The sequence below is a fragment of the Epinephelus lanceolatus genome, chromosome 6 (genome assembly GCF_041903045.1).
Source record: "Epinephelus lanceolatus isolate andai-2023 chromosome 6, ASM4190304v1, whole genome shotgun sequence".
In the NCBI taxonomy this organism is placed as follows: domain Eukaryota; kingdom Metazoa; phylum Chordata; class Actinopteri; order Perciformes; family Serranidae; genus Epinephelus; species Epinephelus lanceolatus.
The window spans coordinates 38381044-38525222 of NC_135739.1; the positions used below are offsets into that span (position 1 = coordinate 38381044).

Below are 144179 nucleotides of genomic sequence, written 5' to 3' on the forward strand. Positions count from 1 at the left end.
ATCAGGCTACCATAAAGTCATACTCCATCCAAAGGATGCAGGGCAACAATATTGTCTTATTTCAACAGTTGCGCCACCAAGGGGAGGCAACTACACGAGCTAAAATATCTGGAACCCAACGTTATTGTGTTTAAGAAGCTGTGGCATGTTAATTTTTTAAGTTAAGGTAGTGGTATCTTGTGCAACTAGACAGCCTAAGGCATCCATGGATGTGAATCATGTCAGCAAAGCTTGTCAGGATGAGGATCATATCTTGCTCCAAAGGTAGGCTAAATTTTGGCAAGGAAACAACTGGCATGGCCATTTTCAAAGGGGTCCGTTGACCTCACGCCTCAAGATATCTGAATGAAAATGGACTCTATGGGTACCCATGAGTCTCCCCTAAACTTGAAAACGCTTGCTTGCAGTAAATAGATTATGTCTTACAATCAATGTAGTCCTTCACATTTAAGCTGCATGTTTGTCTTTCTAAGGGAAAGGACAACAAACCTAATTGCAGAACGATGAATCACCTAACACATACAGATACATAACACATTAAAACAGGATTGTTGAGGAACTCAAAACGTTAACTGTATCAGTATTAAGCTATGCAAATCAGATAATTAGTAATATTAACTGTAAAATAAGACACCAAAGTATATCAGTGTTGCTGATAACTCCATATTGACATAGTTTTCAATGAGCCTATACTTCAGCAGCACAATTGATTTGCTGATATTCAGTTACAGCTTTTGGTTTGGTGTCCCATCTAGCCACCCATATGGGGGCACCAAAAAGGCTGTAAAGTTTAAGAAAGATTTATTTGAGAAAAATGAACAAACAAGAATGCTCTGGCATATTTTGGGGTGGTTTCTAAAGCAGGGCATGTCAGAAGAAAATTTGGGTGCTCTAGATTTATGTCTCACAGAGATAGTCAGTTATGCAGGTAATTTATTCACCTTATCACTGAAAGGAATAGATTAGGAAAGAAATGAATTCCAAGTGGCTAAAGCCGATGTGTAATACATCTTGTGTCACTGCGACCAGTTTGTCTGCAGTACATATAAGACTGACATAAGGCTAAAATCAATACCAGGGTAACTGAAAAGAAGAAACAATTTATACATTTTTATAATCAGGGATAAAATAGAAATTGGGTGGAACAGAGGAAGATGGAGACAGAGACAAAGGGGTGAAGAGAAATAATGAATCTTGCTGCCTGGCCTTTAATGTCTCAGATCCTGTTCTTGCAGTGTGTAAGGTGTCCGTGTGGTAAATGTTCTCTCCCAGACCTTCATAAATCATGCTGTGTTATGAGAAGCCCCAGCCGTCTTTTTTCATTCTCTCCCTCTGACTCTCCATCCCTCCTCCTCCAGCTTCTCCACAGCCCTGCTTTCAGGTAGAAATTCTGTTGCCATGGAGATTTCAATTGCTGTTATTGCTACAGCATGATGAGGAGGACCTGCTGGCAGAGAGGGAGAGATGCGTTATATTTAAATTCCACAACATTCACAGTGGCCATCTCTGCCAGCATCTATATCCCTGACAGCATGGCTATCCCTCCCTCTGTCAATTCACTCCTAATGTACAGCATTACAAATCAGATATGAAGAATATGGGATGTATGGGAGCAGAATCGATTTGCCTACATAATTAATGTAGCTGTTGGATGACGGGGTGGATTTAAAGTAGAACAAAAATAGATTTAAAAAATTTTGGTTGGCTGTTTCGCAGTTTGAGCAGATCAATGATCACATTTTTTACATAGCTGCTGGAAAAAACAACTGTTAAGCTGTGGTGCATTTGTAGGGATGGCAATGTTGGTGGGCCTGCTACTTTGGTCCAAATTGAGATGTCAGAGAAAGTAGATGGATTTCAATAACATTTGGTACAGACATTCAGGGTCCCTAGAGGATGAATCCCAAAGACTTTAGTGACCCAGTGACGTTTCCTCTTGTTCCACCAGGAGGTTAATCTTTTTGTCTTTTTGTAAAAAGTTTCAAAGACCACTGGATTAAGGTTCATTGCCGCAATGCGGAAATGCGGGACGGTTTTGCGGAATATTCGCGCAACGCTTTTCCGTGTTTAAACCATACGCATAGGCACGGTACGGACGCAGTGCGGAATTTCGCGTTGTTTTGTTCCAAGTCGGCACAGTATGAACGGGTGTGGGTGAACATGGACAAGAGTAGCAGCAGCAGCAGCGAGCTAGCAAGCTAACGTTTAACAAGCGTCAACATCAACTTTCTTTAGCACTTACCACTCTCACCGCAGCCACCAAGCTGGACAATGGACTGCCAGACGTTGTCCTTTAATTTATTGCTCATAAAATCTTTATAAAATCTTTTATCAAAAAGGACAGGGTGCTGTGAAACAAGTTTTATCAACTTTTCTCCCATACTGTCCTGCCTGACTGGATTTTGGACTCTCCCAGGTTTGTGCGACGTCACTATAAACAAACAATTTCATTGGCCCAGCTGTGTAGTTCCGCCAGCGATTCTGCGGGGGTCAAAGTCTGGGCGGAATCTTTTTTCAGCACATGTATGCAAACTTCCATAAGAACCCATGAAATCAGCTTTTATATTTTTCCGCGAGAATAATCCGCACGGATATTCGCCCTCAATGAGAATGGACTTTTACCATGAAATGTGGCGAAGATATCCACAATATCCAAAAGATAAATTCTGTAGATCAAATCACAATGTTTATTTAGAATAACTTCCAGCTAAAAACCCCTAACATCACGTAAATAGAATTAAAAAGCGCTAAGCAAATTCTGCTTCAATTGGTTAGATTTCAGCCACCTAAAAAAAGGCCCATCTAAAAAAGTCAATATCACTTGTAGTGTATGCTATATTTAGAATATTTTCACCACTTTACCTTGCCATTAGACAGCCTTTTCTGACCAGGAGGTGGAGCCATTGTTTCAAAGCCCCCACTGACAAGAACAGTAATTTTACCAAGCAGCACACAGGAGTTGCTGTTCTGCCATTGCCTCGATTGGTAAGTGTGTAAGGTGAAGTGGAAGGAAAATGTCAAATATAGCGTACACTTACACTGATTGATTGTTTTGGTGGGTCTTTCAGGTGGCCCCTGTCCATAGCATTGCTTAGCTTCTGTGCCGGTAAATTTGGTTTATCAAAGACACCAGCAGAGAATTATAGTACATAAAATAAACACAGAAGAAGCAACAGATAGATCCAACTACCTTGACAACAGAAATAAATTAGTTTGTTTATTTAACATATCTCTGCAATTAAAATTGAATTGCCAGTTGTCTACCGGGAAGTGATAGCATAATGTTACATTGATTTGGTCTGTTTGGTGACCCCCTTTGGTCAAATTTGACTTTGTCCGATACTTAGCAAATGGCATAATAAACTAAGCTGATGATGAACTGTAGTCTTGATTGAGACTGCTTTGTGATTTGAATGCAACTGAACTTCACTGCAAAACAGACAGATATGGGGTTTATGATCCTGTTTTCTGTATGCTTTACATTCAAACTTAAAATGTACAACCCAATGCTGCCTTTCTCTCAAACATGTTTGTGGAGGTTAAATGTTTTGGCCATGCAGAAAGGGCAATTAAAACATGTAGTGTGAGTTACTGCACAGATTAATGAAAACCTACAGTGTCTGACCAGCTTAAAGGAAACAAATTAAATTGAGCTTGAAATAGCTGAGCTGAAGACAAAGAGTGGAAGAAGAGTTTAGATCTATGAATAGCACTCGTGTGCATTTTTGCTGCAGGAAATTGAATTATTTTGCATTTTTCAGCCTTTGGGTAGCCGTGTTATAATATGATAAGCTACTAAATACCTCCCTAAAGATGTAAATCTGCCAGCATGTCCTACGGCGGGGTTACAGGCTTCAGGACACGGAGACTGTGTTGATTTAAGTTTCTCTGTTGATATAACACTGACTGTTGATTTAGAGGGTTTGGTTTGCAGCTCACAAGCGCCGCATGTCAATCAATCAGGCACTCAAGGTGTTTTTTTCTCCTTTCAGCTCTGCTGTTGAAATATCTGTGAACTATGGATCTGTGCAGAGGTACCAGGTCAATAGCTTGCAGTTGAGGCAACCCTTGAGATTGATCCAAATCTCAATAGCTCAGGCTCTCTAATTCCACTGTCAGCATGATTATGAATTGTAAATGGATTTATTTTCTTGTGCAAATTGGAGCTCCGCCCCTCTGCACTTCATGCTTTGATGGATTGAGTTTGAGGGTTTTTTGTCATTCTCAGTTCTGTGTGCTTGACAGGTGTTCTCGTCCCAATGTTCTCAATGCATTGAGGCTGTTTTCTTTCTCTTAACTCTTTCTTTCCTTTCAGGCAGCTCACAACCCCCCGTTCTTCACATCCTCGCCCACCAACCCCCCATTCCCACCCCAACATCCCCAATTACCCCCCAGCTTCCAGCAGCACTTCACATCCCCTTGCATTGAAATGGGCCAGTTGCTATGGCAACCCCATACAGCAGCATATTATTCCACTGTCAGAATTCAAAAGAGGATCAATTAGTGATGATGTCACTGCGTCAAGCGAACCACTCAAATCCTGATCACGATTCCCTCAGAGTGGCCGAAGTGTGTATGTGTGTGTGTGTGTGTGTGTGTGTGTGTGTGTGTTAGTACATACATGTGTGTGTGCTATTTCTGAGACATGTAGTGATCTGAGAATGAAGGAAAGTGAAAAAAGGATTTGTTCTCCTCTCTGCAGCTCGGGGTGGAAGATGAAGGCAGACTTGAGGTGCCTGAGTCACCACTACACACTGTGTGGGAGGGCTGGATGATGGCAGGATGGGGAATACAAGTAGAATGAAATACACTGACTTTCAGCACGAGGGTTAGATGGAAAAGAGAAATCAGATACGTGCTAGATTTTTGGTGCTGGAGAAGATCTTCTTAGGAAAATTGGATGTCAACAAAAGAAGTTTCAACTGATGCACTTTGTGACATTTCTTCTCGAGCCAAATGTGCTGCACATCAAATATAGACTACACTCTGCCATTTTTTCTTACAGTGCAGATGGCTATAATAGCACACCTCCTACTTTAATAACCCTGCTGCAACTGTGCCACCTCTTTCCTTCCGTCTTCTAGCAGAACACAGGGCACTGAGAATACATGCTTTTACAAAGAAGAAAATGAATATTTTTTTCCCAGAGAGAAGTAACTAATCTGTACCCTGTACCACTGACCACTGAGTTATTATAATTGCATTTTTTATTTCCAGTGGGATCTGGTGGATGTGTGTTTAGTTTCTCTTCCCAAAGGATTGACATTTCTGCTTGTTTTTCATTCTCCTGCAGATAAACAGAGTTTTACATCAATCACAGAGAGCAAGTGAGTAAGATAGAGAGAATATATTTTTAGAGCCAGTCTTCTAAAGGCCTCCTCTTCCTCCCCCTCCTCCTCTGTTCAGGCATTATCACAACTGTTAATAGTATAATGTATTTCTTCAGACTGCATTGTGCATTGGTTGTGATGTACAAACGTGATAAATTAAAGCAAAAAGGAGCATTTAGTGTTATGCCGCAGTTGGGTGTTCTTCACAGTTACATGTCAGTAGATTTTCCACAGATCTCTATTGGAGGAGTGGACACCGTATCTCTAATCTTTCCTCATTTGGTGTTTTGGTGATGGTGGTGGGGAGCACTGTGCAAAGAGTGTTGTAAGCTTAAAAAAACTAGGTTGCACAACATGTTAAAGGCAAAATGCTTTTTCCGAAATAGCCAAACTCAAAGGCGAAGCGAAAAGCATGCCATGATAGCCGCCTCCTGGCTGCATCCCACTGCCTCCTTGATCCCTCTCCAAGAGCTGGAGCGTGCACTGTTTATTGTTGCGACACAGTAAAGTATACAAATGGGGATAATGGTGCACACTTTCAGACAGTCTGTCCTCAAAGGAATTCATGTTGTTATGTGGTAAGAATAAAAAAGAGAGCTTGAGAGAGAAGTTTAAACTCAGTTCACTGTCACATCTCTTCACACCTGGCCATCACATCACTGCTTCAAAGCTGGCGTAGGCAGAAATTTAGAAAAGGGAAAAAAAAAACTGCAGAATTTGAATACACACCCTCCTCCTGCAGCTCTTCCCTCTCTGACATAAGTAACTTCATACACAAACCCAGTGTTTACCATACATTAGTTTATAGTGGCGCACAGCACATTTGCTTAGCCCCTCCTTGCCCTGTTCTCCTTCTCTGTTTATCAGACCACAAAGGAGACAAGGATTAGCTAGCTAGCCACACTGCAGTCCCTCTGTCTCCCTCCCCACCACTGTGAACTGCTTTGCTGGGAGGAGAGCAGGCTGCAGCTCAGTAGACGGACCTTCAGTTCGCGGTTGTAGTGGCTTGAATTTGGTCGGTGTAAACCGCCCAGTTCTGGGTGTCACAGCGGGCTGGTGGCTAGTGGCAGTGTGGGGTCTAAGACTTAGAAGTTCGGCATTTTGGCTGTTGCCTTCGTATTTGGGTGAGAGACTGGAGCTGTGGTAGCCCTGCCCTTAAATGGGTGTATCTTTGGGACTTGATAAAATGTAGTAGTTGTCACAGTTGTCATGAATGTTGACATTAACTATATAGAACAAATAACGTTTTTTGTACCAGGCTGTAAACATGTTTATTTCTGCTGTAAAGTTGGACATTTTAACATGGGGGTCTATGGGGATTGACTCTGTTTTGGAGCCAGCCTCAAGTGGACGTTCAAGGAACTGCAGTTTTTGGCATCTCACATTGGCCTCATATTTCAGCCTCGATAGTTGCCGCTTGGGTCTAATGAAGCTCTAGCTAACGTTAACAAAATCAATGAGAACATTAAGCTGCAGCTATGAGCCTTGGATTCTGGTTAGCAGAAGGCTAAACTATTAGCAACAATTTTTCTCCAACTCTGAAGCACTTTACAAATATTGACACGCCTTTTACTCTGTTTATTGTCAGACTCTTTTAGATACGTCTGTTTTCCTTTTTTGGGTTGCTTTCCAGTGTAGACAGTTGTTGCCAGTGCTGGAATAGCAACTTTTTCCGCAGGACTGAATCAGGCTCTTACTGAAGGGATGCATACAAGCATCTGCATTTGTAGAGCAGCCAATAGGAACCCCCTCCCTCTGAAATGACCTGTGATTGGCCAGTCTCCTGTCACAGGCTAGATTTTCTAAATGCTGAAAACAGAGCCAAGAGGAGGCGCAGAAGACTAGTTTTCTCTCAGACTACTTGAATTATGATATGCTCAAAGTTCATTATGGGATTTTTACCCAGTGTTGCAAAAAGTAAAGGGTTTGTTTGTTTTACAAAGTTACATCAATTGTTGGATGCCTCCATTTGCCCTCCCAAAAAAGGGGTCAGTTGCCATCAGATGATTCTCCGGGCACTTTGTTTTAAGTATAGTGAGGCCTTGAAGGCCCCTGCAAACTGTGTGATAACATTTATCTGGATCATTTCAAGGAGAGGAATAAAATCTTGTTTTCAGACTTGTGAGTCCATTATAAATTTTAAGGCATTCACATAGTACCATGACTGGCTGGTGAATTGTAGAGCTACTATTTACCAAAGTCAACACGTGTTGTCATCCATCTGCTGCACTCCACAAATTTCACAACTTTCTGAAACTGACAATCACGCCCACTTCACACAGCCATTGGCCAGCTGTGCGGAGGCGTGGAACTACATAGGGTTTGAACTTCTCTCTCAAGCTCCCTTTTTTAAAATTCTTTACACAACTGTCTCTTTTCGTATTTGCAACTGAATGCAACACAATTAACACCTTTCAGATAAGACTGTCACTGTGCCTTTATTATCACCATTTGTACAATTTATCACATTTTACCCCTTTCTTTGACAGCAGACTTTTCACCCAACCCAGGCTCTGTCAAGGTTTGCCGAATCCTGCACAGATGTCAGAGAGGACTGGATTAAATATATTGATTTTGATGTTATTTATGAGCACAGAAGCCCACCTTACTATCACACTGTCATATTTTTTTTTATTCTTGTGAGTGAATAAAATGATGATGGTCGCTGTCCGTGGTCCTGATCTCTGTTCTGAATCTGGTGACCTGTTAAAATGACCTTAGGGCCACGCACGCACACGCACACACACACACACACACACACACACACACACACACACACACACTGCATGTTTCTCCACATACCATTCATATCATCTTCTGTGTTGAATCTGCTGTGACCGGATTATTTAACATAACCCGTTTATGTCTCACTTCTATCATACAAAATTAGATTTGTGCTTCCTCGCGCGCATGTGTGTGTGAATGTTTGTGTGTTTCAGAGGGAGAGAGAGAGAAGGAGAGAGAGAGAGAGAGAGAGAGAGAGAGAGAATGGAGCCTAGTTGAAATGCGCGGTGCCTTCTTCTGTGGAGGGCGAAGCGAGCAGCCATCCGCAGGGCAGCAGAATTGCTCGAAATATCTCCAGTGATCATTCAACCCTCAGCGAGGAAAGGTGAATTCATCCCTCGATCTTCCTGCCAAAGAAACACGTCACATCGTTGTCCTGGTAAGAAGTCCGCAACATTTTATCCAAACTGCCGTTTGGGTGGAAGTTGTGTTGCCTGGAGCCACCGGGGAGTCTTGTACCTTCGCAGCCCCGTTTGAGTTGATTTGTCCCCTGCGGAGTGCGCAGCCTTTCATCGGCCCGGAGGATCCACAGAGCAGGAGAGTTACATTTGGAGAAGACCGATACAATGGTAAGATTCTGCAAAAATGTATGAATTAGAATTGTGTTATCTTGAATCAAACATCACGTTTCAGCCCTGAACGTGTCTTGAAGGATGTCTGGGAGGAGGATGGGAGCTTGCCGGGATCTTGCGGCATGTGTCGGCCGGGCTCAGTGAGGAGGGTCCTTCCCTTCAGCGACTCCTCACAGCGCGCAGTTTGCAATAATACTGCAAACCCACAAGCATCGAGGATGAGACATGTATTGTATGGGAACATTATAGAAAAACAGCCCATTGATACCCACAACATGCTCTGTAACATACTGATAAGCAGGTAGCCTACGTATCTGTCCATATGCATGAGGAGGCTCAGCCTTCCTTAAGTCTGTTTTGGCGGTTACTAGAATATGATGAAGAGTAAAGAAGGCGCACAAATTATATTAAAGTCAATGCATCATGCTTTTATTGAGACACCAATTTAATTTATGTCTATGTGCCATTTATCATAACAATAATACATGCATTAACAGCACTTAATCCACACACGGGAGGCCTGTAACATCATAGCTTTTGCAGGAAATCAACCGTGCAGCAATAATGTCGACATCACACCTTTGTTTCATGCATTCAAGGATATGGTATTTGGGCTCCTGCAAGATCTATGAAATACAGACCTTCGGGTGAAAGCTGTGAGTGACCTTGTGATGCATCCTACTGTCACCGAATCACAGTTGGTGCTTTCTCTTGTCTGCTGCTTGTGTTTGGACGGTTTAGAGGTTTTAAAGAGCCGTGAAAAGCCTTCCGATCTCAGCCAACCTTATTCTTTCTTTATCTGCCCTGTTGGACAGAAATGGGCTCCTCTCACTACTTAATGTTTAATGTTCATGTCTGGCCAAAAACAAAACGTGTAAAGGTGTGTGTTTACCTATTGCTGCATGTTTTTTTTGGTAGCCCATATCTCTTGTTTGATTGCTGCAGATTGATTGATAAAAACCAGGCTCATGTTGAGCTATTTGTTTACATTTCTGAATGCTCAGCTGCAGCCTCATTCATAAAGAGTGATGAATGAGTGGCACATCCGCCCTGAATCCTGATTCAAGGCCAAACAGGTGCTATATGTGCAGTTTTGTAAAAGACCAGTGATGAGATCAGTGCTTCCGCTGAACATCTGTGAGAACATGTTTGAATATCTGAGCGGGTTTATCCTAAAAGTCAACTCTGTGTTTGCAGTTTTTTGTTTAAATTTACAGTTCACATCTGGCTCAACAAACCGCAGAACCCTGTTTAGACTTGCTTGACTTATGGGAGAGAAACACGTCCACAATGCTGCATTATGATGTTGCTGCTCTGACAAAACATTTGCAGCATAAGTGTACAAGTATCAGGGAGAAGCTTTTCTTGTCTCTCGGATCTCTGTGATGCTGACATTTAAATGGCCCAATTAGCCTTGTTGTGTTGGCTGGCCTGAGCAGCAGAGGAGGGAGAAAGTGAGGGAGGAAAGAACATTAGGCGTTGGGCCCAGTCTCAGCACGGCAACCTTGTAACACACCCAGTATCACGCATGAGCTGAGTGTCATTTAGCCACATCAGAGATACAGTTATGGATGCTGATGCAAAAAAAAATCAGCACATTATAATGAGTAATGCTGGATTTTATTCCATATGTTTACTTATGGGTTGGGTGCATCATTTTACACACATTTTCCCAAAATTCATATTTAGTATTTTTGGAATATTTGTAATCTCCTTCTCATAGCCAATGAAAAACACCTTAAGGTGAAAATTTTGTTTCATACAATATGGATTTTTTTTCTATATCATACCATAGCATCATATAACATAAAATATTATAACACTGAATCCCCAAGTTAATTGCTGAGATCTGGGCATGTGGTGACATCACTACAAAGAGGTCCAAGCAGAAGAAGCAAGAAACATTAGCAGCCAGATGATCCAAAAATTCAGAATTAAAGTATTTTTCTATTGCTTACTGTGCATGCAATCACATCTCACATTTTCGGTTGTGGCATTATTGTTTGCATAGAAACATTAATATAATAAGCCTACCCTCCTTTACTGCTTAAGTAAACACCAACTGTCTCTTGGCACAGATGGGCCTATCATAATGCGTGGAAATGTCTGTGTCTCCTAAAACATAAAGTCAGGTTACGCATGTTTGGAGTGACGAATATAATATTTTGGGGTTTGTATAGACTTGTAGTGTTGTGGGACATCACAGTGCTTCATGGAGGTGACCTTTCAATTTGTCTTCAATCTCTTTGCTCATTTCTGTCATAACAAGAAAAACACAGGTGTCATTTTTTAACATTAATAATGACTGCATTGTATTTAGATTTGACTATGACCTCTTTTCACTGAATTACTTGGTGCCGGGCCATAGTGTGTTATTTATGTGCTGGCACCACAGACACAATGACAATAAAGTTAATTAGGATCCCTTGTCATGATGGACACATTAATTCCCTGGTCAAAAAACTGTTGTGACTCCATAGGTAGTATAAAGAGCAAAGATGAAGGAGATCCACATGGTGCACGAGCAAACAAACAAACACAGGACTTTCACCCAGGAGACTGCTGTTCATGTCCATGGTGAAACCAAAAGTCCAGGTAGTACTATTTTGACTTTACATGCTTGCATACTTTACGTACTTAGTGACAATACATGAAGAATTTACGTTTTCTTACATGACAGTTTAACGTACATGATGTTTTTAACAAGTGTTCTTATTTTAAAATTAAAGTGTGTAGGATTTTGTGTTAGCTAGCCGTGAGGTAACTGAAACTTCTCCCATGTACCAAGTGAGTAGGAAAACTATAGTGACAAATGTGAAAACATGAAAATGTGATTGACCCTATATAGAACCACTTTGTGGTTTGTTCACTCTGGTCTACTGTAGAAACAACATGAAAGAGAAACGACTCGCACAATTCTTACTTTCAGGTGATTATACACTTATAAAAACATAGCTATGAATATTATATTCCATTTCTGCCAATAGATGCACATCCTAGACACTGGACCTTTAACTGAAACCATTATCTTTTAACAAACCTGACCAGGTACTATTATTATTATAATTATTTAGAAATGTAACAGACTAGTTTTGGTGCCTAAACTGAACCAATCATGCAAACATTACAGCACAAAATTTTAACACATTACGTACCACCACCATGTAATACAGAGTAAGGAGGTCAAGGTCATTTTATACTATATCTGTGAGATCATCATTTCCCTCCACTAATAATGCATTCATCCTTTCTTTCCCTTTGCACCTCAGTGGGCCAGGACTGTCAGTGCTGCCAATAGCCATCATGTGCACCTGCACCAGTTTTATAAAAATAGGGCGCTGTGACTGTCAGATGAATGTAACAGAAACCTAGTAACCTGTATGTTACTATGGAACTTCAGTTATCAGTAACGACAAAGCTAACCTTTTAAAAATAATGCTTTCTTTCTTGTCACCGACCTGACCAGACATGTTGATGGGAGGTCAAAGTTTTATCCACATCCAGAGCAACAGTAAAGCTGGTCAGTGCGGTTGCTAAGTGGCAATGGACAGGATCATGGCCTGGTGTAGCAGAAATGAGCTCTACCGGGGAAAAGGGCATTTTTCATCAGGTGTCTCTTGCTAAATGTTTAAACCGAAACAAAAGGACATGTTTTTGCATATATTAACATTACAATCCAGCTTTCTATATAGAGTCATGAAAAGTTAACCATGTTACACTTGATCTTTGACTTGTAGCCCACAGCAGTCTGGATCCACAGCAGTTAGTTGGCTCTAAAGAGATCATTCGGTCAGTTGGTGCTGGTGTTTAGCAGCGTGGTGCAGCCATGCAGGAGACAACACTGTCTCATTGCTCACTGGGTCATGTTGGGTACCAGAGCAGTCACAGGACTGAGACTGAGGCATCTTTAGCTACACAGCTCTGTCACAACAACCTGCTTCTGCTCCTTTTCTGTGTCATACCTGCTCTGCACGTGATACAGGCTCCTCTGTCCAACACTCTACTAATGCCTGTTTTTGTCACCATGCATTAGTAAACTGCAGCACCAAAAGAAGTACTTTCCTAAAAACACAAATACCATGCAGAGTTAAAGTCCTACATTTAAATTTACACTTGAATCTGCATAAGTCAATATTTGGCCATTATGTGCAAAAAACTTCAAAAAGAAAGAAAACTGAAAGAAACACAAACACCACTTGCCTGCCTGCTTATTTGTTGACATGTTAGCAAACAGTTGTCTACCTCTGCATCAAGAGAACAACATTATTATCCCACTGAAGTGTTTGTGTCCCCTTGATGAAAATAAATCAAGTTTTCACAACTGTCTAGATTCGATATGTTGGACTTTCTTCTCCAACTTTATCGGTCTGCCACCTGCCATGTGGTATGTGATGTACAGTCATTTTGTGAGAGCACAGCTATTACAAATGGGCATCAACAGGGTGGATGGGAGTGGGTCAAACTCAACCATACAGCAAATAGCAAAATATATGACTGAATGACCAATAGATAACATACTGAATGTTAATATCAAAGGCAGGTAAAACAAAACAAGTGTTAGCATTAGAATATATTCAAAGTAAAACTGTAAAACTTACTGTGTCCAGTTTTGGAGATTTCTGATCAGTCAAATAAAGGAATGAAGGACAGAAGGAATAACATGAGGAAGCCACAATAAAAGGAAGGGGAGTTGGAAGGAAACAACAGGACAGAAACAAGGAGAGGAAGAAGAGTGAAAGGAAGATAGAAATAAGGGAAAATATTCAGGAAAGAAGAAAGAAAAAAACAATCATGAGAAAAAATTTATTGACGTTAAAGCAAGAAATCTTGCAAAATGGAAATACTGAAGTGACGGTTTTACCATGTTCAAATTTCCAAGGCCACTCAGCCTGTTAGTAAGACTTTCATTAAAGCTTGCTTATGAGATTAAATCCAACATTCTCACAAAGTATGAAAACATTGACTTAAGGTTTATTTAAAGGTTTGTAGGTCACAATATCAGGGCAGGTGCATCTCATTGAGAGCAAAGTTACTTCTTAACCTGCTCCATTTCTGACTTCATGTTCTATCCTGTAGCGACATGGTGAAATGGTTTTGTTCCAAATCTTGTAAACTTCTATTCATAATGAGCGCCACTAAGCCCCATCAGAATGGTTCACACCCTGAGGCCTATCTTTGGTTAGGTCTGTTGGCAACAAAAGCACTTTGGTTAAAGGGACAGTTCACCCCAAATCCAAAATACATATTTGTTCTTATTTGTAGTGCTATTTATCAATCTTGATATTTTTAGTGTCTGTTACAGAATGTTGGAGATATCAGCCGTAGAGATGTCTGTCTTCCCTCCTATGTAATGGAACTATATGACAAAAGATTTGTCAACATTTGTCTCTTTCCAGAGATCATGACCTGGTTACTCAAGATAATTCACAGTCCTTGTCATAAGCTGTTTAATGTAGAAACCTTTTTTGTGTGCTTTGAGCACCCCAAGGCTGAGTGCCATCTAGTTCTATTATATTGGAGAGAAGGCAGACATCTCTACAGCTGATATCTCCAACACTCTGCAACTCACACTAAAATATCTAGATTGATAAATAGCACTAAAGGTAAAAAGCAAAAAATGTATATTTGATTTTTGGGTAAACTGTCTCCTTAAGGTTAGGGAAAAAAAATCATAATTTTGGCCAATGTTTCATAAAGAAAGCTTAAATCACTACTTGCTTTTTCACCATTAAACCAACAACCATGATCTTTATCATGGTTGATCTTTAGTTATTGCCCAACCATAACTCTAAAAAGTTTGTCTTTATGCTTCCATAGCTACGAACTGATACTGTTGGACAACAACATATATTTGTTGCCACTAAATGTTTAGCAGGTATTAAGATTCAACATTTTGTGACTTGGTAGATACATTACTTTTTTTTGTTAAAGAGATTTTTAGGGCATTTTTGCCTTCAATTGACAGGACATTCAAGTGTGAAAGGGGGAGAGAGAGAGGGAGTGACATGCAGCAAAGGGCCACAGGCTGGAGTCGAACCCGAGCCGAACAGCCCTATACATGGGGCACCTGCTCCACCACTAAGCCACCGACGTCCCTGGCAGATACATTACTTAGCAGTGTTTCCTCGTAATGTTGTAATCAAACTTATTTCCACACAACATAATATCTCTATTAGAACATAATTGCTGCAGCAAATTACTAGTATGGAAAAACTTCCTCTGGGAGACTTGGTTGCCTCAGTAATACTAACCCAACACACACATTTACATCACTGCACTGGATGCCAGTAAACCAATCTCACAGTATATAGTTTAGAATAATCCTAAATGGAATCCTGATTAAGGTTAATTGTCTAATTTTCTAATAATCAAAAATGCATAACGCCATTGTATAAACCCCAATAAAGTTACCAGAACGTCATCAGTCTTCAACATCAGAGGTGTAACAGTTCACTAAATTAAATTTATTTTATGTTAACTCAGTGTATTTACAGTATATATGAAAACCACCATCATGGCATATGATCTCTTTTGACTGTGAACACTGATGGAGCTATAGAAAAAAAAAAAGGATACATCCAAGGCACTCTTCAAAAATATATAAAAGCTTTAATCAAAGGGCTAGTTCATTATGGAACAATAAAAACAGGCTTAAAATCGGCCAACATGTTTCGATCAACACACGGTCTTCATCAGGGCTTAGATGGAGCTATGCCTGAGTGACCGATCTTCTGGGGTGTCTTCTAAGCACCATCTAATATAGAATCATAGTTGTATCAAAACTAACATGATGATTTATTATGGTCTGTCAGAAAAGGGTTTGTGAAGGAATGTTATAACGGGCCTCAATTTCATTAAACATGTTCATAAAGCTTGTGTTTACCACTACAGAGCAGGGTCTCATGTTTGTGGCTGTAAATGTAAATGTTTGCATCAGTTAGGAATGTCTGCCTAAATGTTGTGGGGATAACGTTAGCTTGTCGTTTGTGTTGCTCCTTGTTTTTGTCTAGTTCCACTGACTGGCTGGAGTGAAGTTGACATATCTGCTGTGGTTGGGTAGCCGATGTCACATACTGTTGTTTTTTTTTTTTCAGTTTTTTTTTTTTATCCTTCACCCTCTCACCATTGTCTTCATAATTCACAGGGAAACCAAAGTGGCTCCAAACACCAGACTTGTAGGTTATCAAACGATCGTCTATTATAATGGCGTTACAAACCATCTTGTAACGAGCTAGCTTAGCATAGCTGCCTCCCAGTGTGTCTCACTAGAGTAGAATGTTTGATTTGGGGGATAAGCAGGGCAGACAGCATGTTGCCTGTTTCGTTCTGTGGGCTGCCTTGTTGAGCACAGTAACACTGAGAACATTATAGTAATGTTTTATTTTTTATTTTTCAGGATAGGTCAATGTATCATTTGGTTTGTAATGCATACCTAACAGAAAGCCTCATACCAAACATTTCAACACAGATACATGTATTGTTACGCCCCTAATCAACATGACCAAGAACATCAAACTTTAGCAGATACACTGTGCCTATCAGGCTCTGACACAAGTTCAAGACCATGACTTTGTTACTTGGTTTTATCAAAAGCGTTGGTACCTGAAGACAAAAGGACTCAATTGTAAGACTTGATGCAGAGTGATTTGAGAAAATTTTTTTTACTCAAAGCAGGGTTTGGTATAGGGAAGCAGTCCAAAAATTAGGCCAAATTATCCACAAATGCAAGGCAAAGGTTGAAATGTAGGACATTTAAGAACGATCTGACTAACACTATGAAAACATAGGATATAGCTGGAGCTGTCATTGAAACAGGAAAGAAAAACTGCGGAGGGGAGAGGGGAACACACAAATTAAATGGACAAGGAGAGCAGGGTGATTAGACACAGGTCGGACAAATGAGAATGGGGCAGATAAGGTGGGAGACCACATAAAGCAGGAAGTTAGGGCTGGGCGATATGGCCTAAAAACAGAATCTCTGATTTTTTCACAAGAAATCCAATTCACCCGACCACAACTGCATGTCAATTCTGTCTCTACATGGTCGCACGTTAACAATCCTCATCCTGCCCGGGCCGCATTTTCCTGACCGACAATTATAACCAAGCCCAGCCAGAACCTTCACCACGGCACTTAACACACAGTCTATGGAGCGGAGCCTGTGTTGCGTTCAGGTGTTGTCACGTAAATAACACATTTGAGCACTTAAATAGGCCGTAGCACAACACAGCAGCATGTAATGTCCCTTTCTTGGGAACGGGTTCTTCCCCGCTCAGTGCCATGTTGTTTGTGCGGGGAGCATCGGTGGCAGATGTTAAAGAGAAACTTGATTTTCATTTAAACAAATCAACCGAAACTACAAATTGGAATTAATCGATAAAATCTATTTATCGCCCCGCCCTACAGGAAGTAAAACCAGAAGTGGCAAATAAAGTTAGTATGACTAAATAAAACAGAAAACATGACTGACATAATAAGATAAAACACAAAACCTAGAAAAAAAAATTCCCATGATGACAGAACATGTGAAAACAGAGACAGATTATTAATATAACAAACTGAAAAGTAGTCTGAAATAAAAAGTCTGAAGGCCTCTGGACATAGAGCAGGCTGGATCTGGTATGTGACTGTCTGAGGATAATGTGTGACGTTAGTTTGACTATTCCTTTATTGTTGTTTATTTTCTTTTACTATTCCTTTATTATGATTTATTTCATTTGATTTTTTTAAACTATTCCTTTATTAGTGTCTTTGCCTCAGTCTCGTGACTACGCAACACCCCAGTGAATTGTGGGAGAAAAACGGGACATAATGGGAGCAAGAAACCAGGACAGTTTTCATACTTTCTCTATTTCTTTTCCTCCCACTCTCTCTCTCTCCATCTCTCTGTAATAAGTGTACCTCCCTCTCCCTCCCCCAAATAATGAAGACTAAGTCATGTCTGTGTATATTAATTCCTCCCATAATTCCTTGGGCTAAATATAGAGCCGGAGACATGAGTGACTTACTGTGATATTCGCTGGGAATTAGACAGTCCAGTGCTGGATTAACACATTAGATGATGATTGTTGAAACGGCACATAAAATGATTTCTTCTGTTTTGATCATTTTTCTGAAAAGAGAGGCCGTCAGTGTTGATGTGTAGATGGGAGGCAGAAAGAGAAGAAGAGTTTGGGGTTGAGGGTCTGTTTGTGAGCACAGGGGGATAAGCTGGTGCATGCCTTTATGCTCCAGGCCACAACAGCTGTCAAAGCCTGACTAGAACATCCTGAGGGACAAAATTGCTCCAAGTGTCTCTCCACAAAACAAACGTGAAGGTGGCTCTCTCTTTCTCTTCTCTCTCCCTCCATCTCTTTCTTTCCGTCTCTCTCTAATGATGTGTCTCAACACAGCTTTCAAAGCTTCACTCCTGTCAGTGTGGCAGCGTTATAGGTGAGTGATCATTAAGAAACCCTCGCTTCTCTTTTCCTGCTTATTCCAGAGAGAAATAATTCCTTTTCTCCCGAGAGGAATCGTTTCTCTTAACACATACCCCTCCAACACACATTCTTAAGGAAGCCACTCTTCCTCTTCTTCTCTGAGCCTTTGCTCTTTTTTTTTTCACTTTTCATTTCCTCCTTCGTTTAGCTTCCACCCTCTTGGGTGCAACTTTACACCGAGTATTTACTGGTGCTGTCATAATGCTAAAGTAAAGACCAGTGTGTAAAGTGTGTGTATGTTTAGTTCACAGAGTGAACATGCTTGTGTGTGCATGTGTGTTTCTTTAATTATGTGTGTGCTCCTCAGACGGAGCATCAAACATTACACACACTCAGGCTGACAGTGTTGAACATGAAAGCCACTGAGACTCATTAAGCTACTGATTACAGCTCGGGGAGGAGAGTCCTGAGCAGCTGCTGTACTAGCACACACACACACACACACACACACACACACACACACACTCCCTGAAGTTTTTTAAAAAACATACATACACTTGTGAATCCATCATGTATATCCCCATATATTATTATAGTGTGGACTATGTGGAAAATGATATTGTGTTATGTATTAGGTGTATGATGACTGTTTCCAGTTAGTTGTAACCACACTTGTGGAATATGCTTTATTTCCTCATAGGGTTGTACCCAATGAGAAAGACAATTTTAGCTGTAGATGTCATAAGACAGCAACTTAATCACCGGAATGGCATTGTACATTTCTGCAAACCAGCAGAACTGTTAACAAAGTTTTGTTTTGACAGCACTGTTAATGTGTGGTTAGGTTTCAGCACAAAAAACATATGGTAAGGGTTAAGAAAATATCATGTTTTGGCTAATCTATTTGGTTGCTACTAACACTACTGGACATGTCCCAAACTCTCGCTAAAAAATACCCGTTTTGTCGGTACAATCATGGCTGGAAATGTTCCAACCTGTTATGTAAATACCCACTTTTGTTGGTCTCAAACAGTTACTTGCTGCTGTCTGCTGCCTCCCCACCATCGTGTCACACCATCCACCATACCCTCCTCTCCTGATGAGAAGCTCAGCTCATATAAATGTAATTTAAACTATGTCACTTTAGAAATGTTGATATTCTAGGTACAAATGTAATGTAGCCATGGTTTTCAGAAAACCATGGCAAGACCTTTCAAAGGGAGCAGATCACAATGTTGTGAAGTTTTTGGGGGCTACTTCTCACAGTTGAAGATTTTTGGACACCATACGTGTGTGTGTATTTTCATAACGCTTCTTTAAAGGTGCTGTATGTAATTATGTGGCCAAAACGGTTACTGCACTCAAATTCAAAATACTGCCACGAGTTGTGTCCGCCCCCCCTCCCCTACAGATTCGAGGTTGCTGCTCTGTGCTGAATTGCTGCGCTGTGCTTCGGCGTCTGGCAAAAATGGAAGTCCTGCGTATCTGTTGCGGAGGGCTCCGGAGTGCCGCAGCTGAGACGGAGCAGGAACGCAGCACAGCCGCAGCCAGTGGAAACACACACATTGACTAGAACTGAATCCTATCGACTCCGCTGCCGTGCCGGAGCGCAAACGCAACCAACATGCATCTGGTAGAAACTGGGGGTGATTTGTTTGCCCATGGGCGGCTGCTGTGGCAGGGCTGCGTCGCCGCGTCCTTGATCTTCGGTTTTCCAGCCGGCCATTTGAGCAAGTCCGGCTTCTCTGCTGCTGCTGCCGGGATACAGCTGAGGAGGAGCCGGCTGCTAATGCTATGTACCGGGACACTACTAATGCTGCTTGCTGTGCTGCTAACATTTGTTTCTCAAAAACATCAGTCGGGTCGATGACCCACCTGCACATTGGCTACAATGTATGATCGAAAATGAATAACAGTTGAAAGTATTCAAAATGTCCATCCCCGTCTAGCTATGATGCTAGTTAGCCAACTTTGGCTAAAGCTTACCTGTCAAGGAGAAGAGTAGCCACTTCGACATCTCCTATTTCCTATCTCCTATTTAGACCCTCGCTTTGCCTCGTTTGGGTTTAGTCGCACCGTCAGCCATTGTAGCTCAGTCGTAACTGATGCTGAGACTCTACTGACTGCGTGACTGGTGGACGGCGGTGGGTGGCGCAACAGGCCAAAACACAAATTCAAAACATAAACATAATTTGCAGACCATAATTTTTTTTTAAAATGCAAATATTCTGGCTGTACTATTGTTGTTGGTGAGATCAGTATGTTCTATTAACATTATTCCTTAGTCTCTGTGACATATTAGGATGATCTGACGACTATTTGCTTTAGATTTCTTACATATAGCTCCTTTAAAGGGCCAGTGTGTAAAATGGGTTGAAAACCGTTGGAAACAGTGACATCAGTGGTCAAATTCTAGATTGCAGGGCTCACTCGCTCACCCCTCCCATCGGGTAAATGACGGTGGCCTCGTAGGGACAAAAAGCCTTGCACAAGAGTTTTTCAGGAGTAGGTCTATCTAGCGACGAGGTGAATGTTTATTTAGAAATCTAAACCATGTTACGATATTGTAATGAATCCCTCACAAGCAGGAGACCAGAGGAGCGTTCGGGAAAAAGGCCCATTTATTTGAGCACTCCAGAAATTCCGGTAACACTCCACTCCGTCCCAAACTCTGACTCTTCTGGCGTAACAGACACACTTCATAACTTTACACACATACTCGTTTGCCATGCCGAGTGGGGACCCCCCTCCCCTCTCTTGCGTCTTCTTTTCCTCGCAGATGACGGTTCGGGTTCATTCTCTCCTGTTGCGTGGTAAGTGTGGTCCATTCGCAAACTTTATAACTAAAAAAACTTTTCACTACTCTCTATCGACGAACTACTAACACTCTGCTGTTTCTTCCTCCTTCTTCCTTCCTTCCACTGTCTTCGTTGGTTCATTTATACACGTGAAAAGCATTCTCTGGCTGGCTGGGTTGTCCACTCGGTCTGCCGTACATACATGGCGGCGCAAGATGGCGATCTCTCTAAAGCAAGGCCCTTGCTATACATATATATATATATATACAGTCAGGTCCATAATTATTTGGACAATGATACAGTTGTCGTCATTTTGGCTCTGTACACCACCACAATGGGTTTTAAATGAAACAATGAATACCTGCTTAAAGTGCAGACTCTCAGCTTTCATTTAAGGCTTTTTTCAAAAATGTAGTATGAACCATGTAGGAATTACAACCATTTCTTCACACAGTCCCCCGACTTTAAGGGCTCATAAGTATTTGGACAAACTAACATAATCATCAATTAAACAGTCAGTTTTAATACTTGGTTGCAAATCCTTTACAGTCAATGACTGCCTGAAGTGTTGGACACATAGGCATCATCAGATGCTGGGTTTCTTCCCTGGTGATGCTCTGCCAGCCCTTTACTGTAGCCGTCTGCACTTCCTGCTTGTGTTTTGGGTGTTTTACCCTCAGTTTTGGCTTCAGCAAGAGAAACGCATGCTCAATTGGATTCAGGTCAGATGATATGACTTGGCCATTGCAGAACATTCCACTTCTTTGCCTTAAAAATGTCTTTGGTTGCTTTTGCAATATGCTTCAGGTCAATGTCCATCTGCACTGTGAAGCATCGTCCAATGAGTTTTGAAGCATTTAATTGAATCTGAGCAGATAATGGTGCCCCAAACACTTCAGCTTTCATCCTGCTGCTCTTGTAAGCAAGACAAGACTTCACTAGAATAAATACAGAGGGTTTATCACAAGATGCAAACCATTGGTTAGCCTTAAAAATGGAAGGCCAGATTAGAGTTTGTCAAAAACCATCTAAAAAGCCTGTACAGTTGTGGAACAGCATACTATGGACAGATAAAACAAAAAGATCAACTACCAGAATGATGGGAAGACAAGAGAAGGAAGAAGGGAAGGAACTGCTCATGATCCAAAGCACACCACCTCATCAGTGAAGCATGGTGGAGGTACTGTTATGTCATGGCCATGTATGGCTGCCAGTGGAACTGGTTCTCTTGTATTTATTGATGATGTGACTGCTGACAAGAGCAGCAGGATGAAAGCTGAAGTGTTTGGGGCACCATTATCTGCTCAGATTCAACCAAATGCTTCAAAACTCATTGGACGATGCTTCACAGTGCAGATGGACAATGACCTGAAGCATACTGCAAAAGCAACCAAAAACATTTTTAAGGCAAAGAAGTGGAATGTTCTGCAATGGCCAAGTCATATCATCTGACCTGAATCCAACTGAGCATGCGTTTCTCTTGCTGAAGCCAAAACTGAGGGCAAAACACCCAAAACACAAGCAGGAAGTGCAGACGGCTACAGTAAAGGGCTGGCAGAGCATCACCAGGGAAGAAACCCAGCATCTGATGATGCCTATGGGTCCAACACTTCAGGCAGTCATTGACTGTAAAGGATTTGCAACCAAGTATTAAAACTGACTGTTTAATTGATAATTATGTTAGTTTGTCCAAATACTTATGAGCCCTTAAAGTTGGGGGACTGTGTGAAGAAATGGTTGTCATTCCTACACGGTTCATACTACATTTTTGAAAAAAGCCTTAAATGAAAGCTGAGAGTCTGCACTTTAAGCAGGTATTCATTGTTTCATTTAAAACCCATTGTGGTGGTGTACAGAGCCAAAATGACGACAACTGTATCATTGTCCAAATAATTATGGACCTGACTGTATATAAAAGCATAATTATAAGGCTACGAAAACCAAACGAATTTTATTTTATAGCGATCATACACTTGTATAAACATATTAATGGGAAGAATATTCAGATTCAGATTCAGATTGACAATAAACCATGCCAAATATTACACACTGGCTCTTTAACAAACAAACAAAAAAATCTAGGAACTTACTAGCGGCAATAGAATATGATTAAAAATGAAAGAAGAGTTGGATTTGGATATTATTTGCGATGCAGCCACTTGTATTTATTTATCATTGTGCTTTTCACTCTATAGAAGTTTTGCTGAGCTCTGTTTGTTGTGGTTGTGCCTGATATAATTGTGACTGACTAAACGCAACTTAAGGAATATTCACCACGTGAGCACAATATAAATGAAAATAATACAGGTCTAAATATAGTCTCGCGTGACCAGCCTCCCTTACTTCAGGATGGGAGTCTAAGTTTGAGTCTAAGTCGCTGTAAATCCTTTATTTCTCCAATCTTGTGGACATTGCAGCTCTGTAATACAGCTGAATCAAATGAAACCATATCCATTTTAATCTCTTCTTACGATGCACTGAACACTTCCTTTTCTGTTGTACTACGGACAACAATTCGGGGAACAGCAATTCCGATGAAGCAGGTGTAAGGCAATGCCAATCAGCCGTTGGTCGAGGGAGTACAGAAGTACATGGATTTGGATCCAAACACATCACTGCTGCTGGGAGCCAGCGCTAGTTCTATTACAACTTTCCTATGGGAATGTCCACAGACGACAGAGTCAGCCAGCGTGCTGACATCACCAGCGTCTGTGTAAGAGACTAGTCTAAAGACAGATTTTAACAAAACTGGGCCACATAAGCAAGACCTTTGTTGATATTGTACTGAAGTTGTGTTAGAAGCTCTCCCTTTGATTAAATTACCAAAATCAATTGATGTGCAGCAAGCCTTATACTTGTGGGCCTTAAGAGGTCTGGGCGCCTGGGGCCTTGGATTGGTTAGAAATAAGAGCAAGATTAAGACTATTTTAAAGTGATTTGCTACTTCAGAAAAATAAAATAAAAATGTGGGAGCCAAACAATCACATACTGTATTTGTCATACGCACTTTTTTCTTTTAGCTTATGGCTTAAATAGTACTCCAGTCAGATGCATCTCCTGCATTACTCTGTGTCACTGTGAGCCTGTGAACCATCAACAGGGGATGATGCAGTAAACTGCATGTGAAGGATTTGCACACAGGTGGTCGAGTGCGAGAGACGTTGGAGTTTGGTCACCCTAGCATCAATCTCTGCAAATGCTCCATCTCACATTCACTTCAAGTGAAGCCGGCATCACTGATGACTGGGTTTGAGCATCAAACATCAGTCCTGTGTAATCTTGTTTATTTATTCTTTGGTCAGATAGTTTGTCATTTATTCGTACTGTAGTTTCCCTCTTTTATTCAAAGATAGTTTGTGTATGTGTTTGTTTTTTAAAATATTCCTTAGGCCCGGTGTTCTGCTTCAGTGTGTTCTCTGGTAGAGACACTGATGCACTGTGGACAAACAGATGGAAAAGTGGAAAATGGACTAGTCATGATTCTAGTATTGTGCCATGACCCTTTTGACACTCCTCGTGTACAAACTGCAGTGTTGCTCTTGCAGTCATGCTGCTCAGTGTTTATTTTATCACCCACATTGGACACTGACATCACATCCTGTTTTGAGGCAAAGTGTGTGGCAGTTGGTCCCAATGGAGGGCTAATGTGACTGTGCATTAAGGGTTCGATCATACAGTAAGTGTGTGGGCTATCAGTTCTTCAGGAAAGGGTGTTTGAATTCACAGGAATTATTTAAAAATTACTGCTGATTTTATCATTTGGACGTTTTAGTTTTTCCCACTTGTGTAGCATGATGTTACCATGTAGGATGCAATCTTTCCAAAGAGCCTTGCGTTCCAATTTAATGGAAAGTGCTAGACTACTTTAGCTTTCTGCTTGTTTCTCTTTTCTTTCTCTAAACACACACACTCACACACACACACACACACACACAACCCTGTACTTCCATACTTGTGTGGACATTCATTAACATAATGCATTCCCCAGCCCCTGCCCTAACCCTTACTCCACCCCAAACCCAATTCTAACCTGAACCTCAAAACCCAAGCCTGAAACCTCAAACAGGCCATTGACTTTCCATAAATGTCTTCACTCTCAAGGTCTAAACTCAAAGTGCTTTTCACAGAGGTAGCTGTATAAGCACTCTCGCTCTCTCTCTCTTACACACACACACACACACACACACACACACACTGAGGGAACTCCCACTGTGGCAGGGTGTTACAATCAGTGTTGTGGTGATTTGTAACATTTGAGTTTTTTTTTTTTTTTAAATTTCCTCAGAAATGAATTAATGGCAGTTTGTGCTCGAGCACTCACCATGAAAGCTTTTCTATGGAAGAGTATCAGCAGCCATTATGGTGGCCTTGGCAAAGCTGCACACTCCCATTCATGTTTTGTCTCGTTTTGTTATTTTTCTGTTGTGTGTGTGTGTGTGTATGTGTACTTATGTGACTCAGTCTAGCAAAAATATGAATGAAGGTACTGTTTGTGTGGGGCTGTAATGCATTAATATTCAGCTTGCAGATCTCAGATCTAATGTGCTCAGTTGGCATGTAGAAATGTGTGTGTTTTTAGTGAAAGACAAACTGAAATCTGGGTTGAGTTTCTTTTTCATGAAGGTTCAGTGTGCATATCATTTAAAAACTTAAGTACATTATGAAATCCAAGGGAATCTATTTACAGTAGAGCAGAAGACGAAGCAGAAGGAGGCTCCAGGTCCACGTGGTTCAGTTCTGATCCAAACTCAGCAGCTCTCTCAGCTGTTGCTCCTGACAACGGCAGGAGGAGGGGCTTGCTGCTGGCAGGGTTTTGGTGAAGTAGGAATGCCAAGCTGCCAAGCTCTCCCTGTGGGATGAGGCCCGACTGCTCAGTCCTGCTACTTGGCTTTACTCATGAGAACCCTCCGGGCCTTCAGAGTCAGGCTGCATCCATGAGAACACACAGATATATGCACATGGGCTCATTACAGACACGCTACTGGACATGCTTGTGTTCACTTAAAAAGCCAATCACTGGATAGGCTGACATTGTCTTTATGATAGCTGCCTGCAGTTGTTGTGAGTGAAAATTAATTGAAAGGCATTAATGTTTTCAAACTGCATTTCAGTACAAATTCAAAGCAGCACAATTCTTGGGCATGCTAGTCAAAGAGTGGAAATGTCACAGTGACAACAGTCTAATATTTTCATTATTGATTAATCTGCAGATGATTTTGGGGATTATTTTATCAGTTGTTTGGTATATACAGTGTCAGAAAATAGTGGGGAAAATATCACAAGTTTTTAATGATTACCTTAAAAATTCAAGCTGATGTCTCAAAATCCAACCAAAAGTCCACATGCAAAGATACTGAGGTTACGATCAAGTAGAACGATGAGAAGCAGCAAATCCTCACATCTGACAATCTGGAATGTGGGGTGTTTGCCTGCAAAATTACTTAAATGATTATAAAAGCTGTCAATTAACAAAGCAAACTTAGTTGAGATCATTACCTGACTAATGAATATTTAGCAGGGTATCTCGAAAACTTTCTCAATAGATTTCTATTAAATTTGGTGGGAAATATAGGCTTAGGGCTGAGCACCAAGGGAATAGTTTTTGGTGTTGATCCAGGAATTCTGAAAGGAATTTCCAAACACTGTGAGATAGGGCATGTTTTGTTAACATTTTCAGTTTTTCTTCTCATGATCCAGTGCACGTTCCTAATGAAAAAAACATTTCTAAATATTTTCTGTGATTAAAATAAGACATTCAGAGGATAGTCCAGAGTAATGTTGTCTCTTATACTGGCACTGAGCAACCAAGACCATTCAAGCTATTCTGGCACGGTGTGAGTGTTTTTTCACAGCAAAGCATGATGAGGTGAAATGAGCTGTTTACCTTGATGACTGGTTGGAGGGGTGCTGTCTGTCACCTGCTTCATCCAACAGCTCACTGTGGTTACTTCTGTTTCTTCCCTATATGAAACTGATTCATTGATGAAATTGTGCTGGCTATGTCCATCTTGTTGTGTTGATTACGTAAGTAATATTGAAGAACAGCACTGCCTAAAGCTACTGTAGGCAGTTGAGCAAAAATCCCATAATCTTTAGCATATTGTAATTCAACTGGTCTGAGAAAACAGTAGACTTGCACCTCCTCTTGACTCCTCTTGAAAATCTAGCCCATGACAGGAGACACTGGCCAATCACAGCTCATTTCAGAGAGAGGGAGTTGTTTTTGGATCTTCTACAAATGCAGATGCACATATGCAAGCATCCCTTGAAAATCACGCAGAAAAAGTTTCTATTCCAGCAACTTTCCAAAACTCCCAACACTGCAGAGCAACTCATGAGATGTCTTCAGAGACTGACAATAAACTAAGTAAAACATGTTTTATTGCATTTCATTTAAAGCAATATCGACAAAGCATTTCACAGATGGAGAGAACATGCTGCTAATACTTTAGCCCTCTGCTAATCATAGCTAAAAGCTCACAGCTGCAGCAAATTCAAGTTCATGTTTAAGCTAATTAGAGCCACAGTGTCCTTTCAAAGAACTTTATGGGCACGCACCTTCAGATAGTGACTGTAAGAAACTCAGATTCAGCTAGCAAAAACCCCAGCGCCACCACTGGTGCAGCCACTGACTGAAGGTTTGTCCCCTGATCTGCTGCCTGCTCTCTTGCTGGGGAAGCGGTCCACAGTGACAGAGAGTGAGATGGATGTATGGTGGGGTGGTTACCTAATTCTTTTCTCTTTTGTGGTCTGATTAAAAGAGAGAGAGAGAAAGAGAGAGCTGAGTGAATGCGTTGTGTGCAACTCCACAGTGAAATAAGAATAGAAAATCAATTTATGAGAAACACCGGGTTAATGTATGAAGCGCATGAATATGCTCATGGTTGTAGGACCGAGAAAAGAGAGCTGCAAGAGGATGGTGTATTTTCAAATTCTACTTTTTTTTTGGTGGCCTTTTTCAGATTTCTGCCTGCCCCAGATTTAAGTTCTACTATCTCTCAGACACCAGCACATTGCATTTCCTATACTTTCTTCACAATAAAAGCCTTCTGGGGTTTGCTGGTGGGAAAACAATGCAGCAAGAAATGTTGGTTTGCACCAGAAGTAACTTAACTCCAATATGACTTAAAACCATCAGTAAATGCTAAAATAGATAATAATTAAAAATAAATAAATGAATAAATAGAAATATTGAAGTGAAACTCAACTCCAAACCACAACAATTCAGTTAGAACCTGATAGTACTGAGCACAGACAGACACACAGACAGACTAAAGACAGAGCTTTCTCTCTGTCTTTTTTCCACTAAATTATCATGAACGACCACTCTAATCTAAATAGATTAAATAAGAAATTGATTACAAGTATCACTTTAGGGCAGACCCAGATCCAGATCCAAATGGAGATTTTCTAAACAGTTTGTATTGTTAAAATGTCCCTAAGTGCTCTCCTCTTTGGATTTACCCTACAGAGATATATACACAGTCAGCATTACAACCACTCAGAGAGAGCTTATATGTAAAATACTCTGTACTCTAATGTAAATGTCTTGATAATGTAGACAAATGTGGATGTCCTGTCTCAATGTCCCACACTCTTGTGTTTCTCAGATCCCAAGGTGAGCTGACGCTGACGTGTTCATCTGTCCGGCTGTCTGAGCTCGATGTTTAAAGGAAGCTCCTCACTGAGAAACACAAAATGTCTGCTGCTAACATCAGCCCGCTGATCCTCGCCCTCCTTCTCCTTCTCTTACCCTCGGTAAGCTGATTTAAATTGTTTTTCTTTATGCTTTGTTTTTGTACCTTTAAAGGAAAAAATGTCTAATCTCATGTAAGTGTCATACTCACGCACATGCAGCTCAAACAATCCACATGTGAACAGACTCAGCAACAGGTGGAGCTTTACATGAATAAATGCAGCGAACAGGTGTTGAGGCCTGATTCTCATGCAATTGTTCAGTCGTTCACATGGATAGGGTAACCATATGGAGTGTCTCCATCAATAATTCATTGATCAGTGTGTGACAAGAACGATGGATAAGGAGAGATTATCATTTATTCATCATTTACTCAACACTATTCTTGTCTGTTAAGGAAGGAGGAGGTCTTTGTTTCTCCTCTCCTCTCCTCTCCTCTCCTCTCCTCTCCTCTCCTCTCCTCTCCTCCCCTCCATGAAAAGCTGCAAGGAAACTGATCTTTCATTACAGTTGTTAAATGTGAGTCATCACCCGTGAGCTGAAGTGTTGTCTGAGAAACTGGGAGATGAGCTTTAGAGAAGATGGTGGACGACACTAACTTGTAAAAAAGGGGGAGGCAGACAGGGAAGACTGAAAATAAGTATTTTATATGATATATACTCCCCTTTTTACTGTATATTTTACAGTAAGAGAGACAGAGACAGAAACCAAGCTAAACAGATCTAGTGTGTGGAATTTCGTGGCATCTAGAGGTAAGGTTGCAGATTGCAACCAATTGAAACTTGTCTTATGTGCCAAGTGTGTAGGAGAACTATGGTGGCCGACGCAAAAAAGCAAACGGCCCTATCTAGAGGCAGTGTTTGATTAGTCTGTTCTGGGTTACTGTAGAAACTCTGGGGAATAAAAGGTGCTCCATATGTAGATAATCGACATATTCTTAACATTCTGAACTGTACAAAACACAGTTATCAGTATCAGGTGATTGTATACTAATGAAAACATACTTATGAATAATATATTCCATTTCTACCAATATCTCCCCCTCAATCCTACACACTGGATCTTCAAATCACTACTATGAAACTGGTTATTATAGAGACTTTAGGGGAGAAAACAAAACATTAATGTACAGCTTTTGAACTACAACATTTAAAAAATCTGGAATTTCTGCCAAAACACGCATACAGAGTTTACCCAGCTATCAAGAGATCTGCTGGCTGGCTGATGACTCAACATATGCTCTGAAACAGTGTTTAGCGGTCCCTGGTCAGTCCTCTGTCAGCATGCCTAATGACTCATAGTGCCCGCAAAGTTCTCAATAGAACATTAGGGATTTAATGAGGATGAATTTACGTGAAATTAACGTCATAGATTAAAACCTTGTGGATATTGCTGTCCAATTTCTTCCCTCTAAATTTGAGGTTTATTGTTAGAGCAGCTGATAACAGCACACCAGAGAGAAGCAACCTTTCTTGATGTGTTAAGAAACATGTGTCATATGTTGGCCTATTTTTGTTCTGTTCCTCTCTTACAGACACATGAGAAGCTTATATTTACAAACCATGCCCCTTAACAATAATGACTATACAATATTAAATTGTTATGCCGTAATTGCTACCTGGATTACGTTTAGTGACAATGTTTCTTTCCAGTAGATGACATATTATGCTCTTGTAGCACTCAGATTGTATACTCCCTTTACATATGAAAATAGATAAATCAATTTCATACGTTGTAAATGTCACTGCCCTCATACTTCCATCCTTTATGATGGCACAGATACAGCCAATAGATGGCACTAAAGGGCAGAGTCAAAAGTTTCACACAACAAACAAAGTGACAGTGGAGGTGGCCATAATAATGTACGATTAAATGGACGTAACATTGTAGAATACGGCCATCTATGAGGCCATGTTATGCATTCCAATGTGTGGACGGAAAATTCTTTTCACTATATTACCGATATGTTGCGTTCCGCTGTTATTTAAATGTCTTCGTTGTCTCCTACGGTTGTATCTTACTTGAATTATGCTACATCCGTCGTCCATGTCTGCAACTTTAAGGAAACCTTAACAAATACAGATGAAATGAACGCAGTACCCAAACATCTCCAGTCAAACCATACCTACATTCAATTCTTTCTGGATCGGGGGGGAGTATGATTCCTGAGAGTCTCAGCTCCCCACTGGATCTGTGAACTCTCTGTTGCTGCCATCTCCAGAGCCACTCTCCTCTTGGTGAATGGTCAGTTCACCATCTGCCTGGTTGGCATGAGCTAACAGGGCAGCAGCAGAAGCTAAAGTATGGCACCTAACTGTTAAATTGTCTCAACAACCTCAGCCCAACATCGCAACGTCTCAACTCCGTTGTTTAACCAGTTGACAGGTAATGTTAGCCATGTGATGCTAACAGTTAGCCACGTCATTGTGTGTGGTGTGGCTAGCCAAACTCTGACTACTGTTCCCAAAGTGAAGCTCACACTCCTGCAGCAGCAACTAAACATATACAGTCTGTGTTGTGCTGAAGTTGACTGCAGTATATGTGACTGAGTTTGAAGTTCAGTGTGCTGAGATGCCACCAAAACAGTCAAAGTTTCGGCTATACACACACCACTCTATTCACATTATGGGTATTGAATGAAGTACTCTCTTGGTATCGGTATAATTAAAAGAGTATTGATATCATAATTTTTTGATATCCACCCCTATCCAGAAGCTAAGCCAAAACATTTTCTCACCTGGATATGCACAGAAATTTTGGGTTCATCATAAACTTGCCTCCAAGAGACAGACTCTAAGAGACAGTGGGGATGTTTGTAGTTTTTTGCAAGATGTAACATATCTATTTTTTTCTTTAATTTAACAAACTGAACTATATTGCAGTTCACCCAAACTTGATATCTTCTTAACTCCCAAACTACATTAATGTTGTTGATGTTAGCATCCAGAATTGTATTATGTTGAGCTATCAATGAACACTCAGCATGATACAATGTAGTTAATTAGCTGGACTAGCTTTAAATATTGTATGAAGCACATCACATACTCAAACTCAGCCATGTACTTGTAGTGTGCAGCTGATCATGCTGGCCATGTACAGTTTGACCTAATTAGATGTAGGGAAGTGATTAAGGGCAGATAGATATGATATAATTAGTCACAGGAGGTTAAACAGCAGAGAAATAACACAAACTGTGAAACTTTCCAAGACTCACGCAGTGCACACGCTTTCCTGCTGCTCCCACCAACCCTACAGATAAACTTCATATGCACTTGATCATAATGACTAATGTGTTCACAGGCAGCATTCACTGTGAAAGAATGAAGTAGAAACCTGAGTGTAGTTAGTTAGTGTTAACTCTCAAACACAAAAACTATCAGCAGGATACCACTGTATTGCTGTTTGCATCTGTTAAGGCAGGACAATTTGCAGGTGTTTGTTGACCTGAGGCATGCTTAATCTGAAAATGGCGTTCACCATTTTGCCACAGTTTGCAACATGTTTTCTTTAAACAATGTGAAATGGTGTGCAATAGGCTTTGAGGTACATTTTCTCTCGTTTGGTGGGTGTGTCAGAGGAGCTACCCAATCAGCAGTGACGTGAATAAATCCTGCCGTATTGCAAGGTAGCGCGCTTGCATAACACAACAAACACAACAGGGCTTTTAACAGACCACTGCTTCCATTTGTGCTGGTCTGTCATGATGAAGAGGGAGCTGTGCTGGAAGGTGAAGCTTTTGATTTACTGGTCTATCCATGTCCCAACCCTCACCTATGGCCGTGAGCTCTGGGTAGTGACGGAAACAATGAGACTGCAGATACAAGTGGCGGAAATGAGTTTCCTCCGTGGGGTGGCTGGGCTCAGCCTTAGAGATACGGTGTGGAGCTCGGACATCCGGAGGGAGCTCGGAGTAGAGCCGCTGCTCCATCACGTCGAAAGTCAGTTGAGGTGGTTTGGGCATCTGATCAGGATGCCTCCTGGGCGCCTGCCGCTGGAGGTGTTTTAGGAATATTCCACTGATAGGAGGCCTCGGGGCAGACCCAGAATACGCTGGAGGGATTATATATCACATCTGGCCTGGGAACGCCTTGGAGTCCCCCAGGAGGAGCTGGAAAGCGTTACTGGGGAGAGGGATGTCTGGGGTGCTTTGCTCGACCTGATGCCCCTGAGACCCGGCCTTGGATAAGCAGATGAAAATAGATGGATGGATGCTTCCATTTTAATTAATGTTTTGTGAGGTTTTGTCGGGGTGATGTCGCCCCTGGTTTAATTTTCATTATTGCTGAACATTATCAGGTGGTGTGACTGAAAATACCCGTGTGGGTGTTTATTGACTTTTTAACCAAATGGTTTTACTTTCCTAACCTTTAATGTACCTCAGCCATGCTGTAGTTGCCTCGTGCAGATATTATTACACAGAGATCCTGCAACAAAGACCCTTCATTACACTGGTTTAGTTTGGGGGGGTTGCAGCAGGTATTGTGAAGTTTTTGCATGGCAATATTGTATCAACGCACAGATGCCAAGAATTTTCATTCTATACATTATTAATATTGCAAATACAAACTGATCTTTTGACAGCCTACTAGAATAATAAAATCAATTGTTTTTTCAGTCTACTAGACACATTTTTCTGCAATTAAATAACAGAGGTGGAATGAAGAGACAGAAAACTGTATTGTATTAGATAAAACAAACATTAACAATGTTTTCCTTTGGGGACATAATTTGAGGTTGGAAAAGGTATTAAACCACAATATATTGCAATATTATGTTATCACAGTACTCAGTGAATCATCAAAACATTTAAAACTGGATGTCAATATGTCATGAAGTACTAAATTGTGAACAACCTCAAAAACACATTACACCAGTATATTTGTAATATAATCATAATCTGTAATAAATCATTAACTGCATAAGGATACAATTGCAAATTGACCTCTTGGTTCTCTGGCTGAAGCGTGGATCATAGCGTGGGGCAGCTCAGCTGGAGGCTGCTTATAGGCTGTGGATAGAGCCAAGCGGCTGAGAGTCAAGCCAGGGCCCATGGAGCATGCTGGAGGTTATACTGAGGCTGGAGGGGCAGTTATGGTGGGTGAGAGGAGAGCCAAGGCCTGCAGAGCATGTTGGAGGCTCACATCCAGGGGTGTGTGGACTCCTGTGCTCCCTCTGGTTCTCCAACATGCTCTACGGACCTTGACTCTCCTCTTGCCTTCAGCAAGCCCCTCTGACCCAGGCTGTGCTCTGCTCCTCTGCCAGAGAACCAGAGGGAGGGCGGATGAGATCAATCAGCTAAATAGCTAACCAACAGCTATCGCTATTGCTATCACAGGGCGGCACTTGAGCAGCATTTGATTCCACCCACATTGAGCACGGCCCCGAATTGCATACTACAGTGGGCTTCTATGTGAAAATATTGGGTTTAGACAAGAGGCATTGCCACAAAACACCCAAAAGCCGGAAAGCCAGTCAGGGAGCTCCTAGGTTGGCCACAGAGCTCCATGGAGCTGCTGGGTTCAACTTTAGACAGGAGGTGGAATCGTCTCAAAGCCTGGTAGTGCTGATCTGCCACAGTAGTTTCAGTGTCTGCTCTATTTTCTTTTCTGTGTTATTTTAGTAATAGCCTATTGTCACTGCTAGTTGAACACACACACACACACACACACACACACACACACACACACACACGCACACACACAAAAGCAGACAGACAGAGACAGAACATTAGCTCTATGTGTGATTAGAAAAGAGCAGGGGAGCAGAATTACTTTTTAGTCTACTCCATCACCCCTGCAGCTTGTTCAGAAATTACATTTTTGTTATTACGGAGGAAGTATAGTACAGAAAAAAGGTACTGTTGGATACCAGAACCATTACCAGTATCAGTCAGATGTGAACAGTGCCAAACCCTACTTCTTACACATCCAGCTGACACAAGAAATGATTATCATTGTTTTAGAGATGTGTTTCTGGCCACCTGACAAAAGTAAATTACTACTCTCCTTTTAGCTCTGCTCTCGTTTGCACCATCTGCTGAAAACAATATCTGGCCCTTCTGCTGACTGCTGCTGCTGGAAACAAGGTTTATGAGAGCCTAACAAAAACAGTAAAGTTGAGGGCTGGAAAGCAAAAAGAAAAAGTTGAAAGACACGAGAACACTAGCAGAGGTGTATGTAGGTACACTGCAGATTTAGGTGATAATTTTCTGTGGGTTTGACTTAGAGCAGCCACTTTTATGTGTTGTCATTGTCATTTCCGTTGATATAAAAACATGATTAGTAAAGCTTTCAAGCAATACCGATATTAAAGCAATAACAGTAAATTTTTTTCTCCTTTCAAACCCAATACTATGACTCACCCGTGTCTACAAAGTCTAATTATTTAAGATGGAATACCAAACCATCTGTGCTGTTACTGCCAATGCATTCAAGTCAACTGTACCTTTGCAGAGATGGTGCTGTTACTGGAGAGTGCAGCACATAAATCTTACAGCAAATTCGTAGGTACAGGGAGTACATCGACATTTGTTCCACAGAGTGCCTCCAAAACGACTGCGTCTCTATTACCCCGTCAGTGGATGAATCCCAAGCGAGCACTGTTGACGTCAGTGGATAAATGCTCCACTGCTCCTCTGCTGCACCTCATAAAGCTGTGACGTGGCATCTCACAGACTGACGCCAACACAGACACACAAAATCGTCTTCTTACCAGACACCGTCCACCATCTACGCCCTCCCCCACACCACCTCCTCAATCCCAGCTCAACCCAGCATTGTGCAACTGTCAGTGGGGTTGTAAAGGAGGCATCTCTGGACACGACCTCCGTGTTTGGAGATGTAGCTCTGGGACTCTGGCTGATCTCTGGCCTCAATTGTGTTGAAGCCACTGGAGAGCCACACGTTTAAATAGTTACCTCTGTGTGTGTGTCCTCAGCTCTAAACAGATGGGAGTAAAGCCTGGCACGGTCCAGTGTGAGAAGTGCACATGGTAAAGGCTTTTCTGCCTTGTTTTCAATAAAATAATGCTCTTCCTCTGGGTCAGTTAGCACGGGGAGAGTGCCAACAGCTCTGGAATGGTTTGTTTAATTGGTTGAGTGTTTAAACAGATCCCAGAGCGAAGACCTCTCCCACACTGTGGTGTGAACCGCATGGTGAAGCTAATGAAGCAGCCTCTTCCATTTTACCTTTGGGTCCTTCCCCTCTGCTACGATGTGATCTTCTGCCACTTGACTCTCTATTTCTGTGTGTGTGTGTGTGTGTGTGTGTGTGTGTGTTCATGTTGTTTTCCAGGTTTCGATCCAACAGGTTCCCTCTAACTGTGTGATCAAGAGGGAGGAGGAGAAATGCATGGAAATGATTGCGTCAGATGATCCTGGCAATGATCCAGAATTTGGTAGGTTTTTGTTGAATCCCTTCCCCTCATGCTAACTCCTATTTTGTTGATGTTGTAACAGTTTTCAACATGGGCTAATTAAAAAAAATAAAAAGAAAGAAAGATTAATAACAAGAATATCTTCAGGGCTGGCATACTAATGAGCGGGAGATAATTCTACAAATTGTGGTTGACTCTGACCTGCTTGTCTGCAAAGAGAGATCATTAGAAAGACTTCACAGTTTGCTTGTTTGTGTGTGTGTTTGATTTGTTGAATAAAAAAAAACTAAAGCAGGTCCAAAAAGAAATTCAGCAAAGCAAATAAATTCTCGTGTTTCACTCTGTGGCTCTATCTCCAGAGTGAGGGAGGGTTTGAGGTTTTAACTGGCACTATCGCATGATGAATATTAATGTTGATCAGTGAGACAGTGAGTGACAGGCGTCTCTCTGGCTGATTACATGATGGACGATGGAAAGATCAGACTGAGCAAGAGGCTCTGTGCCAATTTTTCTACTCAACCTTGTTATGAAGTGTCTTTTGGTTTGGAGCGGCTCTCCAAAACCAGAGTTACAGGGCTTAAAATGATTTTAATACTGTATGGGATGCCAGTTGTGAGCATCATCAGAGGGCGCAGTGAAGCAGACACCATCTATAAAAGGAATGGGTTTTACCAACACAGTTAGAAAAAATCCCAGCAAGCTCAATTTTCCAGTTCCCAAAGTAAAAATACTAATGTGATGTTAAATAAATGTGTTTTAGCCTATAAATGCTTGTCAGTTAGTTTATCATATAATTTAAAACAGTCTACATCTACAAAGGCTTTCAGGTGATATAACACCATTTCACGTACATCCCTTGTCTTCCAGCATTATTGAACAAGGGCTGTCTGAAGAGTAGCAGACATTGTTAATTCTTTAAACTAGCACAGCAAACAAGTACTGTATTTTAAGTAATGGATAATGCCCGACGAGGTGTCTATTATCAGGGATTAAAGCATCCATATTCTGAAAACTTAGATTTCCATGCCTTTTAAAAACAAAGCAGGTATATAAATACTGTTAAGGAACAAAACAGTCAGTCCACAGGGAAATGCACACTGTTTGTATTCAGAAACTGTGCCTTTAAATGAGCCGTCAGGATTTCTGTGAATTTGTGATGTCACAAGTATACTACATAGACCGTTTGAAACTTGAAACATTATAAATGGGTTTTTCTGTATTTCTTGTCAGAATGTTTTGCGGTGAATGTGAATAACATTAGCTGACAGCAAACAAACATGGACCCAAGCTGTTGCCTAGCAATGTAATTCTAGTGAAACCCTTTATAGACCAAATCACCATGACATCACACTAACAACAATCCCATCCGGACAGAAAACTCGCAGTTGATTACATTTGCGAACATGTAAATTCAGGAATGTTCTTTATTTCTGTTGTCATTTTCAGCTGTAACTGTTACATTTAAAGATATAGGGCTCTAGTTTCGCAGACTGGGCACAGCGGGGGCGCAGCGCACCTGGGCTTCGCCAACTGGGTGTGGCCAGGTGGATTTTGTAAGTTTGGCACACCGTGCGCGCTGGCGCAGCTACTCCTCTATCCCACCTCCGTCCCTCCTACCGGCGCAAGTCGGAAAGAGGGAGGAGAGAAGGCGTGGAGTGGGTTTTACACACATCACACCAATCAAATGAGCCCCTCTCCTCGCCCTTAAATGCGCTGTGCGAAGGTGTAATGAGAGTTTACTCAATTCGCCATTGCAGAAGAGAGCAGCAGCGTCAGACAGCCAAACTCCTCCCAGGAGGAAAGTGATGTTTTGGTCCGGGAGGTCCAAGCTCACAGTGTCCGAATATACGGAACTACGAGCAGACCTCCACGGGCTGATGATGCAAAGGTAGCCTGGGAGGAGGTCACCACAATTGTAAATCAATGATGCGTTTCTCTCGTGCATGCGCGCTCTCTCTTTCTCTCTCGCAGTCTCACTCTGTTTCTTTTCTTTTGACTTTTCTAAGATGACAGATGCTGAATACATACTCCCTATCTGATGCTGTGGCTGTTTGTGGTTGGCTGAGAGGGATGTGAACCTATTAGTTTGCAGGCTGTGTTAATCAAATCAGGTTCGGTTTCCATTACGCATGCCAAACGGTGCCAATCCCCTTTGATCTGGCGTGACGGGACAGTTGGTATAGAGATATTTGGGTATTTATTGCATTGTTAATGTGCCTGATATTCTGGAAACCTGCCTGTGAGGTTTTGGTGACGTGTGCGCACTGTCCGCCGGTCAGCCAAATTTCGGCTTACACTGGCTGCGCTGTCACTGCGCCAAGCTGGATCTGTCGACACCTCCCCCTGCTGCGCCGCCACACCCATCTCAGCGCACCTCGGTCTGCCAAACTACCAAACTGAGCACGCCTTGGGCTGCGCTGCTCGAAACTAGCTCTGTGTGGGGTTCGCCACCCTGCGCCACCTGCGCTGCGCCGGGAAACTAGAGCCCATATAGTTCAACATGGTGGCCCAACCTGTCTGATGTTTCTACTGTGCTAATTTTGTGTACTTTGTTGCTTTGCTATCATCTTTGATAAACCAAAACTATCCACACAGAAGCTAAACAGTGCACTCCTGTGGAGTGGACTGCAGCAAAATATAATTTAGACACCTAAAAAAAATAAAAATAAAAATCCATATCAGTGTAAGTATATTTATTGTTTATTTTTATTTTTTGTTTCTAAGTTAAATTATTGTTTTTGTCAATGGAGTCTGGTGGCTTTGAGATAACAGCTTCTATTCCCCCATGGAAAAGACTGTCTGACAGCTTGTACACTTAAACTGATATTGATTTTTTTAGTGGGCCTTTATGTGGGTGGCTAGAAACTAGCTAACTGAGGCAGCGTCTGCTCAGTGCCGTTGTATTTTAATGTATTTGACACGAGGATATTCTACCCAGAAGTAATTGTAAATAAACATTATGATTTGGTCTATAAAGATAGGAAAACGGGGCGTTTCAGACAATGGGTAATTACAGGTGTATTCAAGTAGACAGTATGAGAAAAAGGGTGAGTTTTTGAACATTAAAGCACATAAACATGTTCTAGTGGAGATCCAAAAATACAAGTATGAACCTCAATATGAGCATAGTATGGGACCTTTAATGGCAGACAGGTAGGCGTGGTGCGATGGACAGTTGTGTCCGTGGAGGACATTAAGTCCTGATAATGGACACCTCGAAGAGCATAATCCCACTTATACCATAGTCATTTGTGAAAGAAAAAAAAAAGAGAGATATTTCTAGTCTGCTCAGCTCTTAGAACCCTTTGGCTCAGCTGTTAGCCAGAAAGCTAAATTTATGCTAGCAAGATTTAAAGTCAATAACACTGCGTACAGTTGACAAACAGTAAATATAATTTGACAGTATGTTTCACAACAAGGCTAGCTAGCTGTCCAGCCATGTCATTGTCCCCAAAGCAATTCAAGATTTTCATGGCCAAACAGTGCACCATGAGGAACGTCACTGTCAGCAGCAGCCTGAGGTAGCAAGTTGAATAGCGAATGAGATGTAAGATGATGGCTGATGTGATACATACCTGTATGTTCAAACAACCAGTTAACCTCCATAACTGTGTCCCATCTAGTGAACGATTTCTAAATTTTGGATTCAGCTACAAAAAGTGTGTTACAATAAGCAATCAGCATACATAAAATGCATAATATCACTATCTACTTTCTTTGTTGTCTTGATTCTTTCTTTTTGATGCTTTTTCAAAATGTTATTTAAAATGAAAAGCTGCAGCAACAAATAAAAAGATGCACGGGCTGTACCTGCAGGAAGTAATACATTGAATTACTGAATGTGTTCACGTCCAAAATGAGATGTGAATTAAAAAGAAAAGATATTTGCTTATAATTGCTGCTGGCATGTGAGCTGACATTTCAGTCACCATATGAGAATTTCAAGGATCTATGGTTTTGAAGTACTGATAAATGAGTTGCAATTGGGCCTTTTTCCCACAAAATGAACATATGGCCCTTGAATGAAACACTCACTGTTGTGTACTGTTTGTCCACCTGTTGTGTCCTCAGGCTGTCCATGGATGTGGGACAACCTGACGTGTTGGCAGCCTGCCAGGATCGGTGAGGTGGTTGAAGTCAACTGTCCCGAACTCTTCTCTCAGTTCATGAGTGAAGAAGACTACGGTTAGTTCCTAAGGACTTCTCATTTACCATTAGCAACTTATTCATTTTCAGGCTCCCTGTTGACATTATTGCAGTGTGGAGATTTTACTGTATAATTTCAAGCATTTAGGTGCTCAGATATGAGATCATGGTGCCATTTCAGTGAATTGCAGATTTATTAAACTGTCCTGAAAAGCACTGATTCAAATTTCTGAATGGATGCTTGTGTGTATATTAAAAGAGGACATTTTTGGAAAGTGTGCACCTTTCCTTTGTCCCCGTTTTGTGTCAGAGTTAGAATTAGATTTTGGCTAAGGCCGTGGTTTGCGGCACGTGATGTATTATGACAGTATGTGTCCTCACAAGTACACTGAATATTTGGGTGTAAGTCTATTCTCTGAACCTGTCCTTTACCATCAGTATTTATGTTTGTTATGGAAAAAAATCTGTGCCATGATTGATGTGCTCAGTATGCGTGTTAATGTGTTTTTATTTATGTATTTATTTAATGTGATTTGATTTATTCTTTGTTTTTTATCACATTATGTCAAGGTAACCTATATCTGGAAATATCCATAGTATTAGGCTAATTAGTAAATCCCACAGGGGAGGTTTTATTAATAAGTCCTTTGAGGTTTCACACCTATCCTGCACAATATGCCATTGTTTGCTGAAATATACTCAAGTTTGTATCCCTTCCTATGTGCTAATAACCTAAAATAAACTGTTTTGCATTATACATTACACATTTAAAATTAATGGCTTCCTACTTTATTGGCAATATTATCAGTTAATTTTATGATAGGGATTTAGATACCATGCATGAGATATGCATGATATAGCAGGTGGTTAACCTGTGTACTCCACTCCTCACTGAAATAATGTAAGAGCTTCTGCTTCTCATCGTGACTTCACTTTGTCTGTGTTTACCATAATCAAATAAAGTGTCCTGTGTCCACAGAGCCAGGGAAGGTGAGTCGTAACTGCACTGAGTTTGGCTGGTCTGAGACCTTCCCTCATTACGTTGATGCCTGCCTTTATGAGGAAGGAAACGGCAGCCATCCGGTTAGTATCTGTGTAGTATCTTTGTATGAAAAACACTCAGCTGTTTGCTCAGTTTTTTATTGTGCGTTTGTTTCCATTTTAGGAGCTGTACTACGTGGCAGTAAAGGCTCTGTACACTGTGGGCTACAGCACCTCCTTGGTCTCCCTCACCACGGCCATGGTCATCCTGTGCAGGTTCAGGTGAGACGTTTGGTGGTGGAGGAAGATTCTGCAGCTGGGTGGACTGGTGTTGGAAACATGAGCTTTATCAATCAGACAGGAAAATGTACAGGAGAAGAAGTGGTGGATAATTTTTCTATGTTACTGATATCTAAGTCTCTTCATTGAAGTGTTCCAAATCTGGATCTTACACTAAGGCACAATCAAGACTTTTATTATCAGTTTCGAGATGAAAGTTTTTCAAAAAATGTAACATTATTAAAGTATTTAAATGTGTTAGGTGAATTACATAAATGGATGGTAATACATGCCACATTGTTTTATTTAGACATTAATTTATATACAATAGTACTGCTCAAATATATAAAAAGACAGTGGTAGACCTGTAATTTGTTTTCATACATATAGTAATACTACTATTGGCACTACCAGCACTACTTCTACTGTACCATCACTATTATTACTGTCAATTACTACTTAATGCTACTGTATTTCTGCTGCTCCACTACCACCACTATTAGTATTAGTACTTTTGATTTAGCACTACCCCTAACATTTGTGTTATTACTGCTGGGATTGCTACTACAATTATTACCACAACTGCTTTGCTTATTTAACTGCAACTGCGTGTGAACTAATAAAATAAATAACATTTAAAAGCAAAAAAGCATTAGAGTAACAACAACACAAACACGTCACTGTCTTGTTCCTCTGCATACAGTGCTTTTATTTAAAGGGGACCTATTGTATTATAGTGCTGATTTTCAAGTTCATATTTGTATTTTGGGTTTCTACTAAAACATGTTCAAAAAAACACGTAATTTTCCTCATACTTTCTATCCCGGAACATCTGTATTCACACACTGTCTGTGAAGGCTCTGATTTCGCTGCTGTCTCTTTTAGCCCCCCTCCTGTTCCACCTAGCCACATTTCTGTCCCATAATTTCAGCCAAGGGAATGACTGTAACAAAGCCTGGTGGGACCCCCTACCATAAGAAATCAGCAATAAAGCCTCTATACCAAAATCTTCACAACCAGACATAGTTAAGCAGGAATACGATCCAAAATAAGGAAGAAATGTATAACACTGGCAACCCATATTATATGTTTCCCTGATGTTAGCATGTAGCCACATGTAGCAGTGTACTCGCAGAGTATAGCAGCACTTTCTACCACGAAGAATCACTAATAAGGGTTTTTGAACCAAAATCCTAAAAAAGCGGGACATGATCCAGCAGGTAAATGATCCGAAATCAAGGGGAAATTAACAAGATCAGCAACCAAGATTACATGTTTTCCTGATGTTAGCATGTAGCTACATTTAGCAGCGTAGGCTTTATTATTATTATGTAATGTAAACACTTACAATAGCGTGCCTTGAGCAGATGACCATACTAAGAAAACCATCATGTGCAGATGTCAGCTTGTCTCAACAACAGAAAAAAATTGGAAAAAGAATATTTAGAATGATCTTTAGCCTCATTTGAAACTTTGGCCAGGTTTTATATGAACATCCAACATTGTAACATGACAGAAAATAAAGAAAAAGCATAGCAGGTCCCTTATAATAGAAGATTCTATGATATTCAGTATGTCCATATTTGTTTTTCAACACAGGAAGCTGCACTGTACCAGGAACTTCATCCACATGAACCTATTTGTGTCGTTCATCTTGAGAGCTATTTCGGTCTTCATCAAAGACGGCGTGCTGTATGCCAAAGAGGACAGCGAGCACTGCTTCATACACACTGTGAGTAACACAAACACGCCTGCACACATGCCCACAATGCTCTCTGTTCTCATGAAAACAGCCAGCAGATGATTTATTCAAACATAAGTAGGATTTGTTCTTTTAATTCTAATTCCTGATACATTTTTCCTTGTCTCTTCTCTCCTTGAAGGTGGCATGTCGAGCAGTGATGATATTCTTCCATTACTGCGTCCTTTCTAACTACTTCTGGCTCTTCATTGAGGGTCTCTACCTCTTCACTTTACTGGTGGAGACCTTCTTCCCTGAAAAGAGATACTTCTACTGGTACATCATCATTGGCTGGGGTAAGACATGAACCACATCACACACACTGGAGTTCTTATCTTATCCATGAACGAGTCTTTATTAGTGTTCGTATCATGTTGTTTTTATGTCACAACAGGAACCCCCACAGTGTGTGTGACAATCTGGGCGGTGCTGAAGCTACACTTTGATGATTTAGGGTAGGTCATGGACAACAGAGTGTCGTCTCGTATTGAATCTTATCTGATCACACACTGAATGAGATGTTTTACCACCCTGCGCTCTCAGGTGTTGGGACATGAATGACAATGCTGCCATCTGGTGGGTGATCAAGGGACCTGTGTTGGCTTCCATTATGGTATGTCATCACTGTGTTAGAGAAGTGAGGACGTACAATCTTTCCATTTTTAAAAAAAAAAATCTTGATAATTTTTTTTCTACAGGTCAACTTTGTGCTCTTCATTGGAATCATCATCATTCTTGTCCAGAAGTTACAGTCCCCAGATATCGGTGGGAATGAATCCAGTATTTACCTGTAAGTTGTTGTACATTTACGTTTTGTTTAACATTTTCTGCCTGACATTAAAATAATATGTCTCAGTAACTACACTTGCACTAATCACTAATAACAGTAAGCACTATTAACTAAAGATGACTTTATGAGAATATTTGAATATCTGTATTTGTTTTTAAGTTACTGTTCTACTGCTTGGACAGCATTTAAACCTTGTAAAATTTCTTAAATTGTTTGATTTGTTATGGTCACTGATGGTAGGTTGCTCTGACATTGGACTTACTTTACTCATTATTCATTTTATTGGCTGATTTTACAGTTTGAGGAGTAGGGATGTGATTTCTCCCTGTATCCCTCTGTTGGAAAGTACCAGAGAGATAGGATGGGGCCAGTTATCTTGTATACATGCTTATATTATATATTACATTTTCCCTCCAAAATTCCATTGCCAGCCTCTAACAAACACATAGACTTCCATGCCCGGATGATTAAGCTGCTGCAACACGTTCTCAAATATGGCAGCCTGGTCTGTGGTCCTAAGCTTCAAACTATGATGCTCCAGGTAATCCCGCAGCATCAGGTTTGGATGCTAGGACGGGGTGTTAATGTCCACTCCGTACATGCATTGTGTCTTATCAAAATAAACTTCCAGGTTCACAGGAAATGTAGGTTTTGTCACAAAACTACGTTAGGTTAGACAAAAGATCATGGTTTAAAATGAGTGTAACATATACTTGCCAACATTGGGTTGTAAAAAATAGGGAGATTTTATTCATCAGTGTATCGGCCCAAGGGACAAGGTTCCTTCGCAGGGTGTGCATATAATTGTCGTCATTTCTTGCCTTGTATTTTAAACCTGATGAAGGAAACTTGTTCTGAAAATGTTGTTTCTTTGATATTCAATAAATGATTCTGTTTACCATTGAGGACAATGAAAAAATTAGCCGTTTTAATTGTTGAAATGAGTACCAGAAGGCTAAATAATAAGGCGGTTACACTGCAATGTATTTAGTATGCAGTATTTACTGCACATCAAATTAAAAAGTGTGTGCCACTGACTGTGCCACCCTCAGAGGAGTGTCACGCCAAGGCCACACCGCCCGCGGAAGCGCTGTGAATAGCCTCGAAGCGCCGAGAAGCGAAGCCAGTTTCCTTTCGGCGCACGTGTTAACCGCTTGTGTCATCCACACCGCCGCGCCACGCAGCTCCGTGGCTCCGTCGTTTTGGCGTCTGGTCTATTTTCTGCGCGAGCCGCGAGCGAATGTGTCAAGCCGGGTGACGGAGACAACAGCTGGGAGCAGATCCGCTTGTCGACCAGCGTGGAGAAATGCGCGTCTGATGTGAACGGAAGTGCTCCAGCTCGCGCAAGAATTTCGTTGCGCTGCGCTTCGCAGCACTTCCGCGGGCGGTGTGGCCCTGGCGTCAGGTGTCTCTCTTTTTCTATCCATCTCTGTCTTGTCGCTGAACTGACAGTGCTACTTGGCGTATCACCAAAGAGCATGGATACCAAGAGGCGAAGCTCAATAGAACGCCCCATAGCAACAGACTCGCCCATGGTTTCGTCCTATCGCCGCCATTTTGGATTGTCAGCAGACCGCAGCAGACCCACTTGCATCCAAAAACACACAGACAAACTGAAGTATATTGCTATTAATTATGCTTACAATGCTACTCACCTCGTGATAGCTTGGTCACAGCTGCTTTTTCACGTTTTTGTAAAGCAAAATATAGACTTTTAAAAAAAAAAAAAAACGAAGAAAAACGGCCTAGATGGCATCTCTACATATTACATCCACTTATGAGAAGATTAACTTAATTACTCCTTCAAAATCACACCATAAGCCAATCTACAAAAAAAAAAAAAAAAAAATCAATATTTTAACTAGAAACACATTAATGGCGATGTCACATGGGCAGGAATAAAGATTTATTTACAGTTTGTACAGTAAGGGGACAGTAATAATAATAATAATAATAATAGCCTATATAGGCTATTTTAATATGATATATTTTAATGCTAAAGCAGTAATCACTTCTGATATAAATGGTCCATGAGGCCATATATATAAATATATATGTATATGTAAATACATATATATATCTTTATATATATATTGGTAGATTGGCTTATTGGGTGATTTTGAAGGAGTAATTAAGTTAATCTTCTTTAAGTGTTATCTTCCCTCCAAAACTGGCATATTAAATTGATATTAAAACACTTTAAAACTTACACCTCAGGAGTTCTTACCTGTCGGGATCCTTTGGGCAAGGGTGGAAGGCCAGGTGCGGGGTGTTCCACTGGTAGTTGTTGCAGTTAATTGCACTACACTGTTTTCTTTTACTTTTTTTCTCCTCTCTCCTTGACATATGCATGTTGTCTGGGCGCAACAGTCCAAGCTCAACAGTCCAAAATGGCGGCAGCGCCCCCTAGTGGCTGTTGGCAAAAATTCAACGGAGCTTCGCCTCTTGGTATCCATGCTCTTTGGTATCACTGCTTCCAGCGAGTGACTGACTGAGTCACGTCACCGGCTTGCCTCATACGCACAGGCGGGCCAGGGTTGCCAGATACTGCGACAAATATTGCCCACAATATTACTTGTTTCCTTCACTGTAAAATCGGGAGATTAGCGGGAGAAATTACTGACCTGGAGCATCGTGGGAGATAGGGTTAAAAATCGGGAGTCTCCCGTGTGAATCGGGAGAGTTGGCAAGTATGAGTGTAAGGAAATAAGTAACATAATTATGTAACCTATATATGTTAAGGAAGTCACATGACATTTACTACATAATGTAGTTTCAAAAAGAATAACAACTTGTTGACTCTTGGTTCCACAGGGGAAACAAACACTGGGTGAAATTCCTGTATTTGTTTGACTCATCCACCACCCCTCCCTCATTAAGCAGACCTTCTTGCTCTTTACATTACGTCACAGCCACAGATGGGTTAAAATTAGAGTTAGATCAAAGCCCATCCATCCATCCATCTATTTTCATTCGCTTATCCGGGGCCGGGTAGCGGGGGCAGCAGGCTGAGCAAAGCACCCCAGACATCCCTCTCCCCAGCAATGCTTTCCAGCTCCTTCCTGGGGACCCCAAGGCGTTCTCAGGCCAGATGAGATATGTAATCCCTCCAGTGTGTTCTGGATCTGCCCAGAGGCCTCTTACCAGTGGAACATTCCCAGAACACCTCCAGCGGGAGGCGCCCAGGAGGCGTCCTGATCAGATGCCCGAACCACCTCAACTGACCCCTTTTGACGCCAAGGAGCAGCAGCTCTACTCTGAGCTCCCTCCGGATGTCCGAGCTCCTCACCCTATCTGTAAGGCTGAGCCCAGCCACCCCATGGAGGAAACTCATTTCTGCCGCTTGTATCCGCGATCTCATTCTTTTGGTCACTACCCAGAGCTCATGACCATAGGTGAGGGTTGGGACGTAGATAGACCAGTAAATCGAAAGCTTCGCCTTCCAGCACAGCTCCCTCTTCACTACGACGGACCAGCGCAGCGCCCGTATCACTGCAGAAGCTGCACCAAACTGCCGATCCATCTCACGCTTCATTCTACCCTCACTCGTGAACAAGACCTTGAGATACTTGAACTCCCTCACTTGAGGCAGTAACTCTCCCCAAACCGAGTGCAATCCACCGGTTTCCGGCAGAGCACCATGGCCTCAGATCAATGCCCGATGCATCTCATACAGACGCCAAAGGCTACCATGTGCGTCGGAATCAGACATAGTCGGCCTCTGACATAGCTGCCATATTTTATGCCCTGGGAATAAGAATGGGTTGACTGAAGTGTGTGTTGTCATACCTGTTTGTTCTGATTATAATGAGGACACACATATGTTTTGCTACCCTCTCATTGGAATTTGTGTGTGTGTGTGTTATTTTGCAGGAGGTTGGCCCGCTCCACTCTGCTACTGATTCCTCTGTTTGGAATCCACTACACTGTGTTTGCCTTTTCCCCCGAGAACGTCAGCAAGAAAGAGCGCCTGGTGTTTGAGCTCGGCCTTGGATCCTTCCAGGTGACTGTTTCTCCATCATGGCCTGGATTTAGAAAAGAACCATCCATGTATAAGCTGTGGAAAAGTTAACGTACTGTAACAGCCAGTGAAGGAAGGATGAGGATGTTAACAGAACTGACCCACATCACAAAAATAAAGGCTTTAGACCTGACTGCTGTGAAACTAGACTTCACTTGAAACTTGAAAAAAGTATGAGTTATGTATGTTAAAACACAGAGCTTTAAAAACTGAACATAGTCAATGTTTTTGTCTCATGCTTGGACCCTCTGTGTCTCTCCAGGGCTTTGTGGTGGCTGTCCTCTACTGCTTCCTGAATGGAGAGGTAAACATCCTTAAAACAATTACTTACACAATTATACCAGCTCTCTGAAGGCACAATTTAATTATAGATCCATAACAATATTACTGATCAACAGCATATGAAAAGATGAGCTTTGAAATATGAATAACCTGAGTTGTGGTATGGATTAGGCTTATCGTTTTTGTTTTTTTATTTTCAAACAAAAACATATGGAATTCTTTTGTGATTATTAAAACTTATTAGTTTTCTTTTTATAAATAAACTTTGCATTTATTGTAACTTTGCAGGCTGTTCTCATGCACTGTTCACATGTATACCTACAAAAAGTAATGCACCAGAATTCGTATATAACCCACGCAATCATGAACCAGTATTTTGTGCTTATCCCTTGTAATGAGAAAGGCTGCGATCATGTGACCAATGCACTGATGGGAGTAAAGCAACGAAACTATCTCATAAAAGAAGTAAAGGACATGAGGTCTGACAGCATTCAAATTTTGCAGACTTTGGTGCCAGTTCTATTGGAGTGGATGGGGCAGGCACAGCCAGCTGAGCTATAACACACTTCCTATCTTTGTTGTTTCACCTTTGACTGAAAAATCCTTCCACTCAATTAAAAAAATGCACATTACGTGGCACTTAGAAGTTTTTTGCCAAATGCGTGCGCTTCAGGTCACAGATCTGTCTCAAGCCCATGTTTGGTCCAAGATAGTTAACAGTACATCATGATACCTACACAAACAAGGCAGGTCCAACCTGTTATCGCTGACAAGAATGTCATTATAACCAGATCATTTCTTAATGTTTCTGATTATTATTCTGGCTTGACTTAGTAATATGGCCTGTCAGTTCAGTAAGTATCTGCCAAACTAGGACTTGACCACATGCTTTAATGCCTTGCAGTTTGCTTCAGAGATTTACTGTAGTAGTAATGTTAGTCATCAAATAGCTTGAGACAGAGCTGTGATCTGTTTAGAGTACAGTAACAAGGAAAACAAACGCACACATTTAGATAAGAAAACGTCAGTAAGCATCACATGATGTGTTTTTCAGGATATTCCTGTTAAAGGTAAAATATATATATATGATATATATATACAGTACAGGCCAAAAGTTTGGACACACCTTCTCATTCAATGCGTTTTCTTTATTTTCATGACTATTTACATTGTAGATTCTCACTGAAGGCATCAAAACTATGAATGAACACATGTGGAGTTATGTACTTAACAAAAAAAGGTGAAATAACTGAAAACATGTTTTATATTCTAGTTTCTTCAAAATAGCCACCCTTTGCTCTGATTACTGTTTTGCACACTCTTGGCATTCTCTCCATGAGCTTCAAGAGGTAGTCACCTGAAATGGTTTTCCAACAGTCTTGAAGGAGTTCCCAGAGGTGTTTAGCACTTGTTGGCCCCTTTGCCTTCACTCTGCGGTCCAGCTCACCCCAAACCATCTCGATTGGGTTCAGGTCCGGTGACTGTGGAGGCCAGGTCATCTGCCGCAGCACTCCATCACTCTCCTTCTTGGTCAAATAGCCCTTACACAGCCTGGAGGTGTGTTTGGGGTCATTGTCCTGTTGAAAAATAAATGATCGTCCAACTAAACGCAAACCGGATGGGATGGCATGTCGCTGCAGGATGCTGTGGTAGCCATGCTGGTTCAGTGTGCCTTCAATTTTGAATAAATCCCCAACAGTGTCACCAGCAAAACACCCCCACACCATCACACCTCCTCCTCCATGCTTCACAGTGGGAACCAGGCATGTGGAATCCATCCGTTCACCTTTTCTGCGTCTCACAAAGACACGGCGGTTGGAACCAAAGATCTCAAATTTGGACTCATCAGTCCAAAGCACGGATTTCCACTGGTCTAATGTCCATTCCTTGTGTTTCTTGGCCCAAACAAATCTCTTCTGCTTGTTGCCTCTCCTTAGCAGTGGTTTCCTAGCAGCTATTTGACCATGAAGGCCTGATTGGCGCAGTCTCCTGGCTATTTTGAAGAAACTAGAATATAAAACATGTTTTCAGTTATTTCACCTTTTTTTTGTTAAGTACATAACTCCACATGTGTTCATTCATAGTTTTGATGCCTTCAGTGAGAATCTACAATGTAAATAGTCATGAAAATAAAGAAAACGCATTGAATGAGAAGGTGTGTCCAAACTTTTGGCCTGTACTGTATATATGTTGAGTTAAAGTTTGATTTGCTGTGCTTACCCCATTAACTTCAGTAGAACTGACATACAAGTCTGGCTCCGATGCAAAATTCGAACACTGTCAGTGACGTCATGTCCTTTCCGTCTTTTGTATTTTCCTTGGAGTAAAGAAGGAAGTATTATAAAGAGCAGAAGTCAGCGTAAGGACGCAGGTTTGGGTGGTGGATGGGTCAAACAAACAAAGGACTTTTCCTCATGAGACTGGTTGTTGTGTTCCATGTAAACCTATGTGAACTTTGAGTTACTTTGAGTTACTTTGAGGACATAAAATCCAGATGAAAATTGATTCATACCATTTTTTTTCCTTTTAAATAAAATAGTGCTTTTCAGAAAAAAGTTAGCCTTAAATACAATACAGACAGAAGCAGAGTGAGACTGAGGGACAGTGAGCTTGTGTCTTTCCAGCAAGGTCCATTAATAATGACCTTGTGAAGTATATCCCTCAAGGTGCAATCGGAGATCAAGAGGAAATGGCGCAGCTGGACGGTGAACAGATACTTTGCTGTGGACCTGAAGCACCGGCATCCTTCGCTGGCGAGCAGTGGGGTGAACGGGGGAACGCAGCTGTCGATCCTCAGCAAGAGCAGCTCGCAGATCCGCATGTCCAGCCTGCAGGCAGAGACCCCGGCCACCTGAGCGGCACCGGCGGGAACGCTGCGTCCGGCAATGACGCCACCATCAGACCTGACGCTGCCAAACCTGCTACACCCACTGTCCTCCCAATGACCAGCCTCACCAACCCGTTCCTCAACCCGTACCCCAATCCGTACCAAGAAGAAACCATGATGGAAACCCAGCTTAACTCCACCGACCCAGAACAACCTCTAGTCTGACCTGCTTTGCCCGAACATGACCGAACCTGAATGTCAGGCGCCACTTAGAGAATCCTTTAATGTCCAGACCTTTGACCTGGTTTAGGAGTGAAAAACAAACTCAGTCCACCTGTTCCGGACCAGCCTATCACCTTCAAAGGGCATGAGCAGGAATTCTGTGTAAATCAAGTGTCTTGTTGGGCTTAAACATGCAGAAGAGGCATGGTTATCTCTCTGTATATATTGTATTAGTGTTTGTCTGGTGCTACAGTCTTTGCTGCTGTATAGCACAGGGGGACCAGCTTATTACTGCAGCCCTCTCACAGTGATCATTCCAGTCTGTCTGAGCAAGTTTTTACATTTGTCCTCAAGATTCACCTTTTCCTCAAAATGTGTTTAAGACTGTAACTATACACTATTTTCATCTTTAGATACAGAAGTTACAGCTGCTTCATATACGACAGACAACACTGGGCAATGTAAATACCTTAAAGGGACACTCCATTTTACACATAAAGGCCACTTATCAGGCTATGATGTAATGTGTGGCTCTGAAAAAATAACCCTAGCGATGTCATGATAATGTCATCAGGGTTTTTTCAGCTTGGGCACACGTTTTAACAGAAAACTTGTGTTAAAAACTGAGGGCATGGTGGTTGAAACATGCCGGTATTCACTACAAGAGCTGGATCTATCAAACAGATATAGTTTGCTGCATTACGGGAAATGTAGTATTCAGTGTTTTTGGAGCTTGCCCCAAACTTTGTACTGAAATTCAAGATATTTTGTCGTCTGCTGCTTTAACTCTGACGCGCCCTAATGTACAGTTGTTACCTTAAATCAGTGAAAGTTGATGCACACATCAGTGTTAAATCTTTCACCATCAAATCAGTGTTACAGATAGAGCTTAGAGTCAGCTGAAACATTATGAACCCCAAGTCAAACCCAGACTTATTGAACCCATTCAGAAAGCTCAGTATTATTTTTCACTACTGGCACAAGCCCACATTTCCTGTGTAAACTGTGACTGATGTACAACAATATAAGGACTGAAGAATGTCAAGGAGAAATTTCATCTGGATCTAACAGGTGAAACCTGGAAGAGCAGTATTTATGAGAAGGACATATTTTCTACAGTTATGTGAAATGCCAAAAAAAAGAGAGAGGGAAAAAACATACCAGGGTTAGATGATCACTCTGAAGGTCTTCTTCTTCTTCATGTGCACAGTGCTGAGGTTTGCCAACTACGACCACAAACACAGACCTCTCTTTGAAATCTCAGCACTGCAAACTAGACGTCTGAGAAGAAGGCACCTTTGGAGATCAGCGTATCTGTAGTTTCAAACAGCCGTTAGTACAGAAAATGTCAATGAAAATGAACTCATGACTAAAGCTACATGAGTTTAACTGCTTGCATGAAATTGCATTTATTGTCCACGTGGTTTTGGTTACTTTTTTGGTGAGAATTTAGTGTTTAATTTAGTTTTTGTTTTTTTTCCACAAACTTCGGGCTGTTGTGGAGGTGACACGCTGTAATACTGATTCTCCTGTCACTTTGTAAAGCTGAGCCTCTTCAACAGCCTCCTGCAGGAAGTTTCAACACTGTACTGGTTGAAGTGAAGGTGTAGACTGTCGGAAACATCACAGCACTTCACTGTTTTTGGGTGAAAATTTCCTTATTTGTTTCCGGGCAAAAAAAAGGGCCATTTGAAAAAATTGTTTTAATTTTGATTAATGAGGGCTTTTTCTCAGACCAATCCCTTGTACCACCTCGCAGTATCACCTCTGTGTTTCTGCAGTTATTGTCTCTGGTAGCATTTGCTCTCTTTATGCTTGAAAACAGGCACATTGAGATGGATGCTACATTTTGAGAGGGACTTTTAACTTGGGGGTAATTCTCTCATTCCAAAGACAAATTAATTGACTCCTCACTGAGTTTTGCACGGCCGTATCTGTTTGCAAAGGCTGAGTTAGCTTTGCAACTCATGTCACTGCAGATGTTTCTTTTGGTCTGATTCAACTATCCTCTGAATCCCTATGTTAGACTCTACTTTGTGTCTCCAAAAGTGCCTTTAAGCACAAAACAAGTATTTTGACTTCTGTTGATGATTTTTAAAAAAGGGATTTCTGTTTTTAATTTCCAAACAAAACTGCAAAGTAAAGAAAATGGTTGAACAAAGTGCTTTTATGATGCTTAAGACTAAATCAGTATTTTAAACCTGGAGGCCTTCAAAGTAACTTGTCTTTGCTAAAGATGAGCAGAACATACGACCAATTAGTGTTTTGGATAAAGCAGTGCTACAGTATATTAACTCAGTAAGTCAATGTACAGTACACTTTATCACATGCACACAAGAAATAAATATGTTTCACTTTTCTTATTTTGCAGACACATCCTTTATTTTTGTCAACAGCAGAAAAATGGAAAATTACTGGGCTGTAAAAGTCTCATGTTCCTGAACCACAAGATTTTCATCTTTATATTTTTCAAAATATGAGACCATTCTATACTAATATCGTTTCGTATCCTAAATTCCCTATGACTGAATTTCCAAATTCTGTAAGGACAAAAACCTTTTGTCAAACTGCAACTGTCTGAAATGTCTGAAGTGTCTTCAAAGACAAACTGAAATGGAAAACCAACAAAACAACAACAAATGAGTGCATTCTTTGATTAAGAGATATTTGCTGTTTCTTTTCTGAATACACATTAATCATAGCTGATATTCATAGAAAGGTACATCTGCTCAGTTCAGTATTATACTGTAGTTAAATGTTGAGTTCTCATCAACTGTTTAAAGTCAAACAATTAACATTGTTTTGGTAATTTGCAGGTGAAAGACGTCATGTATAGAGTCCCAAAACTGACAAAATATCATTAAATAATAATTTTCACAGATCTACATTTTTTCCTTATCATGAGTATGGATATTAGATTTTACTCAAATGATACTCATAAAATCTACATTATCTGCACCAGATGCTCATTTTATCTGGCCCACCCATAGTACAACAAAAAACTTCATATTTCTTTTAACACTCCATTTATAATTTTTTACCGGTATTATTTATTAATGTATACAGTCGTATTTTTTACTTTTTTAAACAAAACATTTTGATAGTTTCAGGACTCCGTGTACCTCGTTTTTAACATACTGAGGTTGTGAGTCCAAATTCATGAAAAAAAAAATCTGATTTCTGTAAATTTTATCTCACTACATCACTACATAATGGTCTAGATGCTGTTTAAAAGCCTTCTTCACACTGCCAAGAAGATAATGGAAAAGTACTTTATCCTTTTATTGATATCTAAGACTTTTTTTCTAGAAACCATTTTTAATATCTAATATTAAAAGAATATCAAAAGAGTAAAAGTGCCAAATTTCCAGAAACAATACTGAGGATAAAACCTGTGTCTTAAATGACAGCCCTGCATCGAGGTTTAAACTGAGCTAAGTTTGATTTTTTTGACATTTAGATCAACATAATTTTAATCAGTATATTTCAATGTCCAGCAGATTCTTAGTAGACACTGAAATATAGTTGCTAAAATGACAAGAGGTAATTGATTGTAACTGTTCACGCCTCAGCCACATTTTGTCGAGTTTTGCACTCACTGTCTATACTGCACATGTCTTGACCTGCAAATTACCACATGCATTTTTTCTGGGAGTCCAGACCAAATGAAGGCAGAGAGAGAAAAGAAGGGCTGACCGGAAACTGTATTGTCCTGTTGTTCTGCCAGATATGTGTGCAGTGTGACCTGCAATAATAACAGTGCAGATCCAACAGCAGCCATAAGGGGGCCCTGTTTCATCTTCTGATGTTTAGGGAAAGGGCTGGACAATCACCACCTCTGCTCTGGTTCAGTTGAATGTTCAGTTGAGTTCATTACAGACATTATGACAATCTCACCGGGTCATGAGCCTAATTTTGTTCATGTATTTATGAAGTATTTCCTTTAGTGTTAATATGGGAGTTGGAGCCTTATATTGCCAGTACTATGTTGATGTCAGACAAAGATGTTGCTATTATTATAAGAATAAATATTCATTTGAACCTGTTGTTTTGAACTATGAAGTAGTTAGCTGAAGTGTTTGAAAGGTCTGTAGCCAACCTTTGTGACTAAATAAACTGCAGTTTAAATGTACGACACAGAAACAAGCTGCCAACGTTGTACCTTGTAAATGGAGTTTTCTGTGGTTCAAAGTGAATAACTGTCATTTAAAAACTTTGCGCTGTGATTGTTCTCATATTTTTTTATCATTTTTCTTAATGGTGATCGTGTTTTGCTAAAAGTATAAAGCCTCCTGTAATGCCTCTGTACTCTCTAATAGGCTGATGCATGCATGTTAAATCGTTATGATCTCATTTGACCAGCAGATGTAATCACAAGGGAGGGTCGAGCTTTCAGGACATTAAAGGGAATCTGAGCTGCGTGCTCGTTTTCAAATGGATGAGGCAATTAATAAGCTAGAACGTGAATATTGGGTTTGAACTGTGAACGATTTATCAAACTGTAGCTCCAGTCCCATCAGGACCCATCAAATACTTTTCCTTTGAATGTTAATCTTTGCAGACATGAGGAAAAGTAAAGTGCCATAAAACTGCTGTACTCATTTTGTTCTTATTGATTTTTATTGCACAGCATGACAAGAAAACTGGTTTCAAATGTTTTTCCTTTATAGCTTTTTGATGGTGGTTATCTTCTTTATTGAATTGCGTCATTGTACCAATTGCCTGTTGAATCAGTTAGAGGTTAAAAAAACTGGGGCTCAGTAGTTTGTGTACTGATAGCTGAATGTAAAAGTGACTTAAAGCACTCTGCCATGAGCCTGCTTCTGTCTGCTCTTCTGTTTTTCATTTGATCTTGTTCACTGCACAGTGCACCATTTTATCTTGTTTTGGTGTGCACATTAGAGGGTTTTTTTTGTACATTTTGGAAGTATCGACAATAAATGTTTTTAACTTGTTGGCTCAATGTTGTTGTGTGGTAAATATTCAGAAGTTTCTTGTCTTAAAGAGTAAGGCTAGTGTTATTCAACTGTAAACAATACCTATAAACAGACCCAAACTCATGTGTTAGTCCATCTTTTAGTACTTTCCAATTTTCCTTACTCCCTTACTATCTTTTAAAAAGGCTCAGTAATTTCCTTAAACAGCTGGGCACTGTAGTTTTTTGTCATTTTTACTCAAACAGGACAAAATAGTGCATTTGTTGGGGACTTTTTTCAGTGGTGGATTAATCCACATTTGGGCCAGCAGGATGGTGTATGTGCGATTAAGTCAAAATAAACTACAGTGTGTGTGTTCATGGTAATGAAGGAACATGTTACCCAGAGCAACAGTGTAGATCACTGATATATTTTTAATAGTTTCTGAAAAAAACAAACCAAAAAAATCCTAATAAAATGTGTTATAACCCGCAACTGAAAATAGTTCCTAACAAATGCAGAATTTATTCCTGTCTAATTAATGTATGAAAAAAACTACAGTGGCCATATTTTTTTCTGAAATTAAAGAGTTTTGTTTGTGAGTTGTTTTAAAACTGTTTTTCTTTGTCATTAGCAATGGTCTTGGAGTGCCACAGCCAAAAAAAAGGGAAGTCAGAACTTGGACTTGGTTTTAGTCTGTTCATGGGATGTTAACAATAAGAAAATACAGATGTGTTCACCAGTCTTCTCCTGTAATGTTGGCCCTCAGCCCAAATAAGAGAACACCAAATGAGAAACTTGCATTCATGTCGTAAACTGGAACCTGAAAAAGAAACCTACATCACTTTGTCAGAGGAAAGAGAAATAACACTGTGTAATCTAAAAAGCAAAGTCCAGACACAACATAAAAGGCTTTTTTTTCTCAAGAAGATCACATCAAGACATGCTCAGTGAATATCATCCTCCATCTCCTCCCTGCAGTTTTTAAATGTGATGAAAGCTTTGTTTTTGTCACTTAAGCACAATTCTTATTATGTCTTGAATCCAACACAACACAGAAGCAGATCTGTTATGCTGCACAGCAAAGACTCAAGTACATATTATAGTATCACAACCTTAAATATATGATTTTGTCACACAGAGCTCTGAATGCAAACCTACTGTAGGTTCCATCCATCTGTATTCCAGAGAAACAGTGAGTTATACTGTATAATAAAGGCACTGTAGCGGTCAGTAGCTGAGTAACGTAGTAATTCCTTCCATGAAGAATACTGCACATATCTATATGTACATGAATACTGAGTGTACGGAACATACCTACTAACTTCCTACTATAGTTAAAACACAGAAAACATATATATAAATTCAAAGCACAGATACAGAAACAGTCATTGACTTGAAAACAGCTCATCTAGTCTCCCACAATAACTTCTCATGGGAAACAGGTTCTGGATTAGCATTAGCTTTAGCACAGCAGTCAGTACCTGTGCATCACTAAACTAAATGTTAACAAACAGGGAAATGAACAGTATAATTTTCTCCACACTTTGCAATTGTACAGCATAAAAGAATATAACTATCATATAGGTATGATACAAAAATCTGTTAAATATTAACACCAACTCTTCTATTTCAAAGTAAGATGTTAAATCTGTTTTTACCTTATTTATGACTTTTTTGTTTTTACTGTAACAAGGTCATTAAATATGTTTTATAAATCTGTTGCAGGAACTGCACTGTTGCCATAAAATACATGTAAACTCTAGTTCAGGTCTATTTACATTGACACAAAGACATTAAAAACAATAATCTCACAGATAAATAGCTTTTACAGTCTAGTGCTCCAGATGTGCGCTAGTGCACTGTGCAACATGTTGCATGCAGAGCCACTGATGGTAACATGGGCATGTTCTATTAAATGATGGAAGTTTCATGTTATAAGAACTAGAAGAATGATAGTGTAGTGCCCAGCAGTCATAGGACCAGTGGCACTGAATGAGTTAGAGCAAGAATAACATGAACATCATTGTGAGAGAAGTCTAGACTGTAATGAATGGAACAATTCTATCAGGAAAAAGTATAAAAAATAAATACAGATCAGCCAAATCGAGGAGTATTAAGTGCACAAGTAGTGATTTAAGTTTTTTTTCTGTCTCAATATATTGTGAACAGCATGTCCTTTAGGGCCTGTGGCATTTGCAAACTGGACAACCTGGTAGACAAACCTAATCAGCTGCTGACTTTGTACTTACAAAAAATGCTTGAAAAACGACCTCACGTGATGCAGAGGTGGGGGAAGAAATGTATCATAAAACTATTCTTAATTCTCTTCTTAGATTAGTTTAATGCAGGAAAGGCTGTTACATAAAAATAAAACTGACTTATTTTTACCCTAAAAAATTGAAAATGTTATAAAATCCCCACTAACTGACCTCACAGCTGCAAGAAACGTGTGTTTGTCCTCTCCTGCTCCTACTCCTTCTGACTATTGTCCATCTTGTGGCTACTTGAGACCACAATAAAGGAAAAAATTATTTTATTGGTGCCCATTTTCATTTATGAATGATTTAGCATGTGAACAAACACAACATTACAGTGCAAAACAGAGCAGTTGAGACTTAAACCAGCAGTAGTCAGAGGAGCTGTAAAAGAAAAAACTACTCGTCATAATTGTTACTTATATAGTATATTATCGTAGTAGTATAATATGGTTGATTTTTAATTTGTTACATGTAATAAAATAAGTTAAAGGACAACGTTTTTAAGCCACATACATGGTGCACTTGTTGGTGTGTTTATAGAAGGGGAGAAATGATGTGGTGGTTGTGACTAAGATGTGGAGGAGGGACCCCACAGCTAAATCCTGCCTATGATAAATAAATAAGGTAACAGAAGATGTGGCCTCTCTGTCTGACGCCTGGGAGCTGAAAATGATAAATATCATGAGGGAATGTTGTGTGGGATACTGTGAATAAAAAAACTTAAGTTTGGAGGCCCATGTGGGAATTCGTACCGTACAAAGTTAAGAGGTACCTTTAACATTCAACAATCAGGCTCTGTGGTTTAGTCACTTGCTCAGGACGCCGTCCCAATGCTGAGCAGGTGTTGTAACACAAGACGTGAACACCAGTGTATGTTCCTCAGACGGCAGAGACGTTGCTGGGTGTGAGGGTGTGTGTCTCTGAGGCCGGCTGGTCTTTGGGGCTGGATTTGTCCAGGACGGAGATCTGAGTGACCGTGCTGCTTTCAGTGAACAACGTACGCCGTCTTTTACTGTAGCTCAGGTAGCTCTGAGTCTGCCAAAACCAAAACCTCTTCTTCAGTTCTGCCTGCACCTGAACGCACACCAACATTCATATGTAAAAAAACCAAACACAACAGAAATAACGCTTAAATATTACAACATGGAGTGAAAGGTACAGTTTGGGGTTTTCATACAAGCAGATTTGCACATTTTAGCCGATCAAATACAGACACTTTTTGACTTTCCGAAACATATCATAGGTTTTTAGTTTGATTTTCCTCCCCTCAGATAGCCACTGAATACCATTTATTAAAGCTAGCTATGGCAATTAGTATTTTTTTTTTTATTTTCACTACAAAAAGACATATTTCCCTGCACACCAGTGTTTCGCTTATTCTGGCTGATTAGATCTCTTCTCTTTCAACTAGATCAGAAATCTAATCAGCCAGAAGAACTGAAAACACCTGTGTCAGTGTGAAGGCTTTTCATGAAGGGTGCTTTCAAGTAGCCCATCCTGAAACCTGGCATCAGAGTGTCCTGAATCAAACCAACAATAAGCATTTTCATGACAGTACTGTCTTGCTTTTGCTTTACCAGATAACAATAATTAACTTTTATCGAAAACAAAGAATCTCATGCAAGTTTAAAGTCTCGTCAGGTTGCCTTTTTAGCACAATGTCTGTCCCGAACTTGAAAGTTTATGTAGAAACTCACAATATGCTTTGGATAATAACTGACAAAATGTAAAATGGCAACAGCTTGTGCTTAACTGTAACCTGGAAACCAGACAAATCTGCAAGCTCAAGGTTTATTTGCTCTGGCCAATGCGTTCGGCCCCTCTACTGTTTAGATAGATTTCCAGCCAGCGACTGTTAATATAATATGGGGCATGTTTCAGATGATGATTTACAACTTGCAATACCTTAGTAAAGCAAAGCACAGCTGAGACATTTCCAAAAACAACCATAATGGCTGCAGCTGATGTAGAACTTTTTGTTTTGTGTTTTCAAATTCTGATGGCGAAAATGGCGAACCTTGTTCTGACATATTGATGCTACACCATCACAGCTCATCACTGCACACCGTTTATGTTTGTCTGTCACTCAGTGCTTCATCATAATACAACATGGAAAATCAGTGGCTGGAGGTTGCAGATTAACTCACATGTTCAATTTGGTGTGGCGATGTCAGGCTAGGCTAACTGGGTGGGACTTGCCAAACCACTTGTATGGTCTTTTAACTGTCAATATAAATTAATTTGTATTTAAGTACATTGAATGGTAATAATGATTTAAGATGAATGTCGTCCTCCATGACTAATTCTAATGAGATCATATTGTTTATACAATACTGGGCCTAAAAATGTTGTTCATTGTTTACTTACCTCACCATTCAAGAAGCAGTAGAGCAGGGCCACAACAGATCCCTTCAGAGCAGAAAAATATGATGCAAAACTGTTACATATTAAATATCAAAATAAAGTCAACACCCTGAGCAAAGTTGTCTGACACTGGGTCTCAATGTTTGCATGAAAAATTTGTATTTGTGTTGTGTGTTTTACCTGAAAGGATCCCAGGCCGAGCTCTATGAAGATTCGGGCCTCTGCTCCTGTGTTTTCTGGCAGGAAGGCAAACACCATGTAGTGCATCCCAAACAGAGGGATGAGAAGCAGGGTGGATTTGGCAAGCCTCCTGCACACATGGTTAAAAAAGACCCATGAAGACTATATACAATAAGTCTGGGCATTAGTGTTGCTTTCGTCAACGAAAAGTATGACTAAATATCGTCGTCAACAAACCTTTATCACATGACGAAAACGAGATGAGACGCAATGTAAATGGTGGTCATGTGACGATAACTATAATTTAAAATATATTATGCAATATTGTTAACAAATAAAAACGAGACTAAATGTGGTTTACAAAATAAAACCTCTGCTAAAATGTCTCTTCATTTTCGTTGACCAAAACGTCAGATCAGATGATCATTGATAATTCCTGACCGTTATCGCTTAATTTTTGCTCCTCTCCAGTTTGTTGAGGTCAGCTGATGTTACACAAACACACCTAGAGGTCTGCACAGAAGAGTCCTGGCTTTCCTTTTCCTCGTCCTCTCCTGACGACCACTCATAATTTAATTCAAATGTAATTACTAAAAAGAGACTAAAATACAATTTTCATTGACTAAAACTAGACTAAAATGTCATCAGTTTTCGTCGACTAAAACGAGAAGAAAATAGTCATGGATTATTCTGACTAAAATAAGACTAAAATGCTCAGACTTTTAGTTGACTGAAACTTGACTAGACAAAAAAGAGTATGAACGTGACTAAAACTAATAAAAACTAAAATGACAGTTTAACACAAAGACTAGACTAAAACTAAAATTAAAACAGGCCGCCAAAAACAACACTACTGGGCATGTCATCATGTGGAGGGATATGGATTCTCTTCTCACTTGAAGTGACTGGTGTCGTTGCCACCGACACCAGGAGATCTCAGCTTCTGGACCAGAATGCGGATTACATTGATGAAGATGATGAAGTTCACCTACATAAAACACATGAATAGATGTTACCAAAAATATGAAAGAACCACCACAATATTTGTGCTACATCTGCAGCCATTTTTATCTGCTGGCCTGCTGTTGTATCATCACATCAAACCTGCAGTGACAACGACTGCAGTAGAGGTTACTTAATCATGGTTAGAAAAACTTAAAATGACATTAAGAGTTAAGGTTTTACAGTAGCAGAAATCTTTTAGCAATTAACCCCTCACTCAAGAAAATGACCTGGGTCTTGAGATACCTCATGTTTCACCTACACTTCAAACTTAAATAATATCAAGTCCCCTCTGGAACATGCTCACCAAAGGCTTCATAAGTTTTACTGATCAATGCCTGGGTCTCCCTTCCAGTCAGTGGAGCTAATGGAGCTGCTTGATGGAGAATATCTTTGGGACTAACAAACTAGGTCCAGTTACTTTTAACTTTGTATATCATACCAAAAAGTGCATGGATAGATTTAACTGTACCTTTAAGGACCATTATTCCAAATATCTATCCTTAAAATATGATTGCAAATAATTATATATGTGCTTCCAAATTAAAAAAAACAAATAAACTACAACTTAATCTTCAACTATGGCGGCACAGAAGCAAAACACACACACAGAGACAGTAGACCAATCCCTTCCGAGTTTGGTCTGGCATGTTCACAGGTGGGAAGCAGTGGTGTAGTGGTAGTTCATGAGGTGGGTGTACTACTAGGTAGATAGGTAGGTCACCGAGGGAGAAGTGGATATACTTTCCTATATATGCCAACGTCTTGATCGATGAAAGGTGGGTATACTGCGAATGGCCAGTAAAAAAAAAAGTGGGTATACGACATCTACCTGCGTATACCCCTCACTACACCACTGGTGAGAAACCAGTGATGGATGATGTTCTTGATGTTGCACTAGTCATTATATTTCCCACATACTGATTTATTTGTGGTGGCCTGCCACGATACATTTTTTTAATATGATAGGTGATAAAATAATTAATTGAAAAATGCGCTACTTTGGCTCTGAGGCAGCTGCCTGTCTGCATCACTCAGTACCCTCCCTTATCATCCCACCCAGACCACTATCTGATTTGCTACACATCATGAGAAACAGCGTGTTGGAGCTGTGTGTCCAAAGTAAGGCAGCAGATATTACTGATGTTGTAATAAACATTGCTATTTTCTACACTGTAGTTGCAAAAAAGCAAAGTGTTTACGCTGGTAACATTCTGCCATTAGTACTAGTAGTTACTGGATGTAATTTCAGTTGTATGGGTATGGGAACTGCAAGAAAAGGAGAGGGATTGAGACTGTACATGAACATGGCAAGAGATGTGACCCATGACCAGATGATCATACATTAGAAATATTAAGTGCAGTGACCATACAGACATGTCATACACCAGAGGTTTATAACGCAGACCTGCTCATGTGCAGTCAGCTCACACTGGACGCACTCAAATGAGTCAGCCGTCCCTTCAATGTATTTGTCACTGTGAGTTTCAGTCTGCAGTGTAGTTCATGCACTTCACTGATAAACAAGAGAATTCCACAGTTTACACTGAGCTTCATGATCAAAGAAAGGCTTTGTATCTTCAGATTTAAAAGACAAACAAAACAAAATCACACCAACAGAGAAACATGGAAGTGCGCTGATTAACTGTTGGTGTTAACTGCCAAAGATAACAAGCTTTTTCCATATACTGGCCAAGTTTCCCTGCTTTCATGTAGGAAATGCATCAGCTTTCTTTGACTTGTTATTGTTGCATGCAACGAGAACACAGGATAGGAGTCTGCTGTGGCTGGTTCAGGCTGCAGAGTTAAAGAGTCACACAGGTCTGATCCAATATTGAGGACGCTTATAATTCCTCAGTAGCTCCTGTTACTGCTTTGTACTCACCAGTAGTGACGCAGTTATTGGAGCTTTTATGATCCACCAGATGAAGGCCACATCTGTGTCATCCCAGCACCTGAGACAGCAATGAGATAAACAAGGCAGTCACAGGAGTACAATATTGTTCATCTCATCACGAAACACATGCTGTTAGAAATTGTGGAGGCAAATCCTTGTGAGCAAGACTAAATTATGACGCAAGGATAAACTGATTATTTTTCTTCTTTTTCATATTCTCTTAAACAACTGTGCATCAAACACTTCACAAGCATTATGCAAACACCAAAGCTAAGCTAATAAGCAAATTCACAAGTGTTTAGAAAGTTGTTGTTTTTTCCTTCTGAACTTTTTCTTTGATTTTACCTGCATAAAACAGGTACACACAAGTTCTTTGAACCAAAAAAGGGTTAAATTCCTAATATACATAGATGTTTTTGATGCATGTATGGTTGGATACATAAATTAATGACAGTGGGTCTTATTGGGAGGATACTTGAGTATGCTTATTGAAGTTTCCTCATTTTTTTTTGTGACATTTTTTTTCTGATATTCTACCACAGCAGCTCACCCCTTGTTATCGTAGAAGTTTCGAGTGAGGATCCACGCCGTTATGATTGTTGTAGGAAGACCTGGAAGGAACAAAGAGAGTGACCTGATCATTAGGGAAGAGCAGAAGCAGAGCTCTAACAAGAGACAGAGAGAGGAGGGAAGGAAGAAAATGAAGGTAAACAGAAAGAGGTGAAAGAGAAGGATCGCCCACCCCAGCCGATGAGTATGTACCACCAGAAGTATTTCTTCTGGAAGACAAAGGTGAGAGCAAGCAGCGTCTGCAGGTACATTCCCTCCACCAGCAGCCAGAAATAGTTGGCCAGGATACTGAACTGGAAGAAGGCCACGGCTGATTTACAGGATGTCTGTAGAGACAAAACAACAAAAGCCACACGCATCAGATGAGTCGGTGGATGTTATTTAGCTGGGCTGGTCGTAACAGTACAGGTCTCTCCCATTAATGTATGGGTCACAGGGAGGTCTGCAATGATGATGCATTTGAGGGCAAAGAAGGTGATATATTAGAGTTTTAATGGCTTGTGTATTCCTACCAAACCATGAAGGTGCGGGGGTCACAGTTCAGTTCAGTTCAGTTTGCAAGTGTGAGTTCTTGAACTTTTAGCTGCTTTTAGCAACAGGTGCTGAGGTTAGCACCACAAGCTGAATGTTTTGTGAACCTATCACAATATAGTGAGCAAAAATGAAATGCCATAGTTGCAAGAGTTGTGGCTTCCTGGCTGGCTACAACAGCAAAAGAGAGAGACAAAGATGGTGTGTTAGCACTGCTCTGCTGTTGTATTGTATATGAATGGAAACACATCAAACACGCTAACACATTCAACAGCATCACCCAGATGTGCCACTAATTGAGACGAAGAAAAATAAACCGTCCTGAACCCAACTCCTTAAACAGCCTTCAGTCACACAAGCAAAATGTAACAAAACATTTATTGAAGCAAAAGGCGTTAACAGTGGCATATAGACCCTTTTACGGCTGATGTCACAATGATGTCAGTTTGTTAGCTAGAGGTAAAACACAACTCACCACCACAGGGCTGTAGACTACATAGGAGTCTTACAATGTTGTCTTGTGTTGTGTTATTGGGTGCCAGAATAGAGGAAGTCATGACTCAAAACTTACATTTTATCACATACCAGCCTCCACTGCCCGACAACAAAAACAAAGACAGCTATGGTTAAATGTGATAAGACGAAGGGACTGGGCGAAGGGGGTTATCAAGAATGCTCAGGTGGCCAGCACACACTTCATATCAGGTTAGGGAAAAAGTGTTTACTGTTGTAGGGATGAATAACATGATGTGTATTAAGAGTTTTAATGTCCACATAATCAGAAATTGGCGAGGTGTTAAGAGGCCCACCAAAAAATATTACACTGTTTACTAACAGTAAAAGGGTCTATAGCCAAGATAAAACTACTTGCCACCCTAAAGTTTTATTTTATTATTCTGTCTATTTTTTATTTTAAATTTCATATCATAAGAGATGCTTTTCAGTTTTATAGCCTATTGTGACCAAGTGGGAACCTCGGGAGATAAAAAATTAAAAAAATGTGAACGTGCCAAAAACTGTAGTTCTTTGAACGGCCACTTGAGGCTGACTACAGAGGCAAGCCAGTCTTCAAAGTCCCCCATGTTAAAATGCAAAACTTTAGAGCATAAATAAACATATCAACAGCCTGGTGCAAATAATTGCTTCTCATCTTTATGGCTTATTTCAGCGTTCATTGCAACTGTACAAAAGGTTTATTTAACTCACTTGTTTATAATTTTTTAAGGCCTAAAGTTACACATAATATGGTCACATATGGCGCAATATGGCCAAATATAGTGCCTTCAAAACGGGAGTCCACAAAACAATGAGTGATGTCATGGTAGCTATGTGCATTATTTTTCATAGTCTTTGGTTGTGCCCTGTTGCTTTTTGAGAAAGTGTGCAAAATACTCTCAGTGCTCAGAGACTTTCACCACTGTATGTTCAAAATAAATGACAAACAATGTATCCTTATGCATTTGTATTTTCTCCACTGCATGAACTCGCATTGAAGCGTGACTCCCAAACTGTAATATGAACTGAACTGTGGCTTCTGTGTACCATTACACCTCTATTATACAGTATATTAAAAAAGTGGAAATTCTCTGCTTGGTCAGACACAATAGAAGCTGTGGATTACAACTGTACTCTAGTAAGGTCTAGTGCTGCCCCTAAAGTTACTGTTGCTATGCCTGTCAAAGAGATACAATGATACATAATCAGTGGTGGCAGATTTATCACTCAAAATTCACACTAATTTTTGAAACAATTGCTCTTGATTCCAACTAGGAGTGAAGTAAAAGCTTTTCATTTTGAGCTAACAACTTTAGATTTTGTCGACAACTCAATTTATGACTACAGCCAACAGATTACCAGCTGTGAGCTTGTTTGTTGTCCTGCCAGGTGTCAATAGGAGCACTGGTATTAGATTTGAACATTCAATAGAGGGACCGTTCTAGGACATGCTATTTTTCCCACCGTCCTGTCAAGTCCAACCCTACTGTGCTGTAATTGGCTAGCACTAGTCATCTTTGTGACTGGATGCTAACTGTGAGCATGGCAAGACCCATCATTCTGTGCTGTTCATTTGCTTGTCAGCAAATCATGTTTTCATAACCATAATTTTATACAATGAACGTCCTACATTCAGTCCTGAAACATGTGTTGCCATGGAGAAAAAAAAGAGGGTTAGAGAATTGTATAAGATAACAAAATAGGTAGAGTGATTTAATATTAAAGAATTTTAGTTAAAGCAACATTTCTTACATATTTCAGAAGTGTCAGTGTCAACATTTTATTTACTAATAGGATCTTTCCTATTTATTCAAAATTAAAGCAATGAGTAATTGACTTTCTTTTTAAACCCTTTTCCAACATCATCCCTTCATCAATTTCCTCTGTCCTTTATGTCTTTTTGTCTGAAAAACATTTGTGCTCAGATAGAGCACAAGAGCTGTCTCTCATCCTCTGCTCTCACTGGTCCTTTTCATCCAAGTAAGTGACGGTGATGTGCTGCTGCTGGTCCCTCGTGGCCACACAAGAGGGACACTTACCTTCTGTCAAGGTGGTCTCATCAACAGAAAAATAGGAAGAGAAACACTTGTCGTTAATGCTCTCCCAGGCTCATGCACAGACACTCCCAGCATTTCAATCCCACTCCTTCCTGCTCTCTGTGATAATGAACTCTTCAGAGTTTGTGAGATTCATGTCAAGATAACAAAATGCAGGTTATTCTGCCCCCACCTGAAACCAGCTGACTGTATTGATATGACACAGATCATTTATTTTCAAAGTTAGTTTTTGTTCTTCTGTCCTATTTATTTACATCCAACATGAGATCATACAACATTTGTGTCATCTCACACTTTATTTTCTCAATTCTTTTCCTTTATTCTTCCTCTCCACCTTTCATTCTTCCTTGTTTCCTTCCTAATTTGCATCCTTCTCTATGTCATTTCTTCTTTCTTTCTTTCTTTCTTTCTTTCTTTCTTTCTTTCTTTCTTTCTTTCTTTCTTTCTTTCAACTGATCTGAAAGCATGATAGTCCTCCAACTCCATTCTATTCACCTTCACTCTCAGTAGTTTTTTACTTTCAATACTTTTACCGCAACATGTTTCTAAGATAGATTTTTGAAAACAGGACGAAGCTGCTTGTACTGTAGCACAGTATGTTCACATAAGTGGAACCACTGGGTCCACTTGCGTAAAGGATGTGAGTCCTTCACTAGTAACTATACATTATAGACACACTAATGGAGCTGTGGTGGAGGGTATCACACTCACAGTAGACATGAAGCAGTGGTCCAGGTTTTCATCAGAAAAAAGAACAGCATCTTTGATGAAGACAGCGCTCGCTCTCAGGATGAAGGAGAAGAACAGGTTGATGTGGATGTAATTCCTGGTGCAGTGAAACTTCCTGAGAGAGCAGAGAAAAACTTTAGTGAGTCATTTTTAAAAGGAACATGTTTTATATAAATTTTTAAGACTTTCAAACACCTATGATGGGAAATTTTGTTCAGTAAAGATGGCTTGAGTTTAGTTTGACAAGTACTGAGGGGGAAATGATAACAAGTCCCCCAATTATGTCATTTGTTCACAAGTGATGACTGATCTAACGCCCCTATTGCCAGAACAACATAATTAATCTGTACTTTACAAAGCTGTTACAAATCATTGTTGAAAAAAACTAATCTCTTTGATGATGTGGTATTGCTGTGGTTAAGGTTTAGGTTAAGGCAGAAAAACAACATGGTTGGGTGAAAATAGGTGTGTTTCCAACCACCTCTTTTTATGCACATTCTTAATTTGCACATCAAAATGCCAGGGTGGAGACATCAAAAATTCAAAAATCTTGACATATCACAGAAAAGTTTCGCCACTCTTCCAACAACAGACAGCTGTAATATTAGTTGTTCAAAACTCTCTATTTTTATCATACAATCATTGTTTTCCTTTGTTTGAGGTTTGATTGGCACTCTTGTTCTGCAGTGGTAATAATGGCACCTGACTGGAAAATTAGTGCCACTGCCACCTACTGCTTATCTCAATGAACCAACATCCAGTATTCAAAAAACTGTAGTGGGTGGAAAAAGCACATAAATTTGCATTTTCTGTAGCCGATTTTCTGACTTATCAATCAATCAATCAATCAATCAATCAATCAAGATAAGATAAGATAAGATAAGATAAACCTTTATTGTCTGTCACAAGTAACAGAAATTTGTCTTTGGCAAGCTCCGAAATAAAATAGACAAGGACACACAAAACACAATAGACAAGATATACAACAAAGCAGTGTATCTGGGTGGGACTTCAATTGTTATTTTAAACTGTTCAGGGTGGTGATGGCCGTGGGAACAAAAGTTTTTTTGTATGTGTTCTTCCAGGAAAGTGGGACTTTGTAACGGCGACCTGATGATAGTAGTTGGAAGGATGGGTCAATCAATCAATCAGTTTTATTTATAAAGCCCAATATCACAAATCACAATTTGCCTCACAGGGCTTTACAGCATACGACATCCCTCTGTCCTTAGGACCCTCACAACGGATAAGGAAACTACTTTATGACTACTTTGTCAAGGTTAGGGGCCATTTGTTGACATGGTTACAATAATACTCGTAGTTAAGGTTAGGGGCAATTGTGGTCCTGCCTCAAAAACAACAACAACAACAACAACAACAACAACTAAAAAAACAGTCTCTCATGTTAGAGTCCGACATTTTGTTGAAACATCTATCTACCCCGACTGCCACCATTTATCCTAATATCACTCTACAATAACCTCAGCTGACTTCCTCTTTTGCTCCCAACACAAAATTACTACAACAGCTAGGGGGCACTGTCACTTGAACGTGAATGAATGTCATTTTTACTTGCTGAGACTGAACCAATGCTGTTGTTTGTTCTCGGGAGGATGAACAATGTTACCTGAACACAGTGAAAACAAAAATAGCTGATATCAGAGAGATGAGGGAGGTAGCGTAGCCAGCAGTGTACACCTGTTTGAAGTTGGAGAAGTAAGATGTCTGAAATACAAGAAAAGATAAAATAGAATGAAGAGATTAAACCAATGTCAACATGTACATATTAACTATTAACTGCTCACTCACACTTTTCTCACCCATCCTTACAAGTGCTAATTAATGTGATGAAAAAACTAAGCTGCCACTGCTTTTTAACAATTTGTCTTTGGTGGAAGACAGTGTACTTAGAAAGTATTTAGTGGGGACAATAAATGTTGTCATTTGTATGTAAGTTAGCTTTAACTTGTAAAAAGTGGTTCAACACTTTGGAGGTGAGGTGCATGTGGCATGTCTTCTATGAGCAAGGCTGCAGGATTGATTTGAATCTATGTTTTGTAATTAATCAGATGCAGACCTGAAAAAAATGACGCAAATCTTACAAGTTTTCCTTTGAAGAGTGTTTGCTTAATCTGACAAGACATTAGCTGGACCCTTTAGTGAACTTTGGGGAATATTTCAATGATAATGTGACCTGTCATACTTGGAAACTTGCATGGTTTGATCTGCACTTCTTCCAATAAGACAGATAAATCCTAAGCTTTTCTCTTGAGCAAAGCACCTTATTATCAACATCATTACTTCCTCTTTTGCTACTTAGAGAGGAGAGGCAACATTTGCTCAACAGCAAGAGGTCATCTTTTGGGAAAACATAAATGTAGGACATTTTGCTGTCATGTTTCCAGTGATGACAGTCTCGGAGGGTTCGTGTTGATGTCTCAGAGCGGGAGGGACATGTCAATCATCTATATTACTGCCTGCCTGAAACAACATCTGTCATTTAGCCTTACTACTCAACCATAATAAGCTAAATTATGGGCTGCAGTTATAAGGCTAGTAATTAAAAGTAATTAAAATATGTTGGTGACAAGAGAGGGCATCATATAAAAAAAATATTTATATTAGCCAGTCTACAGCACAGCACATATCTTGTCTGATGAGTCCTCATATATCCACCATGCTGGAATGGATAAATATGTTAAATATGGTTTGGCACCTTTAACGTATTTACACAGTTATAATGGCGACCAAACAGACAAGAAATCCAAATGAGAATGAACTCACAGATGTGTAGTTTTTCCCTGCAGAATAATTCACAGAAAAATTGGTTTAAACATTTACCTCTGGTTCTGTCACTTCGTATTCTGTGAACTCGCAGGCCTCCTCATAGGAGGGGTAGAGCTCGGACCATCCATTCTCAGTGCAGTTCCTGTAGATGTAACCTAAAACAACATATAAAGCTGTCATAGCAAGGACAGAGGAGATCATATGAAGAAAACAGTCGCTCTAAGAAATGTATCATTCAGTGAATTCACTGAACAATTGCAGGAATACAATCCCTACTTGAGGAGGCCAGGTAAGTTAATAGGTGAATTAAACAGTCAATCCTCACCCAGCACAAGCTTTCCTGTAGGTCACTGAAAAAATATTTTTGCAAGGAAATGCATCTAGGATAATGCACCACACACACAAACCCAGCCCACACCCGACCTCAAATGCATTAATCAATCACTCAAACTCAAACTCGACCCACAAACCAACAAACTAGAGCTGAAAGTTTCTGTTAATGACAGTCGCTAATAACAATGCTGTTGACCATATGTCTTTTCCACTACATATCATACAATAAAACTTATTTTTTTTGTTTAAATAGTACAAACATAAGAAGACAACAATTACTCACCCATCTTTGAATATGATCTCAAGCGCACAGCTGATGTGTTATTCACATGAACGATCTGAGCACAAAACATTACTAGGAGGACTAGACAGCTAACCCAAAACAGTGAAAAGTGAGAGATGTGGCACTTAACAGTCACCCAAGAGAAGCAAGGTAGCTGAAGCGTAAATAAATGACACAGAGCACTAAAATACGTGTTTTAATTGGAGGGGGAAGTCTGAACTTGGCACCATGGGAGGGGCTCCAGACAGTTGGCAAGGAAATGTAGATATTAAAGGAGCTATATGCAACATTTAGAACATATCTATGGCTCAGAGTCTGAGCACATGGTTGTCAATATGAAGGTGGCTCAGCTAATAGCAAGCAGCTAATGGTGCTAACAACACAAACAGGGCTAACAACCGCAACAGTGCTGACAGGGCTAACAGCGTAGCAGTCCTAACAGTTAGGGGTCGGGGGTAGAATTAGTCCCATAATCATGTCCACATTAAGGTGTTTGGATTATTCCGAACAAACTGAACATTGTTTCTAGACCTTTAAATGCAACGTTTGAATGCTTGAAGCATCACAAACAAAATTCGCCTTACCTTTATTTTACTGAGGTATGTAGCAAAAGTTTCAGAGGCATATACACTACAAGGCCAAAAGCATGTGGACACCCCTGTCTTGATGCTTTTGTTCCCAGGCTGTTTTCCCTGGTTGGACATTTGACGGCATACAGCAGTGTCTTTCCATTTTCATGAAGGAAAGCAAGGCAAGTTATTAAAATATTTTTCATAGAGATTTAAAGGAAGCCATGATGGATTTCACTGGGAAAGCTCTTCTGGGGGCACTGACAGCGGGAACTGCCCATTGGTTCGACAGCCCATTGGTTCGACAGCCCATTGTTCCGACTATATTAAACTCATTGTTCCGAAGTCCGTTCCGAAATCATCATGATGCCCTGTGGTTAAGGTCTGGTTAGGTTTAGGCACAAAAAACAATTGGTTAGGGTCAGGAAAAGATCATGGTGTGGGTTAAAATGAAAAAGAAAGTGACAAACACATAAGCCGTGAGCCTGCTATACCTCAAGCCGGTCGCGGCGCACCATACGCCCGTCGCAAGCCATTCAGCACCGCGGACAGTCAGACTAATGGGATGTCGAACCAATGGGCTGTCGAACCAATGACATGGACCCCTGACAGCTAATGCACAGCTCTTTTCATTTTAAATCTTAGACTGGGGGATCTCAAACAGACTTTTGTTGCATGATCAGAGGTTAAGTCCCAGGTACAGTATGGACATGCGCAAGTCTCAAAAATGTATTGAATTTAAAACTGCAGAGTCATGCTCAATCAACAAAGGACAGCACAGACACGTTGTTTATGACAGCATCACATGCAAATACAATATGATGGCTGATTAATGTTCAATTTGTTGTCATTTGTTGTTTAGATTCATGAATATGCAGCTGTCCTGATGGAGTCTATTAGTTTTACTGAGACACTGATGAATAATAAGCGTAAATACACTCTTCGCTTTCACCCCACCTCCCCTCTCTCTACAGATGCAACTAATCACATGTATACACATGAGCACAGACGCTCTGGTCATTTCTCAGAAGTGAGATAACGCCACTGCTCTTCATTAGGATTCAATGGGCTGCACTTAAACTCCATCTGTCTGTTAATGACCTGAGCGGCTGGAGACTCACCTCCTATGAAGAGGACACATGACAAACCCCTGTCAATACATAAACACAAACACACTACACAACAACAAGCTTTGCCGTTTGCCAGACAGAGGTGGTAAGGATTCAGCATTGATGTGTCAAAAGTTTAGAGACGATTATTTTTCCTCTTCCATCACTTTTTTACTTTAGTGTTTGGAAAGCAACAAAAAAGTTTAACTGCTGTCACCATCTGGCTGGAAACATTAAGCTAAAATTTCTGCATTTGTGTAACTGTGGGAGTCAGTGAAACATAAATTTCATTCTCTTCTTATGTCTGAAAGGATCTGACTGAAAGTTGTGCAAGTCTCCTAAAACGTGCGTGCGCGCGCGCGCGCGTGTGTGTGTGTGTGTGTGTGTGTGTGTGTGTGTGTGCGTGCGCGTGTGTCTGTTATTAATAAAAAGCATGTTAATCTAATTGATGATGCTTTACAAGATAAAGAGAGCAAAAATAGATTAAAAAAAGATAAAGAAATATTTTCTCTGACCTTCTCGCTTTATGTGTTGCAGTATGGCTGACTAGGGGTGACACACAGGTACAGTGGTTAGCACTGTCGCCACAGCAAAAGGGTTGTGGGTTTGACCCTGCTGGCTGGCTGGGGGGAGTTTGCATGTTCTCTTCGTGCCAGCGTGGATTTTCTGCGTGTTCTCTGCAAGTTAGGTTTATTGGTGACTCTGTGAATGTGGGTATGAATGGCTGCCTGCCTCTATGTGTCAGCGCACAAAGGGATTTGAACAATGGGGAACTTCCAGGGCTGAGAAATGATGTCAACACTGAAGTGCCACAAACTGCAGTTCTTTGAATGGCCACTTGAGGCTGGCTCCAGAAGCCAGTCAGTCCCCATAGACCTTCATGTTAAAATGCCCAGATTTATAAACACACATGCTTACAGCCTGGTGCAAAAAACAATTTTGGTCTCTATAGCTACATGTAGCTTTTTCAAATTTGGTTTCTTCTGGCTCCAACAAAACAAGATGGCAATGATCAAAATGCCAGACTCTGCTATAAAATCCACAAATCAGTGAGTGACGTCTCGGTCACTACGTCCAGTATTTTATACAGTCTATGGATCTGACTGAAAGTCAGCAATGCTAGCTGCTAACTAAAGTGTGATTTTTAATAGTGGTTTTTGGTCTGCTGTACTGGAGAGCCTCAATCCAATTATAATCCCATGCAGTCAAACTGCAGAAACAAAAATCAGTTACAGAATGAGTATTGTGTGGTTGTCTATTTTGACATACTGTACAAATAAAGTAACCAAGTAACCTGTCTGTCACACCACGAGGCCAACCTGCTGTTCCATGGAGCAGTGGGGCAGCATGACCTGCTCACACTCCTCAATCATAGTTCTTGTCTTGGAGTTTTCACTTCTGAGCTGAGAAATACTGTGCAGCCGCAACAACCTTCAGTCCCTCAGGATACTCTGATTCAAGCGATGTGCATGTACATTTTTTCACTCGGGCACTTTGAGAACCTGTACAGCGATGTTTATACAGTACGTGGTTACACTTTCCTCCTTTCCTGTTGATTGTTAAACTGCTTGTTCAACATGACCAAGGTAGATTGTTGGAATCAATACTCTGCACAAACATCTTCTAATGCATCAGTAAATCCTCTGTATGGACATATTGGCAGCCTAATTTGATTCCAGTGCACTTTAGAAGTATAACAATTTGATTTAATGAATTCAATAAATTTAGTTGGCTACCTGCAGGGCTAAAATTGTAGCATGATGACTCGATTATCAGTTCAAACTTTCTTTTTCTATCCTTCAGACAATTTAACTCAATGCTGAGTCAAGGAGTTGTTTAACCTTGGTTCCCTGTCCAAAAGTATAACAAAAGTATTACAGTATGAGGTATTTACTTTGTTCACTTTCCTAACAGCTCTAGGTAACACTGACAGTAGTCCGGTCAGGTGAAGGCTGTCGATGATGAATTTAAATGAGGCACATTTGCAGTCATTTTCTCCCACCATGGCCTGAAGTAAGAATGACGGAGCTCACTGAGCTCACCGAGCTTCACGGCGGTCATGAGTCACTCAAGGTCATCAGGTTTTCTGTGAGAATCTGTGTTTATGAGACGGAGGATGAAAAGTTTACAGTAAAATAAAAGATTTCAGTTTCATGATGTGAGTATGCCCGTCCGGCTCCTCAGCACAGCCGAGCAGAGTGTGGGGGTTTGAGTCGTGGGTGGTTTTACCGATATCCAGCTGCATTAGCTTCAGTATAACGGCCTGCAGCCACAGCGTCGGTGGGTGAATGGTTGGATTTGAATGGGGGTTGAAGGCCGAGGCTCTGGGGAGGGTGCTAGTGCTCAAACTGCCATGCTTAACAAGCAGCGCCAATTCCTTCCTCATGCTCTTGGCTCTTACAGTGAACTCTTTGATTTCCCAATTCATTATTTTCTCTGCATGCAGCCTCCTGTTGGATAGGCTGGATCACAGCTACAGCGCTTGACTTATCCCGGTGTCTGTGGAGGAGGAAATCCAGTGGGGTCCAGGAACCCACTAACACTGAGTTATGAGGTCATCAACAGCAACCCCCGCCTCCTGATCCTCCTGAAGAGTGCGCTTAACTTTCACTGCTGTGTTTTTTTCTTCTCCTCTGCTTTGTGCTGTCCTTCATTTTCACTGCTGCTGAAAGTTGGTCAAGTGCATCATTTTCTACATCCAGCATCCCACATACTGCACATGCTCTCTGCAGCTACTGACTCCACTGTGAAAAGTTATACAGTAATACTTTGACTTCCATTTTCGCCATATGTACTGTTTACAAACAGTGACCGACAATTCCTGCAGAATATACCCTTAAATATCAATGAAAACGTGTTTCAAGTCATTAGAGCATTACTATAGCAGCAAACTGCTATTTGCTATGTAAAGATATACTGGAGTAATGGCCTCCTGAGCAGAGAATAAAGTCACACTACCTCTGTGTGTGCTGGAATCAGAGCTCCTCTGATGGTTTGCTGTGGTAAGCCGGCAGCACGCGCATTTCAGTGCAGGTAGGCCTATGTAGCCTATCCCACTGACTAGCTCATTGCTACTTACTGCTTTGCACAGTGCTCACACGGAGGTTACCACTGATATCAGGACAGTGACATTGCGGAAATGTAGTGCCCATTTTCCAGTTCCCATATGGTTAAAGCTCAGGTAGGCAGTTTAATTTTAGCTTCATTGGGCAAAAACACCACGTTAACCTTTGGGCTATTGTAATTCAAGTGAACTGAGAAAAAAAATGACTTCTGCACCTCCTCTTGGCTCTTTTTTCAGACTTTAGAAAATCTAGGCCCTGACAGGAGACTTTGGCCAACTATTGCTTGTTCCACTAATGCAGATGTGCATGCATGTGACAGCCTGACTCAATGGCAGAGAGTCCTCCAGAGAAAGTTGCCATTCCAGCATTGGCAACAACTGCCTACACTGCAAAGCAACCCAAAAAAGGAAGACGGACTTATACAAAAGGTGGTCTGTCAATATACAAAACAAAACCTGTCAATATTGGCAAAATGTTTTAAAGATGGAGAAAATGGTGCTAATAATTTAGCCGTCAGATAACTGGAGCCAAAGACTCACAGTTGAGGCTTCATGTTCACGTTCATGTAGCTAACAATAGCTAGAGCCTCAAATCACACTGTCCCCTGCCTTACTTGTTGCCACTACAGACCATCTCACTGGGAGGAGAGCAGGCAGCAGCTCCAGAGATGGACCCCTATTGAGGACCCCTATTCAGCGACTGCAGCAAACCCCAGCTCTGGTGGACTGGACAAACCTGACTCCCAGCAGGATCAGCAATATTTCTGGGGTGTTCATGCTGGCCGAATTAGAGCCACTGCAGCTGCACATCGAAAGTTTTTCTCCCAAGCTGAAGCTGCTGCCCGCTCTTCTCACGAGGAAGCAGAAAGCAAAGCGAAGGGACCATCGGGTCGCTAAAGTTAGCTAGCTAATTCTTGTCTCATCTGTGGTTTGATAAAAATAGGATATAGGAATAGGAGGTAAGATGAAATAGGATTAAATAAATCAATGTATGGGAAACGGTAGGTTACTTTATGAACTATGTGCCTGAGAAGGGGGAGCTACAGGACAAAGGATTTCTGCCTACCCCAGCTTTAATACTGTTTGCTCCGTCAGCACTGTTGCCATGGTTTGGCACTGTTTATGGAACAAGCACAGTTTGCTGCTAGCGGTCGGCTCAGCCACAGGGACTTTACCCTGGAGTTTACTTTTATATAAACATAATAGTATTGTGTATTCAAGGGTTTGAAAATATCAGCCAATATTAATCTTTTTAAAAACAAAAACAATAGCATTAATAAACATTTTCATAAAGATATGAATAGTAGAGAAGTTTGGTTGTAACATGTTAAGTCTAACGCTCTGTAGGTGGTCAGGCTATTTCTAATTTAATTCTTGACTTGATGAACAAAGTTTGTACTGCCTCTTTTTCTACTTCCTCATATTTCCACTGCAGATTTTGGTTCGTTTCTCAAATGTCCAGCGACAATTTTTTTTTTTTTTTATCATCTCAGTTGCATCTGTATCTGTCTGGCAGTATGATGATACTGTACATGAGAGATTCAGAGCATATTCTGTTTTCTTTAAACTGGCCAGCTGGATGAGACAGCGGTCTGGTGAAGGTGGGGGTCATGTAAACACTGAGGAGAGCAGTGCTCTCTGCAGCCAAGTTTAGACACTGGAGAAAAGTCCACGTGATCAGAATAGAAAAACGTCCATTGAAAGCATAAAACTAGTCCTTAGAGACGTCTATATATAATCTAGTCACTTCGCTGAGCTGTAAAATGAAAGATGGATGTACTGAACACAAGTTCATTATGCTGGAAAAGCTGTATCTGCCTGTTATTTGGCCTTTGGAAAATCAACTGAGAAATCACACATGCTTCTCTCCAACAACAATGTGGGAAATACAGCGCAGGCACAAGCAGGAGGATGAAAAGAATTTCAGTATCACTGTTGGCAGGATTATCAATCATTTCGCTACACCTCCTCAAACATCTCTGCTGCCCCAAAAATAGGGTCACAAAAGTGCAAATGTCGATGACAACAAATAATTTCAACATATAACAACTTCCACAAAGAAAAATAACCTAGCAAAATTTAGTGACTATATTTTTCTTATAATATCAAAATGCTTTTGCAGTCAAAGGGTTAGTAAGCAGCTACTTAAACCACTTATGCCTCTAGGTGGCTGCATGTGCCTCCAAATGTCACCTAGCTTTGTGAAAGGTGTGCTGAACTGATTTACCTTGGTTATTAGCAAACAGCTGGGAGACATTGGCACACGAGACACTGACCACCTGTCCCACCTCAGCACGATACCAGCAACGGATGTCATCCCACGCTGTCGGACAACCTGAGACATGAAGACATCATTAATCACACCTTTATCAGCAGTTAGTTACAAGTTTGACTTATGAGTTCAGGTAGACAGCCTGAGAAGTTAAAAAGAATGTACTGTGTTAAATATGGTCAGACACATTTTGTCTCTACAGATCGTAAAACTTTGTAAAAATAAGAGCAAAGCGATAGCTTGAAAGATGTTGTCTGATTTGAGAAAAGGAGAGGTAACGTAAGCTTTTAAAGTAGTTTTTCCAGTCATTGTGTAAGTTGTGTTGGAAGTGCAACAAATCTTCAACTTATCAAGACATTTGTGTCTATTACTGAGGCCAAAAACCGTAAAAATATCAATATAAATATCAGTAAAGTGCACTCAGTAGAGTGCAGATCTCTGGCAGGTGGCTGCATTCGGGCCGCAACATGGCTGCTGAAGCTGATCGTGATAAGTCTTGTCAACAGTGTAACTGGTAAAATGCCCCCCCCCCCCGGCTCCCTTACAGTCAAGATGGTGATTAAGATAACAAAAACATTTTTCTTTCCATCTCATATCAGCCCTAACCTTTATGGATCTTAACATATCAAGTACAGATGCTCAAACTAAGACCAGACTTTTCTATGAATGTCAGTTTTTGAGCTGAGGCAAAGGCCAAAATGTGGGCTGCAACAAATGGTAGGGCTTCTAGCTGAGCCAATTTACAAATATGCCTTTTGCTCTATGCATTTGCAATGTGACTTGCAGCCCCTACCTGCCAGTTAAGAGGAGTGATGAGTCAGCGACGGTATAAAACACTCATGTTTTGTAAGATCACAGTGACCTTGACCTTCGACCACCAAATTCTAATCAGTTCATTGTAGACGGCAAGTGGATGTTTGCAGCAAATTTAAGAAAATTCCCTTAATGCCTTCTTGAGATATTGCATTCATGAGAGTGAGACGGACGCAAGGTCACAGTGACCTTTGATCACCAAAATCTAATCAGTTCATCGTTGAGTCCAAGTGGGCACTTGTGCCAAATGAGAAAAAGGTTCCCTCAAGGCATTCTTGAGATATCACCAGAATAGGACGGACTAATGGATGGACGGTTGGGCAGACGGTCAACCCTTTGAAACATAATGCCTCAGGCCATGGCTATCAGCAATAAGGAGGCATAAAAAAAGTTTGAAATAGGCCTACTTCTTCTACCATTGCAAATTGCCTACCAACATTCCCAGTAAGATGGCATCCATGCCCGCAAATCACTAAATTCACCCCTGAAAAACAACCATCGCACCTACTCGTGGTCAGAAACACAAGTAAAATACATAAATGTATTCATGTTTAAATAGGTGTATTAGTCACCTGCTTTACATAGCTAACCATCATGATAAAGTAGAACAAAGATTTAATTAGCGAAGATGGTTCGTCTGTAGGATCGTTATTAGTGTTATGTTAGTAACATTATGGCAAACTTACAAAAGTTAGTTAGTAAAGTTAGTACGGCAAAGAAAAAGCCATGGCCACTCGCAGTCGGATAAAACGGTGGAATACACTCAGTGAGACTTCATGACTGTCATTAGAGTCCTTAAGCCCTAACTCCACTGTTGCACAGAGTGGCGTTTGCTTGTTTAATCAAAGTTTATTCATCTAATATTGAATGTGCCCCATGTGCAAATTACACCAAATTCAAGAATGCATGTCCCCATCAAATCACCCATCAAGTGTGAAGCAGATTAGATGAACGGTTCTTGAGATATGCGATGGACACACAATGACAGACAGACAGAGATTTCTTGCTTTATTGTCAGATTATGCAGAAGACATACCATAGAGTAATATGCACTATCGCGTCATAGTGTGCTGAATGTAAAAACACTCACATGGGCAGGTGAGGTGGTTCACAACATAGAATGTAATACACTTTTAAATTGTATGTATATCCTCTGTCTTGATGTCTGCAAATTCCATCTGCTGTATGATGTTGGAGCACTGATTACAAGAGGTTTGCAAGTGTTTAAAAGTCCCAGCAGGTCTCTTCAGCCAGTGGCCTCCCCTCCTAACTAGAAGAGGACTGTATTAAAGTCTGTCCTTTATGGAAGGGGCTCCTTGGCAGTAGAAGGTAGGCAGATATTTGAAAATCTCCTTCAGGAAGAAGTCCTGCTTGTGGACATCCCAATACAGCAGTATGATTGTCTGATCTACTTAGCCTGTTTACTGAAGCATGTTACAAAATGTAAACCTGAGGTGTCTTTTTTCTGTCTGTTTGATTATTGTAGGAGGTGATGACATTTGCTGGAAGCAACCTTAGATTTGTCAACAACTGTGAATCGCTGCAACCACCAGAGGTTCTTAAATATACAGCCATACATGTGCACACAAAATATAAGGCTGTTTGGTCCAATAGTTTGTAAGCTTTGCTGCAGAAGGGCAGATACACACTCACACATACTCACAAGATGCAGACAGCCAAATACACACACTCAGGCATGCAAGCACACAAGGGACACATGATCCCCTCCAGCTTATGCCTGGCCGACATTAAAATAGAAATTACAGACAGAACGTGATTTGATAGAGATTTTTGCAGATTATGTTCTTACTTCTGATGGAGTACTGACTTTAGACATGTGGACCTTTCTTTTCTTCTCTTTTTATGCAACACACTCAAAATTCAGTCAGCGAATGACTTGTTTGACCTTACACACCTCTTAATGCTACAGTGCTTGTTGATGTTAACCACTAATTCACATACCTAATTATGAATCATTTAATCTGTATAGAAACTCAATCATCTGATGTTATTATTCAAGGGGTTTCCCCCAGTCTGGGAAAATGAAAGGGCGTTTGATTTTAGTGACGTCCTCAGCCCTCCTCTCTGCCCACGCTTTGTCTCTGCTGTTCCCCTCACATGGCTGACAAGCTCTCCCTGCACCCTCTGTTGCTCTGAATGAGGGAGGTGTGGAGAGGGGGAGAGAGAGAGCAGTAATGAAGAGCCCGTCTCTCTCTGCCACCACAACGCCTCATACATCAAAGCTGCTTGGCCCCGTGTCAATTAAAACAGCAGTGCGTGGAGACACACCACCACTCATTCATAATAAAACACAGCTTTTGGCTACTGCTGGAGGTTCTCCTGCCAAAGCTGTGATGAGGCAAACATCTCACTGGATAAATTTGACTTTGAACTCTCCTTCGCAGAAAAAAAATTGCTTTGCATTTTAGTTATTGTTTGCACAGTAACACAGAGCAGTTGATGACATTTTTATCTACTGCACTGACTGAAAATGGCACGTTATTAGGCCATTATTGTAAATGCCCTGATGGCTCTCCAGGTAACAAAAATCCTGGAGAGCCATTAGGACGTATCCAGACTGTAACAGTATAAAAGGCCACTATGCTCCTGGATTAATCACAGTGTGTGAAAGGATCTCAGCAGGTGGCAACAGTTCCTTAATTAGGTGCTAATTAAAACTGGTCTGACAGGATAATACAGAGGATGAATGGACTGGTGCCTCTCATATATAATAATGGATGGATCTTTTCTCCCATTAACAGTAAGTATCCTGAGCACAAAGCCTTGTTTTTCTTTCATGCCTTAAATAAATCTCTCCAGGGTATCAGTTATCCTCTTAGGATCAGTGGTCTGTGTGACAGGCGGTTATGTTATGTTCTTCAACAGCATCATTATGCTCACACATGCAGAAGATCTCATGGCACCATCACACATTATAACAGAACTAGCTCAAGAACAAACAACGTAGCCCCCAAACAAAATGAAAAAATAGAACTTTCTTTGGGTTCCTCTGTTAATTTTGTGTCATAATTTATGCATTTAAAGACACATTGTGATTCTGCTGCAGTATAAAGCTGCATTCACAGCATGGCGGCAGAACGCCTTGAATTCACACCATATAAATGGAAATGTTGACTAAGTTTGCTATTTTTTTTATTTATTTTTTTTACCATGTTGCATGTAGAGAGTAGTTAACCAAATTAGAAGGTACTGACATTAACTATATAGACTACAGAGATTTTTTTCATATAGATGTATTGGTTGTATTAATGTTAACATTGCATTTTATTTACATGGAACTGCCAGCCATCCCGTTATGCAGCTAAGTTTCAGGGCATATTGAATATGTTTTTCGACAAAAGCCACTGTTGCAAAACAGACGCTAGCATGAATAAGGGTTTTCACAGCTACATTTAGGACACTCAGAGCATTTGGTCATGCATTGGGAAGTATTGTGATCTTTGTTTAATCCTGAAACAGTCCACAATGACTTGAAGCGTGACACATGACATGTTTACCATTAAGCATTAAACTAAAACCACAATCTTTATGTAGCCTTAACCAAAGTCCTTGAACACAAGCAGGACTCAGTTTAAAGTCCACGTAAAGCAAAATCAGTGACTTCTTTCTTAAAACATTTTACATGTTAGAAAATACTATCTGAAAAGATGTTGAGCTGGTACTGCATTGTGGAGTTAGACCGTTAAACTGTTCATCACCATTTCTGTGTCCACGTTTTTTTTGGCGGGCTAATAGCCTGTTCGATGATGCAATGGAGCAACACTTATCATAACCCCTCCCCGACTTTATAAATACTATGTCACTACAAACGTTAACTTACTGTGCAGCACATAGCTTCAGTGTCATTTCCCTTACCCCATGTGGTCAGGGGCAAGTTTGCTACTTCCCACTATGAGCTCTTTCAGCCTAATTAATACATACATAAACATCTCAGTTAAATACCACAATTATATAAATACAAGCAAAGTAGCCATCACTAACGTACCTTTCAGTCTATCAGTCCGAATTGGCTACATGGCCTGCCAGCAGTTACTGCTCACTGCTGTGCTTTGTGCTAACATCAGCTGCTGTTACTGTAGTTGCTGAATGAGCGGCCATCGCTGTGCTGTGGCTCTTGTTCCCTGGTTCTGAGTGTGTGCGCTGTGCTATGATAGACTGTGTGTGCTACAGGATTAGTTGCGAAGAGGCTGTCGCTGCAGAGCATCTCATTCTTTGGCTTGGGGGTATGTGTGCTTCGTGCTACTGATTTGCCTGCTAACGAGAGTCTGACACTGCACAGCGACTTGTCCTCTGGCTTGGTGGGTCATGTATGTTAATGTGCTACAGGCTTAGCTCCTAACAAGAGGCCTTGGCTTTGCAGCTGCTTGGCAGTGGTTCAATCTTCATTTCAGCTTCTTCAGTGGACACGCCGTCGGTGTCTCAGAGCAGAGAATGCTGCTCATTTTTTTCATGATTATGAAACATAATATCAAATACTTGGCGATTTTTTTATCATTCAAATTTGACTGGGTGGCTAACACATTTTCTGTGGTGTGACAAAGCCATTACACATATTAATTTTTGCTTTTTCCAGATTTTATGAAACTCAGTCTCTGGTGTCCCACCATCCTGTTTATGACTTTGAGCTGTACATAAATCTTCCTACAGAGAATACAGTTCAGCTAGAACTGATGTTTCTTCCAAAAATTCATTGGTATAAAACAAAAAAAACTAAAGTTATGATTTAGTAAGACAAACACATGGAGCCTTGTTAGAGCTGCTTTGAAGATAACTTGATAAAGGCTATGTCTTGAAGCTCTGTCCTGTGTGCTCTGTGGCAGTATAGAGTTATACAAGGATTTACCCCTCTGACATTTATGTGATCTATAATAAACATCAGAAACAAGTTATGAGGTAAGCTTTTTCATTTCCGTGAGGCAGACATGATGCAGGAACAAGAATTAAATTGACCAAACATCAACCTGAACGGATGCTATGTATTTCCTCTACACCTGTATGACCATATATCAGTATTTTATTCTTCCTCTGGCTACAACGCTTCTTCTCAAACTTCGATTTTCAATGTGTTTATGGTTAGAAAAAAAACATTTGTCTTGTGTTTGTCATGTACATTATTGCTTCTGTGATATTGTTTCAAATATTTCAGGAGCAAGGCTCCACTGGGATGTATACCACAATATCCACCCTTTAATAAACAATGTTATGTGATAAGGGAAAAGCAGAGGTGGACAGAGAAATAGAGAAGACAAGGAAGAAGTGTAATTCAGGACGGTGCTTGTGTAGTTTAACTGACAGATTATGGAAACATAAAGTTAGTTCTATGTTCTGTTTAGACAGCGGACCTCTCTCCTCCCTGGATCTTTCGTCTAATCTGCCTTCTGCTCTGCATCCCAAACTGTACACTCTTCCACTACCACCTGACACTGACAATCCAAGCCAAACTGAATGATAAATCTTGATTTAATAAGAGAACAGCTAAAGATAATGTCCACATTTTGGTGAATATTTACTTTAGTGAAAATGTATTGAGCAAATAGTCTGCAACTGGTTTGTGCAGCCAAGAACCAGAGCAGAGTAGGGGAGAGTCAAGAATGTTATTTGTTATTGTCTGACAAGCACGTTTTCTCTTGCTATGTAAATCCCATCATGCCCTTATCACATCAGCACTTGGCCAGCGGTACTTAAAGGGATAATACACATTTCTTGAAATGAGGTTGTATGGAATACCTATCCATAGATAGTATGTTATATACTGTAGATGTCAGTCAGCATGCCCCCAGTTTGGAGAAACAGGCTGGAGTCCAACATGGAAGCTAAGCGATCTACTACTGTGAAGGGGTCAGCAACCAAATGTATTTTAGCCACCTAAAAAAAAAAATCCAACTGAAAAAATCAATAACAGTTCAAGTGTATGATATATTTTGAGTATTTTCACTGCTTTACCTTCATGTCAGAGAATGATTTCCAACTGGAATATGAAGCCATTATTGTGCTTTCTTCAAAGCCAGACTCCACTGAGAAAAACAGTGGTTTGACATTGTTGAAAACAGGAGCTGCTGGTACACCACTACCTTGAACATTTATTTTGTTTGTGTAACTGTGTGACTTAAGTGTTTGAAGGGTTAGATCGAATTCACTAAAATCACACAATAACACAAACTAACTAAATGATCAAGGCAGTGTTAGACCAGCAGCTCCCATGTTCAGTGAGCTAAATATTTTGTTTTTGTCAGTGAGTCTGGTGGCTTTGACAACAACACAGATTGGGAACTGAAGCCATTTATGGCTCCCCCGTCTGGATGGGCTGTCTGACGGAAAGGTAAAGCAGCAAAAATACTCTTAATACAGTGTACACTTAAAGTGATATTGATTTTTCTAGGTGTGATTTTTTTGTGAGTGGCTAATTTAACACATTATGTGCCACTACTGCATAATACGATGTTAAGAGTTTGTTGTTGTTTTTGCATATTTTTGTGAGATTACATTGTGTTTTTAATATGAAGTTGTGTTTGTACGTTGTGGAGCTAAGATCCACAGGGTTGTCATCATTTACCTGTGTTTTATAAGATAGCATAGTTTTCACATCTCATGCATGCGAATTTTGGTCTGCAAGAAACATCAAAGCAAGGGGTGACCTACAGCTCATTTGTAACACATTTGTAATTGCCTCGATTTGTTAGCACAGTGTCATCAATTTTCCCCTTTGTTTGTTTGTGTGTTTGCTTTTCCAGAATGCCACCAAACTGGGAGAGAAGAGAGGGTTAGTGCCCATGGATTTGCTAAAATAGCATTAGAGGAAGTTGTCAGACAGAGTCTGTACAAAGTGTGGCAAGAGCATATTACATCTGCCATGTCACTGGGTACTGATAGTGTAAGGAATGGACAAGCCTGATGGAGAAGGACAGCAAGGAGCTTCCAAAGTCAGGGTAAAGGAGCCTCTTCAGAGTCTTTTAAGAAAAGCAGGAGAAGAAACTAATGACTTACTTCATGACAGCAGCTGAACTTTACTCTGGATTATGCCCCATTATGCTAACTATGTAGCTGTATTCAATGCACCTGCCAACAAAGAAGGACACTAATGTGCCAACCGGTGCATGCAGTAAGTTTTAATGATATTATAATGTTTTATACATTAACTGATCACATCCTTGACATGAAATACTTGTAAAACAGTTGCTTGACTAAAATATCAATTTGCCATGAAAACTATATGTTTAAACTTTTTTTTGTAAGCAGTGTTAGAACATTAGGTCATGAGATTCATGCACTTCAATTGTAACATCAGACAGCATCCACTTTGGGTTTAATCCTCATGACTTGTTTTCTCTATTGAAAAACTTAAATTGGACCATGATAGCAGACAAATGTTGGTCATTTGCCTGAAAATATTACATACGTAATATCACATACGGTACAGGCCAAAAGTTTGGACACACCTTCTCATTCAATGCGTTTTCTTTATTTTCATGACTATTTACATTGTAGATTCTCACTGAAGGCATCAAAACTATGAATGAACACATGTGGAGTTATGTACTTAACAAAAAAAGGTGAAATAACTGAAAACATGTTTTATATTCTAGTTTCTTCAAAATAGCCACCCTTTGCTCTGATTACTGCTTTGCACACTCTTGGCATTCTCTCCATGAGCTTCAAGAGGTAGTCACCTGAAATGGTTTCCACTTCACAGGTGTGCCTTATCAGGGTTAATTAGTGGAATTTCTTGCTTTATCAATGGGGTTGGGACCATCAGTTGTGTTGTGCAGAAGTCAGGTTAATACACAGCCGACAGCCCTATTGGACAACTGTTAAAATTCATATTATGGCAAGAACCAATCAGCTAACTAAAGAAAAACGAGTGGCCCTCATTACTTTAAGAAATGAAGGTCAGTCAGTCCGGAAAATTGCAAAAACTTTAAATGTGTCCCCAAGTGGAGTCGCAAAAACCATCAAGCGCTACAACGAAACTGGCACACATGAGGACCGACCCAGGAAAGGAAGACCAAGAGTCACACCTGCTTCTGAGGATAAGTTCATCCGAGTCACCAGCCTCAGAAATCGCAAGTTAACAGCAGCTCAGATCAGAGACCAGATGAATGCCACACAGAGTTCTAGCAGCAGACCCATCTCTAGAACAACTGTTAAGAGGAGACTGCGCGAATCAGGCCTTCATGGTCAAATAGCTGCTAGGAAACCACTGCTAAGGAGAGGCAACAAGCAGAAGAGATTTGTTTGGGCCAAGAAACACAAGGAATGGACATTAGACCAGTGGAAATCTGTGCTTTGGTCTGATGAGTCCAAATTTGAGATCTTTGGTTCCAACCGCCGTGTCTTTGTGAGACGCAGAAAAGGTGAACGGATGGATTCCACATGCCTGGTTCCCACTGTGAAGCATGGAGGAGGAGGTGTGATGGTGTGGGGGTGTTTTGCTGGTGACACTGTTGGGGATTTATTCAAAATTGAAGGCACACTGAACCAGCATGGCTACCACAGCATCCTGCAGCGACATGCCATCCCATCCGGTTTGCGTTTAGTTGGACGATCATTTATTTTTCAACAGGACAATGACCCCAAACACACCTCCAGGCTGTGTAAGGGCTATTTGACCAAGAAGGAGAGTGATGGACTGCTGCGGAAGATGACCTGGCCTCCACAGTCACCGGACCTGAACCCAATCGAGATGGTTTGGGGTGAGCTGGACCGCAGAGTGAAGGCAAAGGGGCCAACAAGTGCTAAACACCTCTGGGAACTCCTTCAAGACTGTTGGAAAACCATTTCAGGTGACTACCTCTTGAAGCTCATGGAGAGAATGCCAAGAGTGTGCAAAGCAGTAATCAGAGCAAAGGGTGGCTATTTTGAAGAAACTAGAATATAAAACATGTTTTCAGTTATTTCACCTTTTTTTGTTAAGTACATAACTCCACATGTGTTCATTCATAGTTTTGATGCCTTCAGTGAGAATCTACAATGTAAATAGTCATGAAAATAAAGAAAACGCATTGAATGAGAAGGTGTGTCCAAACTTTTGGCCTGTACTGTATGTAAGTAAAAAAAATTGAAGTAAAAGAGTTAAAAAGTGAAAAAACATTACAATTATGGCCACTATCCTCTAATGACAACAATTTCCTCTGAAACGTAAACTGTTTTCTTGTAGAGCATCTTTAGATGAGATAGATGGAAAAGCCTCTGTGGAGAACTGGTGAACCGCAACGTATTCCTTGCAAATGCAATAAGGTAGCAGTCCATTATACTTCAAAAGTGATGCACAAGTCAGGTCTGCTTGACCTCATGTTACTAACGCAACTCATTGTTGCTCTCAGGGTCTTACCTATTTCATCACTGTTAGGGAGACGCTAACTTTGAGCAGATAAACTTTTAAATTTCTGCTCAAAATTAGAAAATAAAACAAAATGATAACCCTAAAATTAAGACAACATGACTACTATAAGAAATGAAATAAAAGACAAGACATGTCAAGGTGACATGTTCAAACATCTTGTATGAACCAACCAGCTGTCCAAAATCTTATGATATTAAACTTATAGTCCTTTAAAACTTTAGAAAAGCAGCAATTCATCAATTCTGCTGGAGCCTTCAAATTTTTTGCTTGATTAACTGTTTATTCATATTTAATACCACTGCTGGTCATGTTGATATGGTTGTAGACCATCATTTCTAAAATAAAATGTACTTTGTTGGGACGTTGGTGGCTTAGTGGTAGAGCAGGCACCCCATGTACAAGGCTGTTGCCGCAGCGGCCCGGGTTCGACTCCAGCCTGTGGCCCTTTGCTGCATGTCACTCCCTCTCTCTCTCCCCCTTTCACACTTGTCTCTCCTATCCATTAAAGGCTGAAAAGCCCCAAAAAATATATTAAAAAAAAAAAAAGTACTTAGTTGCTCTCCACCGCTGGCATTTGCTCTGTGTAATTAGTTATGAAAATGACAATTGCAAGTGACCACAAAGAGACAGAGGGCAGGACAATCATGGTGTGTAATGATCTGTGGAAATGTCAATGGTAGAGTGTGAAAGCCATGTCGAAATCGCACACACACACACACACACACACATGCACGCACTCTCTCTCTCTCGCTTTCTCTATCTCTTCCTCACACAAAAATTCAAAAGGCTGGCTGTTGCTTACTGTGAGTCTAATTAGGAGTATCCTTTGAAAATGGACAAGACTGTCATCCCCCTCTCCCTATTTACTACTGCATCACTTCATCATTTCCTCTCTGCAATTGACTTCCCTTGTTCCTGCTATGGCGGTGTTTCCTTTAGGACTGGAGGTGTGAAGGTAATTAACTTGAGGTCGATGAGACATCTGCCCTCTCTTACTCTTAAGTGGACAGTTATTGATAACTCAGGAAAGAGAAACGGGTACAAAGTGTATGTGAGAGTGTGTTTTTACCTGTTTTGGTGCTGTATTTCTGTCCACCTTTTTATCCATTACAGGCAAAGATAACCACGCCAAATTGTGCAGTCTTTTGTAACATTGTCATTATGAAGCCTCATAATCATTCTTTCATGAGCTGTATCGTCCTTTGCCTCCTCTCTTCATCCCTCCCATCTGTTCATCCTATTTAGTCACATCTGATGGGTTCTTTCACTCCCGATGAATCCTGATGAATTTGTCTGAATGAATTTGCAGTTGGATCTTGTTCTTGAATGCACCTGTTTGACCTCAGTCCATCGAGACTTGGTTTGGGCATTCAAAGAGGCACCAGTTCAAGTCCCAGTACAGACCAGGTATGGAATGTGAACTGGTAGCTGGAGAGTTGCCAGTGTGCCTCCAGGGCACAAGCAAGGTGCCTTTAGCAAGGCGTCGAAACCCCAAACTGCTCCTGGGGCTCCATATTATGCCTAACTCTGCACTATACCCTTCTAAAAATGATTGCATGTATGTGTTGTGAATAAAAGAAAGATACACAAAAAGTCACATTTCAACTGCCAATTGTGTGAAGTGCAAAATAAATAAAATTGAAATATATAAATTATTATATAATGAATTAATATATAATATTATATTAATAAAAAATTAGATCATTTTCAAACTTCTCAGTCTTTTCATGCATTTAGGCAAACAGGTATAGCGCAAAACATGCTCTGCTATCATGAATACAGTGTCCCTTTCACAAAGCTGTCCTACTGGGGAAACAAAAATTGTGATTTTCATGCTTTCCAAGCAGGTGAAATAGCTTGGTAGAATAAGACCCATGAATCAATATTCACATCTCAAATAGTATTGTTGGATTCATATTGTTTTATGTTGCTTTTCTCATGTTTGAGAAACAACTAAGCCAGGTTGTTTAAATTAAATACACATTCAACATATTTGGTTAGATTTCTTTGGTGCAGAGCCTGGCAGGTGTAATGGGGAAAAGTTAGTTTGCCTACATCAAATACTTATTCATGCTCTCCAGTTTTTCGAATGACACCGACATTCCCCTCTTGGGATCAGTGCCGGTTTATTTTATCTTATCTTGGCTTTGCTGGCAAACTAGCTTTGTTAGCGAAACTGGTCACTACCATTACTCTGCTAGTGTTGCGTGGATCGATTCTTTCCACAATATCAGTTCCTTTGAGTTGAAACATATAAATGTATAGAATATGCACAATCGACGGCTAGTGCTGCCCACCCAACCAAACTTCCCTTCAATACACTACCAGTTGTCATGTATAGATCAACATTAATAAAGATATTTTTTTTAATGCATTGATTTAGCATCCCACTTACATGTAGGTAGGCTGTGACGTTACAAAAATGTCAATAACCAAGATCTGTCTTTCTTTGAGGGGCAAGGTGGCTAGCAGATGTCCCAGTTACCTCTACAGCCTTTCAGTCTTTGTCAGTGAGTGTAGCTGCCAGGCTGTCTGGACTCAAAGTCCTATTCAATCGCCTCTTATTCACTCACTGTAGCAAGCAATGTAGGCACTACCTCTGGGTAACAGCAAGTGGGCAAGTGGAGACAGTCTGAGATTCATGAACACTTGGACGTTTGGCAGACTGAAACAGTACATACGAAATACCAAAAAGATTTATTTTTGGTTTTGTTCTTTTTCTTTTTTAAATCACATTATCAAGATGAATCTGTAGTTACGCACCTTTCATACTAGCTCCTTGTAAGATATCACGAGCAAACAGAAAACTGCCAGGTCAGGAGTGCAACTATCTGCTCATTAGCTAGTTGTGCCTTGAAAATGAAGTCAGAGCCAGTGGATGTATCAGTCACTTCAGATCAGTAAGGTCAAATCACATTCAAAAAATAACTAAAGCAGAACGAAGAATGGAATAGTATAAATTTCTGGAGTCTAAAATGCATCAAAAGTTGAGGCCTTTGTTGAGATGATCCAGCTGACTGCCAAACACCAAACAATACCATTAATCATGGCTTCATTTCATTCAGGTGTGCGACTGCAGGGCCGAGGCATTCTGTATTCTGGCTGAAATTAATGTCGTTAGCTACACCTGTGCTGTTCATTCAAAATGTAGGCTGTATTTTTATCTGACAAATGTGACGTTATCTAGCTGATCTCTAATGAAAAATCAAAGTAACTTCTTGAATGGAAAAACAGAGTGGAGTAAAAGGTACAATATCGAAATGTAGTTGAAATTTAAATTTCCCAAAAATGTAAATACACTACAAACTGGAAAATAATAATACTTCAGCACGCACTTTCTACCCACCTCTACTTGATCCTGCTCTAACCTGTATAGCCAACAACACTTTGTGATGTGTGGATGTGACCCACATGACCCAACACTTCTCCCCAGGACAGCTGTGGTAAAACAGGATTGAATATTCATGAGTGTTAAGATCATTACAGGTGGCTTTACAGTCAGTGTGTGTTTTTGTTTATTTACCTGGCTGTTTATGCAGGTGAGGAGTCCACACCAGCTTAGCTCTAATGTTGTGGGGTTGTTGTTTTTTTGCTGTGAATGCTTTATGCCCAAATGTTTGTCATTTACTGCTATTCTCTTTGTTTCCATTGTTGATTAGATTTTAATCATTTTGCTTTTTTAATCTTTAATACCTACTGCCATTAACTTCCATCCTTCTAATTCTATAGCCCAATTTTTTTATGTGCATTACTGTTCCATTATTCTAATGTATTATCGGCAAATGAAGGAGCAAAGTTTCTGGCACTGTATGAGTTAAATGTAAAAACGTGATGCTTTATCAACACACTCTTGTCACTGTGTAGTAAGCACATTGTTACCATCAGATAGGTGACAATTTTGTTAGGTTCATTTTCTGTAACAACGTTAGCATTAACGTTGGCTGGTTCTGTGGCGCTGGCTTGGGGTCCGCTCTCCCCTGGTGGAATGGAGGGTTGCCGGGGGCAGACGGCTCCATGTGATTGTGTTTCCTCTCTGGTTCTTCCGTGCTCAGCCTTATTTTTTTCTTCTTATTTATTTATTTATTAGTGGCATTTGGATTCGGTTACGGCAGACAGATGGCAATCTGAAATGGAATGAAGCCCACACACGGCAAACAGTAGCTACAAAACAGTAGTGGAACGCGCCCCATCGGCCCACAGCACAATGCTCTTAAAGCCCTACGCTATCAAAAGCTGGCAAAATACATTTATTTTATTTTATGGCCTTGACATTAACCTGTCATATTGTTGAGTTATCAAGGACACACTGTATACACTTTTTGTGTGTATACAGGAATGTTAAAGATATCATTGAGGAAAACGAGGTTGACGTGACATTGTTGAATCAGGGAATTTGTGTGTCCACCACGGGAGAGGATCCTACTTGACTTTACATTGGCATTGTTTCCATGGTACCGGCACATAATTTCAACCCATTACGTGCTGCCACCACGGAATACGGTGTTAAGAGGTCGTGGTCATTTCACGTATTTCTGTGAGATCAGGTTGAGTGAATTTTATGTGTTACAATGTCTGAACGGGTGCTGCAACAATGACAAAATTCTCCTTTTGGTAATCAGTAAAGATAGGACGTTTAACTAACTGTCGTTATCAGTGAAAATTGGCTCCGATGGCGGCCAATGGCTGTGCATTGTCCACCAGTCACATGGGACGTACATCCCTGACTGGAGCTAAAGAGAAGAGTGTTGTGTTTCTGCAGGTACTCGGAGGATTGGGGAGGGAAATACCTGTGGCTTACTGCAGCCTTACTAGATGCAAACAAAGCATTTTGCAAAGTTTGTAGGAAAGAATTTGGCATTTCGCACGGAGGAGGGTCAGCCATCAGGCTGCATGCTACCAGCAAACAACACATAACTAACAGCACAACTGTACATCCTCATCATCCACAGATGTATTGTCTCTGTGTCTTTTTACTGACATCTATTGTTACTGAGGATTACACAGTAATTTCCTTATTTTACAGCTATGCTTAATGATGCAACACCAGTCAGCTGACATGTCATGACAGTCAACCTGCCCCCCTCTCGAATTCACCCACTCTCATCTGGTCACCCTAGTCGTGTTAAATGATGGTACACCTCCAGAGAAAGCAGGTGACTGTGTCTGAAGCCCCTTTTCCACTGCACAAAAAAATAAAAATAAAACAGGCTAACACTCACTAATGTCTGGCTTTTAAATGTAATGGGAAAGGTTACAATTGGCATTCACAGTCAGGTCAAATTTACATTTGTAAATTCAGAGCCTTGTAGGAGTGTACCATTTGGTTTTCCAGAGCAGTCTAGGCACTCTGTGTGGAGAGATGGAGTAGCAGAGTGCTGAGTGGAGTGGATGTGTGATAAACTTAACTGCTTATAGATATGTTATGTATATTATAATTATATTTATATAGAAATAGAATGCTCAGTTTCTTCGACCCACTGGGCTCTTATTTTAGTGTAGAGTGTCAGACTGAATTTATGAATGCAGCATGTCAGGCCACTCACTCTTGCAAGTTTTACTTAAAAAAAAAGCAAACAGTGACCAACAGGACCATACCAACCCGTATGCTCTCTTAGTGGATGGATGATTTGACAGGATTGCTGCAGGTGGGATGGCCGGCTTTGTGGTAGACTACTGTGCCAGTCTTACAAAGGAGGACACTTGAAAGGTTTCCTCTAGTTTACTTTGCTATCAAAGCTAACGTTAGCTAATGTATAAAAAAATTAGCGTTACAGAGAAATCCAATGTTCTTCAATACCTCCCCGATTTCTGATTATGTGGACATGATAACCCTTAATACATATCATGTTATTCATCCCTACAACATTAAACACTTTTTCCCTAACCTGATATAGCGTGCTCTGCACATGCAAGCATTTTTGATGAACGCTTCCATCCAGTCCTTTCATCTTATTGCATTTAACCATAGTTGTATTTATGTTGATGGGCAGTTGCGGTTGGCATGTGATAAAAGTTTTGAGCCATAACTCCTTCTATTCTGGCTCCCAATAACACAACAAGACCACATTTTAAGACCCCTACAGTATGTAGCCTATAGCACTGTGGTGGCAAGTCGTGTTTTGCCTCTAGCTAATAAAATGACATTGTGTGACATTGGGCCTAAAAAGGTCTATGACATGCCACCACAAAATAGCATTCATTTCAGCCCAAGCAGCACTCAAACATCAATCCAAATTAGTCTTCACCAAATTTGAAAGAAAGACTGAATAAGTAAGATATACTGGAAGAGAAATAACCACTTCAAGTTTTCACAGGCCTTGGTGCTGCTTTCTACTGCTTACCAACCTGTTTTCTGGCCTGTTTGTGGGGTCGAACAGAGCACACCAGAAAAATCTACACACACGCACGCACGCAAGCGCATGCACACACACACACACACACACACACACACACACACACACACAGAGAAAGCTGTCTACACAGCTCTGGTCTACTGGCAATGGAAAAGGAGTCTATAGTCTATTTTTAACAGGTTTGCCTGTGGTTAAAAAACTCATGTACACATCCTAGTCCTAAAAGGGGTGTTGGTGTACTGTTTTTCATTTTAACATGTATTTACATGAATTTTTGGGTTGGGCCAAAACATTGGGTTCAGCTCTGTAAACAAAAGTCCATGAAAGGGTATATGCCGACACTTCCTGTTTCAGATTAGAAGCCTTCTAGCACTTCAGATATGGTCCAGCTAGGTTTTGACCTAATATTGTTTGAGAAACTTCCTTAAGAAGCCAAGCCTTTCCCATCAAAATCGAAATATATGCTTTAATAAAGTTTGATGTTTGTGTTTGATGGAGTGGTTACATTAGTGGGGAAGACCATACAGAAACAGCTGGGACCAGTGGTGTGCACGGGGGGTGGTCCTCGGGCCCAATAGTTGAAAAACATGTGCTAAAGTGCCCTCTTGGGAGCCAAAACACACGCTAAAGTGCCCTCTTGGCAGCCAAAATGCCCTCCTGGGAGCCAAAACGCATGCTAAAGTGCCCTCTTGGCAGCCAAAATGCCCTCCTGGGAGCCAAAACGCGTGCTAAAGTGTCCTCTTTGGAGACAAAAATACACTAAACTGCCCTCTTGGCTGGTGACTTTTATGTTGGGCCCTTTTTTGATCTATATTGAGCCAGAACTATATCTCACAGAACCAGTTTGGATTATCTGGTGCTAATATGGTGTTAAAATGCACTACAATACAGGAAATGGCATCTACTTAATTGAAAATTTTCTGGGGGAGGACCTCCAGACCCCCCAGGGATTTATTTCTTTCATACATCCATGTCTCTGTGTGTTCTTCACAGTCCAACGTTGAATCTACGCAGTTCTCGTGGATGCTGATCCTAACTACAAACTAACTTGAGTAGTCTGTCTAGTTAGTCTGTTTTAAGGCTATATAATATGCCATTTGTATAACATATAAACATGTCTAAAGTGCCCTCAAAAACACACAGAACTGTATGTGTCCTTTTTTTTTCTTTTCGCCCCTGCCCTTCAAAAAGTCTGTGCACGCCACTGGCTGGGACCGGTTCTCCCCCCTGACCGCTCAGCTTTGTAAAAGCTGACTGAAGAAGTGAAGCGGTGCCTCAGTCTACTTCAGTTGGTGTTTAGCTGAAGCTGCTCATACCTGCCACTTCAAATGCTAATTGTCACGTCTTTGGATGATCACAGGAAAGGGTGACAAATGATGCAATTAATTCTGAACGACACCAGCTGTGTCATGCACAGGCAGTCCCACAGGCAAGCAGGCGACTGTCTCACAGAGTGTGTAGCTTTCATAACAACCTTTTCAAAGTGGAGAGACGGAGCGAGGCGAGAGCGGAGCTTACCTGCCTGGAATTACCTTGTCGCATAACTCGAAACACTTCAAAACAAAGAGATTCATATTTTGGGTGTAATTGACGTGCTTTCAGACAACATCTCAGATGGAAAATGAAGCGTGGTCCCTCCTGAAGGACAAGCTGTTCCAGTGGGTGCGCTTTTTTTTTCTGAGGCATTGAAGGGAGGATAATGGATGAATCTCCTCTGATTCTGGCTCACCTCCTTCCTGAGCTGCATGGATGAAACAGGGCCAAGCCGGGTTGACCAATCAGTAACTTTAATCCAGGCATCTTATTACCTGATTAGTTCCTGTGATTGTTTTGGCTGCTCTGCCAAGTGAAGGACAGTAAATTGATAACAGGAAGCAAATGCGCTCGCTATGCTTTTGATTAAATAGACGCAATCATCAGCCACAGGAAGGCATCCAGCAGCCTGCTGTGTGTGCCAAAGAGAGCTTAGCATGCAGGTGCGAAGGAGTTTTGTGTTATCTTTAGTATAGTTTGAGACAGTATTTTAATAATGACGCAAGGATTGTGCATACGTTATGTAAACTGATTACAAAACTGACCCCACATGCAAGCACATACCAAAACACCTACATTATTCACATTACAAACTCTCATGTGGAAGTGTTGCTACTTGGCTGAAAGGACAAGTAACAAGTGTAGAACATTATCAAACCTAAAGTAAATGTAGCTGTTTAAAATTGTGCTTGACATTAAAGTGTTGTGGCAAGTCTGTTTGGCATTTGCATGTTCTCCCCATGTCAGTGTGGCTTTTCTCCAGGTTCTCTGGCTTCTCTGGCAGTCCAAAGACACACAAGTTAGGTTAATAAGTAACTCTAAAATGCTCGTAGGTCTCGATGTGTCATTTGATAGTAAAGCAGTATGTCAAGGGTGTACCCTGCCTCTCGCCTACTGTCAGCTGGGATTGACTCCAGCCTGCCACCGGCCCTTAAGAGGATAAGCAGTTAAGTTAAATGGATGGATGGATGTCAGTGTTGTTACTTATAATAAGTTCTAATTTCGGAGGAAAAAAAGCCCATAAATTAGCACTTCAGTTGTGTTCAGGGTGATGATGCTCTGTGCTCCGCACACTGTAAAAATCCTGCCAGAGATAGGGCCAGTCTACATACATGTATATTTTAGGGCAGCTGTGGCTCAGGCGGTACAGTGGATCGTCCACTAATCAGAAGATCAGCGGTTCGATTCCAAGCTTCTCTAGTCCACATGGCAAAGTATCCTTGAGCAAGACACAGAACCTCAAAGTGTGAAGGGCTGAATGTGACTCGTAGTGTAAAAAGCGCTTTGAGTGTTGACTAGAAAAGCACTAAACAAGTGCAGGTCCATTTACCATTCCACTGCCCTCAGCAGCTTTATTACCTGGAGTCATTTTGTGTTACTATGTCATAATTATTATTTACTACGTAAATGGCAACATGTGATATTGATGCCAAAGGCATCCTTCAGCATCTTTATGAGCTGCACAGGGCTTTCACCCGAATCCAATGTAAACCCATCTGTGGCAGTACTTGACACTGAGAGCAAGTCATATACTGAGAAAGTCCGTGGGAAAGAATTGGAGATGGATGGTCAAACAAAACTGGACTAACTTGCCTGCATCACATGTAAAAACAAACATCACCTTTTTTTTTTTTTTAATGTAATGTTACATAACTTACATACCTACGTCCTGTGTGAAACCAGTTATCTTAACGTTAATTACATATTTAAGCATATACTACATTATGTATACATACATAATATTTTTATAAACCTACCAAGTACTTTTATTCCTAAATGTAATCCTGACAGATTTTTACCATTAACTATGTGTTACAATGTGTTTCAGCTGTCCATCACATAGATACGGTAAAGGATGCCCTGTGCATTGCTATCAGATGCTGAGGGGTGAGACAAGGTGTTTGTATTTGACAACCTGGGAATGAGAACAGTTTGCATTTTTTACATCTAACAATACTGATTTTTTTTAAAAGTCTGTTAGAAATTATTTGCAACAAGATTTAATGTCTCCACAAATCCAAAAGTAGGCTGTTGCCGCAGCGGCCGGGGTTCGAGTCCAGCCCGTGGCCCTTTGCTGCATGTCACTCCCTATCTCTCTCTCTCCCCCTTTCACACTCACCTGTCCTGTCAATTAAAGGCTAAAATGCCCAGAAAGGAGGGACTGTTCACTGTGCACTGTTGAAAAGGAAACTAAGTCTTGACATTACAGGAACAACCCAAAAAATACTTCTGGTAACAGACAGTGAAGATAGAAATCCCCAAGTCTCTCGTACACAATAATTAAATCTACAAAAAGCCCTTCATCAGTAACAGGTAGAAAAAGATAATAATTATGCAAAACCTGCACATGGTACTTTTTTAAAATGCAATTTTCATTCAGATTTATGTATTAGTGATACTAACACTGAAAAAACTGACAAATTTTCAGTGATGGTTCCAATACCCTCTTTCAGCAGTTTATCTTTTTGTGGAATATTTTGTATCCACTGATAAATATGAAACTGAGAGTTCTTTCTCCTTTTTGGGATGGCTGTCTGAGTTAGACTGCTAATGGCTGTAACCCAGAGGTTGTTGGTGGTTATCCTTTAATGAGGAGCCTCTGTACAGTAATAAACAGTTCATCGAGCAGATACATGGGAAAATCAATTTTTTTCTTAAACTCCCGACTTTAACGGTCAAAGCTCTAACACCTCTCACTCTCTTTCACACCCTCTGAGGTAAGTGAAGAGAAGAATGGAAAAGTGACCTTTCAGTCTATAATGACTAAGTATAACAATAAATCAACTGTACAGTCTGATTTTAACAGCATCTCTTGACTGCAACTAAACCAGATTTGATACATGATGCATTTGAATGTGTGTACTGTAGAATCCATAATTTGCCGTGACTGACTCTCCCTTCAAACTGAAACCTCCGAATTGTCTGTAATTTAACTCATATGACTTCAGCCCACTCAGGATAGCTTGTGATGGCCCCCACATGTGAGTGCCTCCACAAAGAGAGTAGTTAAAGACAGTATGGCACAACACAAGAGCTGAGATTTCAAAAATCTATTTAAATGGTTTTGGCCTGAAAACAGCATCATCCAGAAAAAGCACAAGGAAGGAGGAGGAGAGCAGGGTAATTAAGTTGACATCAGAATGCCATGTCCACTGTTTGTCTTTTGTAGAGAGGAGAGAAGAGGAATGTGTTTGAAGTATGGCCTTTTCAAAATGAAGGGACTGGGGAGAGATGTGATGGCTCTCAGCAGATTAAATATTTTGACTAGCTCTTATTGTTAAAAGTTTGGAGAAACCTAATAAGGTATAAGTGACTAAGAAAAAAATAAGTGAGTTGTATGGAGACATGAAAATTTAGTTTGTGGATTATATAATTGAAGGAACATTTGAAGTATAGCACTGTGGCTCACTGATGAGCTGAACACTGTAGCTCAGTATCACAGAAGAATATGACATGATAGGGTCTGGATACACACACAATACTTGTTAATTAATACATTTATTGTTGGTTTAGGTCTTTTGATGGGATTTGTGAGGCTTTCAGTGAAGCAACTCTCAGAAGACCTATCTCACCAGAGCTAGTCACTTGATAGACCTGCTAGAGATTAACTGATTGACACTTGTTGCTGATGACAGGTTTGAAAAACTTAGCTCTTAAATTATGTCTGTGCATGTTACTCAGTTGTGTTGTTACTGAATTAAAAGAGCATTCTGACTGATGTGGATGTGCAAATTATTTTTGTACTTGCTGTTGTTTGATTGGTGTTGTATTACATGTTGGCTTCACAACACAATACTGTCTTCTTCTTCCCTCATATACTGTTCGAGATAATTTTTTTAATCTGATTGTATTGATGTGGAAAGGCATGGACTCAATGTATTTCTTGATTCAAAAAAAAATGAAAATCACCTTTAGTAATATGTTGAGGTATACTTAAGTGTAAAAATACAGCAGAATCAGCATTTAGCATCAAGCAATTTCACAAAAAAGAAGTGAGAAAAATATGAAATGAAATATATTTCCCCAGTAGATTCTCCTAATTTCCACCTCATCCATGTTGTTACAGTTTTATTCTTTTTCTGACTCTCCTTTCTAACCCTCATATTTTGTGTCTGGTTTTGTCTTATGGCATAAAGTCAGTCAGCAGCCACAACATACCACAGAACCAATCTAACAATAAAAAATAATCCAAGGAAAGCCTTAATCGTATCTCTAAAACTAAGTCTTAAGGCTAAAGCCAGTAGTTAACACTGTGCTGACCTGATGTTTGTCCCCATATGGGACAGGAGTCTCCACTATCTAAGTATGTGTGTAAATCTTTGTTCCCTATCGCATGATTAAAAAGACACAGACCTGTCCTGGTAGAGTGGTTGTTCTCCTCCTGTTTGAGGATCTGGTTGCACTCTTCTTGAGCCTTCATGTGCTGAACCACCAGAGCACAGTCTGGGTGGATGGCCTCTGTCTAAAAAGAAAGAACACCAGAGTTATACATGAAAATGTACTGCAGTGCAGTAACAGACTTTCCCAGGAATGAGTCCTAAAACGAAGAAATGAGTTAGCATTTTTGTATTCCTGATATCCTCGTCTCAACGGCAATGGGTTTTTGAATGGGTTTTGGGTTAGATGCCTGAAGTTAGGTCTGTAAATAAAACAAGCTTAAAAAGTTTTTATGTGTCTTAAAAAAGATGGTTGCTAACAAGTGGCTAAATGAGAAAGATTATCTGACTTAACCAAGTGTAAGTATTATAAACGTTTGTATGCTACAGTTCTTATTTTAGGCAATAATCCAAAATCCAATGGAAAATCCCATAGGCTTTTTAACTAAGGAACCAGGGCAATGTTACTTCCACGTCCGCCTACAGAAAAACCATCATCCCTGGAGCACTCTATGATGATGTCAAGGTTTAGCGGGCAGCTACAGTGGCGGTGTTTACACTGACACTGACACCAGAAGTATAGGCCTACAGGAATCACTATTAGATTATAATTTGACACTGATACAAGTATTTTATACAACAGTAGGCCCGTTTCCACTGAAGAAGTTCCTGGTACTATTTGGGGGGCAGGAACTACTACAGGAACGTCCTCTCGTTTGGCCCTTTCAACCGCCGTGTCTCCACTGAGTGGAGTACGAGGAAGGTTCCTGTAAAGTTATGGGCTGCCTCTGGATGTGACGTAATCGTTGCGTGACCATTTTGACCGGGGCGACATAGGGACACTGTTAGCCGATAGCGGTGTCTGTAATAACTCACTAAATGGCCCATGAAAAAAATATTTTTTCCAGCGGATGTCTTAGTTACAACATGATTGAGCTAACTGGAGTAGTTTCATGTCGTATCCGACAATGGGATGACATCCTGATGTTAGCTTTGCTGCTGCTGCTTTCTAGACATCGTGATTTCCCAAAACTGAATAAATACCACACGTATCAACACAAAACTGCTTTGCTAGCTCAATCATGTTGTAACTAAGATATCCGCTGGAAAGAATATTTTTTTCACGGGCCATTTAGTGAGTTTTTTTTACATGGCGGCGAAAGCTATATGAATGAGCTAACCCTCGTCTGCTGAGTTTTAAAATTGCCGGCTATTTTGTTGCTTTCTGTTGACGTCACATCCCTCCTTGAGTATATCCAATCAGCATCAAGTAAACCCCAAGCCCCAGCCAGGAGTCTTTCGGGGCCGTTCTGAGTACCTACCCCGAGGCAGGGACTTGTTTAGCCCCCGTAAAAGTTCCGGAACTCTGTCCTTTGGGGGTGGTTCCTGCGGTGGAGACACGCACCAACGGCCCCGGCCCGTAAAATTACCCCGAAGTTCCTGCGGTGGAAACGGGCCTAGTACTATCTATAGCACACTATTTCAGATCATATGAACAGTGTTGTGCACGTTCACATTTCACAAAACTAGCTCAGAATTTGACAGATTACAATGGACTAGTTCACATTCATAGTTCACAATTTGAATTTGAAATTCACACTTCCTTATTATTCACTCGCAGATATTTCTCAAGACTGGTTTGCTTCAACTTGATGTGTCGTTTTTAATTCATTGCTAATGTCGCTGACATTTGGATTTACTTTTCGGACACAGTGAGAACATTTACATAACAATGTGAGATTTTTTTTGATGGAATCTTCGTTGTTTTGTTCATGAAACTACTTCAAATATAGTAAATGTGATCTGACTTCAGCAGTTATGTTATCTGTAGCTGTGTTGTCTGAATTGCCGGTTGCACCAGCAATCTGGTGTTGTGTTAAAGTCTCTTTGCTCATTGAATAGTGTTTCCCTCCGGTTAAAATACATAACAACCCCTTCTGTGGTTAGGGATGTGGCCTGGTTCAGATTTATGTAGGGGGAAACATGTATCGATGGGGAAACAATCTTTGACACAACACTGACATTGCATAAAACACTGCATGAGCATCATTAACTGCTGCAAGAGTTCACAACACTCATCTTCACATTCATTTGTTCCAAACGGAAACTATCAGTTGGTTCACTGTTCACCAAAAAGCATGTTCAGCATGTTCAATGAACGCGCTCCCCCTAATGACAGTAGTTTCTTTGTAATATAATTATTGGTACAAACCAGAAATCTTGTAATACAAATTAACCAATGTCATAGTCATATCAAAATATCAACAAATTAATACCTTAATAAACATGTAAACTTCCATAAGGTCCTTTTAAAGTGCATGATAAAAATCTAAAATTAGATGTTAAATACATTCACTGTTTTAACCAGGCCCCCAGGAAGTATAAAGGACTTTGCAGTCTACAGTCTAACTAGAACTTCCAGGTCCGTCATCATGATGCTTCTGGGCCCAGAAGTGTATTTTTCCCATAAGCTATGGAAAAGAGACGTCTGTAAACCAGTGGATAATATTTTTGTAACGATCTGTCAACATCCCCATGAAATGACTCATTTCATGATTAGGATTTGATCCATTCAGTCCAATAATATTTTAAAAGTATAGAAGAGCAGCAACGATGCAGAAGATCTAGATGATTTTCCATCCAGGAAGTCAAAGTGTTTGGCTCCATGCACCATGGAGCAACTTTCATGGGAATGAACGAGTCCCAGCCCAAGTGCCATATCCATTTATCTTTATTCATGTGCTGTTATTCATAGTACTACCATGGCAGTAAAGTTTGTTCAAAACAGCCATCCTACAGAAATTTTTGTAGCTTTACACATTAAAATCAACACACTAATGCACAGAAAAACTAATACACTTTGGTCACTGGCACATTATTTAATAGTTTTGAAATGATTCACACATTCAGCTACTGTACAAGCATCTTTATGATTCAGCATAACATTGGTTTATAAGCCTAGTGTGGAACAAAGATTCAACCATCATATAAAACATGGAAAGTTGCATATTTTGCCTTCACATTGATCCGTTAAAAATTGAGTTTTTATAAAACAGACGGTAGAGGGTTGTGCTGTGGTCTTTTGGACGTTTCTTACAACACCATGAAACCATTTAAATGCCGAAAGTGCATTTATGTCTGTGGTGACATTGTGAAAGCATTAAGAATAAAAAAACCCCTTCAAAATCAATATTATTTACCAAGTTAAGAGGCGTTCAGGTGTCAATTACTGAGGAATTGATCTGCCCATCTTTGCCCTTTACGCTCATGTGAGTTTAATCTAATCCTTGTTTAATACAAATCATTGCTCTGCCTCTCTCCCCACTTGAAAACCCAGAGGATGTTGGTGGTTCCCCTCCACCGATGAACCTCTGTATGGTAACCAGCACCCCCTGACAGGCTGAAACGTGGGAGTTCAGCAACTTTCTCTTAAAGTCCTGACAGCTACATTCAAGGCTCCTCTGCCTTGCACTTCCTCTCACGCCTTCTGAAGAGCGTGAAGAGGAGGAGGACGACAGAAACCTGCAGACCCATATAGGTCTATAATAATCTAAGCAGTTATATATATTCCAATATGCAGAGAAAATATAGATTCCACCAGCATAACCACCATGTGGTAACAATAATTAGGTGTTGTCATTTCAAAAAATTGATCCATTACACTGTTAGGTGAGAAATAATCCCTATAATTGCTCTGAATGTGTCTAATTGATTCCTTCTGATTAATGTACTGGGATGAAATGTGTGAACCGTCACAGGCAGAACACCTGCCAGTTGGGCAGATGGAGACACTGCAGGGGAGCGTGACATTTGACCTTATCCTCTCACAGCACTGCAGTGTCCAGGATTAACACGAGAGGAGACACTCACTGCCATTGAACAGAAACACCTCCTGGCCTGGGGCAGGACATCTTACCCTACAGCTACAGCTAAAAAGAGAGAGAATTATTTGATAAATTATAATACAAAGTAGAAGTGTCCCTCTTAACCCCGTCTCCTACAGTTTCTATCTATATGCTTCTTAATGGCTTTTCCAACTAAGTTTGGGAGGACTTTTTTTTTTAAATCTTGTTTTGCACAGAAGTACAAAAATGTACAAAATTGTACAAAATGCAAGATTTTGAATTTTGAGTTTTATCTTGTATCCCAGGTGTAGTTAGATTAAGGCTTCTAAAACACCTGGCCCAAAGACGTAAAATGATGCATGTTTAACCTAAACAGTAACAGTAACAAGTAAATAGAGGTTAGAGAAAGACCTGAATAATAATGGAAATTTTGTGTAGAAACATTTTGTTTTATCTTATTTTCGGAGCTGGTAACTTTTGGTTAGGTTCAGGGAAAAAACATACTTGGTTAGATTCAGAAAAAGACTATGGTTTCTCTTAGAATAATTATGTTTGTTATATACAGGATGGAAGTATCTTAAAGGAGCAATAAGCGAAATTCATCATTTCTAGATAGAAGGAATTAAAAAATTGCTGGGGCATTCTACCGATTTTGTGCAAAGTGCTGTCCCTTACCAAAAAAACAACAAAAATAATAAAATTGAGTATTCAGACATAGATATTTACAAAGATTATGTTATGACCTATTTAAACCCAGGACATTAAATGAAAAATTGATAAGCTAAATATATACAAAATCACCATTTATAGGGTACTTTCTATTGGGAAGTAGCTGTCCCCAACCCTGACCTCTAAAATTCAATTCATGTAAATAACACTTAAAACATTTTTCATATTTTTTTCAAAAGTGTAATTTAAAACATCTTTGTGATTAAGTTTAAACAGAAGTTGAAAGATTTTTGTGGGATTAATTTTTAAATTAAGAAACTATGCTAAAAAAAATAGTGTCCCTTGTTTTCATGTCACTACATGAAAACAAGGGAGTTTTAATGCTCTGGTTGAGTCTGGATTTTAGCCACACCCCTGAATTTCTGAGAAGGAGGGTAGTACTGCACCCCAGTCCAACATGGCTGCATGGTAAGTCGCTGACTCCCATCATTTTTTAAATAAATGTCTTCCAAAGTCTGAAAATCAGTGTGTAACTTTTAAAACCGTCACTACCGAACACATGTTCTCTTCAATTATGTAAAAAATTGGGGGGTTTATGCAAAATATTATGTTTTTCTGTGTGAACAACTCTTCAAACATGTGCTTGTTAGCCATGTGACTGCTAGCATTCTTTAGTTATCCTGAAAAATAGCTAGGAATGTCACTACCGAAACAGTCACTACCGAAACCTATGGTAAAGTTTCGGTAGTGACAAAATGGAATCGTCAGTAGTTAAACCCCATAGTTTTGTGGTCCAAAGTCTTGCTCTTTTCTGCTCTACTGTGCTCTACTCTACACTGGTCTACTCTATTCTGCTCTACTCTGCTCTGTTCTGCTCTACTCTACTATACCCTACTTTGCTCTACTCTGCTCTGCTCTGCTATACTCTGTTCTACTCTGCTCTACTTTGCACTACTCTTCTCTACGCTACTCTACTATGCTCTACTCTACTCTATTTTGCTCTGCTCTACTCTGGTCTGCTCTACTATATTGTGCTCTACTTTGCTCTACTCTGCTCTGCTATACTCTATACTCTGTTCTACTCTGCTCTACTTTGCTCTACTCAGCTCTACTCTACTATGCTCTGCTCTACTCTGCTCTGTTCTATTCTGCTCTACTTTGCTTTACTCTGGTCTGTTCTACTCTGCTCTACTCTACTATGCTCTGCTCTACTCTGCTCTGTTCTATTCTGCTCTACTTTGCTTTACTCTGGTCTGTTCTACTCTGCTCTACTTTGCACTGCTCTGCTCTACTCTACTATACTCTTCTCTACTATGCTCTGCTCTGCTATACTCTGCTTTACTCTGGTCTACTCTACTCTACTCTGGTCTACTCTACTCTACTTTACTCTGGTCTACTCTATAATCAACTCTATCCTGCTCTACTCTGCTCTGTTTTACTCTGCTCTACTCTACTCTGCTCTACTCTACTTTGCTCTACTCTATTCTGCTCTACTCTGCTCTACTTTGCTTTACTCTGGTCTGTTCTACTCTCCGCTACTCTACTATGCTCTGCTCTATTCTACTGTGCTGTGCTCTATTCTATACTCTGGTCTACTCTATAATCTACTCTTCTCTACCCTACTCTACTCTGCTCTACTCCACTCCGCTCTACTCTATACTCTACTCTTCTCTACTCTATTCTGCTCTGTTCTACTCTGCTCTACTCTACTATATTCTGCTCTACTATACTCAGCTCTACTCTACTCTACTTTGCTCTTCTCTGCTCTACTCTATTCTGCTCTACTCTGCTCTGCTCTACTCTGGTCTACTTTGCTCTACTCTACTACACTCTGCTCCTCTATACTCTTGTCCACTCTACTCTACTATGCTCTGCTCTATTCTGCTTCGCTCTACTCTCTCAAAAATTATTGTTTTATTTACCACAAAACATTTGTCTTTGAATTTATAATTCCCACCATAAGACATGCATTTGAGGAAATAAGATGCAACCTTAAAAACAGAATAATGGTCACTACCGACACAGGACAGTCACTACCGAAACATTGCAGTCACTACCGAAACACTGGGTGTTTTGTAAAAAATAAAGTATATTGAGTTATCAACTAAAGTATTATGACGCTAATTGGTTACATTTATGTTCTGTTTCATCAGTTATTAACTCTGAAATCAATCTGATCAGCGTTATGCATTTTACAAAGAAAGATTGCATTTAGATTTTGAAGAATTCTATAATTTGAACTTTGAAATTTGTTAAAATATTATTTTTTATAGATTTAATTGTGAAAACCTTCTGTCAAAATTTGTAAAAATTTAAATCTTTAGACAAGGGAAGGAACAAGCATAACAGGTTGATATATATTTTTTTGTATAATATAATACTATATGTTTCGGTAGTGACAAATTTTGGGAGAGGAAAAACATTCCGAAACAATATGAAAATACAATGTAAAAATCTACAGTCATTTTACTAGATATGTGACATTAACATATGGTACAATATATATATAGGAACAAAGTTTTGGAAATAAAACATACAAAATTTCAAAATATTTCCAGCCTGACTTTGCACACATTCAGTAGAATGCCCCTGCTATGTGAAGAACTAGAGGTGTAATTTCATCTGGAGTGTAGCATGACCTCACACACCCTCTCTCTGTGTTGATCTCCAGCCCATTGTTTACAAGCCGGTCTGGCTGCGCGTTCATGTACGTTCATGTGAATCCTGTAGTAGTAGCTCTAGTGCTAACTCCAGGAGCTAACGCTAATGTCCCTACTCTTCTCCGTGAGCCGGAGCCGTGAGCCGTGAGCACGTAGGAACGTTAGCACGTAGGAACGTTAGCATGGCAGCCGACTAGTGCTAACGCTAACGTCCCTAGGCTCACAGGCTCACGGCTCCGGCTCCGGCTCACAGAGAAGAGTGGACGTTAGCGTGGCAGCCGACTAGTGCTAACGCTAACGTCCCTATTCTTCTCCTTGAGCCTGGCGGGCTCGCGGGCTCACGGCTCCGGCTCACGGAGAAGAGTAGGGACGTTAGCGTGGCAGCCAACTAGTGCTAACGATAACAGGAAGGCAGGGAAATAGCTAAACACAGCAGTGACTGAGAGTGATTGAAAGACATTGCTAACTGCTAAACTAAGCCAAACTTAGTTGGGTGTTTCGGTTTTATTTCCTCACCCCTGTGGCAAGTGAATCTGCCTGTAGTGAAACCGGGGCTAACCGGTGCTTCCTCCTCAGGCTCCACTTCACTCAGCTGCCAGCACAGCCAGTTAGCCTCCGCTAGCTTCCCAGCTAACGTTAGCCCCGGCTCTCTGTTTGGATTATTCAGGTTAATGTGGGAAGAAGCAGCAGGTATATCGGGTAGCTGAGTGAAGTGGAGCCTGAGGAAGAAACACGGGACTGTCTGGGTGTAATAGTCCGTGTGGCTCATGACACACTTTGTTTTGGTCTACAGGCAGTGCACAACAGCAAACCTAGTGGTGAAACAATTTCACTTTTTGCCCCTTTAAAGTATGCAAGTACGTACAAACATCAGTGTTAATTTTTGATTTCACATGTGACACAAACATTGGTCTCCTTGGTGAAAGTCCTGTGTCTGTTTGACCCATCCCCCAGCTCACCCTCCGCCATCCATGGACTTTTGTTGCTCTTTATACTACCCATGGGTTGAAAAATAATAACCACTGGCCATTGCATGACCTTGTTGAACCCAGGAATTTGTGTGACCACCACAACAAAGGATCCTCATTGACTTCCTATTGTTACTGATTTTGTAGTGCAGGCTTGTAATTTTAACACAAGAGGTCTTGGTCATTTCATATATTTGTGTGAGACCAGGCTGCTACCTGGCAACCCCCTTTGGGATCTTCTGCCTTATACAGTAAATCCAGGTTTCTGATAAATACCCCACCAGCTTTTTACATAACTCAGATTTAATATGCTTGGATGGTACTATAAGAGCAACATGAATGATGGTAGAGGCTTCTCTTGTCAAGTATCCTTATTTTACAACAGCACTAAATTAAGTTCTCTCATTTTCTATTTTAAGGATTATCTGATACATCCATCCCCTAAACACATAGCTGTACAGGAGCAGAGTTTACCGTGAGAAGGCAAAAATATTTCTACAACTTATTCAAACTGGGTGGCCCATGAACTCCTGCATCATTAATAGTTTATACCTACAGCAGGGATAAATGAGTCTGTGTAGCTGAACAGCTCGATCTATCAGCTCAATCTGGCAGCGCAGCTTCACCGTGACACAAGACAGTGCAGTCATATCTTCCCTACAGGTTTATGGAACAAACCTACTTTATACAAGTGAGATAGGAACATGATACGCTGTCCTATGAAGCAACAAAGTGTGTCATTTTAGGTGGTGCAGAGCCTCGCAGATGCTTCCCTAACTTCACGGACGCAGAATAATAAAATCAAGATTGTGTGTGTGTGTGTGTGTGTGTGTGAGTGAAGTGCTGAAGTGCCATTTGAGTGTGCGTTTAATTATTGTAACCCTCAATCCTAAATGGCAACAGTTTACGTGGCTGCAATGTCATTTAAATTCAATCACTGTCTTAACCGGGTCATTATCGCAGGGTGCCGATCGCCTCCAGCAACCTTTACCGAGCCGCCATCATTTACATTCAGAATTTCACAGTGATACAAAGGACAGGTAATCACCAGGTCTCTGATGTCATTAGAGAGAGAGAGTATGTGTGAGTGTGTGTGTGTGTGTGTGTGTGTGTGTATATTATTGGCCCTTTGATATTTTCAATTTACATCGTACCTCCAGGTGAAGTAATTTCCAATATTTCCTTTTATTCTTACACTGATGACACACTGAATCTATCAGACCTCTCCTCTTACTCACATACATACATTAAAGGAATACTTTGACACTTTGGGAAATGCACTAATTTCCTTTCTTTGCTTTTTAAGTTTTCACTTCTCCATTAAAATATCAATATAGACCTGATGGATTGGCACAACATCTTGTGCAGACATTTATTTTTCCCAGATGATGAATCCTACTCACTTTGGTGATCTGCTGACTTTGGCACCATCATGATGTTGACATGTGCGGTTTTAAGTGAAATGTCTCAACCACTCTAAGATGGATTGCCATAAACTATGATGCAGACAATCATGTTCCCCTAATGATGAATTGTAATAACTTAAGTGACCCTTCTATTTTTTTTTAACATTTCAGTTTGTTTGATACTTTTGTGGCCAGATTCCTGCAAAAATAACATTCCCATCAGTTGTGCTTTGTGTGTGGTGATAATTAGCAAATGTTAGCATGCTAACGAGTAAAACAAAGATGGTCAGCAGTATACCTACTAGACATCAACATGTAAGCATTGTCACTATGAGCATATTAGCATGCTAACATCGGGATTTAGCTCCAAGCTGCACTGTGCCTATGTATGGCCTCACAGAGCTGGCCGCATGGCTGTGGACTGTTATGCTGCATTTCCACTGCATGCTACGGCACACTTCTAATCAACCTACTGTTTTTAGGTTTTCCAAAGTAGTGGATAGCGCCTGGTAATAATTTTTGGTACCACCTTACTTGAGGTTCCAAGCAAACTGAGCCAATACATCACTTCTGAGGACATCCTGCACAACAAAGTAACAAAGTAATTTTCCACTTTTAAACCTCTGTGACTTTGTCATTTGTAGATTTTTTTTTATTAAAGAAACAAAATAATAAATGTATGTAGCATGACAATCTTTTTGTCTCTCTCCTATCCCATTAATCATCTGATGACCCATCACATTAATCTTGTGACCCACAGACTGAACCACCAGCCTCAATGCCCCCCGCAAAAAAGGCCCAGAGCCAAAAAACATTTTAGCAACATAACAGAGTCAGTCATCTGTCAGCCTAGGAGCATCTCTAAAATTGCATCATTCTTTTCATTTCCAGATACACAAACCCTTCTTGTCTTTGTTTCCAGCAACTGGATTACTGTCACTCGTTATTGGCCCCAAAAATCAATTAACTACCTTCCGTTTGAACAAAGTGCAACCACCAGGAAAGGTAACTCACATAATCTGGAAAAATCGCAGAGCATTGCCTCCATGTTGACCTCTCCGCACTGGTCACCTGTGGCCTTTAGAAATGATGTTAAGGTTTTACGGCTTGTTTTTAAGGCAGAGTCACGACTTGCCTCAGGCTGGAGACACAGGGTGGCGAGTCATTTAACATCAGCAGGTTGAGATTTTACACACAAAACATAATTAAACGATGCAACATTATTCAGAATAGCTCCACCCCCACCAACTACAACAGCAAAGATGCTGATGCTCACACAACACATAAGTAAAATTACTAATATATTACATTTAACGATTTAACTCTCACAGTTGCAATTGTTTTGCAGTAGCCTACTTTTATTTGTGATACTGTAAGTACTTTTAACCAATGTTGATTACATACCTTTACTTAGTGCCTAGTGGAGTTTTCTTGTGAACTAACTGTCATGATCCTGGGGTTGTTTATATTCTGTTATCCTATGGACTTTGTTTTGGAGTTTTCTGTTTTACGTTCCTTGTTTCCCGTAATTAATTCATGTTTAATCTGCCTCCTGTTTTATTTTGTAGATGTCTGGTTTTACTTCCTGTCTTTGTGTGTTTTCCCGCCTGTTTTCTGTCACACCTCTCTCATTAGTTCTTCCCTGTTCCAGAGTCTTCTCTTTACGCCTATTCTATATCATTCTTGTTTGCTCCACCCTATAGTGTTCCCCTCCACACCCTTGTTGTTAGCCAGTCTCCATTTCCTTCCTTTTGCCCCCTTGTCTTCCTACTTCAGCTGTGTGTCGGTCTTGTGATTAGTTTTCTATGTATAGCTACCTGTGTGTTTCCCTTTGTTCTTTGTCAGTTCATCTGTGTTCATCCTGCATCCATCCCAGGATTCATTCCCGTGTTGATTCCTGTGCTCTCCCCCCGTGCTCTTGGTGTCATTTCCTGTGTGGTGTTCTGCTTGGAGTTTAGATTTGAGTTCATCATATTATTCTAGTTGGTTTTCGAATTAGTTTTGGTTCTGCTTTTATTTGTATTTTTAGTTACCTGCCTGTACCTAGTGTTTTCTATCAGCTGCATTAAAGCTCGCATTTTGTTAAAAATTCAACCTGCCTGCCTGTCCTTCTTGAACTGATAGCCTACATGACACAAACCTTTAGTGTCACTCATCAAAAGGCATTCTGTGTATCCTTGAGCTCTAACAAACATGTCAAATCCATTTCTTAAAAGTCTGAAACCTATCCAAGTGGATATAAAAATCTATCAATGCGATTTTTAGTTAAATTTTAAATTTTACTGTTCCCTTTCTTATAATCAGTTAGATATTTCAATATTTTGTATTACTCTTGCACATTTTGATGTAACTTTCTTTATCTGTTTTATCACTTATTGTGGACTGCTTTGGAAAAAACCCAATTAATAATGTCAGGTAATGAATTTGGAAGGCAATTTGTAAGAACTGATATGCAAAAAAAGGCTCATGGTATTCTCAAAGGGATGAAATGTTAACAAAGAGCAAGAAAAATAAAGACAGAAATTAAGAGTGTAAATGTGAATGTGTGTACACTATATCGCTCCTGCCATGATGCAATTACAGTGATACAGCAGATCAATAAGTGGCATTATGTCCATCCTGCTGTCAAGGGTAGAACAATCTATAATGAAAAGGCAGAGAGGATAAAATTAGCACCTTTAGAGTCTCTGGAGGAAGCAGTTAATAAAGGAAAGGACAACACAGGATCAGTGATGCGTCACAAAGCCGAACCCTTCACCATGATTTAGAGTGGTGAACTCTGAGGTGAGCACAGAGAAGAAATGCCTCCATGATGGCATTAAATCAAAGTTCAAATAAGGATGAAACAGAATTAAATAGAAATGTCCTTCACCCTGAATTGTCTGCATTACTAAAAATTTCAAACGGGTGCATATGCACAAGCAGAAATAATATTAATGCTTTCTCTTTGCCGCTGTCTGTCTGGAACCAAAGGCAGCAGAGCCTAGTGGGTGTCCAGTGTTAATGGAGTCACAGGAGACACCGTTGGATCTTTTCTTTTCTTTATTGAATATTTTCAATAATATCACCAGTTGCTCCACTTGATAGAAGTTCTGAGATTTATGATTAACATGTTGTGAATTGTCTTATTGGGGCACCAAAACAGAGCAAAAAAAGCAAAGGTTAATATGGCTTAAGTCTGGAATATCAAACCACTACACAGAAGAGCCAATAATGGGTTAAATGGGATGCTGATCATTAACAATCAAGACCAATGAATCATCCATCAGTTAATGCTTATCAATTCACACATGTCAGACAACAGTGAGGGCAGCAGGTCAATATCTGCAGGAAACTGCCTCTCATTTTGACTTTTTGTGTTTGTGAGAGCATTTACATCTTGGAAATGACTTAAGTTGCCATGAATGTGCAGTAAGTTATATATGACTTTATTTTTCCATTGGAATTTGTGTGTAATGCTGCATCAGTAATACAATAAAATTAAAGCACTCTAAACAATAAAAAATAGTACATACCTTGTTTAAATACCGGTATTAAATGTAGGCTATCTGAATGGACCCCTCAAGGACATATAACTGGACATAATTAAACATTTAAGAAATATGCATATAAAGTGAACAGTGTTGCCCTGTAATACACACAACAAAAAAGCACAAGAAGAACAATTATATATATGTATATACACACATTTTATTATTATTTTATTTGATTATCATTTTATTATTATTATTATTATCATTATTATTATTATCATCATTATTTATTGCTCTAAGGTTTTAGTGATGTGTTTGTTGTTTGACCAGAAAATGACCAGTGCTTGGATTAATGCTACAGCATCTTTTAAAAGATCAGTTTTTCTGGTTATCAGTGGACAAAATAATATGAAATGACCCTCGTCACCTTTAAAATTGAAAGGCTACCACAGCAAAATGTAGCACTGGTTCGTTCTGTACACATACAGGGGAAAAGCTACTTTAAAAAAAAATAAACAACCATTATACAATAAACCTCATCATGTCAACCGTGAAGATCCATAACCTGTGTGTTGCGCGTGGACTCACCGTCTCCCACACCGCCAGCTGCAGGATCAGAACCATGAGAAGTAATGTGGCCATCCGTTTCAGCCACGGGCATCCAGAGGTGAATGCACTGCTCAGTAACATTCTTGTTCACTTTGAAAACTACGCGCAAAATAGTAGAAGTACGTCCGAGGATAGTATCAATCTTCGAGGATAAGAAATTACTTCCTTTTAAAATTTCCGACCATCCATGAACTGAGCCGCTCGTTGGCCGTTTCCCGATGTGGATGTTGTCGGGTATCTCTTCGGTGTCCCAAGCAGGAGAAGGTCCGCATTACGCGCGGAGGAGAGCCGGGACCCGACTGAGCCAAACAAGGTGCGCTCCTCCCTGAAAAGGCAGAGGGACGGAGCGGAGCGCACAGACGCAGCAGCGGCGCAGAGCTGCGCTCTCACACCAGGGAAGACAGGATGTGGAGTCAGTCACACTCATAAAACTAACCTTATAAATAGACATACTTTACAGTAGTTTATCTCCTGTCTTAGACATAGGCTATGAAAGATAGCCTAAGTCTTTGTTTATTAGACTATATATCAAAATGCATGATACCCTACATCTTTGCTGAATGTTATCGATTTGAAAGGCTCAAATAGACAAAGGAATCACTATGAAAAAACATCCAGTAAATGGACCCCAAGTCACCATCTTATTTTGTTTACATTTATTTATTTGTGTGTTTGTTAGACCACTGTTTCCACAGTCTAAAAAAATATGCTAGTTTTCCAATATGGTTTCATGTAAATATGTTCAAAGCATTTTTGGAGAAATTTTCTCCCACAAAATGGTTATATCCATGACCCCATGGTCTGAAAAGGCCATGTTGGGGGAATAAGAGTGAGTTTATGTCACTTTTGAAATAAGAAATAGCACAACTGTCATTTTATAAAAGCAAAGTCGGATTCGTAAGACATTAATCAGTCTATTTAAAACACATATATATAGTGGTTTTTACAGTAAGCTACAGCTCTTCTTGGTCTGGTATGACCATCACAGTGGCTGATGTTACCAAACTGTTGGATGTTATTCTGTAGAGTTTTGTTTTCTTTTGTGCAGTGTAAATATTGAATCCATTTAGTCCATTTCATCACACAAATAAGATGATGTTTACACCTGTGTGTGTGTGTGTGTGTGTGTGTGTGTGTGTGTGTGTGTGTGTTGTATTACAGTAGATGTGCCCATGCAGTTATGTTTCACTACTCAGAACACTTAATATAAACAGTTAGAATAAACATAGACAGTGCAGAATGATAGCAGCCAATGGAGCAGCAGTGTGTTTGTGTGTGTGTGTGAGTGTGCAGCAGGCATCTTGCACCTTGCAGAGGTCGATGGATGACAGACGGTGCCTTTGGCTTTTCCACCAGACCACCAACAATGAATTTCCTGCAGACAGCAGCACCTGTGAACAGAGAGAAGAGTGGGGGTGGCACTCTCTGATACAGGGATTAGGCTGCACATGTTATTAGTTTACACTTGTGCTTCATGAATATTGCGAGGCTGCGTTCTGGCCCCTGAACAAGGCTCAGAATAATGATGTGTGTGTTTATGCATGTGTTTACTTTGCTGTGTATTCCTAATGTTATGGGAACAAAAGCCAGTGTCCCAAAAAATAAACCATTTATTCTAAGATTAGGATTTGCTCTGAGGCCTACAATTCCTCAAACCTAAATGACAAAACAGGCTGTTTGATTTAAGAAATGGCTCATAACTTTCCAAAAACAACTCATATGAGCATTTTCTGATCCGCCACCTCTATGGTTGAGGTTTTATTGTATGCCATCACTGACACTGTGAAGCTTAGCCACTGTATGGTGATATTTAGTAGATAATAATAATATAATAATAAAATCATTGGAGGCTGTTATTATCGTCTTTATGAGGTGATGGCATGCTCGTTTTTTATACTAGCAAAGTTGTCTTGTGAAACTAGAAAACCTAATGCATTTCATATCAACTGTGTCAGCTTATCAGGAACGGGACTAAATAAAGCTCCAAAGATAGGCTAAATTTTGATGAGGGAACAGCTGAATATAAAAAGAGCAGTCGCGCACATCCAAAAAATGAAGAAGGTGCTGGACTAAAAGAATTAAACTAAACAAACAAAGAAAAGTCCGCACACTTCAACTCCCTTTTTAGGTCCATTTATTCCATCATCATGGAGAGGGAACAGCTGGCATGGCCATTCTTAAAGGGATCACTTGAACTCTCACCTCAAGATATCTGATTGAAAATGTATTCTATTGGTACCCACGAGTCTCCTCCTAACTTATGAGGGTTTTTACCTGTAAATATTTTGAATGTATTCCTTCAAATTAAAACTGTATTATTTTCTTTTTTAGGAACAGGACAACCAGCCTACTTGAACAACAATGAAACAGATTGCTGTGGAACTCAAAATGTTAACTGTACTGGTATAGCATATCAGATAATTAGTTATATTAGGCCTAACTGTAAAATAAGAAACCAAGGTGTATCGGTACACGATTGCTTAAAGGAGCAATAAGCGAAATTCATCATTTCTAGATTGAAGGAATTAAAAAATTGCTATGTGAAGAACTAGAGGTGTAATTTCATCTAGAGTATAGCATGACCTCACACACCCTCTCTCTGTGTTGATCTCCAGCCCATTGTTTACAAGCCGGTCCGGCTGCGCGTTCATGTACGTTCATGTGAAATCAACAAACAATCTGACTCGGAGCTAGCTCTTCTTCTCCTGGACAGGTACAACATAAAGTCAAATGTCTGTTTTAATTAGTGTTACAGTAACGTTAGGCACATGTCGCTATGTCAATTCAATTAAATGTAATGTTACAATCGTAGCATGGGTTAATGTCCGGAGCTTGAGTTATTAGCAGCTCGGTCCCAGCAATGGGTCAGACGTTTCGGTTGTGTTAGGTGAGTAGCCCGGCAGCCCAGCTAACATTTGCAATTAGCCTTGTAAAATGTAGCCTGGCGGGCAGCCTGGTGGCTGTGTTTAGCTATTTCCCTGCCTACTTCAATGATGATGGTACATGTAATAAATGTAATATATTTGCTGAAATGGAGGCGAGGCTCAGTGACTAGAAGAGCTGGTAGAAGCTCTCCATAGCTGCAACCTACTCCAGTAGCCGTAGTAGCTCTAGTGCTAACTCTGGGAGCTAACGCTAACATTCTCTCTTCTCCGTGAGCCGGGATCCTGTGAGCGTCTCACGGAGAAGAGTTGGAACATTAGCAAGGCAGCCGACTAGTGCTAATGCTAACGTCCCCACGCTTAAACAGGCTCCCGGAACGTTAGCATGGCAGCCAACTAGTGCTAATGCTAACGTCCCCACGCTAGAGCTCGCCGGAGCCAAGAAGCAGGCTCCCGGAACGTTAGCATAGCAGCCGACTAGTGCTAACGCTAACATCCCCAGGCTTCTCGGCTCCGACTCACTGAGCCTGGCGGAGAAGCGTGGGGACGTTAGCCCTAATTTGCTGCCATGCTAACGTTCAAACTCTTCTCCGTGAGACCGTGAGCCTGGCTCCCGGCTCAGTTGGAATTGGAGCGTTAGCGTGGCAGCCGAGTAGTGCTAACGCTAACAGGAAAGCAGGGAAATAGCTAAACACAGCAGAGACCGAGAGTGAGTGAAAAACATCGCTAACTGCTAAACTAAGTTGGCGGTTTTATTTCCTCGCCCCTGTGGCGAGTGAATCTGCCTGCAGTGAAAGCGGGGGCTAACTGGTGCTTCCTCCTCATGCTCCACTTCACTCAGCTGCCAACACAGCCAGTTAGCCTCTGCTAGCTTCCCAGCTAGCGGCTCTCCATTTGGATCCAACCGTAGCACCAAGCCCTGGTTTGTTATTCAGGTTAATGTGGGAAGAAGCAGCGGGTATATCGGGCAGCTGAGTGAAGTTAAGTGAAGCGGAGCCTGCGGAAGAAACACCGGGACCGTCTGGAGGTGATAGTCCGTGGAGATGCTGCGGTACTCACCAGCACAGACGAGGCGAGTGGGGGGGGGGGGGTGGGGGTTGTTGGAGAGCAGAGGTAGATGGAGGAATGGCTCCTGACACACTTTGTTTTGCTCTACAGGCAGTGCACAACAGCGAACCTAGTGGTGAAACGATTTCGCTTATTGCCCCTTTAACTCTCTTTTAAACTAGCCTATATACTTCAACAGCTTAAGCAAATTCCTGAAATTCAGTTGTCTTTTGGTTTTGGTGTGCCACCCCAAGATTTTCAGTGGCCTCATCTAGCCACCACTATGAAAAATCTCTGGGCATGCCACTGGTTTTTCAAGGCACTGTAAATAGTCAAGGTCACAAGGTCCTGATTACCCTGGAAATCCAGAGTTCTCACGAGAGCACAATTTGAATTTGCTCAGCGAGTCACTCTGCAATCAGTAATGATGCTCATTACCCATGCCGCTGGAGCCGAGCTGCACCAATCACATCGGTGTATCTGATATAGGCAGGCCAGAGGCGAGCTAAACAGATGACGACAGCGCTGCAACGACGAAGTCCGGAATGAGTCAGTAAACAGTGCAAGATGGCTACGGATGAACACCAGTTGTTTGAAACGGCTTTGGCCGCTACAATGAACGAGTTAGACTTGGCTTTTTCTCTCTGGTCGTAGTGTTATCCAATTGCGTGCAGTGATATTTTCAAATGCACGCTTGGTGCCGCCCCTTGAGTTGGGCCATTTGCATTACTCATAGCCAGACCCTAAATCTTTCTAGATTTGGGTCTGGATTTGCAGGCTAGGTCCTGATTGCAACTTTAGTTCAAAATCTTTGGGGGGTTCATAAACTATACATTTTCAGAAAGTTTAGAGTGTGATGAACCCAAACCAATGTTTCCATTTTTTTTCAAAGTTTCTGTGGTGGCTATCTTGGACTTTCAAAATGGCAACCACTCATAACATGTTTTTAGCTGAATAGCTCATGATAAATTAAAGGGGCATCTGACTTATGTGGCTAATTGCATATTTTTTAAGCCCAAGAAACAAAAAGGACCATTTGCAACACACTTAAGAGAGAGACTGATGCTGTACCTGCATATAATGTTTTGTATTAGGTGAATAATGCTGTATCTCTTGTTGCTGTATGTCTTATTACAACACTTAAGCCCTGTACATACAGGGAACAGAGAACAGAGAAATTTGTTCTTTTTCTCGAGGTGGCAAGAACAAGAACAAAGTTCTTTCTGGCCAGGACATTTCATACTTCACAAGAAACTCAAGTGCAGAACGCCTGGGAAGTCCTCACAGGCCCCTCCAACTGCCGCTTTTCCGCATTAACCACGCCAACTTCAAATTTCTGACAAATCACACAATAGTTCTCAAACACCACACAAGAAAAAAGTTCTGCCCAGATGATGTGTCAAGAACACGCTGCAAGAACTCCTAAACCAGGGCTGCAAGAAACAAAAAAAAGATGTCATTCTTTTCTTGCAGCACTGCGAGAGAGAACAAATTTCTCTGTTCTTGCGGATTATGTCAAGGCCTTTAACACCTAGCTAGAGAGAGTTGGCTTAGCTGGCTTTAGAAAACAATAGCAAAGACAAGCTAGCTAGCTAGCGTTAACCACTGGTTATGATTATATCTACCTAATGTTAGTTATAATAAGTTATTTATTAGTTGTAAGCTGTGAACTCATGTGCTAGCTAAGGTAACTGTTTGGCTATGATTAACTATTTGCATTAAACTGGCATAATCTTATAGTTTCCATAAAATAGCTAACATGACATCATGATCGGTTTCCATCCCATTTGGGGTGAGAGAAAGTTGAAAACCCTGTAACATAATCTCCCTTCTGGTCATCACTCTCTCTCCATCTATCTGCTTTTACACAGTCATATCCGATTTTGCTTGGAGATCATGGTGACAGCATTGCCACAACTTGGTCCACAGTCAGGTGAAACAGTCAACTGGAAACACTGCATTTTGTGCCAAAAAGAGACTGGCCAGATGGTGGCACAGCCAAGATTGGATTCTTGCCATTCTTTGTTGTCTGTAATCAAAGAGTGAGCATTACTTAATGATGGTGACTTTACTCACATTTATAGGAGGCTCCAAGGCTGCACAGCAGAAAATCTAATGAGCAACAATGCTCAGTGGCATAGAAATTGTTACTCAATAGCCACCAATAAAGTTCACATGCAGCATGCTAGAGACTGCTACCAGTGTTTCTTGTCCACTGCAAGACATGACATGAAAAGGGGGCATCCATCAGACTCTGATAGGAGTGAACCATCAACCTCAGCAGCTCCATCAGCACCATTTACACAGTCAGCAGCACAACCACTGATAAAAGATGTCAGTGGAAGTTCTTAGTCATCCAGGTCATGTAATCATAAGTGCTCTATCATGGGCAACTGGACTTGCTTGAGTTTCTCGAAGACGTTTCGCCTCTCATCCAAGGAGCTTGTTCAGCTCAGAATTCAAAACTGAAGAAGCTTTTTGGATGAGAGGTGAAAGATCTTCAAGAAACTCAAGCAAGTCTACTTGCCTACAAAGAGCACTTATGATTATTGATAAACGATCTGTGTTTCTTTTGTCAAATGTCAGGCAATCAACAGCTTTATGCAGTTAAGACCAAGAATGCAGGTCAATCTCTGAAAGAAGCTGTGTCTGTCTCCTCCAACCAAGAGCTGAAAATAAGGCTTGCTACTTGCATTTCTGAAGGTGATGCCCATGCAAGTGATGTGATGTATCACAAAGACTGTTAGAGAAAACATGCATTTTATGTTCTGAGAAAAAAGGACAGCACAAGTACAAGGTGAAAAGTATGGGTGCCCCTCACAAATAGTTAGCTAGTTTCTTTTGAACTGGTGAACATCACTGATGTACAAACCAGAGGTGGTGCATATCATTCTATGGCTGACATTTAGAATAATAATAAACCTGTTTTCACCAGACAGTGGCTGAAAGACAAAATATTGTTTGAATTACCAGGTGTAAAGTCAGCTCTGCAAAGCAACAGGACAAAGCCAGCCGTTCTCTATTGTCCAGATGCCTGCGAGGTCGAAATGGTCGAAAGAGCCATCACTTCTGATGACACTGACAAGATATAGACATTCTACAGAACTGCACAGCTTGTTCACCAGAGTATTGAGGCTTACGTTAAAAAAAGAGTCCCCTCAATGTTCCTTTGCAGTTTTTAGGACTATGGGGGATGTAGGCTACCAATAGAACTATATACACTTATCCGCTGGATTAAAGCAGGACCTGCAGACAAACTGGAGACTGAAGTTTGAACACACACAGTAGATAGGGCTGCCCTCACACTAAGTCAAAACATAATGTTTGGATCCAAGTCAAAAAGACAAGTGACCTACCACCCAAAAACTGATCAAACAGGATTTCGATCACAGCATGCTCAAGAAAATCCCTAAGCAGTGGGATTGGCGTGGACTCTGCACCATTACACAAAAGATAAGAGACTTTTGAATCTCCTCAATGCTCAAGGTTATTGTATGTCATATAGCTGCACTTTAATGATGGAAACAGCTCTTGACAATGCTGTGGTTACGAACACAAGCGAAGCGTTCCAAAGGTTTTACGTGCCACCATTCCTGAAAAAGGGCAAATTTGTCTTCTTTGCAGCAGATAATGCAGATTTTGCTGAGGACACTGCAGATGGCAACGGTACTACACATAGGACAGTAACTGCTGTGTACCAGAAAGCTAATTCCCTTGGGGAATAGCACCAGCCTCTCTGTAATCCCACATCATACCGCCATAATGCCATGTGATAAGCCAAAGCAGAGAGAGCCTGCAGCTAATGAGAGGATGAGGAGGTTCTGTGTTGACACCAGAGGTGTGGATGGCACCTACCAGCTCACACATTTAAGATGGATGGACGCCTCAGTTATTTCCTGGCTGAAGAATGGCAATTCCAGTATAACATTCTGGCTGGGTAGGCTATAACTCACTGCTGTTCATGAGCAAAAAGAAGTAGCTCACAAATGGTCACCTCTGCTCACGGTTATGACACAGGCTCGTGCACTGAACCAGTTAGCAGTTGGTGACAAATACCTAACTGTTATAATATTTGACATGGCACCCATCAAGAAAGTTGTGCAATTGATTGATTCTAGGCCAGACTTGAGGGGAAGGATTCTGCCACAGCTTGGTGAGCTGCACGCTGTCATGACTGCCTTGAGAGCCCTTGGCTCTTCCATTGAAAACTCAGGAATAGATGATGCCTGGATTGAAGCTGATCTGTATGGTTCTGGCATCAGCAGACAGATCCTCAAATGCACACACTACAAGCATTCACTGCATGCACACATCTATTCCTACATGGCTCTGTATGAACTGGCATTGGAGCAATTCCTTGTGGAAAACCCTTATCTGAAAAGTTTGTGCTGTGACGCAACAGCACCAGCAGAGAGTGATGTCCAGGATGCATGCAGAGACACTGAGCCTGTGAAGCAGGCCAATGCCAATTTGTTACAATTTTTGACTCAAGAGGACCTTGTCAAAAAGCTGCAGAATTGGAAAGCAGAAATGTCCAAGCATTTCATGTTGATGTCCCTGATGAACTATCTTTCATTCTGTTCTTTATAGCAGCATCCCCAAATGCTAATCTAGACCTTCATCTTGCAGCAGGAGAAGCTCTTAGCAAGCTTTACTTTGCAATGGATAGGACTAAATACAGTCGACTTTGGACACGCTTCATTGCAGATATGAATGAACTGAAGGTCCATATTCCAGACACATGGAAGGAACTTTAGGACGGCATCATATCTGTGACCAAAAATGACATTCCCTTTGTACGTATCTACTGGGACAGACCATGCCTGTGAGCAACTTAACAAACTCATGAAGGTCCGCTCTGGCCTCACTAGAATCTCCAATAATCTCAATGTACAACAACGCTTCTACACAGCAGCTCATGAACTTTCCAACTTGGCAAGGGAGTTCACATCACAGTTCAGCATTGGAAAAAACAGTGCTGTTGACCACCCTGAGTTCTCACGAGCTGCAGTTAAGCGTAATCATGAGGCAATTATCAAAATCAAGGCTGCCATATTGACTAATGGCAATCCATTTGCTATCGAAGGCCAAGCACTATACAACTTGATAACCTATGCACATATCCCAGATGAATATACTGAATATGGATGACATGGGACAAAAAGTAAACTGTATGAGGAATATGTTAGCAAGGGAATGACTGGAAATGTCAGTATCTGGGCACCCATAAAGAGAAAAAACAAAAACAAAATGTTCACATGTGGCAACAAGAAACATGCAGTCAAGATCTGTGACAACATCATTATCATCATACGTGAAAGAAACAAAAGATCTATATGGTAGACTTATGGTCCTGGCAAAGTCAAACAGAGGTGTAAATCAGAAGGATGCAATTGGAAACTATGAGTTTACCCTGACACTAAGAGCGCTCTTCACTCCAAACAGATCATTGTTGACATGCAGTGACAAATCAAAACTCATACATGTCCTTGAGAAACTGATATCTGAGCAAACGGATAGCTCACATCCAGATCTAGAAGCCGTTGAGGGTGAGGATGCCTTTTACAGCAAGATGACTGCAATGTAGACGATATGGTACTTGTCTAGAAGCTTTCAAAAACCCCCGCAACAATGGTTACAGTGTGAGATCTAAGCCAGATTTTCTACGGAGGACTGATGAATCTGACGCGAAACTTTGTTGAGATCATTCTTGTGTTTGACACATAAATGCCTGAATCCTTGAAGAGTACAGCAAGGCAGATGAGACGCCAGGGAAAGGATCCTGTCTAGTACCCAGTCAGAGATGAGACATTTATCAAGAATATAACCATGAACAGATTCTAATCCCATGAAAAAAACATAGCCAATCTGTCAACAACTTTTTTCCATACAGAAAAATGGATAAATAATCACAGATGACATTTGGTGCCAGATTATGAATTTATTTTACAAAGTCTCCAGAAAGACACTGCAATGTCAGGTGGGATTACAAGGCTTCTCAATACGATTGCACAAGAGCCCTCATTTGAGTGGTCCAACTTAGTGATGGGCAAAGCAATTCTTTAAATGTTACTGAATCACTAGAATCAGTTCATTAAAAAGATTTGTTCAAAAGATTCATTCACCGAATCGTTCAGTGCTTGGTGGGAGGAGCCCTGACTGTGTACTGCGTAGTCCGACTCACTGAACTGTTACACGGCTGAGCTGCTACTGTGTCTGCCCTGCACTGGTGAGTCTCATTACTGGCCAGCCTAACGTTTTAAATGTGTTTATCTGGAAACTAAGTCTGTTAAAACAATGGGGAGATGTGTGATTGTGTTCATGTGGCTTCACTCTTGACTGGCTACATTAGCTGCTAGCTTGGAGAAACCAGTCCCTATGAAAGTGTATCGCTGAGAAGAAATGATTTGAATCACTCAGGGATTGGGGTTACGCCGTTCATCGAGTGATTTGTTTACTGAGTGATTTATTCACTGATTTATTCGTCACGCTGTAGGTAGTCCCTCCCAGCACCCTGGCTGCCTCACGACTCGCAAGTGATTCATTGTTCACACGGACCGAATTGGCAGTTCCACTCCCGGCCTGCACACTCGCTGCTGAGCTCAACTGAACTGAGAAATGAACAAATCAGTTCCGGAAGTGATTCAGCTCAGTATGTTTACTCAACAGTTTCGTTCTTTTGAACGATTCGTTCGCAAACGACACAGCACTAGCCCAACTGTGAAGATTAGCTTCTGGATTGAGACTGGGTTGAAAATTATGTTCACAAAGAGTTTTCTCACAAATTCAAGTTTGTGATTGTGTAATAATGTAGTGGCTGTAGAAATATTTTGTGCATGTGTAATTAAAATTTCTGCAGGAATGTTTTCAACAACCAGGTTTATTCATTCTTGGAGACAGATGTACAAATTTCCTTACTATGTATGCAACACTGTGGTTACAAGCTATAAGCTACTAATTACAAGCAAGAATTTTGACCCTGATTCTAGATCACTGTCACACATGCGCCAACATTGGCAAATCACGCAGTTGCCTAAGGACAGTTGCTTCTGGGAGGGCCGTTAATTCCTGATAAGGGACACCTCGAAGGGCATTATTCTGCTTATACCATGGTCAGTTTCTAACCAGAAAAAAATTGAGAATACTCATTTATATTTTCATGGTTTTCACAATCAAAATCTAAAGTTTTTCACAAGCCATAAGCCTGTTTCCCTGGCAACACCTAAGGGGTTACCTTATACCTGGATTACTTCCCCTAAGAGTTGTATGCAATGAAAATGTTAATCACTACACCACTGAATAGGACAATACTTTGATACTTCACAGCGAGATGTATGTCTGGTCTGCTAAGCTCATAGAATCCTTTGGCTTAGCGATTAGCCAGACAGCTAACGTTATGCTAGTAAGATTCAAAGTCAATAACAAATAAAATTTCACAGTATGTTTAACAACAAGACAAGCTAGCTATCCAGCCATGCCATTGTAAATTAAGATTTTGAGGAGCAAACAATATGCCATGTGTAACGTCACAGTCGGCCTGAAGTAAGGAGTTGAATGGTTTGTGAGATGGTCGCTGATGTGATACAAAGTATCAGTTCAGAGAGCCCGTGGACAATGCACATCTTGCAGCTTGTGTGTAACAGCTCTGTGGTGTTCAGAGGATGAGGTACTGAAGGACAAAAGTCTGTTGGAAATGAATTGTAAACTGAGGCTTCAACTGCCTGCATCCCTGTTGCTGTGGTCACTCATACTATTATGTAGATGGCACATTCATTTAGAAAGATGAACAGACAGTCTCACTGGAACCCCTCGGTAGGTGTCCATTATCAGTTTTTAACAGACACCCTGCAGCCACTCGGAATTGAGTATTAACCCAGACCATATAATGTATGATCATGCGAGAGATGCTGCCTGGCTAGCAGTAAGTTGTGAGACAGAAATGAAATGTCACAAAATGAAAATGCACCAATAACATCATATTTCACTGTATTTATTAGCAAGTTAGCTTACTTTGATTTGTGTGTCTGTGGCACTGCCCACATTCAGCGCGAATATCACCCCAGCAAGTGATGGTCACTCAAAGCATTCATGTGACTGTACCCTTAGAGGAGAGCAAAGATTTTGCTTGACTGTATGCCATCCAAAAATAAATAATTAATCATAAACATTAACACCACAGAGAGACACAAAAGGTTTAAAGATAGTCATATTTTTGTAATGAAAGCCCATTGTTGAAAACAACGGATAACGGAGAAACACTTTCCTCTTGGTGTCCATTTTGCTACAAACAAAACTGACCACAACCAGCAGGAGCTGCTGCATGATGTCACTGCTTGCAAGGATGTAGAAAATCCAGCAACACTTGCAGTATTTGGAACAACTTTATTGTAAGACCATCATGTTTCAGCTTGTGGCCTTCTGTCCCAAATGTGTTGATCTTGCAATAGAGCTGATTTAAATACTACAGTTACGCTGGAGTTTCGACACCTTTGATTCATCTCCCTTCTTTGTGCACCTTTGAAGTAGGTGAAGTTGCTCCAGAAACCCTCACCCTGATGTCGCTCCCTAACCAGTCTTCCAGTATAGCAAATGAATATCAGGCATTCAGAGAGGACTGTTCACACGAATGCAGGAGGTCACATGTCAGGAAAACAGATCATTATAAGAGGTTGAACAAATGATCAATACTGTAGTTTTTCTGGGGACAGTTTCTTTTCGGTTTAAGGTTATGACTCTGTCAAAGTTAGGAAAAGCCTCCAGGGAATTATTATCAATCAATACAGTATCCTCACAAGTACGTTAGCATAGGCATGTGCCTGTGCACTCACAGCATATGTAATAATGTACTACAGAGAGTGAATCTGAATCTTTGACTTGAGGATAAACTGTTCTCCTTTCTGTCGTTTTCCCACATTTGATGTCCCAGCTCATCTCTCTTTAAATCACAACAGATTATATGTCTATTATGTAAAAAAAATCCCACCAGAGATTTGTTTATATTCAAAAAGGGGATTTATTCAAGCTCTACGCAATATAACACTTTTCTCAATGCAAACACCAAAAGGACCTGCGGGAGATCATTTAATCAAATGTGTAACTCACTCTCTCTAAAGTACAGACGGTGTATTGCAAAACATCCCCAGAATGTTGGCATTGTACTGTCATTCAAACCACAGGTATGTTACGTTTATATATTAACATGTAGCAAATGTGTAGAAACTTTACGTTTCTTAACATTTAAACACAACTGTGGTTACTGTGTGGTTATGTTCATGCATAGAAATCATTTGGTTATGGTTAGGAAAAGATCATGTTTTGGATTAAAATACCAACTTTTCATGGCACTATCCCAGCTGGAAATGCTGCAAAGTCCAAGTAAAAAACAACCTCAGTTTTCATGGAACTCACTCAAAAAAACAAAACAAAACAAAACAAAAAAAAAACAGCAATGACTCACTAAAAAACAACTGATTTTGTTGTGTTGGTCTTGAAAAGTGGTCTGCAGCTTAGCAGGTGTCTCGCCTATAATGTTACACTATCCTCCACCCCCTCATCCTTACCAATGACAAAGTCAGTTCATATACTACATCACTTTAGAAACCTGTAATGTCACATTTAATGTAACATTTTTGTGATTTGCAGGAATGTACAATGCCAGTGTTTTCTTCTGGTGTCTAGTCGTCGTTTTTTTTGTCATTCTGCCTGTACATTTTATCACAAATTGCTCAGAAATTTCATCATCAACTACTGAATAAAACGTCCATTTTTAAAATAGCAAATGCAAACTCTGTCTGTCCTCTCACTGGCTGCTCATTCTGTCTCTCTCTCACCATCACCACTGACACTTTTAGTTTGGGTTTCCTCTTTGTTTTGCCCTACAACACCACACATGCAGCATTGGAAGTGCCACTGATAAACAGACTACAGATTCATTTATTATACAGTGTTGGACTTAGTTTAAAAATTTTTAAAACATGTTTAATTACTTTCAACTTTGTGTGGTTTCCCTCTTTGCACAGCTCACTGCTGCTGGACTGTGACACCACTGTGAGGAGAAACACTTTGACGGTGCTGAATGTAAAATGTTTTACTCTAAAAGCAAAACCTGACTGCCATCAGTCCATAATTATGATTTGGAATGCACATTACAATTTCCCTAAGAGAAAAAAATCTGAATCATGTGCGTGAGTTTAATCCATGAATTTCCGTAAATGTGAGTGATGAAGCATAAATTAGTTTCAGATCAGGGACTGGGAGCTAATGTGCTGGTGTGAAACCAGCAAGTAATATTCAGTTGTTGCAGTTTAGCAAAAATCACTTAACACTACAGAATTTTACATCTGATAAGTCTTAATTCAGAGGCCAAAATAATGAAACTAATGTATATTTTAGGCAATAATTTAATTACAAAAAATGAGTTGATGACACACTTGTACATAATTGCAGGACTGAGGTCCTTACCTACTGTACTGTCTGTAATATATATGCAATAAATAATTAGAACTGACATTTTGAATGTGGTTATTATAGTTACTTTCATCTGACTTCACCCAAATGCAAACTTTACTGACTGAATGTAAAGACAATCGCAGTGTTCCATATCATCTAAAGTGGACTGCAGTAGAGCCATGCCCTTTTTTGGCCGACCATGAGGCAAGGAGAAAGCATGGGGCACATGTTTATGTTTTATTACTTATACGTGTCAGAATATCATGTGAAAGGTTTACTGTTTGAATAGGGAATTATTTTCTAATAATACAATCAGCTTATGATACATTCTGTTGATTATAACCAGATAATATAAGGTTCAACATCAACATTCTGTTTTCTGGATACACTTTAGAAACTTTAAACTTTTTCTGTATAATTAAACTGTCTGTTAAGACCATTTTTACTATTAGGTGTTTTTTGCACTCAGATTATCCTTCCATTGGAATGGATGGGGGAAAAAAAACACATAATACAGTATCCTTATTAATTAGGGGGCCAAGCCCGAGGGCCTGAGGGAACGCGTATGCAAGCAGACGAGTTTCCTAGGACCAGCGGTGCTAGGAACCCTATTGTTGTCGCACATTCAAAAATCTTGTATCCCCAGCTTCCCTGAATAGAGCTGAATCACTTTGCCATAGGCCACGCCCACTTGCACCTAGGAAGTTTTTTTGCAAAATCGCGAAAACTGGAAAACCTACTTTTTCGAATTTCTCCTTGGGATTTTGTCCAATCTGCGTGAAACTTGACATATATACTCTTCTACTGGACCTGATCTAAAGTTATCAAAAGAATTTTATTCGGTCAAAAAATGCGCAAATTATTAACAAACAAACTTCTATAGCTAGCTATAAAAATGCAAACTGTTGGATCTCGGTCAAACTAAATGCTATTAACACCAAATTTGAGATCATTGGTTGGCATAAGACTGTGAGGGTATGAGCCTAATTTGGCGAATTTTGGCAACTAGGGGGCGCTACAAATATGGTAAGTTTATATCTCTTGAACGGCTGCACCGATTTCTACGAAATTCGGTTGGTATGATGTAGGGCCAATTCTGAGGTCATATCTTGAAGGTGGTCATGACTGGTCAATGTGGGCGTGGCTTATTACAAGATAAACAACAAACATTAATTTCACCCAAACTATTATGCTGAGGGCTTTGAAATTTTAAGGGTACGTATAGAATAGGACACAGATCTTTCATACCAAAAATTGCACATGTACTCCACTAGGTGGCGCTATAACGGATGCAAACGCGTTTTTGCCTGCAACTTACACATTTTAAATGACACTTTCACAAACATTATATCCATGTGTTCCCTGGATAGAGCTGGGTTTTCTGACACAGGCCCCGCCCACTTCTGCTGCACATTCTCTTTGCTAATTCACCACATGTCCAAAACCTACTTTTTCAAACTCCTCCTACATTTTAAGTGCCACCTGCCTGAAACTTTGCACATAGAATCTCCAGATGTGTCAGATGAAAAGTTATCAAAAGAATTTTGGTACTCCAAAAAATGCGCTTGTTACAACCAAACTAAAAAACACACATTGTTTCATATTTCGCTCAAAGTAGATGCTTTCAACATCAAACTTAAGTCACTCGTTCCCGAGGTCATCCAGAGGCTTTGTGCCAAATTCGTTGCAAATCTATAGGTGGCGCTATAATGGATGCAAAGGCAGTTTTGCCTGTAACTTCCACATTTTAAATGACACATTCATAAACATGCGCTCGCCCAGAGCCCGTCGTCCTTCGGGGACAACTTCCATGGGCTCCGCGGGACGTGGGGACCGAGTCGCACGGAGGGGCTTGGCCCCCGTTCATAACTGCTTGCAGTTCTAGTTTTCTTTTGTTGTTGTTTGATCTGAACTCCAACTATTTGAAATACATGTTCCTACTACATTGGGTGTCTATGAAGATTTGCAGACAGAATGCTTGTAGGTGTAGCCTACAGTATGCACATTCCTAAATGTTGGGTGCTACTTGGACATCTGTTTGGATCCTTATGGATATAAACAACTTCCAAAATTTACATCATGCGGGCCTTTCTAAATGCAAGTTTAAAATTGCCAGGAGAGTTTGTGTTGCTGCTCTGTTTAACTCTACTAAAATGACACACAATGTTTTGTCTTCAGATTTCGCAATTAATTTGATGACCAAAACTACAAAAATATGACCTGCCTTTATTTTAAAAAAAAAAATCCTTTAAAAGGTGCCATGTGGAGGTTTTGACCTCTGGTTGTGCTACAGTGCATCTCCTTTTTGAGTTGATCCTAGTTTTGCTTGTCAATATAATGGGTTTTTTTTTTTAAAAGAAAACTCCACAGAGCACCTTTGACATGGACAAAAGAATGTGAGGAGATGAAGACTTGCACAGCAGCATGTCAGATCAAACAGGATGAAAAGGAATGAAGCAGAAAGTGTAAAGCTGATTGTTAAGAATAATGTTGTGGCGTAAAGCAGAATAATCAGATGTGCCTTCAAGAGACATCTTCAACCTTTGACCTGGATCCCTGCTGCTGACCTCTGTCTGTTTGTCCCAATTTATTCTTTTGTGGACTGGTGCTGGCTTTCAAACAGCATTCTTCTGTGCAGTATGTGTGTGTGTGTGTGTGTGTGTGTGTGTGTTGTCATTGCTGGACACCTGCTGTTTGCAGCTGCATGTCCCCAAACAGCCCACAGAGACGCTGTGAGGCTCTGAACCCCAAACAGAAATTGATGGAACAGATGTGTCACGTACCAACTCCTCACCTCAGGACTTCATCACTGCTGATGAAGAGCAGTGATGAGTAAGAACTCTTGTGTGTCTTTCAATCATTAGCTATAGATTTAGCCCAGTAGCAGCCCTTGACCTTGGCAGCAGTTTCTTTACAGGGCTACGTGAAAGGTTCATGGTATATTAACCTACTTTACAGATTTGTTTCTTGTCAGACTTGTCATTTTAAAATTTCCAACTGGATGTACCCTCATGATAATTTCAGAGAAGACACTGAGACGGACAGCAGTGAAGTCTGTTACTCCAGACTCTGGATCCAGCCCTGGGCCACTGAGATGAATGGGCACCAACTTTATCTAGGGTTGTTTAATTTCCTGCAAAAACCATCAAGTCCTCCAAATTAAATGACAAAACACATTGTTTGTTCACGTCCTTTGGAACAACACACAGGAGCATATTCTGATCTGACGCTCCTATCGGCAGGACAACATTAGTTGTTTGTCCTTCTTAAACAGTTATAAAGATATCTGTTTTATGATATTAAAACACTAGGGTTACTGTTGGTTGGGTTTAGGCACAAAAATTCCTTGACCAGGGTTAGGGAAATATCGTGATTTCATCTAAGGTTAGGGAAGCTTTATTGTCATGGCTACAATAATAACACTTGCCTAAAGTATAATCTTAAAGATTTTTATTTAAATAAATGTTAAGTCATCACTGAATGACACAATGTACAATGTGATACAATGTATGTATGTATGACAATGTGTGGTATGCTGTGCATATTGTGTGGTATCATATGCCGTATAGCATTATGTGCCATGCAGCGTGCGGGGCATACATGTGCATGTCACGTGAGACTCCTATATATGTAAATGATGTGACTGTATCTGATGTTGTGTGCTCTTTTTGTGTTAATTGTGGATTGTGTATTTTGTTGTGTTTCATGTTTTATGTTAGAGGACTACAGATGGAAATTAGCCCTTAGCTAAATCTGGTGCAAACATCTTTTTGTTCTGTAAACAACTAATGTACGTGCATGCTGTCCTTTTTATAAACTAACTAAACTAAACTAAACTAAACAACACAGTGTTGATTAAGCCTTAGTCCACTGATGAAAGCTCATGCACTAGCAGTATTACTTACTGGGTGTCTGAGGCAACATTCACAAGCGGCACACATTGAATAATCCGCTCTCACACACACACTGTCCACATACTGTGGTAACCCTTTTACATCTCCAACTGCAGGACTCTTAAAACAAGCTGATATAAATGTTAAAAGCAGGCACGTGCACAGATAGACCCCAGGTGCTGCTCAAGTACCTGCCCTTTTGCCCTCCGATTAGATAAGTGCCGTTTTTGCAAAACATTTTTTTTTCTATTCCTTTTTCTAATTTATTATTTTAGTTTTTAAAATTGGCCCATGTCATCAATTCTCCATTAAAAATGTGTCGTAACACCTGACAACAAAATTTGAGTGTTAATTCTGCCAGACAAGCCCTAAGCCCCTATTGTTTGTAACTGTTGTGAGATTAAACTATTAAAACATCTCAATACAGGCAGCCTCATTTAGGCAATAACCCACCATTAACCTTAACAGCAAGTAAAGTAGTCTGGCATAAAATCACACTGTCTCCCTCCAACTCTCTGGCTGATTCAGGTTTACCAACTACCCAGTGTGGGCAGAGACAGACGCTGAATTGCTTTCCCACTTCCACACGGTTCATAAACCAAAACTCAACTCGAAATATTGTTTACATTTCCCACACTGCTGCTCTGATAATTAATTTAAATTCATCATTTAAATAAAAACCACAGTACAGGTCGGTGCTGCACATGCCTTGTGCCAAGAGAGGGAGAGAAGAGAGGAGGAGCGCAGAGCTGTAGGCGCCTGTTCTGTGGGATTCTTTAAGAATATTTAAAGCTTATTTAGAGGATAATTATAAGTATTAGTAGGTGACTTTTTAATAAAATCAATGCAAAGTTTATTGTTCACATATTCTTGGGCACTGGATTGAATTTTAAAATAAGTAAATTTAATCTAATTTCTGAACCAATGATATTCAAGCATTAAACTGGATAGCAGGTTACATTAAAGGGTTCTGAAAGTAACAACAAGAGAAAATATAGATTAAGCCTTGCATTTAAGACCTAAAGAAAAGTTTGTAGGAAGCTGAATTTGATGTAAATGAACCAAACTACCCCCTGAAAAGTCTCTTTTCTCTTCAGCACTATGTCAACTTCAAATCTAATTGAAGAACTTTGAGTGTGCCATCCTCAGTGTGTCATTGTGTAAGAGCAGCATCTACTCTGTTGATCCAGAATCATTTAAACCTCACTGAAAAACACGGCCCCTTATTTTAACACGTATGTTGACTCAGCAGACATCATGAAATAAGACACGCTGATCTACAGGGCAATAAATATTTGGAAGCAATACAGAATGCCTGAGAGTGTCACTGCATTATATTCTATTGTATTTTCATCTTGATTTGTCACCTGCCACCTGAATTTTGCTCTCCTTTACATAAGTGAATATATTTCCACCATAAATTGATGCAGAAAATGCAGGAAATGAAGTGTTTGAGGCTAAAATTTCCTGGGGGGGGACCTCAGACTCCCCCACTTGATGTGTGTCCCTCACAATGCTTAAACAAAATGATGCCCTTATCTGCATTAGTGTATGGGTATCAAAATAAATATGTGAGTAAGTGTTGCTGAACTTGCAAAAATACATGTTAATCAACCCCCCGACCCAACCTTACCTGCAAACCGCCAAATTAATGCATTATAGTAGAGCACTTGTCGAGACTCAGGACTGAGACAAGGAGTGTGTGTGTGTGTGTGTGTGTCTTTGAGAGAGAGAGAGAGAGAGAGAGAGAAAGAGAGTGAGAGGGGAAGAAAAGGTGGAAGGTGGACTATTGCATGCAATATTTCTGTGAAATATCAATAAGTTACTTTTTGACCTGCCTGCCCAAACTCGAATATTTTTTAGTAAGCCTACCAGGTTGTGGGTCAACCCAGGCATCACTGTGGCTGTGTTTTCACCAGACACTTTAGATATAGTACCTTGTAGTACCCTATTACCCTATAGTAACTGGTATGTAACCTGTATGGACATGTACCTAAACCGTCAACCTATTTTTGGTTTCCACCTCAGACTGTACTTTTAAATGTAGTCAGGGTTGTACTAGATGGTAATAGGCGTGTCACTGCTCCATTCAGAGTTGCTATATTTCCTCTTTAACAATGATGCAGAGAAATGTCTGCCGATCATCCACAGAACTGGGTTGCATGCTGACATTTTCAGAACAAAAAAGAACATGCTAGAGTTTCAGTATCTGTCACAATCAATATGAAATTTACAAATAGCAGGTTTGTGCATCGAGTCCTTGTTGAGCAAGAGGGGCAATTTTCTCTTGATCAATCAACAGACTGCAGTGTTTCTAGCTCCACTTTTTGTTATCAGATCAGAGTGCTAGGTACCTTAAAAGACAGGTAATGAAAGAACAGGATAGAATGAGGCAGTTTCATTGGTACCATTCTCAACTTTTGACAATGGTAAGGCAACAATAACCATTCTAATGTGTAACAAACTGAACTGAACTGAAGTGATCACCACTAATTGCCATAGTTGCCGTTTGTTGTTTTGTCGACGCATCCATCCGCCTTGACCCCCTCTTCCCCATGTAGATCTTATCGCTCTTTTATGACATCACCTTTGCCCCTGTTATAATTTACATGGCCATTAGAGAGCTTTGTCACTTGAATGTGATGTTTTGAGGCACATTCTTCCTGGGAGGACAGTTTCACAAAAATGTATGTCACTGGGGTAATTCAAAAGATGCTATCATTCCACTGATATTCTGCACATAGATGCTCTTAGGACAGTGGAAGGTGGAGACTACAATCCTCTTTAAGTCTCATGTTATGCACCTGTTGCTCAGCAGAGACCAAAGGCCACTAACGTCAGTGTGTAACCAGCTGAGGCTGGATGATGAGCTCAGGAAGAGCCAATACTAAATTACAGCTTTTGGACAAAGCAAGACACTGACACTTGATTGAGCCTTTTAGTGTTTCAATGTGTTGACAAGCAGACACGATCAGGGCCTGGATGTGGCAAAGAAACACACCACAAAGTAAAGATTCTCTAATATATATTTACTCTCAATCTTTTTAGAATAAAAACCCCTGCTCATTATTTATGACTACATGTGCGTACACCACATGTGTGCCTCATCAGTGTGCTCACATGTCCCTGTTGTCCTTTGCTATATGTCCCTGTGCTCCTGACGTCTAACTGCAGAGATTGCAGCTCTTGATGATGCCTTTCATGGACATTTCATTGACATACAGGATGTGATAACCTTCAGATTCCCCTCTGGAATTCATCAGGAGACATTTTGTAAAGATGATTTGAATGATAATACACCGGGAGTCATTATTATGCAATATTTTCCATTTTATATCGCTGTCAGGCCAGATTGACTTTTAAATTACCACCTATATTTTCTAATCTTTGCCTGTTTCTCATTTAATCCTTGTTGTGTTGTTTCTCATGTACAGTATATGCTGTTTGTCTGTAGTTTTTCAGGCAGTTATTTACTGTTTTTACTGTTTCTGTTAAAACTATTTTTCACCATTTTAAAGCATGTTACAACACTGATTTAGAGAAGTAATATTAAAAAATATTTAGACTGTTAATAAGCAACAGGTGATAAAAACCATGTAAGCGCAGCTCTGTGACATTTACTGACATTTTCATGTTTTTATCCATTACTTTTTACACTTGAAGGCAATTAATTTATATTCTGCTCTCTGTGTCTGTGTTCTGCAGATGTTTCCTCTTAAAATGAAATCAGAGAAGACTTTGGGCTGAATAGGGGGGATACAGTCAAAGTAAATGTGAGTCCGTTCATTTCTAGTTTATGTTAAACTGCCGTGGGATTTTGACATTTAATTGATATGTGAGCAGCATTTTACAAACGATCTCCCTGAGCCATTTGAAGGTCAGATTTAATTGCAGCACAGAGAGAAGTGTCCAGCTGGGAAGAGCTTTCAGATTTTGCACATCTGACCCACACAGTCAAATATGGTGTGAACAGCATTGATGGTAAGATGGTCACAAGGTTGATGAGCAGGAAGTGAGCAGCCAAACCTGTGCCCAGCTAAGGAGTAGTACCAGGGGAGTGGGTTTTGTTTCAACATTTGTGAGGACACATATGAAATAGAGGGTTTGGGGGTCATCCACCAGAAAATTCTGAGCATGGTGAATTTTTCTGTATCAATTTATGGTGTAAATATCTTTAATTTTGTCGGAATAAAAGTCCTCTGCTACTGTCATGTTTTTACTGGGGGGGACAAATGCACGTGTTCACTTATCTACACTTATGAGTAGTAATAGGTTTCCACAGTCATGGAAAACCCAGGAAAGTCGTGGAAAATTATTGAAACTTTTGGAAAAGTCATGGAATTTTGTTGTGTCTAATGAAGTTAAAGTAATCATCCAAAGATAACCTTCCATGCAACATAACTGCCATTTTCTGTAGCTGTTGATAGCTCTAATATGTGCTGATGTGTGAGGTTTTGTGTACCATCACATACGTTTCTTAAATGTTTCCCAATTTCTATCTTTCCCAATGTATACCAGCTAGTTGGAAGGATGTTTGAATAGAGTTTCAATTGGATATGTTTGAATAATGGCGTGCGACTGGGGCAAGACAAATAATGTTGTGACAGCGTGATTTAACATGGACGGTCATGCATCCTCAAGTTTCCATTCCAAGCCCCATTATAATGAAATGATACCGCATTTTGAGATGGAACAATTGACACTGGCAGCTGTAGGTGTTCAATTGTCACCCAGAACGCCAATACACATTTTGATCGCTCAATCGTTTTTTTTTTTCTTTTTTTCCCCAAACAAGTTAACCAACAGGCCAACCAAACTGTCCACTGCTCCATGTCCGTGCACCACCAATAATGATCCATTTAACATTCGGAGTAAAGTGTACTATGCAGTATGGTACATATTGTACTTTTTTATAATGAATCCTTGGAAAGTCATGGAAAAGTTTTGAAATTTTGTCCATGAAAATGTGTAGGAACCCTGTAGTAATGCATTTTCACACAGTGCCTGGAAGCCAGAGGATACGTTGGCACTGACAGAAAACATAGTCAGTTCTGTGAATTAAAAAATAAAAAAAGAAATAAATTGTACTTTAGAGAAAGAGGTCATTCAGTAGAATAAAAATATGTGATTACTTTTTGTTGAAGGACTCATAATTAAAAGATTAAGAGCGATGCTAGTTGGCTTTGGAATCAAGGGGCAGAAGTCTGAAGTTTGTGTCATGCTAAATCCCTCCAGCTTTACAATGAATACTCAGCTTGATGATCAGTCACTTTGCTCAGATACACTGAAAACTTTCCTTGTCTTTTTCTTATTTTGTGTATTTTTGACACAGTACTCTGCAGTATCACCAGTATCCATCCTCAAAGCCCTAACCCTAACCACAGTGGAGCTGATCTCACAACAACAGCATCATTAAAACTGAAACACGATCAGCATTATCTTCACAAGGACCAACAACAACAGCAGCAGGTCTGTCCCCGCTGACTGAGAGGAACCCTCCAGAATAGAAAGTCTGTCTTCTTCTCTCTCATTAGTTCTGACGGAGGTCAGGAGTCACAATGAACACAGAAGACTGACAAGCAGGTACACAGAGTGAAATAAAAGATGTCCGCTGTCCTCCTAACCCAAGAATAAGGATCCAGCCTGGTCTCTTAGAAATACATGAAATGGACATCAAGTCTTAACTGGACATTATGTGGTGGGCATGAAGTGTGCTACAGTTGTGTGCTGGCAACATGTAAACAATGCCAATGTAAAGCCAGTGAGGATTTTTAGTCATGGTGGACCACCAAATTAAGTCTAAAGTCAACAAACACTCATACGTGTCCCGTATGAGACCAGAATTCATCGTAGTTAGGCGACTTTATGGACTTACGTTACTACGCATAGCACTTTATGTCATTTTGCAAAGTACATAAGTTCATGTCACTAACATTCCATACGTAGTCTTCTTAACCAAAAACAAACATGAATGTTCAACCAGGAGACTGGCGTTGGTTCCCTGTATGGAACCAAATATCAACATAGTTACATGATTTAACAGTCTCTGGGCTCTAGTTTCGCAGACCGGGCGAGGCGGGGGCGCTTCGCCAACTGGGTGTGGCCAGGCGAATTTTGCAAGTTTGGCACACCGTGCGCCTGGCACAGCTACTCCTCCTTCCCACCTCCGTCCCTCCTACCTGCGCAAGTCGGAAAGAGGGAGGAGAGAAGGCGTGGAGTGGGTTTTACACATATCACACCAATCAAATGAGCCCCTCTCCTCGCCCTTAAATGCGCCGCGCAAAGGTGTAATTAGAGTTTACTCAGTTCGCCATGGCAGAAGAGAGCAGCAGCGTCAGACGACCAAACTTCTCCCAGGAGGAAACTGATGTTTTGGTCCGGGAGGTCCAACCTGGCAGTGTCCGAATATACGGAACTGCGAGCAAACCTCCACGGGCTGATGATGCAAAGGTAGCCTGGGAGGAGGTCACCACAATTCTTCAATCAATCAATGTTGCGTTTCTCTCGTGCGCGCGCGCTCTCTCTTCCTCTCTCGCAGTCTCACTCTGTTTCTTTTCTTTTGACTTTTCTAAGATGACAGATGCTGAATATATACTCCCTATCTGATGATGTGGCTGTTTGTGGTTGGCTGAGAAGGATGTGAACTCATTAGTTTGCAGCTGTGTTAATCAAATCAGGTTGGGTTTCCATTACGCGTGCCAAACGCGCCAAACGGTGCCAATCCCCTTTGATCTGACATCAGAAGTGACGGGACAGTCGATATAGAGATACATTTATGTGCTGATTGCAGATAGTTGCATTGAATAGTGGTTTTGTGGCTATTTATTGCATTGTTAATGTGCCTGATATTCTGGAAACCTGCCTGTGAGGTTTTGGTGATGTGTGCGCACTGTCCGCCGGTCAGCCAAACTTCGGCTTACACCGGCTGCGCTCCGCCTGCGCTGACAGTAGACGTGGTTTCAGCTGGCGAGCTTTTAGCGCACCTTCGGTGAAACCTTTTGGCACGAAACTGTCACTGCGCCAAGCTGGATCTGTCGACACCTCCCCCTGCTGCGCCGCCACACCCATCTCAGCGCACCTCGGTCTGCCAAACTACCAAACTGAGCGCGCCTCAGGTTGCTCTGCTCGAAACTAGCTGTGTGCGGGGTTCGCCACCCTGCGCTGCGTCGGCAAACTAGAGCCCTCTATGTTACTACCAGTAGTAGCCTACTTTATGTAGGTACTAGAGTTGGGTATAACGCGTTACAAAGTAACGCTTGGAGATAACGTTAAACCTAGTAGTCAGTCTGAAATCAGTCTGAAAGAAGCCACGGAGCTTGTGGCTCGCTACGTGGTCGGAGAAATGCTACCGTTATCTATGGTGGAGTCTAAATAGGTGGAGTAGGACTCACTGACAGACATATTTCAGACTCAGGACTTGCATTATGCCTGGTACACGCTACACTCTGGTACACACCAATTATCCCCGGTTGTCTTTCACGGTGTGTGTGATGTCATCGGGTTATTCTTGTCCTGTTTTTATTACTTTGACTATTATTTAAGTCACTGCCAGAACAGTCTGTTCATGTGCCAGCCGACATGTTGTTGTAGTCACCTAAAAGCGTCAGCAGATGGCAGGAGCTACATTTGAAGCGCCATATTATGTAAACTGTCAAGCTACTGTATCTTCCACAGGAAGTTCTGACAAATGTTTCAGAATAAAAGTCTATTTAGAAAATGGAGGGATTCTCTCAGCCAAGGTTATAAGGGGCTTTTAATTTGAAACAAGTGTTGAGTTTGAAATGACGGTGCGATATGTTAACTTTACAAAGACAACGGAGTGGATAAAAAGTAAATATATAAACAAACAGAAGGATTAATAAATAACGGACCATCTATAATGTAGTCTGTTTCAAATGAAGCTGGGAGCCTCTGCAGTTGTGGTGAGTAAAAGCCCCGCCGCTATTTGTTAACGTTATTACTTTATGTCCGACCGTGAGGATGTACCATTGTTTGTTAGCTTGATGCTAATGACAGTAACGTTAACTCAGCGGGTTGACAAAGTGCCTCTGCTGTTTCACACCATCATTTCCCCCTTTTACTCTGTGTGGTAACATCCCTAGAGGAAATATTAAAAACGCTGGGGTGTTGTTGTCATACAGCTGTCTATGGCAGCAGATCGTTCTGTGTTTCTACTGGTCAAAGTGATGGCTGTGATGGGAGAACTGGATCTCAGTGAAGGGCAAGTGGTCCATAACTTTAATTTTGGAGACAAAAAATGTAGGCTTAGCGCCCTGTGGTCCATTGGCCAATAGGAAATGTAGAATACTCAAAAGTACTTTAAAAGTGCTTGAGTTACTTTTCTTAGGGAGTAACACAGTAAAGTAACTGGTTACTTTTTAAAAAAGTAACGCAGCAACGTACTTTGATTACTTTTAAAGTAAACCTTACCCAACACTGGCAGGTACTTTATACACAAAGTACGTAAGTTCATATCACTTAGGTCCCATGTGTAGTTATTTGAACCGAAACCATGACCTTTTCCTATACTTCTTATACTCCTATACTACTATACAAGTATTTTTTTCTTTCCCTAAACCTTACTACACCTAACTAAACTCTGTTTCACAACAACCTGGAATTGGCATGGTTTTTGTGTCACAGGGTGTAATTTTAACACATTTCATGCCCACCACCATGTAATTAGGTGTTAAGAAGTTGAGTGAAGGCTCACACTTTTTTGTTGTTGTTTTAACAATTTTCACCACTAAATAACCACATTTTTAAAAGCAGATTTCAACATAGATTTATGTCCTGATGACCCAACAAATAAATATGATTTTTGCTGACCACCATAGTTAATATGAAGGTTATTTTAGATTGACCTATACAGACACAGTTTATAGTAAATATAAGTCTATAATTACAGTAGTTTACAGTAAACAAAGTCAGTTATCATGTGAGCATAGAGTGAAGCCAGATTTATGTGGGCTGATGTACCTGTAATTGGCAGACAGTATGTTCTTCCTGTTAGCTCAAGGAGGGGGACTAAGTCTATAAGCAGGAGTTGAATGGAGAGGCTATCTCAGAGACCTAACTGCAAAGTTAAAGGTAGGTTTTGTACTATTCAAAATAATTTGCCATTTGAAACAGGTAACGTGTATTGTATTTTCTGTGGAGATAAGGTGGATCATTACTGGGGATACTCTGGGACAGTGTCACTAATTAGACAAATAGACTATACTTTTGTAAATCCAGTTCACTAATTTGGGCGGCACAGTGGTGTGGTGGTTAGCACTGTCGCCTCACAACAAGAGGGTTGCCGGTTTGCCAGAGTTTGCATGTTCTCCCTGTGTCAGCGTGGGTTTTCTCCGGGCACTGCGGCTTCCTCCCACAGTCCAAAGACATGCAGATTGGGGACTAGGTTAATTGATAACTCCAAATTGTCCATAGGTGTGAATGTGAGTGTGAATGGTTGTCTGTCTCTATGTGTCAGCCCTGTGATAGTCTGGCGACCTGTCCAGAGTGTACCCTGCCTGGCGACCTGTCCAGAGTGTACCCTGCCTGGTGACCTGTCCAGAGTGTACCCTGCCTGGCGACCTGTCCAGGGTGTACCCTGCCTCTCGCCCAATGTCAGCTGGGATAGGCTCCAGCCCCCCTGCGACCCTCAAGAGTTGGAAGATGAATGAATGAATGAGTTCCCTAATTCATTTTTGTAATGTTTTTGGTCTACCACTTTTTTGCCTTTTGTTGTGATTTGTCTTGTCAATTGCTGAATTTGTTGTGTTTTATCAAAAATGTTTTTCAGAGTTGCTTTCAGTAAAAAAACAAGCATCCACACTAATTAAAATGCTGACATCAGCCTTTATTTGACATTTGTTTAGCTCCTGCACCTACACACACAGTGAGGACAGAGGAGGATTTCAAAATTATTTATTTCCAAACAGATGAAGGCGTGCTAATCATACCGAGATTTCTTTTTAAAAAAATATAACATTTCCAAGGCCGGGAACCTTGGAAATATAACATTTTATTCAAAGTACAAAAAAAAATTGAAAAGTGCTGGTGCTGTCTTGAACTTTTTGAATTTTGATTTTTACAACAACAACAACAACAACAACAACAACAAAAATTATTTGCCCACAACACGTTAGTTGGGTGTGAATAAAATTTAGGTGAAAACAAAATGGCTATTCTGTCACCTAATAAAAACAGGACTCTGGTTGCTGTGAACCCTGTACCTTTGTCCCTCCTGTGTAACAACACAATAAGCCCACAGCTTCTCTTTGGTCTGACATGTAAGCAGGGTATAATGAGGAGATCAGGTTGAAGACAGACAGCTGTTTCCTAATTAAAGCCTCTTCCAAAGCTTGACTCTTGTGCCTTTTAGTGAGGCTCATTGATCTCTTCTGTTTACATGTTACTTCTCTAAAGAATCAAGCTTTCTGTATGGTAACGGTTGCTATAGAGTTTCAGAGGTCTCAGTTTAATCAGATGAACTAGCCCAACCATGCACATTTCCTCCCTTTCTGATGATGTCCTGTAATTGAATGCTCGAAGCCTCGCATTAGTCATCATTATCTCCAAAGTGCGTAAACACTGTTCACATTCTTTCCATTAGGGTGGCTGGCATTCATTAAGGTGGTTTGTTATTTAAGGAGCGGCATCAGATTTAAGAGCATGTCACAATATGTTAATGTGCATAACAGCTCACAACATTACAACAGTGAACTGTCAAGCTTCATTTAATGTTTCCAGGTAGTATCATTCCCGGCTCCCACACGCACAGTTAAGCTTCACATTTTTGTGTTTATGGTTGTATATCTGTTAGTAACTGAACCTAATAATCAGACTGAGTTGCCATTTTGTCTCACTTCATTAATTCATTGAACCTGAACAAATCTGAGATGTGTGCAGTGATTCAAATGTCTGGAATCAGGTCAGTATTTACCTGGATATCTCAACTATATGCCATGAATTTAATTTTGTGTGTGTGTGTGTGTGTGTGGGGGGGGGGGATAGTCCATGTAGTCTATAATCTTTACAATTATAATGTATATGAATGTAGAATTGGTTGAAATGGAATCTCTGAACCCCTCAGCTATCATCTGATGGCGATTTAGCTTTGTATTAGCTTCTTGTTGTAATTTATCTCCATTCATATGCAGATATCTGTTTATAG

At 40.5% G+C, this 144179-nt stretch overlaps 2 protein-coding genes across 3 annotated transcripts; one reads left to right on the forward strand and one right to left on the reverse strand.

Moving 5' to 3' along the window:
* Positions 1-8270: 8270 nt before the first annotated feature.
* On the forward strand, positions 8271-52064 carry adcyap1r1b (adenylate cyclase activating polypeptide 1b (pituitary) receptor type I). 2 transcript variants are annotated; one of them, XM_033621838.2, is made up of 14 exons: positions 8271-8683; positions 28514-28661; positions 35892-35994; positions 40045-40158; positions 41099-41202; positions 41285-41382; positions 42979-43111; positions 43263-43416; positions 43515-43575; positions 43664-43733; positions 43819-43910; positions 47784-47913; positions 48194-48235; positions 50880-52064. In XM_033621838.2, exons 2-14 carry the CDS (start codon positions 28602-28604, stop codon positions 51066-51068), a joined length of 1350 nt encoding a protein of 449 aa, XP_033477729.1. In that variant the 5' UTR covers positions 8271-8683; positions 28514-28601; the 3' UTR covers positions 51069-52064. The 2 variants fall into 2 exon arrangements, with proteins under 2 accessions (XP_033477729.1, XP_033477727.1); XM_033621836.2 differs by having other exon boundaries at positions 8299-8683; positions 50867-52064.
* A 6753-nt stretch (positions 52065-58817) lies between these two features.
* ghrhrb (growth hormone releasing hormone receptor b) lies at positions 58818-114960 on the reverse strand. Its single transcript, XM_033620848.2, has 13 exons — positions 114727-114960; positions 101095-101203; positions 78637-78744; positions 71106-71206; positions 69892-69989; positions 68247-68379; positions 64625-64778; positions 64433-64493; positions 63871-63940; positions 61880-61971; positions 60984-61113; positions 60807-60848; positions 58818-59513 (listed from the first exon to the last, which is right to left on the reverse strand). Exons 1-13 carry the CDS (start codon positions 114826-114828, stop codon positions 59319-59321), a joined length of 1395 nt encoding a protein of 464 aa, XP_033476739.2. The 5' UTR covers positions 114829-114960; the 3' UTR covers positions 58818-59318.
* Between the last annotated feature and the right edge of the window lie 29219 nt (positions 114961-144179).

Coding starts and splice junctions, on each gene's coding strand:
- ghrhrb (XM_033620848.2), bottom strand. CDS start 114,828: ATGTTACTGAGCAGTGCATTCACCTCTGGATGCCCGTGGCTGAAACGG. Junction 71,207..78,636: donor GCTGTTTGCTAATAACCAAG/GTAAATCAGTTC, acceptor ATGTTGTTTTAG/GTTACATCTACAGGAACTGC. Junction 69,990..71,105: donor ACGAAGTGACAGAACCAGAG/GTAAATGTTTAA, acceptor CTTGTATTTCAG/ACATCTTACTTCTCCAACTT.
- adcyap1r1b (XM_033621836.2), top strand. CDS start 28,602: ATGTCTGCTGCTAACATCAGCCCGCTGATCCTCGCCCTCCTTCTCCTT. Junction 28,662..35,891: donor TTCTCCTTCTCTTACCCTCG/GTAAGCTGATTT, acceptor GTTGTTTTCCAG/GTTTCGATCCAACAGGTTCC. Junction 43,911..47,783: donor AATGAATCCAGTATTTACCT/GTAAGTTGTTGT, acceptor GTTATTTTGCAG/GAGGTTGGCCCGCTCCACTC.